The sequence below is a fragment of the Neomonachus schauinslandi genome, chromosome 3 (genome assembly GCF_002201575.2).
Source record: "Neomonachus schauinslandi chromosome 3, ASM220157v2, whole genome shotgun sequence".
Taxonomy (NCBI): Eukaryota; Metazoa; Chordata; class Mammalia; order Carnivora; family Phocidae; genus Neomonachus; species Neomonachus schauinslandi.
This window is the reverse complement of record NC_058405.1, coordinates 2,542,640-2,671,047: the sequence shown is the minus strand read 5'-3', so window position 1 is coordinate 2,671,047 and position 128,408 is coordinate 2,542,640. Positions and strand designations below refer to the sequence as shown.

Here is a 128,408-nt window from a genome sequence, read left to right as displayed (position 1 = left end):
CCCGTCGCTTTCAGGACCCACCCCGGGAGGCGATGATCAAGGAGTCTTTAGAAACAAATGTGAACACTGGAAGCAGCAGGTATTCGCTACGAAGAAACCAAGACCGGCTTCCCCACCATCAGCCCTGAGCTAGGACTTCTCCGGCAGACAGAAATCTCGTCTCAAGCGAGCGATCCGGGCAGATCCGGGCATCGTGAGGTTTTCCAACAGGAGAAATGCTTCCAGCCCCCACCCTAGCTTTCCCGAGGCAGCGACCGCGGGAGAGGCCAGGGGAGGATCTCCAAGTCCGCGGCACAGTTCGCTGGGGACAAACAGGCAACTGTGCTCAAGCCTGGACCTAAAATACTTCTCCTTTCCAGATAAAAATGTCTGATCTGCCTTTTAAAAACGAAAAAAGTACATAATATTGATACAAGGAAAAATCATAGTAACTAAGGAAGTAGGAACCAAAGAAGCCCGAATGCTGGCCTGACAAGTCCATCAGAGGCTCTGTTACAATCCCATAATCTACCGGCCCAGGCGCATGCAGACCGGTCCACTGTGGTCACCGCAACTGAAGAATTTACAGTGAGGCAGTCTGCATACCTGAAATGCTTAAATTCTGTTTTAGATCGACTCTGCAGCGTGTAGGCTGCTTTCCCATGAGTGCAGTGCCCATCACGGGCAGGCCCACGCACAGGGAACAGAATTCTGAATTTAATCCCAAATGAATTCAAGTGGGTGCCCTGGTATTTGTGGCATGAAGACCACAGCGAAGATGGTGGGGGAATCTGTAAGACTCAGCCTTTTGACAGCTGGTTCTGCCAATTCAGTGTGCTTGAACTCAGACTCTCTAGTAAGTTTTCCAGTGATTTGGGGACCTGGCTGAGCCGCGGAGTCAGGCTCCTACTGCTAACCCACGATAAGCGTCTGCTCCTGGTCCACGCGGGGGCCGTTGTACCAGCTCCCCTCCCGTAGTCTCTCTCCCCCCACCGCGTTCCCCAGCCTGGGGCCCCACACACCAACTCCAAAGCCCCGGGAATTCCCATAGTCCCCCCTCCTTGGCTTCACTGAGGAGCTCAACAGCCTCATGGTGCGATTCTGGGGGCATCAGGGCACCAGGCTGCCCCACCCCAGCCCTCTGAGGGCTGGGGGAAAGATCATGAGCTGTTTCAAGTTTAACCAATGCAGCTGCGGGTCGGCGAGCGCCAAACCCTAGGCCGGGTGACACGGCCAGGCTGCCAGGCTTGGCGGGCCCCTGCCGTGCGGCCTGCCAGCGATCCGGGGGCGGGAGTCTAGGAGAGGGGCCCAGCCTCCTCCACCTCCAGGAAGCAGCCTGGGCTCCCCCTGCGGTGGGTGGTCCACAGGGCTGCAGGTCGGGAGCCTGTGTGATCGTCCAGGAATTCTGGCTCATCCGGGAAGCAAATCAAGACGTGACCCGTTTCCCTGAGGTTCCCCCACATACTCACATTTGTAGGAGCTCTTTCTTTTTTAAGGCTGAATAATCTCCCATTGTATGCATGTGACACTTTCTTTATCCATTTATCTGTCAAAGGACATTCGGGGTGTTCCCATGCCTTGGCCACCGTGAATAATGCAGCAGGGACACAGAAGTGCCAGTGAGCCGCTCCCGGGATGGATACTGCAGGATGCCACCTATCCTAGGGCATCTAAAATAGCCACATTCGGAGACGCAGAGACTGGCCTGGTGGTCGCCGGGGCCTGGGGGTAGGGGAGGGGGCAAGGGGGAGAGGGTGGGGGAAGAAAGCTTGGGCTAGTGACCCGGAGAAGCTGGGTCAGCATGAGGACACTGGACACACCCACGCGGCCTTCCCAGCAACCATACAAAGGGCCCCCCCCCCCACATCACGGAGGGAGAAACCGAGACCAGAGCCCAGAGCTGGGACCCTGGCCCAGGTACCAGGCAGTCTGTGCTCTAACCACCCGTGGCAGAGCCAGACTCTGGGCACAGACCATCTGCGTTCAAGTCCCCACAGCGTGACATCGGGCAAGTGCCTTTGAGCCCCCGTTCTAGTCGCCAACCGGTGGCCAGTCCCACCCGAGGGAGGCTGTGAAAGTGTAAGTAAGGGACACGTGTAAGCTCCCAGGAGTGAGCCTGCTCCTGCTAAGCCCTCAGTCAGATTCCTCCCAGACGAAGCACAAACCCCTCCCCGGACCCTGTGTCCTGGGCTCTTGATCAGACATTCACACTCCGGCTCCGAGAGCCTGGTGGCCACGTCTGCCACTGCCCGATCCCATCCACTGGTCTTATTTTACGAGCCTTCCTTTTGGAGGACAGCCTTCTCCCCAGTTCCGGGGCGCGTTACCGGATCTGCCGCACTGTATCCGTGGAGCTGAAAACAGCCCGGCAGCAGGCACAGGGGGGACACGAGTCAGCCGCCCACACTGACCCCAGGCAGTTGCTGGACAAGCGAAGGTAAACTGCTCGACTGCCTTCTCTTCCACCCTTGGCCGTCCTCAGCCCGAGGACCACCGGCCCTTGACCCCGAGACTGCTTAAACAGTCTGAAATAATCAAATGGGTGGTGTGGCCATCAGAAATCACAATGCTGGCTGCATGGTTTAAACATGTGCATGTTCGGGGCGCCTGGGTGGCTCAGTCAGTTAAGCATCTGCCTTCGGCTCAGGTCATGATCTCAGGGTCCTGGGATCGAGTCCCGCATCGGGCTCCCTGCTCTGTGGGAAGCCTGCTTCTCCCTCCCCCACTCCCCCTGCTTGTGTTCCCTCTCTCGATGTGTCTCTCTCTGTCAAATAAATAAATCTTAAAAAAAAAAAAAAAAGTGCATGTTCTGTTTCATTATTTCTAAAATAAGAATGACGCGGGGACCCCCCCACCTGAGAGCACTTGAACCAGGATGCGACCGGGGTGCGTGGGGGGCATGGGTACCAGCGTGATCTGAGAAGCTCCCCGGAGAATGCACGGTGCAGCCAGAGGGGAAGATCCCCACCTCACTTGGTGCAAGCAGGAGAGAAAAAGCCAGTTGTTAACATATGAGAATCAGAAGGCTGCTGATCAAACAGTAAGGTCTACCAGGAAACATAGACACAGACATAAAAGAAGGAACTTTTGGGGGGGGTGGCACAGAGGGGCAGAAGAGGAGAGCGAGAATCTCCAGCGGACTTCATGCCCTGCACAGAGCCCAACGCGATCCTCGATCCCACCACGACCCTGAGATCATGACCTGAGCCGAAATCAAGAGTCAGGCGCTCCACCAACTGAGCCATTCGGGCGTCCCGAAGGAGGAACTTTTAAAACGTCCTGCATGGTCTGGAATGCCCACTGGACAGGAGTGCACAAAAACACCGATGTGACCACATGAAAAAGACAAAGAACTCAGATCACAGAACCAGAGACGGGAACGGGGAGAGAGTGAGGGGCAGCTGTGGAAACAGCCTGGAGGAGCCCAGTCAGGGCCGAGCTGGCCCGCACCTCCCTTTGAGATCCTGTAAAAACACAGTCCTTCTTCCGATGCTGTCAGGTCCCACCGTGGTGTTATAAATACGACCTGTAAGATTACTGTAGCTCTCTTTCCTATCACTGGGTGCCGTTCTGCCTCAAGTTTACCGTCTCAGGCAAAATCTAGAACATTCCCACCTGTCTGTCGGTGTCTCTGACCTGACGGTGAGCCCGGCTGGAGAAGGACCCACGGAAACAAGTATTCCCAGGAAGGCTCACGAACCTTTAGGCTCCTTCGGTGCATGAACAGAAAGGAGGCACCTGCCCCCCCGGGGTGATGGAAGGACCAGCCGCTTCCCCCGGTGTGTGCACACGGCAGAAGCAAGGACACTTCCTACGAGGATCACCGTCTGCGCAGAGGTCCCGGTCCACGCGGGTGAGTCCGCCCCCACGGACCGACCTGTGTGCTGGCTAACCACCAGGCTGCCCGGTTCTGTGCTCCAGTATTAGTGTAGACGTGGCCACGAAGGTTATTTTTCGAGACCTGCAATCAACTTTGAGTAAGTAGATCACCTTCCACGATGTCGGTGGGCCTTATCCAATCAGCTGAAGGCCTTAAGAACCTGAGATTTCCTGGAGAAAAAGGATTTCTGCCTCAAGACCACGGCCTGAGTTATAAAAGAAATCTCAGCCTGCTGCCCTACAGACTTGGAACTTAAGGCGCAACACCAGCTCTTCCCTGGGTCTCCACGTTGCCACCCTGCCCGGCAGAATTCAGACCTGAGTCCCACCGTCGTGGGAACCAAGGCCTTGCCCTCCCTCCCTCCCTCTCTCCCTTCCTCCTTCCTTCTTCATATACTTCATATTTATTTATTTACAAATTCATGAATTTATATACACTGTATTTATATACAGATTTTTATATACTTATATAATATATATTTAAAATATAAGTTATATGTAATTTATATTATATGTAAATATAAATGTTTTGTTGTATATTTAATTATACAGTAAATATATTTTTATATATAAACTTACATTTACATTTTTATATTTATACTTATTTCCATATCCTATTGGTTCTGTGCCTCTGGGAAAGCCAGACGATCACACCTGGAGCCACCGCATGGCGAACATGTCGCCTCAGGAATGAGGCTGTTAAAAGCCGGGGCTCCCCAGAGGGTGGCACTGTCTCAGTGGCCCGTGTCCCCTCCTGCTCCCCCATCTCCACACTGTCTCCAGCGAGGCCCCGATCCCCTGCTGGCCCCTCACATGGTGACCTGGGGGCCGTGAGCAGCACACCTCCCGGGCGGGCAGTCCGCCATGGCCCCCAGCCGGGGCCCACCCCCAGGCCCACCGGGCGCCACAGGCACGAGAGGCTGTGGCTGTCAGCCACACTGGCCGCTCGTCCACGGGAAGGAGGGGGTCCTGAGAGGGGCTTCTAGCAGCCACACACATCGCTGGGACCCAGACCGGTCACGTCTTCACTGAGGACTGCCTGCCCTGCTCCCGGGCCCGACCGGCTCTCTCCCTACATGCAGACCCCACGGGGCAGCCTCCTTCCCACAAAACACACAAGCCTCCTGCCGGGGCTTCAACAACTAAACAGTAAACACAGGAAAGCTAGAATTTCCAGATCCGAGATCTAGAACCTTTATGGTGGATGGGTGAGCACAGGGACCGGGGATGGAAGAGGGAATTAAAGGGGGCATTTTCTGGGGTTTGAAGTGATCTCCTCCTTCTTTCTACCTTTTAGTCTTGTTTCCCGTCCTATAAAAGACAGAACTGCTACGGTCCCCCGCCATCCGAAGCGGGCGGAGTGGTGGCCCCCAGATGCGTGCGGGCCCTCAGCGCTGGAGCAGGTGGACCGGCCTGAGAAGATGCGGGCATCAGGGGCAGCCAGGCCGTGGCGGGGTCCTTCCAGCGGCAATCCACGCTGGGGGCGGGGCGGGGCGGGGGCAAGGGGAGGCACAGAGGCTGACACACGCAGAGGGACCACGTCGTGGAGGCAGAGCCTGGAGGGGTGTGGCCGCCTGCCGCCAGCAAGGGGCCTCCAGAAGCTGGGACAGACACACGGAACGGATGTCCCTCCAAGCCTGCAGAGAGCACGGTGCCGCCCGCACATTCACTCCAGACCCTCCAGAACTGACAGAACAGACCCCCGTGGTCTGAGCCGCCCAGGACTCACAGTCCTCGGAGGGCCCCGGGCTGCAGGCCAAGGCCTGGCCTTCCACGGACGCCAAAGCCACAAATCGAACAAGAGCAGGTCCATGTGCAGGGTCAGGCTGCCCAGAGAAGCTTCTACTTCCTCCCCTTGGCCCTCCCACCCCCTCCACACGCAGGAGATGAGCTGGACATCTGTGGCCTGCAGTGACCCAGCGAAGGAGAAGCTGACCAGATGGCTCAGACCTCGGGTGCCCCAGCCCGTGGGGACAAAGTCTGTCATCTCCTGAGCCAAGTCAGCGAATCTGCTGACTTCCCACAAACAAGTCACGAATCGCACAGCTAAGTCCCGGTGGACAGCAGCATCTAAAATTGCTTCACTGTTTCCGGCTCGACCTGGGGCTGCCACAGGAAGGACCTCTGCCCTCTGATCTGATCGCTCGAGAACGAACCAACCACCCACGTCTGGTTCGCTGTCTTCCTTGAGAAACGCCAGAGGGAAGAAGCGGTCACCACTGACAACTAACAAGTTTGCCACCAAGAAGGCGGCAGCTGGTGGCACCCCAAGGAAAGCTGTCCCAAGACCAGGTGTCGAAAGCACAAGGTGGCCGGCAACAGGCAGGTTCGGGCAGGGGGATGCAGTCCCCGTGAGTCGGGAGCTCCTCCTTGCCGAGCGGGCAGAGCGGAACCAGTGTGGACTGGCCGTTGGCTCTTGGGGCCCTTGCAGAGTCTGAGGGGTACTCAGGCCCCCCCGCGGCACCTGCTGCTTCCTGACATGTGCAGACGCCTCGCGGGGACCGCACACAGGCCGCCCCGCAGAGCAGGAGAGGACCCCGGCCTTCAGGGTCAGAGGCCCTGCTCCCCAGCCCCAGCTCCAGCTCCAAGTCCTACTCGAGCTTAGGGGCAGACCTGGGCTTGAGAAAAGAATGCCAGTATTTCAAAATCTAGAAGAAAAAGCGACCGGGTGGTTTCTGTCATACCTCTGTTATCAGAAATTGAACAAACTGAAAAAGGCCAGATAAGCACAAAAAGCGAAAAGCCTGGGCGGTGGAGCCAGCTCCCGCCGGACCGCGGCTTCCTCCCCGCGAGGCGGCAGTGGGGACGAGTCTGAATGAACCGTTCGCGGTTCTCAGACGGATGGGGCTACACTGGGCGTCCGCAGCCCAATCCCGAGGCCAGGCCCTTCCCGCCGCACGGGCAAGGCCAAGCCCCCCAACTCACACGTCCCTGCCCAGCGGACCCTCCCGGACCCTGTCCTGGGCACCACCCGAGCCAACAGCCATCAGCTGGATGGTGAAGAGCATCCCTGCCGCCACAAGGCGCCTCCAGAAGCCGGGACGGACGCACGGAACCCACAATAGGAATGGGGTTGTTTTTCTGCCAGAAGGAAGAACTAAAACCCAACACCAAGTAATGAACCACACCAACAAAAGAGAGGATTCAAAAACATTTTAAAGATAAGTGAGTAATTAAAACCCAAGAGTCCAATCTAGTTGCTTGCATGTATTGTATAGCTCCTTACATTTTGTTCTTAGCCTGACACCATTAAAAAGGTCTTCAAAACCACAGCCCGCTTCATGACACAGAGGGAAATGGAAATGGCTGTTCTTGTGGCTGCGGAAGGCCAGGCGCCTCCACAGGACCGAAAAGGAAAGCAGGGCTGCAGGCCACGCCAGGGGTCGGGGCCCATGTCAGGAGACGCTCTCCTCTTACAAATAAAGGCGCCCAAACCCACAACGATCTCCATCTCGCAGAGCCACCACCTCTGGGACAGAGAGAAGGCTGCTTCAGAAAAACGATCTTGCACATTTCAATATACACAACGTGCTTTTACCCAAATCAGCACATGTGTCATTTCTGCGGTTTGTTTGATGACTTGAAGACTAAAACCAAAAACAAAGAACGTGTCATATGCCCAATGAACTAAATAATGAGCCGCACATAAATTAATCCTTTGCCTGTGACTCACCGACCAGGCTTTCTAAAATAACTACTAAGGTTATGTAATAACTGAGGCTTAATTCTCAAATTACTTCACTCGCCTCAGACATGAGTATACTAAAAATAATTCAGTAATACAACCAAATAGTTCAAATAAAGATATGATCTCTAACAATCTAATATTAAGAAAAAGAGCAAATCCAAAGAAAAGACACTTACATAACAGAATTAGCTTTAAAAAAAAAAAAACCTCCCACATACCAGTATATTTGATCCAATCTCCTTTACCTCCAACAGATACGCTGTTGTCCTGTGATAATTAACCTTTAGAATGAGATTATCAAAGAAAAATTATTTGCTAAATGCTCTACTTACTAGAAGCAGGAAACTAAAATCATTTCAGGCTTTTTAGTGCAAGTTTTTACTTGTTTCAAAGTCAAGACTTTGCAAACACTGCATGAAGAAAGAGAGATTTCTCAAAATACTAAGTTATCTAGAATAGCCTCTTATCTGGAGTACCCCATTCAGTAAACATCCCAGTTATTTCTAACAGCTTTGCTATCCAGAACAGCGTTTTATTCTTCTCCATAATAGAAAGTCTTCTGGGAAATCTACACCGCAGAGAACAAATGTTTTTCTGTTAATTCTATCCCAAGGGAAGCATATTAAACCTTTTCTGAACAATCCTAAGGAATCAAAGGATTTCACAGATGTTTATGATGTCTAGTTATCTCTTGCTTAACAGATTGGGTATGTGCTCATAAAATTCCCTGGAGAGTACACTATCCATTGGCAGACACTGTGAAACCAGGACCCCCTTCTGGGGATGGCACGGGCAGCCCGGGGGTACCTGGGTATAATTTCATCATTTTAACAGTGCAAAAACCCTTGTAAATCCATCATATTAAAGTATTTTATTAGAACTCGTTTTTTTAAAGATTGATTTATTTATTTTAGACCGAGAGACAGAGAGTGAGCAAGTGTATGAGCAGGTAGAGGGCAGAGGCAGAGAGAGAGGGAGAAGCAGACTCCGTGCTGAGCAGGGAGCCCAACGTGGGGCTCAATCCCACGACCCTGAGATCATAACCTGAGCCGAAATCAAGAGTCAGGCGCTTAACCGACTGAGCCACCCAGGCGCCCCTTGTTAGAATTCATTTAATCCTATTTAAATATAACTATATTATGCTGTACATAAAAGTAAATTTTGGGGGGCGCCTGGACGGCTCAGTCGTTAAGCGTCTGTCTTGGGCTCAGGTCATGATCCCGGGGTCCTGGGATCGAGCCCCGCATCGGGCTCCCTGCTCCGCGGGAAGCCTGTTTCCCCCTCTCTCACTCCCCCTGCTTGTGTTCCCTCTCTCGCTGTGTCTCTCTCTGTCAAATAAATAAATAAAACCTTTAAAAAAAAAAGTTTATTTTTTTAAAGGTTTTATTTATTTGACAGAGAGCGAGCACAAGCAGGCGGAGGGGCAGAGGGAGAGAGAGAAGCAGGCTCCCATCGAGCAGGGAGCCCGATGCAGGACTCAATCCCAGGACTCTGAGATCATGACCTGAGCCGAAGGCAGATGCTTCACCAACTGAGCCCCCCAGGCGCCCAAAAGTCAATCTTTTAAATAATCACTTAGAATAGTCAAATTCATAGAGACCGAAAGCAGAATGGCAGCCACCAGGGCTGGGGGGGGCGGGGCTGGGGGTTGGTGTTTAGTGGGTCCTGAGCTTCAGCTGGGAAGGGGAGAAAATTCTGGAGATGGCGGTGATGGTCACACAACAATGTGTACTTAATGCCACCAAGCTGTACAGTTAGAGATGAGTAAAATGGTAAATTTTGTTATGTGTATTTTACTATGATAGAAAAACTGTCTGTGGGGGCGCCTGGGTGGCTCAGTCGTTAAGCATCTGCCTTTGGCTCAAGTCATGATCCCAGGGTCCTGGGATCGAGCCCCGCATCGGGCTCCTTGCTCCGCGGGAAGCCTGCTTCTCCCTCTCCCACTCCCCCTGCTTGTGTTCCCTCTCTCGCTGTGTCTCTCCTGTCAAACAAATAAAATCTTTAAAAAAGAAAAGAAAAGAAAAGAAAAACTGTCTGTGGGCGCCTGGGTGGCTCAGTCGTTAAGTGTCTGCCTTTGGCTCCTGTCATGATCTCAGGGTCCTGGGATCGAGCCCCACGCTGGGCTCCCTGCTCCGCGGGGAGTCTGCTTCTCCCTCTCCTCCCCACTGGTGCTTGCTCTCGCTATCTCTGTCACTATCTCTGTCTCTCTTAAATAAATTTAAAAAAAAAACTATTTAGAGAGATGACAGATAGATGGACAGAGAGACAGAATTGCATGTGAAAAACAGCACCCACTAAGAACACCAGAAAACCCGAAAGGCCGAGTCCCTGCCGGTCTCGACCTCACCGCTCGCTCCTGCAGCGGCTGCAGCAAGCCCAGAGCACTTCTCGTCCACCTGGAGATCTGATTTGGGAGGGCAGGGCAGGGCCTGGATTCTCCCGTCCACGGACCAACCTTTGGGAAGCAAGGCTGCAAAGCCTCAAGCAGTCTAGGGGCAGCTCTCGTCAACCCAGGATGAGACACAGTATGAACACAGTCAACCCTGCAACCCAGCCTGGCTGTGACATTTTGCACTTCATCGCCTAGTGCCTTCTCCTGAGACTCTCAGCCTGCTCACGTTCCCAGGAGAGGAAGGGGCTGCAGGTGGCTCAAGCTGAAACGGGCCACTTGCCAGGTGTTAGAGCTTCACTCTTGAGAGCAGGGGCCTGTGGCTACACGGTAACCAGCCAGAGTTAATCAGATTGGAAATTAATTAGGCTTGGAATGTGCCTTTGCAGTTGCTGTAAGAAAGGTGCACAAGCAAACAATAGATCAACCAGCTTTGAAAGTGGGAACAAAGTGTCCTCAGACAGGATACAATCACAGTGCACCTGCTACTTCCAAAGCTCTGGGAAAGGCAAATCACACACTGTTCTTTTCCACTCCGAAGGCCAGGTCCTCACGGGAGAAGAGTTCCGGTGAGGATACACACTCAGGAAGCATTTAAAAAGTCCTCCACTCAGTCTGTCTTTTCATGTTGTAGGACAAGAAGCAGCCAATCTCAAAGGAAGAACTGCTTCCTCTGCCTTTGTTTACTGATACAGGTGTCCCTGGGCCTCAGTGTCCCCACCAGTGTCCTCGACTCTGCTAACCACGTGTCAGCACTCCCCCTCAGAACTGCCGTTAAGAGCTAACTCTGAGATCCCACTTCAGGTGCCAGGCGAAACGTCAAGCTAGACACGCGTGCACACACGCATTCGCAGGCAGACATGTACACGCGTGTGCCTACGTGCTCACATGTGCAGTTCGTCCTCCCCCACTGTATGGGGCACATCTCACAGATCTGGAAGCAGAGGCCCCAACCGCTCATGCAGCTGCTCAAAGACCCCCAAGAAGTAAGCAGCTCCTAACACCGACAGTGGAATGAATAGTCTGCATAAGGAAGTGCCAGACAATAAGGGTTTTAAAAGCAATAGAATGGGGCGCCTAGGGCGCTCAGTCGGTTAAGCATCTGCCTTCGGCTCAGGTCATGGTCCCAGGGTCCTGGGATCGAGCCCCGCATCGGGCTCCCTGCTCGGTGGGGAGTCTGCTTCTCCCTCTCCCTCTGCCCCTCCCCCTGCTCGTATCTCCCTCTCTCTCTCAAATAAATAAATACAATCTTTAAAAAAAATAATAAAATAAAAGCAATGGAGGACCTCTAAATTCTGTTAAGAAAAGAATGAGATTTGGCCAAGCATTTTTTAGAGCAATGCTACTCTGAAACGTGTTAAAAGGCAATTTTTAAGAAAGGACAAAATCATGACTCCCAAACAGATATAAAAAGTAAATACTGAGGCGCCTGGCTGGCTCAGTCAGTACAGCATGCAACTCGATCTCGGGGTCGTGAGTTTGAGCCCCACATTAGACGTAGAGCCTACTTTAAAAAGAAAAAAGTAAATATATGTTAAAAATCTTATTTAGCTCATAAAATGAGGGAGCCAGACAGATGTCATCACTGAAACATGTCAAGGAGACACAGCCGTGTCTCCACCCGCATGAGGTCCCAGGAGGAAAGACTCTGCCTCATTCACTGCTCGTCCCCGAGCTCCGCATGGCTTCCGACGCGTGGCAGGTGCACAGTGCTGACTGAGTGAGCAAACCAAGGGATTCACACCTCCTGAGTGTTCACTCTGGACAGAGAATGAGACTGAAACCAGAGGGAACTTGGAGGCGGCCACACAAGACTCCTCGACCTTGAGAGTCAGCACAAAGTAGGGAAGATAACAAAACCCTCCCTGCGCGCCCCAAGAACAGGTACAGAGCGTGTAAAGGGCACAGTAAGAGACTATAGAATATGATGCCCTTTAATGTTCAGGAGGGGGCCTCTTTATGTCCACCATTCCTCATGTTTAAGCAACTAATGATTACCATTCTTGGACGTGGACCAACATACTACCATTTTACTTTTAAGTTCTTTATTCCTATTGGATAATCTGACTCCACAGGAACAGGGGTCGTGTGGTCTGACTGGAAGCTGGAGCTCAGCATTTGGCAAAATACATGAAAACTAAATGTCCAACCCAAACCACGCCCATCAATAATCCCAAAAGTTATTCCTTAGCAGGTCAGAGAAAAGCCATGAGATAGGAACGAGGACAGCTCTCCCCACCTTACAAGCACTGAGGGTCCCTGCTGGGCCCCTGGGGAAGGGAGAAAGCACATGTGTGGGTCTACTGAGCCACGCAGGGCCCCTCAAGCCCACCATCCTAAGCTTCAGAACCAACCCTGGAAATCAGGTTCACTACTACAATTTGAGGACGAGATAAATGAAACTCAGAAACAGAAAGGACAATATCCTCACAGAAAAGTGTCCCCACTGATTCAGCCAAAAAAAAAAAAAAAAAAATCCGACTCCCAAACACAGCCGTGAGTTGAAAGTTGGCACCACTAAACTGCTGAGTGGCATGAGTTACTCCAAGAAATGCCACAAGACAACGGCTTTTCACAAGACACACAGTCACACATCGGCCTTCTGTTTCTGAGCAGAAACCCCGCTTTTAGGGAGGACACAGCCGACTCGCAGGCCACCCGTCTCTGCGTGGGGACACAGCCCTGGGGGGCTTCCCGGCACACAGGCTCGACCGGCCCAGAGTGTTTGCGGACAGGCCAGGCTGAATGTTCGTACCACAAACCAAAGGGAGTGCTAGTCCTTCCCCAGGACTCGGACACGGAGACCTGGACGGCCACCAAACCAGGCCCGCGGCTCATGGCGCCAGGCAGAGCATCCCACTGGCCCTTCTTGAACAAGATTACCCCGGAACGGCGCAGCTGATCAGGGGTGACAGATTCGGGACCTCTGTCTCAAGGGCAAGCCCAACACCGTACTGACCTACCGGCTCTCCGAGACAACATAATCTCGGGCATGGAGTATATAAAGCTCAGGTAACTCTACGTGGGAAAAGAGGGGAGGACGCGAATCCTGTTAGTTATGAGACAGGTGGCCCAAAGGTTGGAAATATTTTGAACCTACGGCTATCGGCTGCTGCACTTCACAGGCTCTAAACAGGGGCATGGGGTACACATGGTCACACTGTGTATGCGCGCAGAGACCGCGTCCTGCTCACAGCACGCCACAGGCTCACCTCCCTTAGACCAGAGGTCACCTCTGTGAAGGACACGCACGCTGCGTGACCAAGTGCAGAAAGCCTGGGGCAGGCTGCCCAGCTCAGCCACTTTCGGGGAGGCTGTTGAGACGGGGTCCCTGAAGGACGGCGCGGTAGCTGATCAGCCAACACAAACAGTAGCACATTCAAGCTGTTCTTTACGGCTGAACATTAACTTTCAAACGCGGGCAAGCACTTCAGGTGTAACCTGAACAAAAAGGCTTCCTACATGGGGTGTAGCAGTTTATCTACCCCACGATCTCTCCTGATGCCTGTGAAGGCTCCTAATAATGAAATTAAGACCTTTCAAAGGATAAATAAGGAAAACAGATCGGCAGAATACAAAAATCAAAATGAGCGCAATAGCTAGGCAACTTTAGTTAGAACACTGCATTCTTGGGGCGCCTGGGTGGCTGGGTCGTTAAGCGTCTGCCTTCGGCTCAGGTCATCATCTCAGGGTCCTGGGATAGAGTCCCGCGTCGGGCTCCCTGCTCCGCGGGGAGCCTGCTTCTCCCTCTCCCTCTGCTGCTCCCCCTGCTTGTGCTCTCTCTCTCTGCCAAATAAATAAAATCTTAAAAAATAAATAAAATAAAATACCCCTCTCTTTAAAAAAAAAAAAGAACACTGCATTCTTGGGGCTCCTGGGTGGCTAGGTCATTAAGCGTCTGCCTTCGGCTCAGGTCATGATCCCAGGGTCTCCCGGCCACACGAAGCAGCTGTAAGGCACTGAGTGTGACGGGCGCCCCCGGGAGCCAAGACGGAGCCCTGCTGCTCCCACGGTCCGGGCCTCCGGGACGGCAGGGGCTGCACATCGGCCACCTGCACGCCCCTCAGCAGACAGCTCCCGAGCGGCTTCTCCCAGGGGTGCCACCTTGACCTCCCAGCAGACTGACGCAGGGGAGGCCTGCGGAGCATAGGGCCTCTGAGATGACATCACCGCACAGGACACAAAGGCAGCACGGAGCAGGGAGAAACAGCATGGACTCCCCACACTCTGGTGCCGGCCCCTGTTCTGCCACCAAGTGGCCATTGGACGTGGGACACTAACTTCCAGGGTCTGTCTCTGCATCTCAAAGAGGGAGAGGCTGAGAAGACGCACGGTGGTGGGGAATCGCACCAGCCTCTGCCATTTCACCCTGTGCCCCGTTACACGGATGGGACCGTGAAGGACACCGGCCCAGCCCGGACGGGAGACCCTGAGCCGCTCCACAGCTGGATCACGGCGCCCGCGAGGGCCAGACTGGTCTTGCGTTTGCTGCCAGCAAACCCACAGAGGTCAAAGCTAAGCTCCTCTGTGCCCACGGGTCCAAGGCCATCTGATGCACGTTAAAAAGGAGCAGGAGGGGGAGGTGTGGAGGGAGCTGAGCTGTTTCAGAAGCCAGAGCCCAGCACGCGGAGAGGCCAGGCCAGGGTGAGAGCAGGCAGCCGTCCTGGTACATCCACACCCTTCAGGGCCACAGGACAAATCGACAAGCACTGATGAAACACTCTGTAGGAGTTACAAGCTCAGCTTGGCGTCTGTTGCAATGCAAACACTGGAGGAAGCGCGTGCATGTTGGTTAGCTCGCGCCAAGCAGGAAGGCAGAGCTCAAGAAAGGGCTGGATTTTGAATGCTGGCTGGACATAATTTATCACTGGAAACCAAGGGATTCATGGCCACAGCACCTCTCACCAAGCTCCACAAGTGACCTTCTTTCTAAAAAAAACTCTGCTGAAAAACATGTATCATGTGACCTCACTGATATGAGGAATTTTTAATCTCAGGAAACAAACTGAGGGTTGCTGGAGCGGTGGGGGATGGGAGGGATGGGGTGGCTGGGTGATGGACATCGGGGAGGGTATGTGCTATGGTAAGCGCTGTGAATTGTGCAAGACTGTTGAATCACAGATCTGTACCTCTGAAACAAATAATACATTATATGTTAAAAAAAAAAAAACGGGGCGCCTGGGTGGCTCAGTTGGTTAAGCGACTGCCTTCGGCTCGGGTCATGATCCTGGAGTCCCGGGATCGAGTCCCGCATCGGACTCCCTGCTCGGCGAGGAGCCTGCTTCTCTCTCTGACCCTCCCCCCTCTCATGTACTCTCTCTCATTCTCGCTCTCTCAAATAAATAAATAAAATCTTTAAAAAAAAAAAAAGAAGAAGAAGATAGCAGGAGGGGAAGAATGAAGGGGGGGAAATCAGAGGGGGAGACGAACCATGAGAGACGATGGACTCTGGAAAACAAACTGAGGGTTCTAGAGGGGAGGGGGGTGGGAGGATGGGTTTGCCTGGTGATGGGTATTGAGGAGGGCACGTTCTGCATGAAGCGCTGGGTGTTATACACAAACAATGAACACTTCATCTAAAACTAATGATGTAGTGTATGGTGATTAACATAACATAATAAAATAAAATTAAAAAAAAAAAACTCTGATGAGACCCAAATGAACCATGAAATGTGTTTTATGGCCAAGAAAAGAAATCAAGACTAAAACCTTACAATTCTTAGGTCTCTTACTCCTAGGGCCGGTCTGCGAACACCCTGCCTCGTTCCAGACACACGTGCATTACAGCAGCTGAGAAATGAACAAACCTGCAGTGCAGAACTACCCACACTGCTTACATCAAGTCAGCTAAGAAAAACCAGCAGCTGACTATTTTCCTCACAAAGGTGGCAGAGTGTTAATTACCTACATAATAAATCCTCCAAGTCTGTCCATGAAAATGGAAGTATCTCAAACACTATGCAACAAATAAAGGCTAATACAAAAGCCAACCTTTTAACAAATGGTGTTGGGTCAACTGGTGTTGAGCGTACATCGACCATAAAACCCAAATAGCCTACTCGTAGGTAATTCACCTGAGAGATGAAAATTTATGTTTACACGAAAACCTCTATGTGACTGACTATTTATAGTGGCTTTATCCATAATCACCAAAAACTGAAAGCAATCCAAGTATCCTTCAGCTGGAGGACTGACAGGAATGAACACTCACCACAGCACAGATGAATTCAAATGTGTTAAGCGAAAGAAGCCAGACTCAAAATGCTCCATACTCTATGAGTCTAGAAAAGCCCAAACTCTAGGGACAGAGACAAGTCGGTGCTATCTGGGGCCGGGAGTGAGCAGAGAGACTCCCAGGGACACAAGACTGTCGTAAATGGTGGAAATGGTTTGTATTTTGGTTGTGGTCATACAACTATATGTATGTGTCAAAACTCCTAACTATACACTAACAATGAATTACTGCAGAGACGCAAACATTCAATAAACCTTCCTTAAAAATAAAACACAACCTAGACAATTTTACCAAAAAACAAAAACTATTACCTATGCAAAACTTGTTGCCAATTTTTAAACTACAAAGCCAAAGCTTTTAAAATTCATGTGAAAAAACCTCCCTGGTCTGCCTAAATAGTGTGTTAAGTACGAAACAGGGTTCCACTATGTGTAATTTAAAGAACAGGAGCAGAAATCCGGAGTCCACAGAGGCACGTGCGCCAGGAGCCTGTCTCTCCACAGTCACGCATCGGGACGGAAGATGGGCGAGAATTAGATATCAATATTCTTCACCTTTGCTTTCAGCACTTGAAAAAGATGCCACTTCTTTCTGACTGCCATGGGGTCGGATGGGATACCCGCTGTCATTCGGATTCTGTTTCTCCTCTGGCTGCTTCTGAGACTTTTCCCTTGTCTTTTGGTTTCAGAATTTAGTTCTGATGTGTCTTGGCAAGGATCCCTTTCGGTTTCTCCTGTTTGGGGTTCTCTCAGCTTCTGGAACCTGCAGGTTTCTGTCTCTGGCCGAATTTGGGAAGCTCCTGGCCATGATTTCTTCTAGGACTCTGTCAGCCCCACCCTTTCTCCCGTCCTTCCAGAACTGGGACGGCGCGGTGTTGATCTTCCGCCAACCCCCCCCCCCCCCCCCCCCGCCGAGCTCTGTTCACCTCCGTCTGCTTTCCCTCCATATTCCAGGCTGGCCAGTGTTTCCTGCTGTCTTCCCACACCGTTCCTTCCTTTCTCCCTTCCACCTGGCTGGTGAGTCCACCCCACTGCGCCTTCTGGTTTTGTTACTGTACTTATTCATTCAGAAATTTCCCTGTGGGTCTTCTTTAAATCTGTTTTTGCTGAGGCTCTCTATTTTTTGTCATTTGCTCAGGGGTTCATGATTGTTCACGGAAGCAGGCTCAGGATGGCTGCTGTCATCATCCTAACGTTTATGGGGTAACGCTACCATCTTGTGGGGTAACGCTCTCTGTCAGCTCCGGACTGGCGTCTCGTGATTGTCCTTTTTGACTCAGTTGGAGATCTTCCTGGTTCTTACATGATGAGTGGTTTTTTTTTTTTTAATTAAAACCTGGACATTTCCATTCTGTGCTATGAGACACTGGATCTTACTTAAATCTTCCTTTTGAGCTGGCTCATTCGTCCCAGCAGGGGCTGGGGGCTGGGGGCTGGGGCGGGTACTCTCTCTTTGCTGACAGGTGGAGGCAGAAGCCCAGACTCCCCATGCAGCCTCCACAGGCACCGCCGAGGGGGAGGGCTCGTCACCCCCCAGCGGGGATGAGAGCCCTAGCTCCTACGAGATCTTGATGGTGGGCATGGGGTGCTCCAGCTTGTTCTGAGTGTTTGGCTGGAGTACAGCAGTTCTTGTCTAAAAGGTTTGTTGGGATACCTGGGTGGCTCGGTCGGTTGAGGGTCAGACTCTTGATTTCAGCTCAGGTCATGATCCCGGGGTCCTGGGATCGAGCCCTGCATTGGGCTCCCTGCTTGTGCTCTCTCTCGCTTGCTCTCTCTTTCAAATAAATATTTTTTAAAAAATATAAATAAATAAAAAAGAATGAACAGTCATTTAAGCTCGTGTGTATGTACATGTGTGTAAACTGTGTGTAAACATTTTTTCACAGAAAGGGAAGTTATGTGAAATCTCAACAAAGCAAGAGGGGCAAGTTCGAGTTGAAATTATAAAGCCCAGATTATCTTCCAGAGACATTGAATGGGATTCAGGCATGAGTTACGAGTATGGTTGACCTTAATTAGTCAAATTCTCCTGAATCAGCACCACACCAGTGAGCCTAAAATACCTCTTCCCACCCCCAGAATCCTCGGCGCCCCCTCCAGGAGGACTCTGGGCGGCCCTCCCAGCACACGCACTGTTCACAGGCGTCCTTTGTCCGCTGAAGTCTCGCAATATAATGGCGCCTTGTCTGCCCCGCTGAACCCAGAACCCTCGGTTCCTTCCACCTGTCTTAACACCCGCATTCATATTCCGGCCACTGTTGCTGATCAAGAGAGCAGAGGAATTCTGCAAATGCGGCCTCGCACGCAGAGGGCGCCCACTCAAGGCCTGCACTTAGCGGTTCAGATGTGGACCCACCTCCGAAGATGTGGGCTCACCCACATCGCGGGCCCTGCAGGCTTAGCGTCTGATCTCAAGTGTAAACTAAGATTTTTTGAGTGGGGGCTCATGTCAATCTTAAGTCCAAGGTGCCCCCACCCCAGTCCAGCTCAGAGTGGACCACACAGCGCCCCCTGTTGCCTGTAAGTGGTCACGGGCTCCCCCAATCACTGAACGCCAGACTCTGTGGGGAGTTTCTGTAACCACAGAGAGGACTTTTAGAGAAGTGTTCTCCCCTCTACATGACCCAAACCAGGGCTCAGCAAACTTTCTGCAAAGGGTGAGATTGTAAAAGTTTTTCTCTTTCTGTGCTATACAGTCTCTGTTGCCACGAGTCAGTTCAACCGCTGCAGGGCGAAAGGCACCACAGTCTCAGGGCGCCCGGGTGGCTCAGTCGTTGGGCGTCTGCCTTCGGCTCAGGTCACGATCCCAGGGTCCTGGGATCGAGCCCTGCATCGGGCTCCCTGCTCAGCGGGAAGCCTGCTTCTCCCTCTCGCACTCCCCCTGCTTGTGTTCCCTCTCTCGCTGTGTCTCTCTCTGTCAAATAAATAAATAAAATCTTTACAAAGAAAGAAGGAAAGAAAGGCGCCATAGTCTATAAATGCATCAGCATGGCTGTGTGCCAATAAAACCTTATTTATGATGACTAGGGAGGGCCCGGCTCAGTCTGCTGATCGACAAGAAGGGGATGTCATCCACCAGATGCTCTCCCGTCACACGAACACCAACTGCTGGGCTCAGGACCACCATATTCGGACCTCCAGAACCACTCAGCAGCTGCACGAACGTGATCAGAGAGCCAACGAAGATCTGAGTGCTCCACCCTCAGCTCCAGTTTGCACAGGCTGTCCACCCACTTCAGCACCAAGCTCTCGGGGCTTTTCAACTACACAGTCCTCACAGGCCAGTCCAAAGGATCAGTGATCAGCAACCGTGTGGTCCCTGCCAAAGAGAGCTACTCGGCAGCTCATCCGCAACACCACCATCTTTGCCCTATCATTCCCTGGATCCAGGGGCAGCTGCCTCCAGGTGGAGCTGGGGGCTGAGGCTTCTACGAAGAGTGGAAGGAGGATGATGGGGGCTCACGGTCCTCAAGGATGGTCCGTCGCATCTGAACATCTTCAATTGTGTGTGTCTCCCCATCCTTCAGGCGCTCACAGGGCTAAGGCCCTTGGCTCTGCCACGGGGGCCAAGACCTCTCAGCTAACTTCACGGGCATCATGATTTCGTACCCAGACATGCAGCATCTTCTCCGGGGTTGCACCAAAGTTATTCGAGAGAAAGATCTTAAACCAACTGTCACCTCTGGGATGCAAGGATGGTTTGATGTCCACAAATCAATGTGACACATCCCATTCATAGAATGAAAGAAAAGAATCATATGATCATCTCCGTAGATGTAGCAGAAGTGTGTGACAAAACTCAACACCCATTCATAATAAAAATCGTTAACAAAATAGGCATGGAAAGAACACATCTCAACATCTAGTCATTACACCAAGTGCTCTGAATCGCCCCTCTCTTTGATCTCTCCATTTATTGAAGAATTACTTACTGGGGGCCCACTCAAGCCTCTCTTGTCCTTCTGTGACATTCTTGCTGGTGGTAATCATGGTCATAAGCCCCCAGGGCTAGGAGATGATTGTTTCTTCATCAAACACTAACACAGCACTTCCTCGTTCCGGGTACTACTGTTCAAGCACTTTGCCAAGATTAACCTATTGATTCCTATCAACGCTTCAGGTGGGTGCTACAACCGTCCCCATTTGGTAGAGGAGGAAAATGAAGTGGAGACACACAGCCACAAAATCACACATGTGGTCAGTGGCTGTGGCTGGCAGAATGGCACACCCTCACCCCGCAGAGAAGTCCTAAACCCTGGAGCCTGTGAAGATGTTATGTTATATGGCAAGGGGGACCAACGTCGCAGACAAATTCAAGTTACTACCAGCTGACCTTAAAGCTTAACAAGATGAACCCAGTGGAATCACAGGGGTCCTTTAAATGTGGGGGAGGGGTGCTTGACCAGTCAGGGTCCGAGAGACACAATGAGAGACACCATGGCCTTGAGGATGGAGGAAGAAGAAGCCACGGGATGCGGGCAGGCTCCAGAAGCTAGAAAAGGCACCAAAACAGATTCCTCCCTGGAGCCTCCAGAAAGGAGCACCGGTGGCCGGCACCTCAGTTTTAGCCCAGTTAGGACTTCTGACCTGCATTTTTTAAGCCACTGAGTTTGTGGTGCTTTGTTAGAGTGGGAGCAGAGTACTGAAATAGATATTCGTCCTCGGAGCAGGGACGACTGTGACAAAGTTGGACGTGGCTTTGGAACTGGGCAACGGGCAGAGGCGGGAAGAATCTGAGACACGGGATGGAAAGAGCCTGCCCTGCCTTGCACAGGCCGTTAGAAAAACGGATTCTAGCAGCCCTGCTGGCAAGGGCTCAGGAGGAAGAAGGAAGCACAGTAGAGAAAACCTGTCTCGTCTTTCAAGGATACCCAAGCCGGCATGAAGACTTTAGGCAGAAATACGGACGTTAGGGTGTTGCCAGTGTGAGCTCAGATGGAAACAGGGAACGTGTTCCTGGAGGCTGGAGGAAAGGGGATCGAGAGTTCCAAAGCGGTCTTCGCAGGACAGATACTGGGGATGCAAAAGTGAGCCGTACCCGCCCCCACCTCCAGGGGCTGCCACCTTGAGGTAGGAGCAATAAAGGAGGGGGCTAGCCTTCCAGGGCTCTAGGGATGGAGTTTCTTTGGATGATCCCATGTGAAATGATACCACTTCTGTCCTTGTTGCCTGTCCCTCTCCCCTGGAGTTGAAAGCCCACGGAGCAGCGGCCCCAGGCGTGTAGGAGGGCCTGGGTTTACCAACCAAAGGCATGACAGAGAAGAGAGTGGTGGCGGATTCTGCAGGGGCCCCATCTCGTCTCTGGGCAACGGCCTTTTGCTTCCAGAACTTATCAAACCTTCACGGTGAATGTCCCACATCTGTCTGCCCAACTAGGCAAGGGTCGGGGTGAGCAAGACACAATGAACGGAATGCACGGCACCTGGACAGACCAAAGTCTGAATCCCTCTTAGCTTCTGCCAGCCTCTATGGCCCCATCCCGGACGTGGACGTGATCTTACCCACGTCGGGAGGCCTCTTGTGTCACTGAATAAGATACCTATTAACCAGCCCAGCAAACCTCTCCTCCCCCTCCAGCTTCAGGCAGCCAGCCACTCTGCTGCTGGCAAGAAGAGTAAGACTCTCCGACCCCTCCTCTCTCCTCTACGACTGAACAGCCTGACACCCCGCACAGCCCCACACCCCCACCCCACCAAACTCCTGTGACCAGGGCCAGCACTAAAAACGATCCTCTCGCGGGTCCGTAAACTCTGCCTTGGTTATGAAAAGTAAAATGAACACAGCTTAAAACCCAGTGTCTGTGGAATGGGAAGGACGTTCAAGAGCAAGACAAGGAAAAAGCAGAATCCCCTTCAGGGTTAAACTTTTGAATTTCCAACAAAGATTAAGGAAAGGTATCTCTTCATACCTGTCTAGGTATCTAGTCAGAGTCCAGGTGGCCCATAACCCCACAGTGGCTGGGGTGCCAGGCACAGAGATGGCGGGTGTCAGTGCTGAGGCCAAGCCTCGGGCACCCTGTGCGTGTGGACACAAGTCAGCCATGTGGACACAGGGCCTGGCCCCCCCGCGGCCCCGGGAGCCTGACCCAGCGCACACTAAGGGTTCCAGGAACAAGAAGGCAACGCCAGGAAATGAGTCGCCGCCCCCGGCAGCCGGGCGAGATGGCTAGCGCCAGTCATCGGCTGTATTACAAAATCCTCCGATGATCAAGATTCCGGCTGATCATGCCCTGGTCACTGAAGAAAGTGGCCAGTCAAAATTACTTCGCTACTTCATACTCTTGACACCAGAGACACCTGCTCTGACACCAAAGGTCAGCTCCTCTTTCAGAAACACCACCTCCCACGGAGAAGGGCAGCTTCTGACGGCAGCCACTAACAGAGCCGCTCGGTTTGGGACCCCAACACCAATCCTGCATCATCTCCTTGTAAACCGAGGATAGCAATGAAGGCCAGCCGGCCAACTGAAGGATCAACAGGGCCAGCCTTGTACAAAACAGGCAGCCGAGTCATTTCAATGCGATGTGACTTCTAGAGCTTGAGTTCCATCCCTACCAAATGCTTAGTGCTAGAAAGTCGGCTTTAGGAAAGCATCCGGGAACGTCACTGCGCAGCCTGGAGAAGAGCAGGGACGGCTACATCTGTACCTGGGAGACGCTGTTTTCATAGCATGACTGCAAATCATTTAGTCGGACATTAACCACCCTACTGAAAAAGACAGCAACAAAGAAAGCAGGATGGAGAAGGGTAGGTGGACATCAGTGAACTCCATTAACTCCACTGTAAACAGAGGACTAGTTCTAATTTTGTTTACTTAGCAGACCGGTGTGCCCAAGTTGGCAATCTAAAATTTCCAGACAGGACCTTCGGGGATATAGGTCACTTCTGAAAGTGCTGGGCTTCTGAAAGTCATGCTCGTGGAAAATGTGCCCCGCGATTCACAGTGTCTTTACCTGAGGCATCTTCTTCCTTTTCCTGGGGAAGGAGGTAAACAAACTCCATGATAGGACTGTAGTTGCCAGTATACTTTTGCAGAGTGAACTCACCGAAAGCCTGAATCAAGACCCTGTGACTTGCACTTTGGAAAAATCACAAATACTACATGTACTAAAAATAGTTCATTACTATCTTAAAAATGCTTCTGCAGAAAACCACTTCAAAGCCCCATGACAGATAGGAGCGGAGATCCAACAGGTGGTAAGTGAAGTGGGAAAGGCAGATGTGCTCAGCACTGAGAGCAGAAGCCTGAGCTTCCTGGTCTCCTGACGAAACCCCTCAGGGAAGGCTCTGCGGCTCAACTTCCTCCTTTGTAAAGAAGGGGTCATTACACTAGCTTTGCTCACCCCTCCAGGGGGTTGGGGCTATCAAATGAGATCATGTTCCTGAGCATGGGGTTCCCATCAGCAGGGCGATGGAGCTCTGGAGCCAAGCCACCACGGGGTACACAAGACACCAGGAGCCTCTCTCTTTGGATCCAGGGGCACTTTTCAGGTGTCACCTGTATTGTCCCTAAGACCCACCGAGTGGCTGAAGTTTCCCAACCAGCAAAGGAGAACAAGCAGAGGCAGAGAGCGGCCAAGTGCGGCCTCGACCGTGACTAGGGGCCTGATCCCGAGATGGGGTCACACGCAGTGCGTAGGCTGTCCTGGGGGAAGTCTTGCCCTGGGACACCCCGGCCCTGGGGGATGCTTCTCTCTCGCTGCAAGCACCTGGTCTGCGGAGCCCCAGGACAGTGCGCCCGAGCGGGGCCTGAGCGGTGCCCGCCCTCACCTGCGGTGTCCCAGATGGAGATGTTGTAGGAGCGCCACGGCTTTAGGTAGAAAGCACCGCCCACCGTGCTGACCGTGTCCGGGAAGCGCCGCTCCATGTACCTCTGCAGCAGCGACGTCTTGCCCACGTTCATGTCCCCCAGAAGCACGATCTTCCCATCGGGCTTCCTCATCTTCCTGCGAGAAGGCCCCCTCCTGCACTCCGCGCCGGTCCCGCCCGTGCGCCCCAGGCGCCGCTGGAGCAGCCGGTCGCCGCCCCCGAACGCTCGGACCCCGGGACTCGCAAGGACCCAGACTCGCGGAAACCCGGATTCGCGGGGACCCCGAACTTGTGGGGACCCGCCGGACCCTCCGGCTCCGACGCCAGGGAGCGCGGAAGAGGAAGTGAGTCTCCGAGCCCGTGCAGGAGCTGGAAACCCAGCCCGGCGCCCACCTGGGGTGTCCAGACTGCAGCAGTCAGCTCCCGTCGGGGGCGCCCCGGGCCCCGCCCCGGTCACGTCCCCCAGACCACGCCCCCTGGTCACGCCCCCACGCCCCTCCCGACGCCCCTGGCCTCGCCGGGGCCCCGCCCCGCCCCCAACTTGACCGCGCCCCCGCTGCACTTGGCTCGGGCGCCCGACCCCGTAGTCGACCTCGCGGGCGGCGTGGGCTGTACGCGGCCGGGAGGCTCGCTCGGGCAGCTCGGGCAGCTCGCGCACGTGCCCCACGGCACCGCCGGAGGGGGGCCCGCGCCCGTCCAGCCCACGGCCGCTCCCCCAGCCGTGCGGATCCCCTTATCTGCGGGTGCGCAAATGTAGCCACTGGTCAAGGCCGTTGTAAGAAGTTTACCTTCAAGGGGCATCTGTGCAAACCTTTCAGCACGTTAATGATTAGAAAGCTGGGGAGGCGCCTGACAGTGTCGCTTTTGTTTTGTCTTCTTCACTTCTGCAAGAAATCGTTTATGCTGTTTTATGTCTGAGAGGTGGACGGCTGTGACCGGTTAAAGCTTTGGAGTGGAAATTTGCCTTTCTCAGTAGCAATGCCTACTGGCAAAATCTTTCCTCCTTCCTGTTTTGAGTGAACCTTGAAATGCTTCTAAAATGTGCAGCGTGTGGGATTTAGTATTTATTTTAGAGAAACTGCTGAGGCAGACCTCGGTGCTCTAGTTTGAATCACCGTAGGTGGTTTGCTGAGATCGCTGTGTGTGCTGGCGGGTCCCTGTCGGAGGGGAGTGGGACATGGCCCACTCAGGTGCAGAGAGGCGGGGTGGGGGGGCAGAGGTGTGGGAGCGTCTCCCGCACTGTGAGCCCCAGGAGTGGGAGCTCACGGCCCCACCGACTTTTCCTAACTCCTGCTTTCTCTGTCCAGACACCTGCGGTCTTCCCACCTGGCCAGTCCACACTCTGCGCATTATCTGCCCCCACACCCTGCCCAAGGTTTTTCCAGAGTTCTCCTCTCCCCTCCCCTCTAGGGCCCTATCCTGCTTTGTTTTCTCTCTTTTTTTTTTTTTTCTTTTTTAAGATTTTATTTCTTTATTTGACAGAGAGACACAGCGAGAGAGGGAACACAAGCAGGGGGAGTGGGAGAGGGAGAAGCAGGCTTCCCGTGGAGCAGGGAGCCCGATGCGGGGCTCAATTCCAGGACCCTGGGATCATGATCTGAGCCGAAGGCAGACGCTTAACGACTGAGCCACCCAGGCACCCTATCCTGCTTTGTTTTCTTGCCGCTATCTCAAATTGTATAGCTTATTCACACGTCGAACCCTGCAGCCTCCCTCTCCAGAATGCAAGCTCCCTAAGTGGAGAACAAAGGCACAAAGGAAATGTAGATAAAATTAAACTTCCTGGGCGCCTGGGTGGCTCAGTTGTTAAGCGGCTGCCTTCGGCTCAGGTCATGGTCCCAGAGTCCTGGGATCGAGTCCCGCATCGGGCTCCCTGCTCAGCGGGAAGCCTGCTTCTCCTTCTCCCACTCCCCCTGCTTGTGTTCCTGCTCTCGCTGTCTCTGTCTCTGTCAAATAAATAAATAAAATCTTGGGCGCCTGGGTGGCTCAGTTGGTTAAGCGACTGCCTTCGGCTCAGGTCATGATCCCGGAGTCTCTGGATCGAGTCCCGCATCGGGCTCCCTGCTCGGCAGGGGGTCTGCTTCTCCCTCTGACCCTCCCCCCTCTCATGTGCTCTCTCTCTCATTCTCTCTCTCTCAAATAAATAAATAAAAAATCTTTAAAAAAAAATAATAATAAATAAATAAATAAATAAATAAAATCTTAAAAAAAAAATCTAAATGTTAAAAAAAAAAAATTAAACTTCCTTATAACCTGCGGCCCATTGACAAATACTAGAGGCAGGCAGAGTATAAGATTCCTCCGGGAAGCTCCCAATCTTAATGTTAATGTCTTGCTAGAGGGAAAAAGGGAAAAACAACTTGGTTTGATAATAGCCAGGCCTCCAGGATTCTGGGTCTTCTTTAGCATATGAAAATCCTTTTGGAAACTCCTTTGTCTTTACCTCGCCCAGTTCCAAAGTCTATAATCAGTTGCTCCTCATGACCCCAGCGCAGCTCTTTTCTGCCCATGGGTCCTGTCTCTGTGCTATAATAAAACCACCTTTTTGCACCCAAGACATCTCAAGAATTCCTTCTTGACCCTCAGCTCCAGACCCCAACATTTCCACATCATCAAGAAGGGACTTTTTGGGCGGTGCTCCCCAGTGAGCCTGGTGAAGCCTCTCTTGCACACAACAGTTGCTCAAGAAAGCTTTGAGTCAAGGGCCCCTGGGTGGCTCAGCTAGTTAGGTGTCTGACTCCCGGTTTGGCTCAGGTCATGATCTCAGGGTCGTGAGATCCAGCCCTGCGTCGGGCTCTGCACTGGACATGGAGTCTGCTTAAGATTCTCTCTCTCCCTCTCACTCTGCCCCTCCCCTTGTGCTCTCTCTCTCTTTAAAAAAAAAGGAAAGAGGGCGCCTGGGTGGCTCAGTTGGTTAAGCGGCTGCTTTCGGCTCAGGTCATGATCCTGGAGTCCCTGGATCGAGTCCCGCATCGGGCTCCCTGCTCGGTAGGGAGCCTGCTTCTCCCTCGGACCCTCCCCCCTCTCATGTGCTCTCTCTCTCTCATTCTTTCTGCCTCAAATAAATAAATAAAATCTTTAAAAAAAGAAAAAAATAAAATAAAAAAAATAAAAAAAAAGGAAAGAAAGCTTTGAGTTTGGAAAGAATGGATGAGTTCACCATCCTGGTGAGACCAGAAGCTGTGTCCTGCAAACACATGGTGACCAGCTATGCCACACCCTCTGGGTTTGCTCACCTGGTCAGGCCCCTCCTCCAGGCGCCCCTCTGGTGAGTGTCCCCCACCCTCCCAGCCCTCCCATGCAGTTAAAACCCTGGCACTTCTAACCAGCTCATTATATTCACTGTTACTTCATTCTTATCTCCTGCAGTAATTTTGAAATTCCCTAGGGACAGGGAGCATGTTTTAAACGAAGTTTGTATCCCACCCAGTTCAACACGCCTTTCTCAGATCACCCCATCATTCACTAAACGTGGGGTTTTGAGCCCATGAGGGTCTTTGGGTTTTGTTCTCCGGTGTCTCCCAAGTTCCTAGAACTAGGCCACGGTCTGTGCTCAGTTCGTGTGTATTTGAATACATTTCATTAACTTAATGTTGTCGCCCCTGGAAAAACTGCTGCTCTCAGAGCAGGTTTGCAGGGGAGAGACGTGTAGGTTTGCTAGGGTCCCAGCACCTAGCCCAGTGCCTGGCACATACAATTCACTCAGCGAGTCTGTAAAAAAATTTAAATTGTCCAGCACTTTGAACAACTAAATTCAACCAGGAGAAAGTCTCCGTATCAAATTTCAACCACTCCTAAAAAATGCCTTAAGACTCTCAATTGCCTTATTCCTGTTCAGGAGGCCATATGGAGGAAGGAGGCAGATGTTGGGATGAGTCTGTTTAAGGAGCTACTTACCTGCCAAGGATGATGTTTATTCTGCCTGGATTTAAACCACCAGCCTAACAGGCTAATCCTTTTTCCAATTGCTAGATGAAACGCTCCCAAGGCCAAGAAAAATATGTAGCTTCCTTTTTAAAAAGATGCAAACTGAGCAATTCTGGGACTCTCTGCAGTGAAAATATAAGAAAAAAGAAAATGTGGTTGCTTTCCTCGGATTTTGCAAAGTAACTTGGGAGTGTTTGTAGGTGCCTTTGATGTAGTTTTTGGAGCAGTGGTGGTGGTGGTGAGGTTCAGAGCCCACGGCCAAAAAAATTCTTGAGACGTCTTAGGGGCAGAATGGTGGTTTTACTAAAGCTCGGGACAGAACCCATGGGCAGAAAGAGTGGCCACCCCGAGATTCTGAGGAGCAACTGATTATATACTATGGGGTTGGGGGAAGTAAAGATAAGGGAAGTTTCCAGAAGAACTTTCACCAGCTAAAGAAGACTCACAGGATATAGGAGGCCTGGCTATTGTCAAACCAAGGGTGTTTTTTCCCTCTAGCAAGGCATTAACATTAAGACAGTTGGGAGCTTCCTGGAAGGATCTTACACTCTACCTGCCTCAAGTATTTGTCAATGGGCTACAGGTTATAAGGACATTTAATTTTATCTACATTTCCTTCTGCCTTTGTTTTCCACATCACCTGGTTGTAGAACAATTTTACCTTTAAAGTACTTTCCTCCTTTTTAAAAGCAAAGGAAAACAACAACAAAACCAAACCCTGCCTATCTATCATATATTCATTCAGTGGGTAGGAGTTGAAGCACTAAGCACTAAGCTCTGACCTAGGAATAGAGCAATGAGAAAGACAGCCAACAAAATAAACAAGCAAAATATATAGTGTCCTAGACAGTGATGAAATGTTAGATGGAGAAAAACAGAACACGATGGTATACAGAGAATGAGGCCTGAGGGTGGATGCAGGGGGTCCCGTTTTAAACAGGATGTCTTCAAGATAAAGTTTTCATATGCATTAGGAGGTAAGGCCTTGAACATGCACGTATCTGTAGGAAGAAGGGTCCACACAGAGAGCAGTGAGTGCAAAGGCCCTGAGGCAGAAGCCCTCCTGGTCAGCTTGATGGGCTGCAGGAGGTGAGAGCAGCCGAAGCAGGAGAGAGGTGAGCTAGACATCAGGTCTGTGAGGAGGGGGGGTAGGTGGGGCAGGGGAGGATACTGGGGCCTAGAGGTCATCGTAAGGGCTGTGGCTTATACTCTGAATGAGACAGCAGGGTAGCAGAGGATTCCGAGGGGAGGAGAGACAGGAGCTGTCCTTACACGAGGTCACCTGCCTGCTGTGTTGAGGCGGCCACGGCAGATGCAGAGACCTCAGAGACACAGTGCTGGTTGGGATTAGCGTGGTAACAGAGAAGTGTTCAAAGTTGTTTGCAGTCTGGGTATATTTTGAAGGTGGAACCTACAGGATTTGCTGTGGATTGGATGTGGAATAACAGGGGAAGCGGGGAGGGATAGAGAGAGGAGTGGAGCACAAGCATGTGGAGAGATGGGGTGCCACATCCATCTTTATCAGCTCCAGGCTTCCTGACCTCAGCACGGCAACAGGCCGGGGACCCAGATCGCTCTCGGGGGCACAGTTGGTGCTGCTGTCCTGTGATGTTTCGCCGTCTCACAAGCGCAACTGGGGCGCAGCGTGAGCCAGCAGCTTCCCCAGGGTCCCGCGGCTGGCTGCGCCGGGATGTGTCTAAGCTTGAGGTCCTGCCCTCGGCCCAGCCAGCCGGGCACGGACCCCAACATTTACATCCACAAAATATTGGTTCTTTCTCTGTCGTTCACATCCACAAGACCCACATCTACTTCAGGACAAAAGTAGTGTATATATAAGGTGTTCTCTGAACGAAGCACCGGCCGCTGAAGACGCGGCTCCTCTCTGGGGCGGACACGGGGGGTCCGAGACAGAAGAGGTCGTTGCAGCCAGGTCGAGCAGAGCTACTTCGTGCCACTTAGGACTGGCTTCCCACGGACGGGACAGAAAGCCCCAAATAAGTGGAGTTTAAAAGAGACATTTATTTCTCTCACAAAAAAAGTTCTGAGGTAGCCCATCTGAGGCTGGCCTGGCAGTCTGTTCTACAAAATCCGCAAGACTCCTTCCAGCTCACAGCTCTGCCAGCCAAGAGTTGACTCTCACCCTCCTCCTCCGGGTGGGAGCTCCAGCCATCACACCCACGTTCCAAGCAGCAGAGTGAGGAAGGGCTGGCCAACTGTCCAATGGCTGACACATGACACTTTTGCTTACATCCCAATTGGCCAGAAGCTAGTCACATGGCCATACACCTAACTGCAAGGAAGGCTGGGAAATGTAGTCTTTACTCTGAGTCCTCGTGTACCCAGATAAAAATTCTCTAATTAGGAAGAGAAGGAGGGATAGTGGGGAGGGGGGACAGCCAGCAATTTCTGCGGCTCACAGGTAACAAACTGAACCGATACTGTTCAAAATGCCTCAATGCCACAAATATTAGGTCATTGGAAGTATACTTCCATTAATACTGAATTTCAGTATTCTCCTGGGTGGCAAATAAGCCTTCAGCTATGTGCCAAATCTAAATGATAATCTCACTGGGGCTCAGTGGACAGATATAGTGAGGGTAATGACGTCTGCAGGGGACACAAGGGACACCGTGGAGAAGAGTAGCAGTGCACGCGCTGAATACTTGCCCCGCCTATCCAAAACCCTGCGGACACCAGGGGATAAAGCTTCATCTTTACCAGTGGAGTAGGTAGAAATAGGTCTCATATCCATTTGTGTTTCTTTGACCATCAGTAAGGTCAAAATCTTTATTTAACAAATCTACTGGTTGGGGTGCCTGGGTGGCTCAGTCAGTTAAGCCTCTGCCTTTGGCTCAGGTCATGGTCTCAGGGTCCTGGGATGGAGCCCCGTGTCGGGCTCCTTGCTCAGCAGGGAGCCTGCTTCTCTGTCTCCCTTGCCTCTGCTATGTGCTCGCTCTCTCACTCGCTCTGTCTCTCAAATAAATAAATAAAATCTTTTAAAAATAATAAAAATTAAAGGGGTGCCTGGGTGGCTCAGTCGTTAAGCGTCTGCCTTCGGCTCAGGTCATGATCCCAGGGTCCTGGGATCGAGCCCCACATTGGGCTCCCTGCTCCGCCGGAAGCCTGCTTCTCCCTCTCCCCCTCCCCCTGCTTGTGTTCCCTCTCTCCCTGTCTCTCTCTCTGTCAAATAAATAAATAAAATCTTTAAAAAAAAAAAATAATAATAATAATAATAATAATAATTAAAAATAAATAAAAAATCTACTGGTCATTAATGAGTTTTCTTTTGTTAATTGCCCATTAAAAACCTGTGAATAGGGGCGCCTGGGTGGCTCAAGCAGTTAAGCATCTGCCTTCAGCTCAGGTCATGATCTCAAGGTCCTGGGATGGAGCCCAACATGGGGCTCCCTGCTGGGCAGAGAGGCTTCTTCTCCCTCTCCTCCCTGCTCATGCTCTCTCTCACTATCTCTCTCTCAAATAAATAAATAAATAAAAAGAAAAAAAAGAAACATTGAAAAAAAACTGTGAACATTTTTTTTGAACATTTTTTTTTTTTTAAAGATTTTATTTATTTATTTGACAGAGAGAGACACAGCGAGAGAGGGAACACAAGCAGGGGGAGTGGGAGAGGGAGAAGCAGGCTCCCCGCAGAGCAGGGAACCCGATGCGGGACTCGATCCCAGGACCCTGGGATCACGACCTGAGCTGAAGGCAGTCGCTTAACCAACTGAGCCACCCAGGCGCCCCTTTTTGAACATTTTTAAATTATGGTGCTACTATAGATTTCACATTCTTCAAAATAAAAAATTGGGAGTCATGTGTATCATATGTAAATAAATTTCAAACATAAATACAAAACTTAAATCATAAACCTGTAAATAAATTTCTATGATATATAACATTTAAAAGCTTTTACATACTTGTTTACTCAACTATGTCAACCTTGTTTATGGTGATTTTTTTAAAGTTGTTTGTTTGTTTGTTTTTGCTTTTAAGAAAGAGAGAGAATGCCTGTGCATCCATGGTGGGGAGGGGCAGAGAGAGAGGGAGAGAGAATCCCAAGCAAACTACCCAGTCAGTGCAGAGCCCCACGTGGGGCTTGATCTCAGGATCCTGAGATCAGGAGCTGAGCCAAAATCAAGAGTCGGATCCTCAGCCCGCTGAGCCACCGAGGCGCCCCAGGGATTTTATTTTAATGTGCAAATATTTTTTATTTGTATGTAACCAAATCTACCAACTTTTCCGGCATAGTTTCTGGGCATTTCAATATCCATTGTGATCCCTTGACTGCTGAAGGTCTGGTGTCAGCTAAGTATATGGAAAGATCTCAAGAGAACTGAATTTGGAACCCCAGTTGGCCATGTTTTACTGAGCGACTCTGGGCAAGTGTTCCTAATGGTGGTGCCCTCTGTTTCATCATCTACCAAATGTAGATGACACTGCCCCTCTCAGTGTTGTGGGCAAGTGATCCTCTACACAGGGGTGCTCAGTAGGCATGAGTTCCGTTATTCCTTCCTGGCCCCCCCCCAATTCGATCAGCATCCCCTCAGCCAGCACCACCAGCACTCAGTAAGATGAATCAGGCCCTTGGGGACAGCAACCTTGCCCCAGCTAGGACAGGAAATTGTGGGTGTTTTTCAAGTCGGGTTTACATTTCAATTTCAGAAACCCCCCACCCTGAGTTTCTGCTCTTCTTCCTCTTAGAATTCCTTGCATCCTCTTCCCTTCTCTGGAGTCAGTTGATGACCCAGGGCTGGATTCGCAGCTATGCTGTCATGGGTGCACCTGCCGGGAGGCGCGCACTGCATCCTTCTAGGTCTGGGGTATCAGCACCTCGGGACCCTCTACAGGGCTGCTGGGCAAACCACATTCACAGAAAGACTGTGCGGCCTAAATCTACACACAGATTTGGGGGCAGGGGGACGAGGTGAGAACATATGAAAACTCCTTTCTCTGCTTAAAAACAGTGAAACAAAATATCCAAAGCTGCAATGATGTAACTACCAGCATATAGGCTGCTATTGTAGATCAACAATCCACCACACCCGTTTCTTCTTAGATTTCAAAATATATCTTCATTTGATTTGACGCCGATGCCTTCTGTCAGCCCATTTTCTGTTTATCATAAAAGCTATCCCCAAACCTCAAAATAAATTTAAGGGGGCGCCTGGGTGGCTCAGTCGGTTGAGCGACTGCCTTCGGCTCAGGTCATGATCCTGGAGTCCCGGGGTCGAGTCCCGCATCGGGCTCCCTGCTCGGCGGGGAGTCTGCTTCTCCCTCTGACCCTCCTCCCTCTCATGCTGTCTCTCATTCTCGCTCTCAAATAAATAAAATCTTTAAAAAATAAAAATAAATAAATAAATAAATAAATAAATAAATTTAAGGAATTTTGCAGAAATGGAAACAAAGTCAATACAAACTCCAAAAATGGTAGATTTCTCATAAAAAGAGCATCTTCCAAAATGAAAACTGCGCGGTGCCCCGCAGTGCGGGGGGGGGGGGGAGTACAGCCCCTGCCCGCTGCCGCATCTGGCTGTCTACCCCCTGGCCGCCTGGCCTCTGCAGCACCTGCTAGCTCGGGCCCTTAGTCACACCCACCCAGGGCAACCACCAATCACATCAGCCCCCACATCAGGGATCAGCCCCCCAGCAGCCTCCTTGTTCGCGTCTTCCCAAGCATCCATTCTTTCTACCCCTAGCTCAGTTCCATCTGAAGCTGGGTGATTCCAGAGGTGGACCTCCAAAGTGTGGGCCATCGGTTCTGTCCTCACCCTGCTTCAAGCATCTCTGACACCCTTCTCTGTCTTGTGATGGACACCGGTCTTTATGCTTCTTTCCCCCAAACAGACTGCCGTCTCCTTGGGACAAGGATGGTGACATGTTATCCTGGGCGCCTGGGTGGCTCAGTTGGTTAAGTGTCTGCCTTCAGCTCAGATCATGGTCCCAGGGTCCTGGGATCGAGCCCCGCATCGGGCTCCCTGCTCGGCGGGAAGCCTGCTTCTCCCTCTCCCACTCCCTGCTTGTGTTCCCTCTCTCGCTGTGTCTCTCTCTGTCAAAAAAATAAAATCTTTAAAAAAAAAAACCCGGCACGGTGTGGTCAGCAACCCCCGGCCTAAGCCACACCTCTCTAGCTTCTTTGCAGAGTGATGGGGACTGAGACGCCCAGAGCTCGGAGGACGTGGGAGCCCCCATGTCTGGGCCCTTGCCTCTTTTGCACAGGGTCCTCAGCAAAGCTCCTCCAGCAGGCCTGCCCCCACCTCCCGGGACCCCGGTGTCTCTACAGTGAAATCTCACACACACCACCGGACTTAAGAGAATGGTCCTCCCTACACACTTTGCCCTCAGAATTTGGGGATCAATCTGCAACTTAATTACTCGATCTGCTAAGAAGCCTTTGTACAGTTGTCGGTTTGGGGTTTTGCTGGGTTTTGTGTTCTTTTGTTCTGTCACCTCCCCCAAACAAAAATGCAAGTAGCTCTTCCTTCATCTTTCCCTTAGTCTAACACTTAGGCTTTCGTTTTTCTTTAACAGCTCAACTTCCTCTTGCGAAACAGTGGACTTCCCTGTGCGGATAGAACAAGGAACTCTTAATTAATTGCTTTTGGTTTTTCAGTCATTGACGGTCGGAGGGGATTTTGAATGTTTTTTAAACATCGTGTGTGGAAGTCCTCTCTCCATTGCGCCACCCGGTGCATCACGACCTCTTCAGCCTGGACACAGAACGTGAGGGCGTCTGACCCAGGAGAGAGGCCATGGGTGGGGTGTTTCATTCTCTGTAAAAGAATGACTTTTCCTGGTCTTTTATGGACATGCCCACTTTGAAAGATTCCACTTCTCATCTTATACATTTCTTCTCCTATTACTCGCTGATTCTTAGCTGGAATTTTCAGCGATGATGAGCAGGTGTATGAGCAGGAGTCATCCTCTTCCTCCCTCAGGCGGCTAACGCTCCTTCGTTCTCCACGACGCTCATGGGCACTAGCTGTGACACTTCCTCCAGGGAACCTGCCCCCCGCGCACCCTGAAACCGTTCTCCCCCGTGTCACCTGGGGTCAACCTAACAGACACTTCAGCCTTTCGACCCACTTGTGGGCTTTGACTCTGTTTCCCACTTCCTCCTTGAAAGTCTGTGGCTTCCCAGACCACCCTTCACTTTGCCCCCCACCCCCCAGGGCTCTACCCTCATCATGTGGGTTTGCTTTTTAAATAAACTCGCCACATATTCTTCCAGTCTCTATCTGTGCACTGAAACTCTGTATGTACAATATTAGCTAGATTTCCTTGGAATGGAACTTTGGCCCCTTCGGAATCAAACCTCAATCCTGCCAAGAGTAGACTTGTCAAAACAGGCCTTCTTAAAGACTCTAGAATTTCTGAAGATCTGAAAAAATAAATAAGCCACAATGAACATAATGCTGCTAAAGAAGATTATGACACTTATCTCGGGATGTTAGTGCTGAGACTCTGCCGTTAAGCAACCACTTGGTCTGATCACAGGATTTCACGGTTCTGGTAAGTTTCTCGAATTGCATCACGGGGAGGTTTGGACCTCACAGGGAAGAGACGATCAGAACACCCACACGTGGGCAGAGATGGGGCAGCAGACAGCTGTCTTCCGGGTACAGCCTGGGGTGTGTTGCCAACCCCAGAATGCCCCCCCTGAAATTTGTATCGTCGGGGGGGAAATACCTTCCCTCCACCAATGCAGACTCAGTGCTGGGGGCCTGAAAATTTAACAACAGACAGATTAACAGGAGAAGAGAGAGCAAGTCTGTTCACACTACATGTGAGCATGCTCAGATGAAGCGGACCCTGAACAGAGAGATACAGAGGTTCATGTACCAACTTAATTGGGGGGCAGAAAGCGCTGCTAGGGGGAGACAAATGAGCCTTTAGGGGGAATGGGAGGTGTGGCCCCTGTGGTAATGTTTGTTTATGCGATTTCTCATCCTGGTGTGAGTGGCCCGGCTCCTTCCCATCCGGGGGTGAAGCTCTGCTTTCAGCAAAGGAAGGGAGCTCTGAAAAGGCTTCTCTCTGCATCCACTGTACATCAAATGTCTCCAGTTCAAATAATCTTCATACCAGCTCTGTGGGGCCAAGTGGGTCCCTATGAGACCAATAGAGCTCTTGCTTGGAATTTGAGCAGAAGGATCCTCCCTCAGGGCCTGCAGGGAGCGCAGAGCTGAGCTCCTGTGGGCCCTGCTCGGGCTCCCTGAGTTGTACTAAACAAGATCCCCATGCCGCCCCCCCCCTCCCCCGGCATTCCTGGCAGGAAACGGGCAAGATTCCTGCACTTCCTTGTGCAATTCTGGCTTCCTTGTTGGGATGAAAGATACATACTGGCTGGGGCCTGAATGTCTGTGTCCTTCCAAATGCCTGCCATGAGACCCCGACCCCCACATGGAGGGCATTAGGCGGGCATTTGGGAGGAGATGGGTCATGAAGTAGAGCCCTCACGAAGGGGATTAGTGCCCTTAGGAAGGAGACCCCAGGAGATCCCTGGCCCCTTCCACCACGAGAGGACCCAGTGAGAGCATCCTCACCTGACCTGGGACTTCCAATTTATGAGAAATAAATTCTGTGGCTTGTAGGCCCCCCCAATGTGTGGGATTCTCTTATAGCTGCCTGAACGCACTAAGATTATTTACTTTTTTTTAGATGACCCAAGGGGAATAAATGCGTTTTCATTTCCCAAATGCTCCCTCTAGCTTCTGTCTGCAACATGAACAGAGGGGAATCTGAAGACAGGGGTGTCCTCCCTTCGGTAACCCGCAAGACCGAGGAGGAGCCCCCAGGATTGGCCAGCTTTAAAGTAAGACCCCACGCCACTGGAACTCCAGTTTGAGATTTTCATCATTTATGTTCACGAACTTGTCCACACTGTGGCTCATCAGATTTCCTGTCCATCCCCAGGCAGCCCTACTTACCTGCTCTCCTCCCCTTCCCATCTGAGCCAGCGACGGTGCTCAGATCTGCATTTGAATCACTGTTTATTCTGTAGAGAGCCAGTTGTTTTTACTGTAGCACTTGACAAACACTTCCACAAGAGATCCACTTTGGATGATTACGGAACTAATCCGTAGGTCAAGCCACCTGAGTAAGTATTAACATGGGTCTCAAATCATTTACTGAAGCCATGAAGAACTGTTTAAAACCCACAGTTAATTTTCAGGAAGGACTAACGCCGGGCTGATCCTACGTTTTCAGACGTGGGCAGTGGACACAGTGGGGCGTGCTCAGTTTGCCGTGTCTTCTTTGTGTTTTTCTCCATTTTCATATCTTCTACAATAAATACATGTTACTTCTGAAAAGAGAAAAAGTAGATCTAAAGTTAAACTTAATTTGAATCTGGAAAACTGGGGTAGAAGTTTATGGAAAGGACCAAAGGAAAAGCTTAAAATTCATCATGTTTACTTTTATTTTCTTTAAAGATTTTATTTATTTATTTGAGACAGAGAGAGAGAGAGCGAGAGCAGGAGCAGGAGGGAGGGGCAGAGGGAGAGGGAGAAGCAGACTCCCCGAGGAGCAGGGAGCCCGACGTGTGGCTCGATCCCAGGACCCCAGGATCATGACCTGAGCTGAAGGCGGACACTTCACCGACTGAGCCACCCAGGCGCCCCTCATAGTGTTTACTTTCAACTGAAATCATATTTCCTTGCACCATGCCAGGATTTACTGGCTTTGGGGGGAGAGAGGGGGAGTGTGGTTCATGAAGGGTGCTCAAATGGCCCAGGTTGAAGCTCTAATGGTCCAAGGTGACGTCATTAGTGACTTCATTAGTGGGACTTGGTCCAGCCCTAATATGACAGTTATGAACAACTACCATTTGATGAAGGTGAAACTATTGAAAATATAGGTTGAACCATATGAAGGTGCCGGCACCTGAGCTTTGATGACCTAAAAATGGTGATTTCATGTAGTTCAACCGACAACGTGGTGAATTTAACTATTTTCCTAGACAATGTTCATTGGGTTGGTTTAAACATATTTTCTCTCAGCCACAGAAATTAAAAGTGCGTAGCCTTAGCCTAGTCTCTCACACGTCAACACCCACCATAAGTTACAAGGGCCAGTGATCATGCCCAGCTGATTTTAGGGGCAGTTTCTTAAAAGTACCAACCTTTTTGTCCCCCGACCAACAAAGTCAGAATCTCTGGGGACTGGGGCTTGGACAGCAGGTCCTTGTTTGTTTGTTACCAACTTTACTGAGGTAGTCGGCAGACAACAAACTGTCCATTTTTAAAGTGCTCAGCTGGGGAAGTTTGAGAAATGTGTTCACTTGTGGGAGCGTCACCACACTGAAGATAATGAAACTATCACCCCAAAAGTCCCCTTGTGCCCCTTTGTCATCTGTCCCTTCTGCTCCTCCCACTCACCTTGTCCCCAGGGAACCCCTGATCTTCCATCACTGTGCATCTGTGTGCAGTTTCCAAAATTTTCTCGACATAGAATGATGCAGTATGTATGGTGCATTTTGTCTGGCTTCTTTCTTTCACTTGGCATACGTTCTTCATGTTGTTGTAGTGATCAATAATTCGCTTCTTTTTTTGCTATGTAGTACTCCACTGCGTGGGCACACCAGAGTTTATCCACTCATTTGTTGGATATTTGGGTTATTTCCACTCTTTGGCTGTTAACAAATCAGCTGCCATGACTGTTCATGGACAAACCTTAGTGTAGACAATGTGCTTTCATTTCTCTTGAGTAAATACCTAGAAATCAAATATCTGGGTCGTATGGTAGGAATATGTTTGACTTTTGAAGAAACTGTCAAGCTGCTTTCCAAAGTGCATGTTTCCCCGTATGTTCCCACGAGCAGGGCATGAGATTCTAATTTCTTCCTGTCCTTGCCAACCCTGGGTATGGCGGTCTCCTTACTTTTAGTCCTTCTCATGGGTATGTAGTGGTATCTCACTCTGGGTTGGATTTGCATTTCCCTCAAGGCTCATGATGTGGAGCAGCTATCCCAATCTTTGCCCAGGTGGTAGTATTTTAGGAAAGCACACACCCCATCCCCCAGATGATTCTAATGTGCAGCGATGGTCGACAGCCACCAAGACTCCTGCAGCACTGTGACGCCCAGCTTCTTGTCCCCCTCCTGGGGAGGGTAGGACCCTCCCATACCCAGGTTTAGGGAAAGGATGAATCCTCTTCCAGAATCCTGAGGACGCTTCTTGGGCTAACCTCAGCACGAATCCTTTGAGGGCTTTAAATGTGGATTCCACTGAGATTACTTTTTTTTTTTCCAAATAAAGATTGATTGATTGATTTGACAGAGAGAGGCAGCAGGGAGGGGCGAAGGGAGAGGAAGAGAGAGAATCTCAAACAGACGGCACACCCAGTGCAGAGTCCAACGCGGGGCTCGGTCTCAGGACCCCGAGATTGTGCCCTGAGCCAAAATCAAGAGTCAGACGCTCAACCAACCAACCCACTTAGGTGCCCCTCCACTGACATTCTTTTAGGGAATCCTGCAGTGAGGGTTCCAACACCGCACTTTTCCCCCTGATGGGTGTTTGGAGGCAGTGTATGCGGGGTCACCTCTGGCCTTGAGCTCATGATGACTGCAGCCGCTGTCTAGGCCTGCGCACGTAAGAGACACTGACCCCTGAGTGTGTAGAAGCGGAAGGAAGGAGAGGGACCGGGGGTCAGCTTCTCATCCCCACCCCTCCTGAAGTAAGGAACTGGACGTGGAGTTAAGCTGCCCGTCATGGGTTAAATTGTTCCCTAAAAAAGATATATTGAAGTCCTAGCCCCCAGTACCTCAGAATCTGGTACCATTCAGGCATGATGCCTTCTCTTCTATGTATTTATTTATTTATTTATTTATTTCTGAAACTGGCTTAAATACGCGGTATGGTCTCAAACATCCAACCACTATTTAAACACGACAAAGCAAAAATAGGAAACACTTTATATATTTTTAAAGATTTTATTTATTTATTTGAGAGAGAGAGAGTGAGAGAGAGCAAGAACACAGCAGGGGGAGTGGCAGAGAGAATGGGGGAAGCAGACTCCCCACTGAGCAGGGAGCCCGACTGGGTTCGATCGCAGGACCCGGAGATCATGACCTGAGCCAAAGGCAGACGCTTAACTAACTGAGGCACCCAGGTGCCCCTAAAAAACACTTTAGATTGCATTGTCCCGAAATAAACCAATGTTACTTGGTGTACTAGAAAGATCTTTCCAGATATCTCCTGACTGCACGCAAATACGATTACAGGAAATCTTAGAGATGGTGCCACCATAGTGGTGTTGGGGTGTGGGTGTAACGTAACGGGCCCTTCACACACCAGTCACATTGTTTGGGGATCCCCACCCTTGCAGACATTGTTAGGATGAGCCTCCTTCTGCACATCTCTTTTTGATTCTGTGGGAATAAGCCCTTGTGGTAAATTCCCAGAAGTGGGATTGCCTAACCCCTGCCCCATTTTCATTGTTTTCTGTAAAATTGCAAAAACAGCACATGCTTGTCGTTTTTTTTTTTTTTTAAATCAAATGTTGCATAAGAATGCAAAGTAAAAATGAAACCTGTTCCATGCTCCTCCTAAGGATGATGACTGTAAACAGTGGAGAGGAGTTTTAATGAAGCAAGTTTGGGTTTAAATCTTTGGTCTCTCTCTTAATAAATACGTGACCATGGGAAGGCTCTTACTATGTTTAATGATTACTTTCCTCATCTGAAAATGAAGTTAATGCCTGCTGTCCCCTTCTCATGTACACTTAAATAAAATATATGTGAAATGGAAGATTCACAAAAATGTATGTGCACCCAGGTCACGATGGACGTCGATGACTGTCCAAAATCTGGAATCATTCACACCACACCTTCCAGATAGAAGACCAATGGGTTGGGGCACCTGGGTGGCTCAGTCATGAAGCGTCTGCCTTCGGCTCAGGTCATGATCCCAGGGTCCTGGAATCGCGCCCCGCATCGGGCTCCCTGCTCTGCGGGAAGCCTGCTTCTCCCTCTCCCACTCCCCCTGCTTGTGTTCCCTCTCTCGATGTGTCTCTCTGTCAAATAAATAAATAAAATCTTAAAAAAAGAAGAAGAAGAAGACCATTGGGTTGAAAATAAACAACAAAAGGAGGTTAGAGAACCTAAGTGTTTGTCCACGTGTACTGAGTCACTCTGGGATTAAGGAGGAAGGTTGGTGGAGGCAAGGAGACCAACTACACAGAACCGAACGTCAGCGAGCAGTCAGCATGCTCTACTTGTGAGATGCCCCAGAGGCCAGACCTGCAGGGAAACTCACCTTCCAAGGCCTCGATTTAAAAGGAAGAAATACTAAAAAGAACTAACTTAAAGAGTTTATTTTTAGGGCGCCTGGGTGACTCAGTCGTTAAGCGTCTGCCTTCAGATCAGGTCATGATCCCAGGGTCCTGGGATCGAGCCCCACATCGGGCTCCCTGCTCAGTGGGGAGCCTGCTTCTCCCTCTCCCTCTGCCTGCCGCTCTGCCTACTTGTGCTCTCTCTCTATCTCTCTGTCCAATAAATAAATAAAATCTTAAAAAAAAAGAGTTTATTTTTAGGGGTGCCCAACTGGCTCAGTTGGTAGAGCATGCAACTCTTGATCTCGGGGTCGTGAGTCCCAGCCCCACACTGGGTGTAGCGCTTACTAAAAAAAAAAAATAATAATCAATCAATCCCTGCTTTCAGTACAACCAGGATATTGATATTGACATACTCCATCAATCTTAAAAAAAAATTTAATTTTAAAAATTGAAAAAGGAACAAAGTAAATTTAAATAAAGCACAAGGAAATATAAAAATAACAAAAGTTGATAAAAAATACAATCAAAGAAACAACAGAAAAGATGAACAAAATCAAAACCTAGTTTAAAAAAGATTATTAATAGATCAAACTCTAACATGACTAAAAAAGAATCACAAAGAAGTATAGGAAGAAAGGTGGTAAAGCGGCAGATAATTTTTTTTTTATTTGTTTATTTGAAAGTGAGAGAGAAAGCATGAGCAGAGGGAGGGGCAGAGGCAGAGGGAGAAGCAGGCTCCCCACTGAGCAGGGAACCATACATGGGGCTCGATCCCAGGACCCCGGGATCATGACCTGAGCCAAGGCAGATGATCAACCGACTGAGCTACCCAGGTGCCCTGCAGATAAAATTTAAAATAATAAGAATACTCTAAGTGTTTTATGTTAATATTTTGAAAACTTAAATGAATGTATGACTTTCTTTTTTTTTAAGATTTTATTTATTTATTTGAGAGAGAGCACATAGAAGGAACACAAGCAGGGGGAGTGGGAGAGGGAGAAGCAGATTTCCCGCTGAGCAAGGAGCCCGTCATGGGACTCGATCCCAGGATCCTGAGATTATGACCTGAGCTGAAGGCAGACAATCAACCAACTGAGCCACCCAGGCGCCCCTGAACATATGATTTTCTATAAAAATCACAAAAATTGAGTGAAGAAAAAGTGGAAACTAAATAAACTATTAACCATTGAAGAAATTGAATCCGTGGTCAAAAGCTTCCGCTCATCGGATGACACCAGGCACGGTCTGGGAAGGCAGATAACCCTATTTCATACAGACTATAAAAATAGGGGACATCAGGGGCACCTGGGTGGCTCAAATGGTTGGGCGTCTGCCTTCAGCTCAGGTCATGATCTCAGGGTCCTGGGATCGAGCCCCGCATCGGGCTCCCTGCTCCGTGGGGAGTCTGCTTCTCCCTCTGCCACTCCCCCTGCTTGTGCTCGCTCTCGCTCTCGCTCTCTCCCGTGCTCTCTCTCTCTCTGTGAAAGGAAGAAAGAAAGAAAGGAAGGAAGGAAGGAAGGAAGGAAGGAAGGAAGGAAGGAAGGAAGGAAGGAAGGAAGGAAGGAAGAAAGAAATGTTTAAGATGAACAGGTCATGTGAAGACGCAGACTCGCCTGGGGACGCATGTGACATGTGTGCAGTTGTCAGCCAGGGGTCGCCAGGGGTCGCCACGGAAGCTGCAAGAGGCAAGAAAGGATGTCCCCACAGCTTTCGGAGAGAGTAGGGTCTGCGGACACCTTGATTTCGGACTCTGGCCTCCAGATGGGAGAACGGTGAGACCTGGATCTCTGTGGCTTTAAGCCGCCCCTTTGTGTGGGTTGTTACCACAGCCCTGGGAAACGAACACACACGGGGATGATGGTATCTACCCAGAAAAATCACTGTGGCAGAAGATGGCGGCGTCCCCAAATCTGACCCCAGAAGGTTCCATACCGTAGATTTCATTTCAGTAACGTGCTTGAAGATACGCGATCCTAGTGATGGAGGACAGCTCAGTGGCCGCCGGGGTTCGGGAGCTTGGGAGGGAAGGACATGGGGCGTCTGTACAGGGCAATGATGGGAATATCCTATACTCGACTGTATCAACGTCACTATCCTGGTCGTGATGTTGCGCTGTGGTCTCGTAACACGTCACCATTGGGGGAATTGGACAGAGAGTATATGGGATTTCTCTGTATTACTCCTTCCAATCACATGTGAATCCACAGCCATCTCAAAATAAAAAGTTTAAGAAAAAAATCGCCACGAGGAGGAGAGCAAACAGGACATGCCCAGCCCTCAGTACAATGCCGAGAGTGTGGCGGGGAGCTCGGTGCGGTAGCTCGAAGAGCCTGGGGCCAACCAGGCCGCGGCTCACCCTGCTGGGCCGTCCGCTGTCGGCTCACGCAGCTCCATGAAGACCTGGGTTCTCTCCATCTCCCGACCCTGCCCTGCTCAACACATAGGCTCCGAGCCGGCGAGATGTCCTCAGGCTCCCAAGGCTTCTCCAGCTCTAGGGATCGTGTACAGGCTGGCCTCCACCTGCCGGCATCTCTCGGAGAGCGAAGAACCCATTCCCGGAAGCCTCCCTCACAGCCGAGAGGCCAGGATTACATCACTTATGCAATCATCAAGCGAAATGGAATGAACTGTCCTGCTTCGGTCAGATCAGTCTGGGTTAACCTCCAGACCCGGGGCGAGAGCCAACTTTCCCAACTCAAGGGCAGGATCCCCATCTATGCCAACCTGACAGCAGGAGGTGGTTCCTGGGCAGCGTCCCAGGACTGCCTTTCTCCCGCCCTGCCCAGCGCTCCTCCGGCCAGCCAGCAGGCCCCCTGCCTGTGACGTGAGGGCCGGCAGATCTGCTCAGGCTCCTACCCCCACACACGGCAGGTGCCCTGTGCGTAGAAACAATATTCGTGGAAATGAGTTAAGTAGCCCTTGACACATTCATTCTGCCTCCTGAACATCTGCTTAAATCTACACCCGTAACTGTATCATGATGGCCCAGGTTAAAAACTCAATCAGACCCAAGCCTACGACCCACCTACAATGTCTCTTAGTTTCTGCAGAAGCAAGCTGCAAATCCTTCTTGCTCTACGTGCTTCTACATTGGATTTGTTCCTTTGGCCTTTTGACTTGAAGGCAACTCGTGTTGTCATACTCTGCGCTTTTCTCTAAAGTATTTGATGTGGAAAACAAAGGCAAAAGAAAAAATTAAATTTCTTTACTACTTACACCCCATTGACAGGTCCTTGAAACAGGCAAAGGGAACTTCCTCTAGGAGCTCAGCTGCCTCGATGTCCACACTTAGGTAAGGGCCAAAGGTAAACTTAGCCGAACTCCCCAGGATCCTGTGAGTCTACTTTAAACACATAGAGATTCCTCTGGAAACTTCCTTTACCTCTACCCCTCCCCTCCCAAGGTATGTCAGTAATCATCCTCCAAGCATATGGCCCACCGATATACACCTGAAGGGTCTCATGACTGAGGGTTTACTAAACAGTACTAAAGAGCCTTTTCCTAAAAAGCCAGCCCCCTCAGGGTCCTGGGAAGGTCCTGGAAACCTTGTTTCCAAAATACCTTGGAGGCTTGTTCTATCCCTAACCCGTCCCAACCTGAAAGCATATAATCAGTCACCCCTTAAAACCCCAGAGCAGCTCCTTCTGCCCCCGGGTCCTGTCCCCATGCTTTAATAAAACTGCCTTTCTGCACCAAAGATGTCTCAAGAATTCTTTTTTTTTTTTAAGATTTTATTTATTTATTTGACAGAGAGACACAGAGAGAGAGGGAACACAAGCAGGGGGAGTGGGAGAGGGAGAAGCAGACTTCCCGTGGAGCAGGGAGCCCGATGCGGGGCTCGATCCCAGGACCCTGGGATCATGACCTGAGCTGGAGGCAGAAGCTTCACTGACTGAGCCACCCAGGCGCCCCTCATTGGTGATTTAAGCCCACATGCATCGCTGCATCTTATGACTCATGTTCTCTAATTGTTCACCAGATACCCTGCAGGGAGGACAAGAAATCTCTGGTGCTCCAATTTCTACTTAGTGATGCATGTGGCCCATCAGGTAAGTCAGTGGTTTTCCTCCACAAACTTTGCATCATTTTTTTTCTCCCCAAGTGAAGTTGTTGACTAAGTCAAATATTGGTTTGAATTTGATAGTACTATATCCCCTAAGCAGAATCCAGCCCAGCTTCTCTATCTCTGACTCTCTTTTTGTTTTTACTTGCCCCTGAATCAACTGTAAGCAATAATTCTGACCCATAAAATGGTAATGCTCACAAACCAAACAGAGGTTCAGATCGTCTCCTTAAGATTCTTCTTTAGATGGAGCACCTGGGTGGTTCAGTCAGTTAAGCCTCCAACTCTTGGTTTTGGCTTCGGTCATGATCTCAGGGTCGTGAGATCGAGCCCCACATCGGGCTCCAAGCTTAGTTCAGAGTCTGCTTCTCCCTCTCCCTCTGCTCTTCCCTCCGCCCGTGCTCTTAAATAAATAAATAAATAAGATTCTTTGTTAGATTTCCATGTTTCCTGGATTGGACTTAAGTTCACCTGCCATTTTGCCCACATCTGCCTCAGACCCATGCGCATTTCCCGAGTTCTGTCTTCCTGGCTCTCTTTACTGTAACACAGAATATAAATGGGAATGCTAGACATCAGCTCCTAGTGAGGTCTAGGGACATTACCCCTGCCAGGAAGAAAAGATTTAGCAGAAATAACGGTGCATCAAGAATCCAGAATGGTTTATGTTCCTCTCACTACCGAGACAGAAAGCTGTAATTGTCTCCTGGGTTCATGTTCTGCTTGAATAAAGTTTGAAGCAGCACACTTAAATACGGGAGTCTGTGGTAACAATAGTTAGTTCTGGGCTAATGTGCAGGGTTTACAGAGTGGATTGTAGTCCGAAGATGCTCACATGGAGGACATTTCAAAACTGTCATCCTGGAGACAGTAGAGGGCACTCCATCCCAGAATGAAGTGTGGGGACAGTGCACTAAACAGGGACAACGTGAAGCTCCTCTGCCCCAAGCTAACCTGGTATTTTCCGTCTGTTGATGGTTTCAGTGTCCCAGAGCTCTGCCATCTGTATGGTAGCGGCTAGCCTCAGGTGCCTGTCTGAGTTGGGTAAATTTAGTATTATTTTTTAAATTTTATTTATTTATTTGAGAAAGAGAGACAGAGATAGCGAGAGAGAGCACGAACGGGGGGAGGAGAGGGAGAAGCAGGCTCCCCGCTGAGCAGGGAGCCCGATGCGGGGCTCGACCCCAGGACCCCGGGATCATGCCCTGACCCGAAGGCAGACAGTTAACCAACGGATCCACTCAGGCGCCCCGAGTTGGGTAACATTTAAAGTTCAGGGCGCCTGGGTGGATCCGTCGGTTGAGCCTCTGCCTTCGGCTCAGGTCATGATCCCAGGGTCCTGGGGTCGAGCCCTACATCGGGCTCCCTGCTCAGTGGGAAGCCTGCTTCTCCCTCTCCCCCACCCCCTGCTCGTGCTCTCTCTGGCTATCTCTGTCTCTCTCTCTCTCTCTTTCAAATAAATAAATAAAACCTTAAAAAAAACCCCACATTTACAGTTCAGCCCCTCACTTGCACCAGCCACACTTCGTGCCTGCAATAGTCGCACGTGGCTAGTGGTTACCATGCTGGATAGCACAGATACGGAGCATTTCTACCGTTATAGAAAGTTCTCGTAGACAGTGCTGCGAAAATCCCAGTTCCCACATGTGTGATAGTTGACTATGTAATCAGAATATGCCACCCCATCCCCAGGGGCTCCTGGGTGGTACAGTGGGTTAAGCGTCTTGACTCTTGGTTTCAGCTCAGGTCATGATCACAGGGTCCTGGGATCGAGCCCCGCGCCGGGCTCTGTGCTCAGCTCCAAGTCTGGTTTGGATTCTTTCTCCATCTCCCTCTGCCCCTCCTGCTTGTGTTTGCTCACTCTCCCTCTAAAATAAATAAATCTTAAAAAAAAAAAAAAAGGAATATGCCACCCCCAAATATACCACTTTGGCGTCAAGATTATTCTGAGCTGGGGACAATTAGGAAGCAGCAGACACAGGGGAACTCTCTGCTGTCTCCCTCACCTACGAGCAGGGAGTGAGTCTGCCTTGGGAAGGGGTGCCCCTCTGTGGAACCAGGAAGGGAAGGACGACCGATGCTGCCAGGACGCCTCTATGTAAACAGCCTCACTGAACATCCCTCGGCTTCCATTAGTCTCCCCCGTATCTGCCTCTGGACGCCCAAACCCCATTTCCTTGGTCTGGTCACTTCTCCACAACTTACTGCCTTTTGTTATAATGGCATATACGCCCCCACCCCCTAATTGGACCACTTCCCTGGGTCTTTCTTTTTTTTTTTTAAGATTTTATTTATTTATTTCACAGAGATAGCGAGAGCAGGAACACAAGCAGGGGGAGCGGGAGAGGGAGAAGCAGGCTCCCAGCCGAGCAGGGAGCCTGACGTGGGGCTCGATCCCAGGACCCTGGGATCATGACCTGAGCCGAAGGCAGACACCCAACGACTGAGCCACCCAGGTGCCCCTGGGTCTTCATTTGTTTTCTGGGAAGGCCTCCACTCATGGGAAAAAATTAAAATACCACGAAGCGAACTGCGTCTACCTTTTCTCCTGTTCATCTGTCTTTTGTCAGTCTGATTATAGACGCCTACTCTGAGAGGGCAGAGGAAGATTGTTTCCCCCCTTACACAATCCACCAAGAATAACAGAAACACGAACTGGTCTGGCAGAGAGGCTGAGCTCTGCGGTTGATGAGCCTGAGCAGCTTAGGCACAGAGGATAGTCAGCTGGCTTCCAACCGGGTAACATCACCTGGCCACCCTTCCAGGGGATTTCTCTAATTTTATTTTGGAGAAAAATTTCAATTAAAGAAAGAGGACGGTATTTTTCAATTAAAAAATAGGGGAGATATTGGTCTGAATATCATTTGGGACTTGCTCTATATAAATTCTTGATTACTTTCAACCCCCAAGCACATTACTGCTCCTCTTACAGGATTTTAAAACAGTCTTTTAAAAGTAACACGAAATAAAAGATAAAATGTAAGCAAGTGTATTATTAGGTCAAATACATGTTTCTATTGCTGACAGAAACATTAAAGGTTATCTCATCCAATTTCATCTTTTGGTGATAAAATCTCTGTGACCCGAAATGTTTAGGCGTCTCTCCCAAATGCTCAAGGCTATTGCTGAGGATTAGAACTCTTATATCCAGACTCAATGTAGTGTTTTTTCCCTTTATGTTATGATTATACAAGACTTTTTAATTTAATTTTATTTGAGAGAGAGAGAGAAAGCACAGAGGGAGAGGGAGAAGCAGGCTTCCCGCAGAGCAGGGAGACCCATGTGGGGCTCGATCCCAGGACCCTGAGATCCTGACCTGAGCTGAAGGCAGATGCTTAACCGACTGAGCCACCCAGGAGCCCCATATATAAAACATTTTTATTAAAAATGTGGGCATTCTAAAGTCTTTCACTGAGATTAGCACTATCGAAAGAGCCAATCACTTCCCTTATTGGTGGTTGATCCGTAATATAGAAGTGCTCCCACAGGGACACAGCTAGACGTTTTACTTCCTCTAGGCTCACCTCCTGAACCGGGATCAGGAAGGTGGATTTCATGATCTCAGATTCAGTGCAGTGTGCCTTCCTTTGTTAAATGCAGGGAGAAAGGATGGAGAACTACTCCCTTGAGTTTTTATGTAAGAGAAAGTGAAAAACATTACCCGACACACTGCTATCTGCAAATGTGACAAATACGAGAAGTGCTTTAATCACTTGAGATTTTGATAAGGATTTTGTTCACCAGCCCCATCAAACTGACCCAGGAGAAGAGATTGTGGTGAAATTATAGAGTGAAGTTCAACATTCACCTGCGGCCTCTCTGGGGTCCCCACGGCAGCCCTCCCACTGATGCTGCACCAGGACTAAGAGGGTTCTCAGCCGGCCGTGGCCAAGCAGATCAATAGCAGCATCGACATTTCAAGAGATTATTTTATTTGTGTTTTTAAGAAAGATGCTGAATCATAGCAATCACTTAAAACAGATAACTTGATTTTTATGGAAACAATAGGTACCTTTATGCTTCTGCATTTCAAATAAGCCCCCAGAGAGACCAAATCTACCTGAGCCTGACTGGTTTTTCCTTAAGTCTGAAATTAAAGATTTGCTGATCTTGCAAATAAATTTTATTTTTCCTTCTGGCCATATCCCTTAATCACATTCCTCTTCGTTGCAAAGCGAAAAATAGGTAGGATGTCAGAAGAGATAGTTCTCAACAGGAAGGACGTTCTCCCAGTTACCAATGGGTATGCTAAGCAGCGGCTCCCACTGAGGTAATTAAATTAATAGGAATGCAAATCCCTTGTTAGTGTTACATCAATTCTGGTCTCTTTCCTGCTTACTAAAAAAGTACAAATTATTTCAGCTTCAACGATTTTTCAGATTTTGTAAGTGAATATTAAAAAACATACTTACAGGTCTCCTGTGATATTATCCAATGTGCTATATCACCTTTGGAAGAGGAAAAGATCTGGTTCCGATTGTTCTTAGATCTGATTCTCAGCCTGGCCGATGAGGACAGCAGCCTGCAGGCCAGGAGCCGGGCAAAGACAGTTGGAAGGTGAAGGTCACCCCTAGAGGTTGCCAGAGAGATGGGTCAAATGTGTTCCAGGTCAGAGGTGAGGTCTGGAAATGAAGTGGGTGCCCGCATTTCAGACCGCTTACCTTCCGGTCCCTGCGGTGTTTGGCCTGGGAAGGCCAGTCAGAACAATGCAGTACACAGGCCAGTGTCCAGTGAGCCCTCACTCTCTTCCTTCCTTCCTGGCCCGGGCAGTGCCAACACAACGCCCCAGCTGAGTAAGGAAGGTTCCCGGTGACTGGTCTGCACGAGTTTTCTCAGTTTGCACAGATCTCCCCTCCCCGGGCCCTGCCCGCACAAAAGAAGGAACTCCCTTCCTGCGCTCTGTGGGAAGGATTGGACGTGAGGATTAGAGATGGCTCTGAGGCCGGGGTCCCTAGATGGGCCATCGAAATGTAAATATTTAAATATGTTTGCATTTATTTATTTATTTTTTAAATGTTTTATTTATTTATTCATGAAAGTCAGAGAGAGAGAGGCAGAGGCAGAGGGAGAAGCAGGCTCCCCGCCTAGCAGGGAGCCCGATGCGAGACTCGATCCCAGGACCCCGGGATCACGACCTGAGCCGAAGGCAGACGCTTAACCATCTGAGCCACCCAGGCGCCCCTAAATATGTTTGCATTTAAAGTATAAAAAAGGGTAACATAATAAATAAGATGTAAATAAAATAAATGAATGAAATAAAATAAAAATTCATGAATTCATATTGGTAACAAATAACTCGGTGGTTAATAAAATTTAAAATTCTGAATAAAATAAATAAAATAAAAATTCATAAATTTTTCTTGAGTAAAATAAAAATTCAGGAGTTCATACTGGTAATAAATAATTTGGTGGCTACCCAGAAAGTTAATGAAGTTAATGTCACCAAAATATGAGCAAACTGACACTGCTTATATAGAAGATCCCAAGTAACCTCAAAGTATCTGCTAGAACTAATAATTAGTGAATTCGGCATGGTCAAGGGATACAAAGTCAATATATGCAAATCAATAGTATTTCCATATATGAGCAATGAACAATTAAAAATTAAAATTAAGGGGTGCCTGGGTGGCTCAGTCGTTAAGCGTCTGCCTTCGGCTCAGGTCATGATCTCAGGGTCCTGGGATCGAGCCCCACATCAGGCTCCCTCCTTGGGGGAAGCCTTCTTCTCCCTCTCCCACTCCCCCTGCTTGTGTTCCTTCTCTTGCTGTGTCTTTCTCTGTCAAATAAATAAATAAAATCTTTAAAAAAATAATAATAAATAAATAAAAATTAAAATTAGGAAAATAACATTTATAATAGCAACAAAAGCCTGAATTGGGGTGTCTTGATAGGTGTGTTCTAAATCACTAATGTGGTGGTGATTGATGTAGGAAATGTTGGGGTCCAGGAGCAAACAGTCAAGAATTCTTCACACATCTTTAGTGCAGAAAGGCAGTTTTTTTTTTTTTTTAAAGATTTTATTTATTTATTTGACAGAGAGACACAGCAAGAGAGGGAACACAAGCAGGGGGAGTGGGAGAGGGAGAAGCAGGCTTCCCGCGGAGCAGGGAGCCCAATGTGGGGCTCGATCCCAGGACCCTGGGATCATGACCTGAGCCGAAGTCAGACGCTTAATGACTGAGCCACCCAGGCACCCCTTTATTAAAGCACGGGGACAGGACCTGTAGGCAGAAAGAGTTGCACTGGGGTTGTGAGGGGTGATTGATTATATGCTTTCAATTTGGGACAGGTTAGGGATAGAACAAGCCTCCAAGGTATTTTGGAAACAAGGTTTCCAGGACCCTGAGGGGGCTAGCTATTGTTAGGAAAAGGTTATTTAATACTATTTAGTAAACCCGCAGTCTTGAGACTCTTCAGATGTATACCAGGGGGCCACACGCTTGGAGGATGATTACTAACCTGTATCTTGGGGGGTAGAGATAAAGAGTTTCCAAAGGAATCTCTATATGTTTAAAGTAGACTCACAGGATCCTGGGGAGTTTGGCTAAGATTACCTTTGGCCCTTAGCAAAGTGTCAACATCCAGGCAGCTGAGCTCCTAGAGGAAGGTCCCTCTGCCTGTTTCAAGGACCTGTCAATGTGGTGTTAGTAAGGAAATTAATTTTTTTTTGCCTTTGTTTCCCACATCAGTGATTACATGATTATATACGTTTGTTCAAACTCATGGAAGTGTACACTTACAATCAGTGAAGTTTATTGTTTTTTTTTTTTTTAAGTTTTTTAAATTTATTTATTTGAGAGAGAGAATGAGAGAGAGAGAGAACACATGAGAGGGGAGGGTCAGAGGGAGAAGCAGACTCCCCGCTGAGCGGGGAGCCTGATGCGGGACTCGATCCCGGGACTCCAGGATCATGACCTGAGCCGAAGGCAGTCGCTTAACCGACTGAGCCACCCAGGCGCCCCAGTGAAGTTTATTGTTATGTAAATTATGCCTCAATAAAGAGAGAGAGCACCTCCTATGCGCCCTGTTCTATGCCCTGAGCATATAGTACAGAACAAAAGAAAGGTTTTCCATTGGAGCTAACTTCTATAGACATGGTGATGGTGGCGTAGATGATAACGAATGGATAAATGAGCGAATATGTCAAGCAGTGAGAAGTACTAAGAGAATAACAAGACAGGAAGCAGGAAAGAAGGGGTATGGATTTTACATAGAATGGTCAGGAATGGCTTGGCACTGATAAAATGCTGCATGCACACTCCCATGTCAGTATCAGGAGAAAGAGCACACCAGCAGAAGGGAGAGCAGGAACATGCTGGGCAGGGTAGACTAAGGGCAAAGAAGTTGGTGTAGCCAGGAGAGGGAGCAAGGAGGGCAGTGGCAGGAGATTGAAGTGCATGGATCACATAGGGGCTAGAAGGCCTTGGAAGAAAGGAACTTTGGATGAGGAGTGATGAGGGAGCAGAAGGCAAGCTGAGGACAAAGCACAAGCTGACAACACACAACCCCCCCCCCCCCCCCGCAACACACACACTCCCAGGTGGAATATGTGTGATATTCCTCAGGCACTCCTGGCTGCCCTAAAGCTCAGAGAAGGAAAAACAAATGGTTAACTTATAGAGATTAGAGTCCTGCAAGACAGGACTCTCCCTCAGTTTACAAATGTCTTAGTGATTCACAAGAAAGAAGCATTCTTGGGGTGCCTGGGTGGCTCAGTGGGCGAAGCATCTGCCTTTGGCTCAGGTCATGATCCCGAGGTCCTGGGATGAAGCCCCGGGTCAGGCGCCTGCTCAGTGGAGAGCCTGCTTCTCCCTCTCCCTCTGCCACTCCCCTTGCTTGTGCTCTCTCTGTCAAATAAATAAAATCTTACCAAAAAAAAAAAAAGAGCATTCCTTTTTTTTTTTTTAAGATTCTATTCATTTACTTGAGAGAGATAGCACAAGCAGGGGGAGCAGGAGAAGCAGGCTCCCTGCTGAGCAGAGTGCTGGATGCGGGCCCTATCCCAGGACCCGGAAATCCTGACCCGATCCAAAGGCAGACGCCCAACCATCTGAGCCACCCAGGCGTCCCCACCCCCCCACCCCCGCCCCCAAAAGAGTATTCTTAACAATACCTTAACTTCTGGAAGGAAGCTCCCAACTGTCTTAATGTTAATGCCTTGCTAGTGGCAAAAACAACCTTAACTTGACAATGGCAAGGCCTCCAGTATCTTGTAGGTCCTTTTTAGCATATGAAAGTTCTTTTGAAAACCTCCCATTTCTTTACCTCCCCCAACTCCCAAGTATATAATGAGCCACCCCTCACAACCCCTGTGTAGCAGCTCTTTCTGCACTCGGTCCTGTCCCCGTGCTTTTAGTGAAATCACCTTTTTGCACCAAAGATGTCTCAAGAATCCTTTCTTGGTGGTTGGCTCGGGACCTTACCCTACCGAACCTCACCTACATTCAAAACCACCTCAAGAGGAGTGACACGATCTTTCTGTTGCTGTAGGGAAGTAAGGAGGCGCATTTAGGTGTTATGGGTGAGTTGTATCCCCCAAGATCTGTTTAGGTCCCAACCCCCAGTACCTGTCAGTGTACCCTTACTTGAAAGTAGGGTCTTTGCTGATGACCAAATTAGCAAAAGGTGATCAGAGTGGGCCCTAATTCAATATGACTGGCGTCCTTATAAGAGGAAAGTACCACCATATGAGGACAGACTCACGAAGAACGCCATTTGAGGACACAGGCAGAGATGGTAGGGACACAGCTGCAAGGCAAGCAACGCCAAGGAGCGATGGCCACCACCAGAAGGCTGAAGTTAGACTTGCGGACTTCGGAACTGTGAAACAACACGTTTCTGTTCTGACTGTGCCCCCACTCCCCCCCGCCCCCCCAGTGGGCCCGGCCGTGTTCAGCCAGGGGGTCGCCATGGGCCCGTCTACCTTCCCTGGCTCTAGCCTGTTTGCCTGAAAGCAGCCTCTGCAAGGCAGGCCCTCAGGACGAGGGATGCGGGAGGGGGAAGGCGGGGAGAGAGGATGCCCTCCAGGTTTCTGACTTGAGCGGCTGCAACGGCGGCGCCCCCGCTCACCGGGGCGGGGAGCAGCGCGGGAGCCTCCCAGGGGAAGACCAGCGTGGAGTCCAGGGCGCACAGCCGGCCCAGAGCGCAATCGGACTGCGCAAAGGTGGTGCTCCAGGCCCCCCACCTGCTTTCCGAGAGTAACGTGCTTGTCAACTGGGCAGCGTTCTGCCCCCTTTTCTATAACGCCCCCAGCCCCGAAGAGGAACAATAAAAAGAACCCAAACACTAAATCCCTGAGACGCATCTCGATGGCGGAACCTGCTTTCCGGCAAAACGCCAGTGGTCGGGAGCTGGGGCCCCGCGGGGTTGGGCATTGAGCTTGTCAATCATCAGACACCGTCTATGACTGATGGAGGCCAGTCTGTGGGTGGGGCGAGGCCAGATTGTGAGGGTCGGCTTCCGGCGACCGCGCGTGGGCCTTCGGGAGCCGGAAGTCCGCCGCGAGCTCTGGTTCCGGCGGCGGCGCGGGGGCGGCCGGGAGACCGGAAGTCTGCCGATGGCCGTAGGTCCAGTTTGGGCGGCTGCCGGGGCCTGCCTCCGAGGTAAGAGCGATCCGGGCCTCGCGGGCATGGCCCCTCTGGCGGGGGCCGGGGCTGTGCTCGCGGGCGCGGCCGCTGTCGCGCTGCTCTCGGCCGTGCTCGTGCTCTACGAGCTGCCGCTGGACGCAGGTATCCGGCCGCGGGCGCTCGTCGGGACGGGGGGCGCCGCCGAGGGTCGCTCGCGCGGGGAGCCCGGGGGCCGCGAGGAATTGTACGGCCTTCGTGCGGCCGCGGGGCCGGGCCGAGGAGGGCTTCGCGTGCGGTCCGCCGCACAGCAGCCTCCTCGTGGGGGGGTGGCTGGAAGCGCCGGTACCGCGGGGCAAGGGCCCGGGGCGCGCCTGGGCTCACCCGAGCGACCCCCGAGGACCCCGCCGCGGCCTTGGCTATTAAACAGGACGGGTGGTGTAGAAAGAATGGAGGCGTGCAAGAACAGGGCTGTCCTGATCGGAGTCCCGTACCCCGTCGTAAGGTGTTTTCCTCGTCCTGTTTGCCGGGTGGATGATTATTACGTAAAATACAGGAATGTGTTTTAGACCGTTAGGGAACGTGTGGATTCGTGTGGGTTGTATTATCCCATTTCTCACACGCGGTGGAGAGATTTGTTGACCCACCTTTGTGTGGGAGGTTACAGGGCCTGAGAGAATACGAAAATTACGCCATCCGCGGTTCCCCAGCCAGTAACTAGCTGAAATGGTAAATTCACTTTGCTATGATAGTAAAAAGATTTTGCTACGTACGTATATATAGTGGTGCAGAGTAGGGAATAATTGTTAGGGAGTTTTGGCTTTTTGGTTTTCCGCACGGTAGTTCCAATTGCCTTTTTTTTTTAATTGGAGTATAGTTGACACACAGCATTACCTTAGCTTCAGGTGCCAGTTGCTTTGAGAGGCATTGAGGGGTCTCTTAGCTTCTGCACCTCCCTTACTCACACGGGCAGCAGAGGGGCTTCCGGTCACAGTTTGTTTAGACTTTTTATTGGTAGCCATTTGTCTTAAATTTGCACACTGTGACTAGCTAGCTGTATTTCTCTTGGCATTTGTTCAAGGTTTTATTATTAGGCTGATTTGCTGAACTTTTACCCCAAAACAGGTGGAGTTCTAGAGCACTGGCTTCCCATCCTAGCTTTAGGGCCTGTGGGTTACTGTAAGATTGCTGTCAGCTGCTCCAGATTAGCTATGGTTCCCTTTGGTTTGGAGCACAGGGTGGCACAAAGACACAGTGTTATCCCAGAGCGCTGTAGGTGGTAATTCTAGAAAACAGCCCAGGCCGAAGAAATCCGTTTACATCTCCAAGCTCCCTCCGCCACTTCCATAAAACAAACAAAAATCGGACGGGTTTGACCTGTTCTTCCAGACTCAGAATCGTCCTGGAAATAAAGTTACGTAATGGGATAAATTTTAAATCGCCTCTTGTCAAGCTGTTTTTATCCTTGAGAACATTGATGTTTATATTTAAGTATTTCTGTGGATAAGTCCAATGATGCATGCCAGTAAGCCAGCTGAAACTGAGTAACTGAAGTGTGGGGAGATGTAATTGACCTTCATTTGGCCCTTTGCTAACAGAAGGCGTTCCTCTCAGGTGGATGGGACAGAGTCTGGTGAGCAGTGGATTTACTTCGTATCCATACACTGCTGGTTAAACAGTGAAAATGGTGTACTTCTCAAGTGATTTTATTCTCCCCTCCCAAAGGGTTATTAGGGGCAACTGAGAAGGATTTGATCGTTGTTGTCTTGTCTTTTGGTTGGTGTGGTGACAATTTGGTTAAGGAAAAATGATTTGCTGTAAAATGGCAGCATTTTGGTAAAATGGGGTCTTCTGGTCTGGCTTATCCATTACTACCCCAGGCATCTTCCCAGGCCTGTGTCTCTGGGCTCTAGTTTCCTTATCTGTAAAAGGATACACCGGCCGCTAATGAGGAGAATAAACCAAGATGCTTTTAATTTTTCAAACATTTATGGAGTGTCTTGGTCTGTGCCAGACTCCGAGGTGATGGAGGGTGGGGAAACAGCTATCCTGAAGCCAGAGGTGGGAGCCTCATGCTGTGTCGGCAAAGGGTAGCGGTCTTAGGGATACTCTGTGTGTGACGAAGTGCTGAATAGAAGGTACTGGAACCTGATAAACCCACAACATTGTAAGGAACCCAGAACACCCCTTACGTGATTGGTTACGTTTGGACTCCACTTTTACAGTTTCTAGACTTTTTTTTTTTTAAAGATTCTATTTATTCATTCGAGACAGAGATAGAGAGAGCACGAGCAGGGGGAGAGGCAGAGGAAGAAGCAGGCTCCCCACTGAGCCAGGAGTCAGACGTGGGGCTCGATCCCAGGACCCTGAGATCACGACCCGAGCCGAAGGCAGACGCCTAACCGTCTGGGCCACTCAGGCGCCCCCAGTTTCTAGACTTTAAAAAGCAACTGTATTTCACGATGTGAGGAATTTGAAGGCACGGCCGTTCTTTGATATCCTCGTATTGACGGATCATGTTGTTAAGCTGGATGTGCTAAAGTTTCCGTGACTGTGGAGATGCTCTTCAGCAGTCAGCGATGTGTCACCAGATCTGATGGCAGCAGCCCTAGTACCCTTCCTGAAGCTTATGGGGAGTGCACAGTGACGGGTGCGAGGAGGAGACGGCGGTCTGGGAGGGGGGCATGCACAGGCACTGGGGAGGTGGAGTGAACTCGGCGGAGGAGGAGAGAGTTGGGATGCTCTGGTAGCTCGGTGCCTCTGGGGCAGGACGGTAGACTTGGCACCAGACTTTGGAAGCAGAGGGATCAGCCGGCTGTCGCCAAGGCTGAGCAAGCCCAGTTGGGCCTTTTCTTGGCCAAAGATTTACAGTGATTCTGTTTTGAGTTTTAGTCTTGTGTTGGTTTGGGAACAGGTGAAAAGTGTTGGGTTGACAGTAATTAATATTCTCACATGTGGGGGTCTCAGCACCTGGCACATCAGCTGAGGCGGCAATTACAGCTACTCATTAAAGAAAATTACTTGAATAAAATCGTTGAATAAAAAGCAAAATTGTAAGAGTGTTTTTAAAGATAAAGCTGTTTACCTTATGGAGCTGGGGCAGCTTTTGGTCTTCATTGGAACTGTGACACCTGCCTGGTTTTTCTCTGCTGCTAAGATAACTGGAAGGAAATGAATGTTGGGTGCCTTGTGTGAGTATTGTGTATATTTGCAAAGACCCTTTAATTCTAGAGAAAACGTGCTTTAGTATCTATTCAAACCTTGAATACACAACATGTTACAGAACATGGCATTTCTCTCACAGCTGAGCTGGGTTAAATATCAAGGCAAATGTAATGACGGAAGTTTTTCTAGAAAGGCAATTAAAATCTAGCTATTTAGAGACAATTCAAAATCATCTTATTTTATTTATTTATTCATCTTATTTTAAAATGCCGCTTTGAACCCAGTGTAAGCTGTGTTCTCTATTTAGAAGGCCATTTCTAGGTTATTTAGTTAGTATCTAATTGAGTGTCAGAAACATGACTGGAAGGTTGGGAGTATGAATATGGAGGTTGCTTTTGCAGTTTAAGAGAAGAGATCTGATAAACTTAATGGAAGATTGAACTAGAATATGAGTAGTTTATTAAGTGGTAATGCATTAAAAACACTCTCTGAAAGGTTAACTAGACTTTGGAAATGTCTGAGACATTTCAGAAACAAACTTGATATGTCCAGCTAGTGTTAGTGTTGTGTTGTAATTTCTAAGCATCATTTGCTTACAGAAATAAAATAAGGAAACCATGGGATAAAAATCTGTAGCCTCCATGTTAAGTCAACTTTGGGAAGTGTTTTGGTTAATAGGCTATCTTGTTTCAGTCTCTTTTTTATGTATGCTAATATTTTTCTAAATGATTCCGTTTTCCTGTTTTTCAGTTTTACAAAGAGCATTTTCACTGCATAAAGCACATTCGATAAAGGACATGGAGAATACTTTGCAGCTGGTGAGAAATATTATACCTCCTCAAACTTCCAAGAAGCACAAAGGCCAAGATGGAAGAATAGGCGTCGTTGGAGGCTGCCAGGAGTAAGTGACTTGGAAAATGTTAGTGTTTAAGCAGTCAGTCTCTGTTGTCTGGCTGTCTACCTGCTTATCAGTCAGTTGTCCGTCTGTCTGTCTGGTTGGACCCCAGTAATTTCTCAGTGTAGTCTGATGTTCTGACACCCGGGATTTTTCAGTGATGAACTTTGTGAATAGGAGAAAACAGTAAGGGCCCCGAGTGAGCTCTTCACTGGTGCGCAGTGTGGAGACTCCCCCCAGGGCGGGGGGCTGGGACTGTTTTTTCCTGTTTTAGACTTTCCTGTATTGACCCGGCTACATACCATAAACATGCGTTACTTTGTAATCAGGAGAAAACCAGCATGTGTTTGGTTTACTTTGTCAATTTGAAGATGTTCTTGGAAGTCATTAAGGAAATTTGACAGATTCTAGCCTTTTTTCAAGGCTTGTTTTCTAGTTCTATGGAGTTTGCTGCCGTGTTGTTCGCACATAAAATTTTATAATCTGTCCTTGTTTATAAATGATACCTTTGCCTTTGACTTAAATTCAACCTTGGTTACCATTTCAGCTACTGCTTATTCTCTGTTCATGTTGACGTGCTGTCTCTGCCTGGCTGTGTATTTTCAGCGGTTTATCACATAGTTAGGTGTGTTATAAATAATACACAGCTTGATTTGTTTCTTAACCCCAGGTGACAGTAGCTGCTCTTTTTTTTTTTTTTTTTTTAAAGATTTTATTTATTCATTTGAGACAGAGAGAATGAGATACAGAGAGCATGAGAGGGAGGAGGGTCAGAGGGAGAAGCAGACTCCCTGCTGAGCAGGGAGCCCGATGCGGGACTCGATCCCGGGACTCCAGGATCATGACCTGAGCCGAAGGCAGTCGCTTAACCAACTGAGCCACCCAGGCGCCCAGTAACTGCTCTTTTTAATAAGGCAGATCAACCTGTTCACATTCAGTCTGCCTGGTGTACTTTCTAAGACTTGTTATGTTTTCTCTTCATTTTTCGTTGTGTTTCCATTTTTTCCTTATTTTTGCTAGGTTTTTCCTTTTATTAATCTGGAAATACTGTTATGCTTTCAAATTTAACTAGGGCTTGCCTTTTCTAACTACCATGATGAATTACAAATGCCACTCAGGAGAGCGTTAACACTGATCTAAGAACTCTTAGGGAATTCCTAGCGCAGCCCCGAGTACTTACACGCAAGTCTGTACGCTGCTGCCTAGTTCCTCCCTGGCCGAGCGGTCGGCACTTGGGGTGGGAGTCCTTGGCCTCTTCTGGCATTTTCTTTTCCTTTTTTTTTTTTTTTTTTTAAAGATTTTATTAATTTAATTTATTTATTTGACAGAGAGAGACAGTGAGAGAGGGAACACAAGCAGGGGGAGTGGGAGAGGGAGAAGCAGGCTTCCCGCGGAGCAGGGAGCCCGATGCGGGGCTCGATCCCAGGACCCTGGGACCATGACCTGAGCTGAAGGCAGACGCTTAACGACTGAGCCACCCAGGCGTCCCTTTTCTGGCATTTTCTTTGACAGTTCGCAGGGCACCCTGTGGAGGACTTGCATACCTGCTGTGTCTTCTGTGGTGGGTGGGCTGTGTTGTGCCTTGGCTGAGCTGGGGATTCTCAGGTAGCATGATTTTCTTTGCTAAACTATCATGTGATTGCATTGTCTTCTAGCCTGTATTTTGCACCACAAAAAAGAAGTTTGCTTTAATTTATAAGTAACTTGTTCTTGCTTGGATGTTTATAAGATTTTCTTTTTCTTTAGAATTCTCGTTTCCTCTGGATGTGTCCGGGTGTGTCTTATCTTCGCTAATCTTACTTGGGACTTGAACCCTTTCTGTCTGTAAACATGGTCCCTTTGGATGAGGGAAATGTGCCTCTGTTACTGGCTCTCCTTCCTCATCTGTTTTTTTCTCCTACTGCATTTTGTATTCTTGGATCGTTAGCTCTTAGCTGCTTCTCTTCCTTCGGGTCCCCAGTTAAAGGACAGCCCTCCTAAAAAAAAAGGACAGCCCTCTTCCAGCATCTTGGATGGAGGCCAGCAGTGCGGTGGCCTCAACCAGGCCCTTGGGCCCTTGATCCCTTGAGAGACTTGAGGGAGTCAGGGTTTTAGTCCTCACATCCCCTCTGTCTCCTGCCTTATATTTTGGGACATTTACATGGGAAGAACTGGCCATCAGGCTTTCTTTTCGGTTAAGTCTGGTAGTGTAGCATGCTAGGGAGTAATTAACTTAAAATATGTCCATTAGCTTTAGGAACTAACCTTTAAAGTAGGATCATCTTTATTCTGATTATAAAGGTATTATCTGCTTGTTGTAAAAAACACTGCAGAAATGTGTGAAGTAAAAGCCTCATAGTACCCCATATAATAATACAGCATGGGCACATTATTAGCCTTCCAGACTTTTCTGTGTATGTAACTATTTTTTTTACAAAACTGGGACCATGCTGTCGCTGTTTTGTGCCAGTCTCAGCCTGCCAATAACCAGTGTTGTAGTTGGAGCTGCCTCCGTGGTTCTTATGATCACAAGATGCCCTTTAGCAACAACTATCAGGAAACTTTGAAAAAATAAAGGTGTGTTACTTACAAGATCTGGAAATGACATAGCACTGGGGCCACACAACGAGGTTATGGGTGGACAGATCATGTGGGCTTGGGTTCTCCTTTTATTGGGGGTGAGGGTGGGCACCTAGGGTCTCAAGGGTTCACTCCTTATTGGTGAATTTAAAGCATGAATGTGGGAATTTAAAGCACCGGAAGAGAGACTACAAGTGGCCCAAATAGTCCGTTACTGAAATCAACCAAGATTTTTATTTATTTTTTTTTTAAAGATTTTTATTTATTTGACAGAGCACAAGCAGGGGGAGTGGCAGGCAGAGGCAGAGGGAGAAGCAGGCTCCCCGCAGAGCAGGGGGAGCCCGATGTGGGACTCAATCCCAGGACCCTGGGATCATGACCTGAGCCGAAGGCAGTCGCTTAACCAACTGAGCCACCCAGGTGCCCTGAAATCAACCAAGATCTTTAAAACAAACTAGCCTCAAGGGGGTGGGGGTGGCCTGGCTTTCTCCCTAGTCCTGGACTGGTGAAGCGTTTGAGATAGCCGTGTTCGAAGTGGATGCTTTTGCAGTCAAAGCTTACATCAGGTACTTGTATTACAAAACAGAGAAAACAAGTGTCAGGGCTTTGCATTATGTATGCTTGCTGTTTGGCAGTGTGACCACCTTTTCATTTAATGCGATGTTCTGGGTATCAGTCATTCCATGTTGGTTCCTAGAGACCAATTCTTGGTAAGTGGATGTGTGGTATTCATTGTAAAGATGGCCGTAACTTATTAGCCAATCCCTGTTAGGCGATCGGTCACTTCTGTTCTTTTTCCCAACTAAACAGTATGACTGTAGACATCCCTGTACGTTTTTCTACTTACATGTGCATCTGGTTATTTCCAAGGGATCGATTCCCAGAATTGATACTGGAGCAGAGTGCAGACATCTTAAATGTACTTGCCCATTGCTAATTGCCCCCCCTTCTGTGCTGGAGGCAATGTTAAAAATACAGGCGTTCGGGAATGGTGGGACGGACGCCGGGGGGAGGTGTGTGAGTCCCGGTGCCTCGCTGTGTGCCGCTGTTCTCCGTGCTGTCACTGAGCTCCCACGGCCTCTGCAAGCCTCCGGTTTGAACACAGCGCTGCAGAGAAGCCAGCGGTCCTGACGTGGTACGAAGGTCTTCCGTGACAGGGGTACCTGGTGCCTTAGTCGGCTGAGCGGCGAACTCTCCATCTCAGCTCGGGTCGGGAGCTCAGGCCTCGTTGGGCTCCATGCTGCGAGGTGCTGGGCCCTGGGCTCGGTGATTCCTGTCTTTATGACCCACTGATAACCCTGGTGTGCTGGCCTCCTCAGAGGATGTTGACTGTCCCTATCTTCCTTTTTAGGTACACTGGAGCGCCCTACTTTGCTGCCATCTCAGCTCTCAAAGTGGTAGGTCTATTTACAGCTTCTCTGTCTAGTCAACAGTTGGATTCTTTCCTTATTTTTTATTTTTTTAAAGATTTTATTTATTTATTTGAGAGAGAGTGAGAGAGAGCACGAGAGGGAAGAGGGTCAAAGGGAGAAGCAGACCCCCCCACTGAGCAGGGAGCCCGACGCGGGACTCGATCCCGGGACTCCAGGATCATGACCTGAGCCGAAGGCAGTCGCTTAACCAACTGAGCCACCCAGGCGCCCCTCTTTCCTTATTTTTTAAAGATTTTATTTATTTGAGAGAGCGAGCATGTGAGAGACCACGAGCAGTGGGGAGGGGTAGAGGGAGAAGCAGACTCCCCGCTGAGCAGGGAGCCCGATGAGGAGCTCGATCCTAGGACCCTGAGATCATGACCTGAGCTGAAGGCAGATGCTTCACCGACTGAGCCACCCAGGCGCCCCAAGAGTTGGATTCTTTAAATATGATTAAAGAAATGTTTTCGGATAGAAATCTCAATATCCTAGGGTAATTATGGGTAAGAGAAACCTTTAAATCTATCCTGACCTTGTGCAGTGACAACAGAACTGGATTTTTTTTTTTTTTAAGATTTTATTTATTAGGGAGAGATCACGAGAAGGGGGAGTGGCAGGCAGAGGGAGCAGCAGACTCCCCACTGAGCAGGGAGCCTGATGCGGGGCTCGATCCTAGGACCCTGGGATCCTGACCTGAGCTGAAGGCAGATGCTTCACCGACTGAGCCACCCAGGTGCCCCTAACTGAAGTTTTATTAGAACTGTCCTTCACCACCATGATCCTAGAATGCCGCTTTAGTCCTCACTTAAGCAGTTGGCGTCTTTACGCCTTGGCGATTTCCCAGGCCTTTGATCAAGTCCTAATGGCCCAGTTGGCACAGTTAATGTGAAACATGCTCCCCATGGCCCTCGGGGTGATGCAGCCAGAGCTGGTCTGGGTTGACCTGCCTCTTGGGTGGCAGCAGAAGTCTGCTTTCTTTCCAGCCCTTTCCTTAGCTTCCATCCTCCTCTGAGCCACCTCGCTATAGTTTAAGGGCCCCGGTGAGGGGCTGGCGCTGAGGCCACTTCCGCGTCCGTTGAGTGGGCCCTGCTCTGAGTCTGCCTGTTGTGCTCATTTCTCAGGGCGCAGATTTATCCCACGTGTTCTGCACCCGGGAGGCCGCGCCTGTGGTCAAGTCGTACAGCCCGGAGCTGATCGTTCACCCAGTTCTGTGAGTGGGGCCGCTCGGGGTGCTTTGCTCGCAGCCGGGCTCCTCGGCCACGGGGCCTTCTTGTGGGCTCAGAGTCCCTCCGTGGAGCGGCTGCTCTACTAGGAGGTGGTAGGCGGGTGCTGTCAGAAGGAGGCTGTAAGGAGCCCACTGGCCAGAAGACAAGCGGCCATGCGTGTAAGGCATGGGAGAGGTCTGGGCCCCCAGGGCGCTGTGCCCCCAGGCTGCCCCGTGGTCCGTCAGAAATGGCTGAAGCATCCTAACAGGTCTTGGCCTTGCTGCAGCTGTGCTGCCCACGGTGGTAACGAGGGGCCTGTCGAGCAGGCAGGTGCTTCCACTGGCTTCCACGGGGACGACATTGAACCAAGCAGGCAGACCACCTGCTCCCATGCAGCCCCCTTTATAGGGCAGCCCTGTGTCCTAGAGCTTTCTGCAGTGGTGAACACGTTCTCAGTGCTGTCCAGATCCGTGGCTGCTGAGCACCTGAGATGTGGCCGGTGGGACTCAGAAGCTGAATTAAACTTACATCGCCACGTGTGGCTGGTGTCTGCCATATTGGGCAGCACAGCTCTGGAGACGGACAAGCAAGAGAGCAGGATGTCAGAGGGTGATGAGGACCACGCAGAGGGGCAGGGCAGGAGACAGGGAATGCCAGCCGCGTGGGCAGCATGCGTGCCACGCATCACGTGTGCACGCGCGTGGCCCGTGTGCAGTTTTCACTAGGGTGATGGTGGGCAGGGGCCCAGAGAGTGGCGCTAAGGTAGGGACCTGCAGACCTGGGGAAGGGCTGGCGCCACAGTTCAAGCCGAGGAGTTTGGGGGAGCACTGGGGACTCAGGATAGGGCGGGTGACCCGAGAGGTTCAGGGCCAAGCTGTGCAGGTAGGTCATGGGGGTCATCCTAGGGGTTTCGGCTTTCACGTAAATGAGGAAAAGGGAGAAGGGATGTGCTAGAGCCCTTGAGCAGGGGAGGAATGGATCCAATGTACATTTTAAAGACTTAGCTGGCTGCTGTGGAGAATGAGCTTTTGGGGCCCAGGGTGGGAGCAGGGGTTGCATGAGAAGGGAGTTGTCAGGGTCCTAGTGGGTAGAAGTAGGAGAGGGGGTCACATTCTAGGTTCATTTGAAAGTGCAGCCCCAGGATCTGCTGGCAGGTGGGATATGGGGTAGGAGGAGAAGATGAGAGTCCTGGAGGCCACTCTGGGTTTGATCCAAGCTAGTTGTCACTTGACAAGGTGGGGAACCTGGGGGAGCAGGTTTGGTGGGGGTGACCATCAGGAGCTGACTTTTGGATGTGTTTTCACTTGCCTGTTGGACATCCAAGCAGCATTGCTGTGATGTGTCGGACAAGAGTGGGGTGGTCAGGGAAGGCGTAGATCTGGGGGTATTAACGTGGGAGGTGTTTAAAGCCGGGAGACGAGGATGAGGCTACGCAGGGGTGCGTGTCAGCAGGGACAGTCCAGTGCCCAACAGCTGGGAGCACAGCGTGGGCAGGAACGGGGGAGGAGGGGTATTCTGGAGAACCGTTGGCACTCTTCTGGAAGGGCCTGTATCCCTGCAGTCCGTCAGACACGGAGACCAAGCACAGGTGGGCTTGTTGGGGGCAAAGCCTCACAAAGTGGGTTCTAAGAGCGAGGAGCGAGATGGGTGGGAAGGTGGGGTGGTGAAGTGACACAATCCCGTACAGCTTGCAGGTCCTATTCTCAGTGACAGCGTTCCCAGGTGCCCCTTTGAGTGCATAAAGTACCCCTGTGTGATGGAAACAAACTGGTTCATTCTAGAGGGTGAGACCATTTTGAAAGTAGCCAGAATGTCTCATTGTAGCTTTGTTCAGATGCTGAAAGCTAGATTTCTACCTTGGGGTGTGAAAGGATGAGCCCGATGGAGTTGATGGGGGCGGTATGGCTAGATGCAGGCTGGGGTCCTGGCCTGGGTCCTGCAACAGGAGAAGGACCTGGGGAAATCCAGAAAAACATGCAGTCTCCCTAGCCAGTAAGTGCAAATCAGACTGAGCTGCTCCGGCCTCACTTTCTCCATGCAGCGACAGCCCCGGCGCCGTTCACCACGTGGAGGAGTGGCTGCCCCGGCTGCACGTCCTGGTCGTGGGACCCGGCCTGGGGCGAGATGATACTCTTCTCGAAAACGTTAAGGTAAGTGTAGAGAATTATTGAACATGCCTCTCCTCCTAGACTCAGCTCGTGGAGTCAGAAGAGAAGTGTTTTCTTGGAGTTTGTGTTGTTCAGTGTTTCGGAGCCTTCTGATGGGAAAATTAGGATGGTTTGGGGGAGAGAGGAGGCACTAGGCAGAGAGAAGAATGACCCTAAAACAGACCAGACCAGACAGAAGGAGTCTCCTGCTCTCGGGGCCTCAGCTTGTCATACTGCAGTGGGCGGGGGGGGGGGGGGGGCGTTCCCTGGGACCGCCCAGGGCTCGGGGGTCTCCCCTCTGGAATGAGAAGTGTGGTGATGGGCGCCTGGGGGGTGGGGGTAGGGACAGCCACTCAGCCCTCTCAAAAAGAGCCGAGAGAACAGGGGTGCCGAACGACCCAGCAGTTCATTTGGGACAAGTAATCGGAGAGCCAGTCCCGGACAGTCGAGCCGTGACCCTCGGTGACACTCTGCACAGTCTGAGCGGCCCTGGGTCGGGGCCGCCGGGAGCCAGCGTGGGGCACGTCACACGCAGGCAGTGTCGTCGATCTCGACCACTTGCCAAGAAGTAGGAGTAAACTCTAACTGCGGGGCGCAAGAGCCTTTGGTTCGCGTGCGGTGAGGGGCAGATCCGAGTGGGGAAGCCCATGTATAGACGGGTCTGCCGTGCACTGTGTCCGGATGTGGCGGCCCTGCGCGGCTGGCGGGGCTGTGATGGCCTCTCCCGGTGGTTTGTCTCTGGGAAGAGAGGCCAGTGAGGGCGCCTGCCAGGGTGCGGAGGACCATCGGCATGATGGGCTTCGTGACCTTTGTGACTTGTCCGTTAACCTCTGGCCCCACTTGGTCACAACAGAGTGCAGCTCACGACGTTCTCTGGCCTCGTCCTCCTCTCGTGCTCGTTGTCCCCGATTCTCACATCATGCTGCTGTTTCTCGCTTACGTACTTGGGAGACACCCACGTGCTGTTGGTGTAGACGTGTCTGACTGCTGTGGGAGCAGCCTCGGGGTTCGGCTGCTGCTTCCTCAGGAGAGCTGTTCGTGTAGGCCGTTGGTGACCACGCTGCGGCCTGAACGCGTGTTCCCCCCAGATCCACGTGTTGGAAGCCTCACCCCCAAGGTGAAGTGTCAGGAAGTGAGGCCTTGGAGGGGGGTGGTTGGGTTGTGAGGGTGGAGCAGCCTCCTGAATGGGATTCGTGCCCTTATAAAGGGGCCCCCAGAGCTCCCTTCCCCTTCCACCAGGTGAGGACACGGTGAGTGGTCTGTGACCTGTAGGAGACCCTCCCCCGGCACCCCCATCTTGGACTTGTAGCTTCCAGAACTGTGAGGAGTGCATTCCTTGTTTTTCCAAGCCACCCAGCGTGTGGCATTTGTCACGGCAGCTCGAGCGGACTCCGCATGGTCTGATGGCGATTTGCATCAGGAAGCCACTTGTCAGGGTGTCTCTGGAACAGAACCGCAAACCGAGACGCCCTCTCGGCTTCCATGGTGAGCTGCAGGCCCCGAGCCTGCCCTGCCGTGGCAGCGTGGCTTTCTGTGCCGTCTACCTGACCCCTAGGCGTGCCCACCTCCGAGTAGCTGCCACGCCGGGCATGGACGCCTCACCCTCACCCACGTCTCCCTGGGCTCCCCGATTGTTGGCCGCTTCATTCCTCAGCAGAGGATTTCATGTGCAGAGAAAACTTAAGATCAGTGATGAGAAATGAGCTTATTTTTGAAACAACGGTTTAAATGAGTGGGAAAACGTGCTTGGATTTTACCAGAATTCCTCGTATTTTTCTCCCTTGGGACAAATACGCGTGCCAGGGCCACAGCCAGCCCTGGCCGGAGGACCCGAGACGGGCCGTGCACCTTCCTCATCCGTTCGGCTCTGTTTTCCTTCTCATGTTCTACTGGGTTATTGCGCTTGGTACAGTCTGTGACTTGTACTCACATTGGGTGCGTTTTCCGTGTGCTTTCTGTTGCTACACTCCGTTCCCACCAAGCCCTCCTGTTGGTGCTGGTGTTCTCCCCATTTTACAAAGGAAGGAGCCGGGATGCTGTCTGCTTCCCGCTCGCTGCCTTCTCCATAGCAGACACTTTAGTAGATGTTTCCTGAACCAAATGCATTATCTGGTGCAATCCTGAAAACAGCCCTATTAGATTTCTCTTCTTATCCTCTTTTTTTTTTTTTTTTTAAAGATTTTACTTCACAGAGCACAAGCAGGGGCAGTGGGCCTAGAGAGAGAAGCAGGCTTCCTGCCGAGCAGGGAGCCCGATGCGGGGCTCGATCCCAGGACCCTGGGATCATGACCTGAGCTGAAGGCAGACGCTTAACGACCGAGCCACCTGGGCGCCCCATTTCTTTCTTTTTTTTTAAAGATTTTATTTATTTATTTGACGGAGAGAGAGACAGCGAGAGAGGGACCACAAGCAGGGGGAGTGGGAGAGGGGAAGCAGGCTTTCCGCCGAGCAGGGAGCCTGATGCGGGGCTCGATCCCAGGACCCTGGGGTCATGACCTGAGCCGAAGGCAGACGCTTAACGACGAGCCACCCGGGCGCCCCATTATCCTCCTTTTTCTGATGAGGAAATTAAATTGGAGAAATTAAATTACACCCCTGAAGTGGCCATGTCGTAAATTGCTGAGTTCTTAATTTCAGTTTCAAGAGTTTTTACAGCCACACAATTCACACATTTAAAGCGTCCAGTTCTGTGGTTTCTTCTTCTTTTTTTTTTTTTTTTTTTATAAAGATTTTATTTGACAGACACAGAGAGGGAACACAAGCAGGGGCAGAGGGAGAGGGAGAAGCAGGCTCCCCGCGGAGCAGGGAGCCCGATGCGGGGCTCGATCCCAGGACCCTGGGATCATGACCTGAGCCGAAGGCAGGCGCTTAACGACTGAGCCCCCCAGGCGCCCCCAATTCCGTGGTTTCTAAGTACATTCACAGTTGTCCAGCCACTACCATGATCAGTTTTAGAACATTCTCATCCTCCCAAAAAGAAACCCCACATCTATCAGCAACTGCTCCCTTCTCTCAAACTCCCCAGAGCCTGGCATCCACTCCTCCACCTGCGGTCTGTGGATTTGCCGATTCCTGACCTTTCAGGGCGACGCGGTCTTACAGGACGCGGTGCTCGTGACCAGCTGTGTTCACTCAGCGGCATCTCGGGGCTCGCGTGCGCGGGGTGGGTCAGTGCTCCGCTCCTCTCCTTGCTGTTGGGTGTTCCCTGTGTGGGTGGAGCGCGGTTCGGTTACCCATCACCTGAAGGACGATTGGGTGGCTTCCGCTCTGGGCTGTTGCGAGCAGTTCCGCTCCGAATCTTCATGTACAGACTTTGGTGATAACCCCGCTTCACATTTGGAGGAACTCCTGTTTGCTGCACTTTTTTCTTTTTTAAGCATGAATTTTTAATTCTGATCAAGTCCTGTCTTTTGAGAGCTTTGTTTTAGCTCTTGTATGTAGATCTGTGGTCTATTTTGAGTAAATTTTCATGTCTGGTGTACGGAGTGGATATTCCGTTCCAGCACCGCTCCACTGGTGTCTGGGCAGCCTTGTTGAAAGTCTGGACAGAAAGGCAGTGGTGTATTTCGGGGCTCTGGTCTCTGTTCATGGATTTGTATGGCTGTCCCTGTGCGGCGACCCCCAGTCCTGATGGCGGTGGCTGTGATCCCACCAGCATTGTTCGCGTCCGGAGTATTTGGGCTGCTGGGGGTCCTGTGATGCCCACAGGAGTTTTAGGGCCGGAAGAGGCAGCGGGGATTCTGACGGGGAACATGCTGGACGTGTAGATGAGCTGGGGGGAGGGCTTGCTGCTGCTGGCGGTACTCAGTCCTCCACGTTATACGCTGGTTTTGACCTGCAGTTTCTGGATCTAGTATGTGGGCTCTTGACTAACTCCCTTCATGCTCTTTATGCTCCTTTGTAGCTTGCTCCTGTGTAATAAGTCCTGGAGGCTTTTCCCGGATAGATTGTGTACCTGGTCTTTGGTGTTTTTAATAGCTATATCACCATATACGGTATTTAACTAGTTCAGTTAGGTGGTTGACGGCTTTTTCTTAACATGGTAGTGATGTCTCAAACATATCTGCACCTATATTTGTCCCAACTCTTTTGGGTGTGTCCTTCAGGATAAATGTCTAGGAGCTGTATGGCCAGGTGGTGGTGGCTACAGCAGCCCCCTCTCCCCTACAGGGCTGCCCTTGCCGGGCCTCTGCTACGGGGTCCCCACCCCGGGCGCCACCCTCCCACGCGGGAGCACCCCCCGATTGACTGTAGCTGGACTTACTGCCGGACACACGGGGCCGCTGCTCTGCCGGCACCCAGCCTCTTCTCACCTGTGGGGGTGCGGCTCCTTCCCTCCTTTGCTGTCCATCCCGTAGGTGAGATTGGCAGTGGTGATGCCGGCAGGTGGCCTCCCCTGCAGCCGCCATTTGTGGCCCGCCAGCTCCCTTGCCAAGAACTGGGTACCTCTTTAGAGTTGGTATTTCTCATCCGCATACAAACTTCAAAGTATTATACGAGGGGCGCCTGGGTGGCTCAGTCGGTTAAGCCTCTGCCTTCGGCTCAGGTCATGATCTCAGGTGCTGGGATCGAGCCCCACATCGGGCTCCCTGCTCGGTGAGGAGCCTGCTTCTCCCTCTCCCGCTCCCCCTGCTTAAGTGCTCACGAGAGCGCGCGCTGTCTCTGACAATTAAAATCTTTAAAAAAAAAAAAAAATTATTATTTGAGACCTTACCCTCATTTTATAGACTAGAAAATGGAGTTTCAGAGAAGTAAAGTGACTTTATTCAAGTTCACACAACTCTCAGTCTTTTGGACTGTGAGTCCATGTCCTTCAATCCCAGCAGCTTCGCCGGGGTCCAGAACTGTGACCTGGTGATGTCCTAGACGCTCGGTCGCTGTCTGTGGACTCGTTCACTTGGAGCCTCAGTCAGAAGCTGTCTCGCAAAGAGGTCAACACTTCTTTCTTTTTTTTTTTATTTTTTTTTTAAATGTTTTTTTATTTATTTATTCATGAGAGTCAGAGAGAGAGAGAGAGAGGCAGAGGCAGAGGCAGAGGGAGAAGCAGGCTCCCCGCCTAGCAGGGAGCCCGATGCGGGACTCGATCCCAGGACCCCAGGATCGTGACCTGAGCCGAAGGCAGACGCCCAACCATCTGAGCCACCCAGGCGCCCCTCTTTTTTTTTTTAAAAAAAGATTTTATTTATTTGAGAGAGAGAACATGAGAGGGGGGAGGGTCAGAGGGAGAAGCAGACTCCCTGCCGAGCAGGGAGCCCGATGTGGGACTCGATCCAGGGACTCCAGGATCGTGACCTGAGCCGAAGGCAGCTGCTTAACCAACTGAGCCGCCCAGGCGCCCGAGGTCAACACTTCTTTAAGATGAGGACTCAGGGCCATTAGAGCAGCCTTCCCTTGTCCAGTATTTATTTGCTGGTTCCTTGGCTTTTCCTCTTGGGGCCAGAAGGCACTTCCTAGGGAGTCCATGGTGTCCGCGGGGGGGTGGGCACTGGAAATGATGGAGGACGTCTGTCTCCGTCTGCTGGGGCCGACTCGGCAGAACACCGCAGACGTCTGTTTTCTTCCAGTCCTGGAGGATGTCCACGAGCAAAGTGTCAGCAGGTTTGGTTTTTTCTTGAGGCCTCTGTCCTTGGCTGGTAGATGGCCGGCTGCCTGCCCACTGTGTTCCCATCCGGTTGTCTCCATGTTGTCTGTGAGCTGGTCTCCTCCTCTTGTAAGGACACAGGCATCCTGGAGTGGGGTTCTTGCTTCACCGTCCTCGATGTTTTCTACTCTCAAGTGTGTGTTTCGGGGGGAGATGGTTGTTATATGCTATTGCAACGTGTCATCTTGTAAAATACTGGTTCATAATAAGCGACCGTATGCATGTTGATCGTAGATAGATATATAATTTGGCAAAAAACCTCAGACTTTAGTATAACTTTTTCAGAGAGGTGATTCACTTTTATTATTGTCACTTATTTTAAAACAGAGTGTTAGAATGCATAAAAACTCGTGATTTGGGGGAATTCTGCCGACTTCAGATTTTCCATCTGGGAACCCTGAGGATTAATGTTGGTGGGACCCTTGGAGCCTCTAGCTTGGGGTCAGCCTCCATGGGCTCGCCTGGCCCAGCGCTGTGTACTGGGCTTCCCATGGACTCCTCTTTCCAGAGTTCCCAGGGCCCCTGCCTTACAGGGGGGCTGCTGTCTGTTCATTTGGGTCTTTTTCTGCTTATTGCATGCATTTATCATTTCCTGTGTGTTTGTTGATGACCTGATGTTGCAGTTCATCAGGGTACTGCTTGCTTGGTCTTCTTTTAATTCCACTGAGGGGTGATGGCCTTGTTGCTCAGCATATCTTTCTTTCCTTGCAGGGCATTTTAGAAGCAGCCAAGGCCAGGGACATCCCCGTCGTCATCGATGCAGTGAGTGTGATTCCTCTCCTGCCCCTTCTCCCAGCCAGGCCCCTAAGGCTGTGCTCTATGTACCTGTCCTTGTCTGTAGGACGGGCTGTGGCTGATCGCTCAGCACCCAGCCCTCCTCCAGGGCTACCGGAAGGCCGTTCTCACTCCCAACCACGTGGAATTCAACAGACTCTCTGAAGCTGTGGTGAGTTTGCTGACCACCCAAAAGATGGGGCGTAAGCCCTCCCCATTCTGAGGAGGGGTGAGAGATGGCTCTGCTTCTTCCCCAGCTGTCCCTGCAGAGGCGGACTTGCAGATGGCCAGCGAGGAGATGCATGTTTCCCACATGCTAACGGTGCTCTTCTTTCTCGGTGGTGCATGGAATGACGGGGATCTTCTCCCTCGTACATCTCTGACTGGGGGAGAGGCAGGGTGCTGGGCTCTGGGCGGAGCACTCCGTCCCTGTCCTGCGTTGCCTCGCCTGTGAACTGTGGGTCCTGAGAGCATCACTTCATAGGGTCTGAGGATGAAACGAGATGATGAATGTTCTCTCTGGCGCTGGCAGAGTTCTTACGTAGTAAGCGTCCCGTAGATGTTAGTGCGTGATTCTTCAGAGTTGTCACCTCTGCAAACCTGTGAAACTCCAGCCTTGGGCAGGGTTCCCTAACTGTGACCCAAAGGTAGGGGGAGGGTACCTGAGCGGTGTTTGCGCATCCGCCCCAGGACTTTGCTGTCCAGCTCTTCTGGGCCTACATCCCCCTAGTGGATGCGTTGTGCCTTTCCGTGTGTGGGGCTGGGGTTCTCGGCGGAGAGTGTGTGTGTGTGTATGTGTATGTGCGTGTGCGTGTGTCTGAGAGTCAGGGTAGACAGGCAGGACGTACCCGTGATGGTGGGCTCCTTTCATGTGTCTGACAACGGCCTGGTCTGTGCTGTCCCACCTTGCAGCTGAGAGACCCTGGGGACGGCAGCGATCGAGAAGCTGTGCAGAGACTCAGCCAGGCCTTGGGGAATGTCACCGTGGTCCGGAAAGGGGAACGGGACGTGATTTCGGACGGTGAACAGGGTGGGTAGCCGTGGGCTTCACGCATGTCACTCAGTGTGGTGGCGCTGGGCACCAGCCCCTGGAAAACCACAGTCACGGCACACGCGGTCCTTTGTGTCACCCATGTTCCACACACGGGGGCTTCCCGATGACCTTGGTTTTACTTCTCAATTTTGCAAAGGGCGGGGAGCACGCCGAGCGTTCATCCTTGTTGATGTCTGGTGCAGCGGCTAGTTCTGTTGCTGTCTGGGGGAAGCCGTGCGGCGGGCTTGCGGTCCTACCGGCAGGTGGCGCTCCAGGGCCCCTGGCCCGCCTGCCAGCGCCAGAGAGGCAGTTACCAGAATATTCCATGCATCTTGTTCTGCTTTAAGAAGGGCTGAAAATGAGGGAGCTGAGAGCTGCTGCGGGTGGAGGGGTCGCCAGGCGCTAGATGCGTGGCAGCTTCCGCCTCGTGCTCTCCCCGAGGCCTGCCGGCTGTCCAGTGGGAACAGCAGGGGGAGCTTAGGGCGGGTGTCCGTGACCGTGAGGTGCCGAGCCTCCCTAGTGCCCCGTGGCCAGGCCTTCCCCTCATGTAGTCTGAGCAGGAGGCAGGGAGCGCACTCGTCGTTGTGACAGGACGTCATACAGAATTGCTGTCGTGCTGTAGGCCCGCTGACCGGGGAGCGGGAGGCTCGCTTGCACGCACGCCCCTGGATGACAGGAGACACCGAGGGAGTGCTCTCTGAGCGACCCAGAAACCTTTGGGGTTCATGTTGCTGGAAAGTGCTCTAGACTCTGACACATTGAGGGGATATAACCCCGCACTTCCCGAAGTGGCTGCTGGTTACACGGCATAGAAGGATGAGCGGCCGCCGGCTGGGTCTGCGCAGGGCACGCACCTCCTTGAAGATGGCGCGTGTCCCCGAGGAGCCGTGGGCGGCCCAAGCTCCAGGGGCCTGCGGCCCAAGGACCCCGGGTACCTGCGCGCCTCTCCCCATCTGCTCCGGCGGGCCCGAGTGGGACTGGTCTGCTCACCGCTTGCGCTGCACAGGCAGGTGCTTCTGGGCCAGCCTGGGCCTGCTCTCCTGTAAACCGGGCCGCCTGGGTACTGTCGGGCACAGGCGAGCTCGTCCGACGGCCGTGCCCCTCTTGCCCCGCAGTGCTCGAGTGTGCGCAGGAGGGCAGCAGCCGCAGGTGTGGTGGCCAGGGAGACCTGCTGTCGGGCGCCCTGGGCGTCCTGGTGCACTGGGCGCTGCTCGCCGGACCCGAGAAGACAAAGGGGTATGTGACCTCTTCGCTTGCCCCCCCCCCCCCCCCGAGAGTTTTGAACCACGGAGCCATTCAGGTTGCCCATACGTTTAACGCGTAGCCTCGTGAAACATCGGTGTCCCGCGGAAGCGATCCCAGGGCAGGGGTGCTCTTGCTCCGTGGGCCCCTGTCTTCTACACCTATCGTGGGACAGTGGTGGCCACCTGTGCTGGGGCGGGGTGTCCTTGGTCTGGAGCCCCACCCCACCTGTGAAGCCATGCGAGGCCATGGGGTGGTGGCACACTGGGAGGCAGGGAGCACCTGCCTGGCGTGTGTACACGTGGAAACAAAGCCCCGTGGGCATCTGGTGAGGGTGGCGGGAACCCACGTTCTCAGGTCTTCGGTAGTCCTCTCTGGGGCTGCAGATCACTATAAACCTCAACCAGTGGTGGGGGGTCCCTGCCGTCTGACGCTCATCCCCCTCCAGGTCCAGCCCTCTCCTCCTGGCTGCCATGGGCGCGTGCTCTCTCACGAGGCAGTGCAGCCACCAGGCCTTCCAGAAGCACGGCCGCTCCACCACCACCACCGACATGATCGCAGAGGTCGGGCCTGCTTTCCACAGACTCTTTGAAACCTGAGCCGAGGCACCGGGAAGCGAGCAGCACGCGGACGGGGAGGCTGCGTTTGTCCAGGAACCCACATGCTGTGTCCCAGTCCTCGGGGTAGCAGAGCAGTGTGGTCCGTGGGTGGGTTTTTGGCTACATGTGGACCTGGAGATGTTACAGTGACACCAAACCAAATATCCCTGAACTTTTCTTAGCTGCTCAGCAGGAAACGAGCCACTGAGCTTTGTGCGCATCAGGATCACGGGCCCTCTGGGCTCGTTCGTCCCCCTCCTCCTCCTTACCCATGTGCTTCCCCTCACAGGGATCCCGTCGATCCTGTTTAAAAACCCTCTTGTAGCTATTTTGAACACTGATTAGGTTGAAATTGGACAGAAATAGTAAGCATTGGTGGTTGTGCTTAACTGAAGTATTTCAGAACAATCAGTGATCGGTTTTTTGGAAGATGAGCCCAGAGCACGCGGGTGGGGCTCTGGGATACCCGCGGCTCTGCCCTCTCCTCCTCCTCGTGCACGCACCCAAGTCCGTGGTGGCAGGAAGCACGCCCGGGGGAGTCGCGGAGCCCTCGTTTGGGATATGGCCCATCGTGTGCTCTCGGGAGGAGGCAGACAAAGCTGGACATTTGGAGGGCACCCGGGTGGGGGGACTGAACATCGTCATTGAAAGTGGGTGTGTCCTCAGGAATAGATTCCGTTAAAGAAGTTCTGTCTGCGAGATGCCCTGTTAGCCTCTGGTTGGCTTCTGCATGGTGCTTTGGGTGGATGGTTTTCTCTGTGGCCAGAGAGCCGCTTCTCTGGTGTCTTTCTCCCTAGGGTTGGTTCCTGCACTTGTGAGTACTACCGTAGGTTTCACGATGCTTTCTACAAGGACCGGACCCCTCTGGATCCTTTATGTCCCTCTTGGCTGATGCTCTGTGATTCAGACCCCCCGCCCCCACCCGATCCTATTTTAAAACCAGATTTCTTAAAATGTTTGCTCTCTTGTTTCATATGTAATTGAGAAGCGTCACTGTTTTTTCTTTTGGGAAATTACATCTAAATTCTGGTAACCATTAAAAGGCAAATCTGGTTTATTTCAGTGTGGAGTTTTCTATTTTTTTCTTACAGAGCCCAAACCCACCTTTCAGCTTTCCTGTCAGCAGCAAGATAAACAAGTAACAGCCTATTTGTCAGTTACAGTTCTCACCAGTGCCTACCCACCTTGTTACAATGTAGTCGTGCTCCTTTCGGTCCACAGAAGGTAAAATTCAGGAGTCACAGAACTATTTTTATGTTTTCGATCTGAGTACAAATCCTCTCGCTCAAATGGGAATGAGGAGTACATTCAAGTAGCCAGTGGCAGATTTAACAGTAACCCGTATGGACCCACTAGCTCCAGCTAAGGACATGCTTTTACCCTGAGACCAAGATCGCAGAGCACGGAAGTACGCTGGGGTGGCCACGTTCGGCATCTGGCCATCAGGGGACAGTAATCCCCCTCTACTGAAGGAACCCGGTTTGGGTGTCCTCATCAAGGGCCTGCCTGCCAGGTGGGATCTTTGCGCGAGCTGGGTCACTGTCGGCAGGTCCATTTCTGAGCGGGTTTCCTCGTCTGTAGACTGGGACACCAGTGCCTTTTGGGGTCCTGAAGGTCGGTGACCAGGGGATGCGGCTGGGGAGCGTCCCCACCGTGCCCAGCGTGCACTTGGCTGCTGCGCCCACAGGGTGTGCCCGCCGACAGTGCTGGACCTAGGGCGGCCTGGCCGGGGACAGAGAGCGGGTGTGGGCGCCGGTTCTGCCCCCTGCTCTGCGGTCTGTGCTCACACCTGGGTCTTGCTCTCACCAGTGTGTCCACCACACGGTGGTTTTCTATGGTGGACACATTACTTTTGTAACAGAAATAAATGTAGGAAGACCACCTCCCCTCTGTGGGGGAGGGCTGCCCCGTTCGGGGTCCTCGTCCCTAGTTCGGCACTGCCCCGGACCCCCTATAGGACTTACATCCTCCGCCCAGGGCTCACGGTCCTCCCGTGACGGCAGCCCGGGGCCCAGGGGCCAGCATCAGGACCAGTGTTGGCCCGTGAAGAATCCACTTCCCAGGCGCATGGTATCGGTTGGATTGACTTTAATGGTGACTGAGCAGCCACAACGGGAAACTTTCCTGTAAGCACAGGATGGTGCTGGGGGCCGTCAGCTCCCCGGTCTGGGGCCTTCTGTCCCCTGATCCAGCAGCTCCCACGTGGATGTGCTGCTCCTGTCCTGGGGAGGAAGCAGCAGGGGAAAGTGGGCCAGTCAGGGCTCAGTGCCCGCCCGGTGCCTCCACACGGCCCTCCTGACAGCACTGGGGTCGGGGGCTCGGGACGTCCGGGCTCTGCCCGGTCCACGTTTGTGCGACGCCGCCCGGTTTGCACAGTACGTCGGGGTGACGGTGCCCAGCGGCTCACCTTGATGCTGATGCCGTGGGCGACGAGGTCCCGGCGCAGAGCGTCACACGCCTCCAGCAGGGGCTGCGTGTCCAGCAGCTGCTGCCGTCGGCCCTCCCCGGTGGCCGCTCCTGTGGCCAGGGCGAACTGCCGGACCTGCAGCCGGAACTGGACCAGCTGTTCCACCACGCTGTGCAGAGTGGCCCGGCTGCTGTCCCCTGAAACAGACTACACCAGGCAGAGCGGCGCCGTCAGCAGGGCCCTGGTAGCTGCCCACACGGTGGGGCCCAGCTGGGAGGGGGAGGGGGAGGGGGGGGCTCGGCACCAAGCTGACCCAGCGCACGTCCTCCCCAGGGCTCTCCTGGCCTGCACGTCCTGGTCACCAGGCAGAGCTCCCCAACGCCGCCGGCAGGTGCAGACCCAGGGCTCCCCTGTCCGCGTCCTTGGGAGCAGTCTCCATGAGGCTGACCTGGCTGGGCCGCCCTCCTCCCATCCCACAGATGCGCTACCGTCTCAGGTGGGGTCTTTATCAGCCGGCTCCCTAGGCAGAGTCTGGGAGCGCAAGCCATGCTGACTCCCGAAACCGAATCTGTTCTCTGACCAAACACGGAGAGCAACGTCCGCCTCGCCTGTAGTTCGCACACACGTACGCTCTCACTGCCTGTTCACAGACTGACCGTCTCCACGGCCAGCCGGAGGTCTCAGTGGATCAGGCCCTCTGCGACCTACACGACTTCTCCTTCCTTACGGGGAGGGGATCCTAGTGCCTGTCTGTGGAAACAACGCATCCTACAACTCGGGGTCAGGCTTCTCAAACCTACAGAATCCTCGGTTACTGCTTCCACGATAAAGGACCGTGTTTATGGTCACAAAGACATGAGCCCAAAGCGGGATCCAGTGTCCGCCGTCGAGGAGGGGGAGGTGAGCGAGCAGTTTCTGACAAGGGCCAGGCACCACGCGGCCTCCACAGCACCATCTGGGAAGAGTGAGTGGTCCCAGCACACGGATGATGGAGCCCAGACCTTTCCATGTTTACGACCTGCTCACCGAGTGTCTAGAAGGGGCCTCACAGTGGAGCAGGGTGGGGAGGGTGCTGGCGAGGAGCGGGGCCCCGGGGAGAGGAGGGGCGTCGTGCGGGAGGCTGGCCGGGGAGTGGGGGGATGGCCCAGACCCCGCCACGGGAGACAGCGAGGGGCTCGGCCGGAAAGTGTCCTACTGTGCACCCAGCTGCACTCTCAGTCTCAGAATAGACAAGGGAAAAGAACGTGTGCAGACGGAGAGCACGCGGTCTGCAGCCAAGGGGGGCCACGGGTTCTGCTCGGAATCCCTGCAGCGTCAGGTAATAAGACACTAGCTCTGAGCCTGTTTGCTTTTTCAGGAACGTATTTTAGGCACGTAAATAAATTCAAGAAATTGTCCATTAAAATGAACATAAAAGGGGAGGAGACAGTGGGGACTACACAGAGGCGCCCTCCCCCAGGCGAGGACTGAGAAGGGCAGGGCGTACCTGTCTGTCCGCCAGAGAAATCCCGACGGTCTCGAAGAACTGTTCGACGTAGGACACGATGGAGCCAAACACGGCAGGACTCCTGGGACCGCCGGGTTCCTGCGACAGATCACCCAGAGGTGCATGAGGAGTCAAGGAAACGACGAAAAAGACACGGACGCAGCCGGTCGCTGCTCCCGTCGCTGGGCAGGGACGGCCCTGGCGGGGCCCTCACTGGCACGCCACGGAAGCCTGCGCCTCTGTCTGCCCATCTGTGAGACGGCGATCTGCTAGGGCCTGCGTGCTGGTGTCCCCCAGATCCAGATGCTGACACCTGACCCCCCGTGCGACGGTGTTCGCGGGCGGGTCTCTGGGAGGTCACTGGCGCACACACGGAGACCCATCAACGGGACTGGCGCCAAGCCCAGAGCAGGGCCGGGCTGCGTGGGCAGTGGGGTCCACCCACGGCTTCCCCCCAAGTCCTATTTCACGTGCCAGCAAGCTCAGCTTCCACAGAGTCCCCTGAGCAAACGGGCGGATGCCGCCTGTCCGTGTGCAGGACCTCCCTGCTCCGGGGGAGGTGGGGGGGGGGCCCGGAGGCCACCGCAGGGAGCTGGCAGGGCGGCGGCTGTGCCGTCCCGAGGAGGGAGCCCCCACCACACCACCCGGCCTATAGCCCCGTCCGGGACGCACCTCAGCGGGCGCCGTCAGCTGTCTGTTCCCGTGGTGGATGAGGTCCATGACGGCGTCCACCGCCGCGGGCGTGTCGAAGTCGTCCGCCAGGGCGGCCTTCACGGCCTGCTGGGCATGGCGGAGCCTGGGAGAGACACGGTGCTCCTCAGCCCCTGGACCGGCCCGGCCCCCCCAGCACAGAAGTGACTGTGAGTTCGCCCCCCACCCTCCTAGGCCGGCCTCACACCCCGCTGACAGTCCTGACGGGTAAGATCAGTGCGGCAGCGTCCCGCACCCCCGAGTCCGGGGGACGCCCCTAACCCCGGGTCTGAGCACACCCCATGCACCTGCAGCGGCTTCCAGATGCAGCGGTGAGAAGGGTCACACGACAGCATGCCGCGTGGTCAGCTGCCTGCATTATGCACCACGATGTGGCCCCCCTCCCCAGGAGCCCGTAGGCAGGACACCTGCTCCCACGACGACGGCCCGGCCTCCCTGAGGGGGAGGGTGGCCCCAGGTCCCGGCGGAGGGAGGCTGCTCATGCCCCGCCCCCACCCCCTTGTGAGCTGCACCTGCGCGCCGACAGCCTGAGCCTCTGAGCAGCGGGCCTGCCGGGCGCAGGGTCCGGGGACCCTGGGGCCACGTCAGGCCTAGGACACGGCCCCCATCGGGCTCTGAGGGTGTCCTGCTTCCCGCACCGGGCTGCAGCCTCTCCGCGTCCTTCCCTCTGCTGCTGGAGCCCCGCCCCCCGCCCGCCAGCCCGCTCTCCCCACCTCCTTTCCTTCCCCAGCCACGGCAGGGACGCTCCGCCCCTCAGCCCTCCCTCCTGCACGCCTGCTGCTTCAGACACTGAAGCTTTGTCTCCAGGACGAGCTCCCCACTGCCCACCATTACTGGTCTTCACCCCACTTCCTGCAGACTCCCCGATTTCCAGGCATGGGCAAGGACTGGGCTCCTACCCGGGGAGCAAGGTGACCAGAGCCTCTGCATGGCTCACCGACAAACGCCAGTGAGCGCCTGTCCAGGCTCGGGTGTGACCCCCCCCTCACAGCCACCCCGCACACAGGGCATCCTCGTCTCTCCCCAACAGGACCCCCGACTCACCCGAGGCACCTCCTGCACCAGCAGCCCCGGGGGACCTCAGCCTCCGAAAGCCTCTCCCGTCTCAGGCAGCCCCACGTCTGGCGCCCGCGACCCTCGGGTGGATGCTGGGAGGGTACCTACCTGTCCCACAGCACATCGTCCCTGACGGGGCCGCATACCAGCTGCCCCTTCATGTAGGCCCGGGCGTCCTCCACAAACGCGGCCGCCGCCAGGAGGAGGTGCTTGGCCTCGAGCATGGTGCCGTCACTGTAGTCGATGGCTGTGGAGGGGACGCGGGAGGCACTCTGCAGGCCTGGCGCTTCTCAGCCAGAAGCCAAGCTGCGGACGCAGGACACCTGCTCCCCCGCCCCACTCGGATCATGAGGGTCTACCCTGACCCGGGCCTCAGCACCATTCCCAATATGCTTTGGCCAAGGGGTTCACTCCTGCTGAGAAAGGTGACTCTGGGAAGCAGGAGAGACCCCTGGGCCCTACACCACCTCTTGGGAGACCAGCCAACGGTGGGGACTTAGGGCTCTGTATTCCAGCACAGGGAGCGAGGACAGGCTCTCAAACTCAGTGCTTCACTGCATGTTGAGAACATGCCCTCCACCCGGGCCCCGCGTCCAGACCCACACAGAGGAGAGCTGGAGGCCGACTGGAAAACCCATGACCTCCAAGAGACAAGCTTCTGGAACCTTCTGGCTGGGAGCTGGGATTATGCTTCCTAACAGTGCATCCTCCGGCTTCCTTTCAGGCATTAGCCCGTGTTCAGCCATTCCCCAAGCGCTGTCAGAGGACTCTTCCCTGGGCCGCCTGAGTGCACACGGGCCTCACGTCTCGCTCACCTGACCTGTAGCTGCTCCGCATGCAGAAGAGCCGGAAGACATCAGGGGAAAACATCTTCAGAAAGTCCTAACAGGGAGAGATCAAGGAGAAATGGGAAATCAGAGTACGTACGACAACTGCGTGAGCTGATCTGGCATATCAAGGCATCAGGAATTTTTACAAAAAGCTTTGTTTTGTTTCCAGACTATTAGCACACCCCCACCCCACGTTCCCACAGGGTCTTCCCTGTTCAGTCAGTGTCTGTGGGAAAGGCCGGCTGGGGGCAAACCTGGCTCTGCGCTGATGCAGGGAGTCTGCGCTGTTGTCCTCGGGAGCCCCTTCCCACGACGCGGTGGCCAAGCGAGGGAAGGGTGCGGGGGGGGGGGGTGCCCAGCTCCTGGGCCTGTGTCAGCGCTAAGATGAAGCAGGGCCCAAGCTCAGGTGTCTTGAAGAACACACCACCACCTCTGATTAAACATCAGTGAGAACCTGTCCTTGAACGGATGACTTCCCGAACGTCTACGCAAAGAAGCGTATCCCTTCTCTATGAGGAGGAATAACCGGGGAAACCTGGCAGAAGTTGTTCAAACAGCATGAAACTCAACAAATTTCCGTGTGGTGGCTGCGGCAAGAAGCGCTCAGTGACCTTACGGGGGTGAGGGGGAAGGGAGGACAGACAGCCTCCGCGGGGCACCGTTCGGCCTGCCAGGGACGTGCTCGGACACAGCCCACGGTGGCACCGAGGACAAGCCGGCTCCAGCAGGACCATCTGACAACGTGGAGTTTAGGTCAAAACCCAAAACCATCCTGTCCCTTTGTCGTGGATTCTCTGTGAGCAAAAGGACGTTCTCAGCCCTTCTCCTGTGAACCCGCTCCGTGTCTAGCAGTTACGTCTGGCCTCCCTCAGCAACAGTGACCCAGTGGGTGACAGCTGGAGGACACCGTGGCCCGGACCCCGCACCAGGACCGGCAGGTGGCCCCCCTGGGAGCAGGTGCGCTGACATCCTTCCTGGGGAAGGACGAGCAGACACACCACTTTAAATGCAGTGTAGTTACTACACCACAAACAGTGTAAGCAGACAGAACACGAACCCTGTAGCAGACCTCATCGCTCACAGACGGCTAGGGTCTAACATGTTCGAACAGCGTGTCCCCTACCCCGGTGTCAGAAACGAGGCTCAGAGAACGGAAAACCTGTCCCCGCAGCGCCGGGGGCTCCATCCCAGCTCCCAGCTCTGTGCTGCTGTCTGTGCTTAGTCCTCCTTGGGTCTTACTTGCTAGTTCACTTCCCCACTGTGGTACTTCTGAGGTCCTCCCAGTTCTCAGGCCCATGAATGGTGCTTCTCTGAGCAGTTACGTGCACAGGCTTCCTGTGCCTGGGCCACGCCGTGCAGCAGGACCTGGGGGCCACGGCTTCCGGGTGCGGCTCTGCTCCGCTGGACGTGAGTGCTGGTCTGGGTTTACGCCTGGAATGCAGGGGCACGTGGACGGCCGCTCACCAGCATGCACAGGGCCTTCCGGCCACCCTCTTTGCCTTTTTCCCGTACGTCCGAATAGTTTCTTTAGAATTCCTTCGGGGAAGCACAGACTCAGCTGCTTTATAGCTTGTTACAAGTTGCTTTCCTGCAAGCACATATCAGGGGACCAGTCCCCAACCGCCACACCTCCTTTCCTGTGCTGTTTGGTTTTTTCAATTGCTGTTTTGCTCGTGTTGCTTTTTTCATAAGTTTTTGCCAGATGTTTGGTGTGTAGGAGTCCGGAGTCAGTGGGGAGCTGTTTCCAGCAAGGCTGAGCAGTGCCTCTCACAGGTCGGCTGTAGACCGCTCATCCGCCAGAGAAACAGATACCGCCCCACGTTCTCCAAACCTGTGCTTTCTTTGAACTGGAAACCTTTTCCTTCTCTATTGCCTTTCTGCTCGTATTTGTGCATTCGGTTAAAAAATTTAAAGTGGTATGGCTGTTTTCTGTCCACTGAAGCACTCTGATCTTTCTAAAAAAGAGAATCTCTCTTCCATTTTAGTATTTCATATTTTCTGGGTGGCTACGTTCTCTATTTCACTCCATTTAAACTCCATTTAAAATCCTAAAAGGATTTTAGGGTTTTATTTTTTAATTTTTTATTTATTTTTTTAAAGATTTTATTTATTTGACAGAGACACCACGAGAGAGGGAACACAAGCAGGGGGAGTGGGAGAAGGAGAAGCAGGCTCCTGGCCGAGCAGGGAGCCCGATGCGGGGCTCGATCCCAGAACCCTGGGATCATGACCTGAGCCAAAGGCAGATGCTTAACAACTGAGCCACCCAGGCGCCCCTAGGGGTTAAAGGGTTTTTCCTCCCAGTCAGAATATGTACTCATTCAGATTAACCTCAATGTGTATTCAGAAATCTAAGGTACTAGTTCTCCACAGCCCAGCACCAGGACAAGATGTTTCTTCTCACCACCGTGGGGGGCTCCCGTGAAGGAGTTACAGTACCACAAGGAGAAATCTGTGATCTAGTGTTTCTACAGCATTCGGTCCCTGGGAGCCAACTGCTGATAATAACAGAATGAAAGGACAACCACATCCAACTACTGTCCTGTTACCACTTGCTGAGCACTGGGTTTATCTTGACTGCTGGCCGCTGGTTCTGGGTGTACACAGGGTGACATCCAACAAAACAGAAAGGTGGGCTACGGACCCAGAGAAAGCATTCGCAGACTATGTATCTGATAAGAGGTGAGTACCCAAAATACATAAAGAACTCCTACAGCTCAACAGCACAAGACAGCCTGATTCAAAAATGGGCAGAAGACATGAACAGACATTTCTCCAGGGAAGACATACTGATGCCCACCATCATTCATCATCAGGGAAATGCAAATCAAAACCATGATGAGATACCACCTCACACCTGTCAGAATGGCTAGAATCAAAAACAGAAGAAACAACAGGTGTTGGTGAGGATGCGGAGAAAGGGGAACCCTCGTGCACGGCTGGTGGGAATGCAAACCGGCGTGGCCACTCTGGAAAACAGTATGGAGGGTCCTCAGAAAGTTAAAAATAGAGCTTCCCAGGGCGCCTGGGTGGTTCAGTCGTTAAGTGTCTGCCTTCGGCTCAGGTCATGATCCCGGGGTCCTGGGATCGGGCCCCGCATCGGGCTCCCTGCTCCGCGGGAAGCCTGCTTGTCCCTCTCCCATTCCCCCTGCTGTGTTCCTTCTCTGTCTCTCTGTCAAATAAATAAAATCTTAAAAAAAAAAAAAAATAGAGCTTCCCTACGACCCAGGAATTCCATTTCTGGATAATTACCTGAAGGAAACAAAATCCGTATCTCGAAGAGGTATCTGCACCCCCATGTTTACTGCATCACTGTTCACAACAGCCAAGATACGGAAGCAACCTAAGTGTCTGTGAATGGACGAATGGATTAGACAAATGTTATACAGACACATGTACGTACAATGAAGTATTATTCAGTCGTCAAAAAAAAAATCTGCCATTTGTGACAAATGGATGAACCTGGAAGACATTATGTTAAGTAAATAAAAAGAGAAAGACAAATACTGTAGGATCCACCCATGTGTGGAAGAAAAAAAAAAGTCGCGCTCACAGAAACAGAGTAGAATGGTGCTTGCCGGGGGCTCGGGCTGGGGGAGACGGGGAGATGCTGGTCAAAGGGTAGATTCTGAGCTGTATGATGAAGCAGCTCTGGGCCTCTAACGGACAGCACAGTGGCGGTAATTAGTAACACTGTGTCGGGTACTTGAAACTTGCATGCAGGAGATCGTAAGTGTTTTCATGTGTTAACTAACCTATGTGCAAACAGTTCACCACATGCACGCGTATCAAATCATGTTGTACACTCTAAATACACACAGTTGCGCCTGTCAATCATACCTCAGTGAAGCTGGGAAAGATAAGGGAGGGGGAAGCGCTGTACCTTCCCGAACCTCATTGCCCTGAATACCTGGGTCGCCCTCCCTGTTGCTGGTCTTTGTGGAGGTCACGCTTTACCCCATTCCTCCCACTGCTCAGCCTCCACGCACAGCATGACCACAGCTCCCGGACAGGCGAAATGTCACCTGGCCTGTGTGCTGGGAGGCCAGGGGGCGGCGAATGCTCAGACAGTGAGCTACGGGGGCGCAGGCCAGCAGGAAGCTGGGTGCAACCCCCCCTAACGCACACTGCCCTTCCCCCAGTGCCCGGGGCAGGCGGACTGACCACAGACTCGGCCCTTTGCCTCACTTCACGTGCTCGGGGGCCCTCAGAGTGGGCGCTGCTAGGTCATGTTCAGAAGGAAAAACTAAGACTTTGACAGTAAGGTAACGGGTCCCAAATCACAACCTAGAGGTTAGAAAAGGCCCGTTTTGAGCTGTTATCTGAACTGTAATGGTTGAGCTTTCCCCACGCGGACTCCAGTCTGTCAAGCAGAAAGAATCAAGTTTTCCTGCAGACCGTTCTAAAAGCCTGTCCATGGTCTCCCAAATAATGAGGACTGGCAGGAAAACCTCCTGTTAGAAACTGGGAAACTGACACGTGTTTTTTCCATGAGGGACATGGCTGAGCATCCCCAGGGACAGCCCGCAAGGCCAAGTTGCCGACTGGCCAAAATACAAAGTAACAAGAGACAATAAGTACACACGCTCAAATGCACCATAATAAACAGAGAAATGGAAATTTAAAATCTAGCTGTCAATTTTCACCAAGTTAACAGGGAAAACGTTAACCAGATTAAGACTGTATGGAGTTCATGTGGATAAGGGAAATGGACACTTTCATTCCCTGCCGGCGGGAACGTCGAGCACACCTGCTATGCTACCAGAGGCTTTATCCAGAACACTCTGCATGCACACATCCTCTGACGGCCTTCATGCTACACTAATCATGGTACAGCAGCACCCCATGGGCCCCCAAGTGTTCGTGAAAAGCAATGCAGACGCTGTAACATCTATGAACGTTTAAAATGCACACCCTCTAGTAGACAGTTTGACACAATTTAAATGACCATCAAGAGGACACTGTTTAAATTAATTAAGATGCAACGGACAACCCAGCCATTCTGAAAAATTAACTCCATATGGAAGAAACTGACCCAAAAGATTCATTAAGTGAATAAAGCAAGTGCAAAACAGTTCGACCACTTGCGTGGAAAGAAAAAACCGAGAAATGTATTTACACACGTGCACTGTGCCAAGAAGCTGGTGACAGTTGCTCTGGGAGAGAACACGGGCAGCCGGGGAGCATGGCCAGGGAGGAGGAGGGCTCCTCACGCCCCGTGGCTACCCGGCCTTGTCTGCAGCCTGCACACTTCCTGGGGGAAGCCCACTCCTTCTAAAACCACTTGTTGTGAAGGGGGAGAAGCAAGGTGCACTCCAGGACACACGGTGCACCGCACGAGGAGGAGAAAATCAGGACTCCTACACAGACGGCTTCCTTCTGTCACAGCGAACGCTGGGAGGGTGACCTGGGGACAAGCCACACGGCAGAGGCGCACTGGGGATGGCGTCCTGGGCCCTCAGCTCAGTGCTTCCCGCTGAACTCGGAACAACACTTCATGCTCTCGGAAAATAGAGGGAAAGAGAAAGGGGAAAGAGATGCCCTCCAACTGGAAACAAACTTGACAAACGAGCCTGCTGTGCAGCTAAGGGGGACGCGACCCAGCAAATAATTACACTCTGTGCGGGCGTGTGCCCAGCCGCGTGACCCCCGTGCCAGAGGCTGAGAGCGACAGGAAACGCAAGCCCAGCACCGGCAAGTCCACAGAGACAGAAAGACCAGGGGACGCTGGGGGCTGAGGGGGGAGGGGGGTGAGCGCTTCACGGGCGCGTGGTTTCCGTGTGGCTCGGGGAGCGTGTCAAGTAGGTGGCTGGGACAGGTGCCCAACTCTGTGAAGATGCTAAAAACCACTGAATACACTATACAGGGTGAAACCTCCATATGTGAATTATGTCTCAATAAAGCTGTTATTAAAACCAGAATTGCCAGAAAACCTTAACTTTACTCAATACAATTACTCTACTGTTAATAGGAATATTGGTATTAAATTTTACAACATGTCGATTTTAAGATAAAGCACAAAGCTGATATGCTGTCGTAAGGAAACAAGATTTTTTGTAAAAGAGGAAAAGAGCTAAAACAAGCCAGTCCCGCCGTGTAAGACTGGATAGCTCACAGTGAACTCCAGCGGCTGACGACTTCGCGCGTGGGGGTCCATCTCGTCCTCCAGCTCTGTCCCCTGAAGGGGCCTGGAAGCAATGTCACTCCAGCAGCAGCAAACACACCAAATGCCCAGACCTTGGCTCAAAATTCCATGTCCTCGCAAAGGCAGCAAAGCTCCCTGGAGAAGTGGCAGCTTTGGGGCCAGAGGCAAAGGGAAATAGGGCGGAAAGCAAGGATGCACACGGGGCATTTCCCTGGGATGCAGGAACCAGTCAAGGGAGCCTCCTCCCTGCCTTCCCCCCGGTCAAATCTGGGATAATTTCGGCATAAAAAGGATGAAGACTGAATTGATAATACACAAAGTACAAAAGCTGAACTCCTAGCAATATTGAAAAGAGAACAACAGAGAACCCCCGTCTTTGAAGAGGAGGGCCAGCCGGGCAACAGCACAAGACAGTGTGCTTCACCAGGACTACTGACGTGCAGGACGGGGCGAAGCCCCCAGCGGACGTGAACACCACAGGCGGCAGCTGTCAGGGTACGGGCTGCCCGGCGGCAGATAACCTCACTGGCTGTCCAGGCGCACGGGAAGGAGATAAGAATCTCTACGTCAGAGAGATGTGGTGGCCGTCACGGACCCCAGCGGTCAGACCCATCACTAACGGCAGGACGGCCTGGCGCTGTGGCCCCCAGAGGGCTGCCATGCGGGGCCCACAGCACCGCGGAGGAAGTGTTCCCGCCAGATTTACCCCGACCTGAGTCAAGCCTCGAGGCCTCACTTCCAGCTATGGGAAGAACGGGAGACAGAAGAACGAGTTACATGACACCACAGAGAAACAAATACAAAACACGTGATGTTCAACAAAACTGGCCTCATGTCTTCAAAAAGTCAACACCGCACAGAAAATAAAAGGAGAGAGACTATTGTGGATCAGAAGCCAGAAACACCCAGTCACAGAGGAGCTCCTGTCTCCCCCCATCTGCTGCGGTACAGATGGACCTGGAGGGCATCACGCTGGGTGGAACAGGCCAGTCACAAAGGGCAAATGCCGCGTGTCTGCACTTCCATGCGCTTCCCAGAGTGCTCACCGTCCGTCACGAGACCAGGGAGCAGCCTGGCGGACGCCAGGGGCTGGGGAGGGGGCGGCGGGGACTTGCTCAACAGGGGAAAGGTCCAGTTTGGCCAGATAAGGAAGTTCTGGAGCTCTCTTGCACAATGACGTGAGCACCGTGCACGTAACAACAGTTACGACGGTGACTTTTATGTTCTGTGTTTCACCACAATGAAAAATACCTTCTGAAAGGCCCAAGAAGACACAGCATAGAAATGCAACACAGGAACCTTCACTGGATCCTGGTTTGAAAAAAACCAAGGCTATAAAAGACATTGGGACACGTGGAAAAATCTGAACACTGAGGAGTCAGTGATGTTAAGGAATTAGTGCTGACGTTTTTGGCATCTGGGTTACACAGGAAAACGTCCTTGTTTTGGGGAGTAGCACGCAGAATGGGGCAGTGTCATGATGTCCGATGGCTCAGCAACCGTGGTGATAAAGTACACACCGTGCACGCCTATGTGCCCACCGCTCCCATCAGGACCCCAGAAGCAGTAAAGGTAGCAAAGTAACAACTCTTGAATCTGTGGCAAGTATGTAAGTTTAACTCTTCTGTAGGAAAATGTGTAGAACACTGAACACTTCCACTTAAGAAAAGCATATAAAGACTATTTTATGAGGAGCACTCCCCTTTTGGCTTCCAGCGCCCCCATCCGCAGGGGATACGCTCCACAGCCCCTGTGGATGCCTGAATATGTGACAGGACCAAAGCCTCTGGGTTTCCTGGACAAACATGCCTGTGAGAACATTTAATTATGCTGCAGGCACAGGGATTAACGACAACCATAGGGCACACACAACCGTGATGCTGTGATGAAAGTTACCGGGATGTGGTCTCCCTCTCCCTCAACACACCTTCCTGTCCGGTGCTCGCCCCTCTTGTGATGAGGAGAGATTTCGAACGCCCCCATGACGAGGGGAGCTGAGGGGACGGACGCAGGCTCGGGACGCAGCACGAGGCTGCTGGTCACGGCCCCCGGACCGCGTCTGTGAGACCGTGACCGTGAGACCATGTCTGCGAGACCGCGCACAGGGGGCGACTGTATGTAAATCTGGTGGGAACAGCTCGAGTGCTCGCGTGTTCAGGGGATGAGGGTCTGGTAACTGGCCTTGCATTTTAACATTTGCAATTAAAACTACATTTGGCTTTACGGGCCCAAAGATGAGCGAAGTGTTGGAAGCGCCCCCATGAGTTCACGTGTTTTCCGCTCACGTGGACACTCACACGCCGCCCCCACCCCCACAGCACAGCGAAGTCGCGAAGCCACAGGCCGGCAGGCGGGCGCTGGGACAGGAAAAGGGGTAAAGGGGACTCAGGGTAGCCGTGTGGGCCAAGGCCAGGGAAGAAGGTGGTGTGAGCGTCCGGACGCAGGAGGGGACAGGCAGACGTCCGTGGGGAAGCCGGCCCACGGGGGGCAGGGGACTCGGCCGAGAACCAGAATGCCGGATACCGCCGCGCTTTTACCACGAGAAACAGTAAGTTAAACGTGGCGGGAGGAGAAGCCTGTCAGGGCCGGGAGCACCGGCGATCAGAGACTGGGGTCGCCCCACACAGCAGCCCTCCGGACAGGTCAGCGGTGCCCCGTTACCTTAATGGTAATGTAGTTTTTCAGCGATTTGGACATTTTTTCTTCTTTGCCTTTCACGTGCAAATGCCCTGAAACAAAAACAGTAGTTTGTTCTGAACTGGGTGGAAGAGGGGGGAGCAGCTGGGGCTGCAGGTCAGCTTCACACGCCGCGCTTGCTCTGCAGGAGGCAAACACCCACGTCCGCGTTGCTATAGGACAGTGCCCCCCAGGAGGGAAGCCACAACCACACCTGCTGGAGGGCGTGGGGTCCGCCCTGCCCCCCCGGCACCCCGTGCCACCCTGCCCCCCGTCCTGCGCCCTGGAAACACCAGCCTGAGGCCTCGTCAGCCCAGCAGAGGCCAGAACTCTGCTTCTGCAAACCAGGCACCCAGCAATATCCACTGGATTTCGGACGTTCCGAACTGCACGTCTCTGAGAAGGACTGATTCGATTTCCCACTGCAGTCCGTTTCCGCGGGCTTCTCGAGAGCCTGGCACTCCTTCACCCCCACGTACGGAAGACAGGAGGACCCAAGTCCGGGGCTTCTCAGTCCCAGCGGGGCTCCCCTGGGCTGTACGTTCACATGGTTTACTTCCGGGGCCCCCTCTCCTGACACGGTAGGACATCGAGCACAACGGGGCTCCACGGACGAGCTTTCCGAGAACTGGTGAAAATGTGGCTTCCAAACAGAAATATAACCTTCAACACGCACTTCGATGTAACATGTCCACACCAAACACAATTAAACATTTTTTAAGTTGACAGTCGTTGGAAAATGAAACCCATCTGACGACTTCTCTTGCATCCTTTACATCAGGAAGGAGACACAGCTGTTCCCCCAGCCCCGGGCGGCCGTGGGATGAAGGAGATGAAGGAGAACGTGGTGCCACGGGAGCACAGCCACGGCAGGTGTGCCCGACGGCTCATCCGGGTGCCGTGTCCCCACGTGTGAGATGGGACGGGGCGTGGCGCCTCGGTCGTTGGAGGGTCTCTGCCCAACGGGCTCTGTGCGCATTTATGCCGCGGGTGCCTTCCCCTCCAGTCCCATGCCAGAGGGAGACAGTGGCATGTGCCGGGCCCCAGGGGTCAGCTCTGGAGCCCCTGCGCAGCGCCCACCCTGCTGGCCCCGGGTGGAACCGGGACCGTCAGGCTTTCGCCCTATTTCAGGAATCTGCCAGCAAGCCGTGTTGTTGGCAGAAATACAGGGTTTCGGCCACTGTTGGGTTCCCCCCGGGAAATACGATGCCAGAAGCAGCCACTGGGCCCGCTCCGCTTCTGCTTTGTTTCTTCCCAGACTCCCGTGGGCAGCGCAGTCGTGGGCCTTGCGTCATAGGGAACTGAGGTGTGATTCAGAGATGGCGGTCACCGTGGGGGCGCCTCCCAGGAGGGCTTGGGGTGCGGGAAACGCGGCAGTGGGCGCGCTCCGGGCCAAGCAGCCTCAGGGCTTACGGTCCTGGGAACCCGAGAGAAGTGTAACGTCAGGCAGCCCACCGCCCGCCACACGGCACATTTTGCCGCCACCCCCGCACCGAGAACGTTCCCACATTCCACTCAGTCTGCACTTCTTCCAAAAAGGCACACTCGTAACTCCGATCCGGAGAGGCTCACATCCAGCTGCTTCAGACTCAAACGCTGGGAGAGCCAACTCTGTTTCTTCACCTACTGGAGCCATGCGTCTGCAAATGGAGCGGTTTCACCAATAAAGAAAATCGACAGAACCGAAATAGAACAAATTAACACGAAGTCATGACTTACCAGAATGCAGAAAATAATTTCCCCACTGCCTGCACTGATGGAAAGCCTCACACTGGGCGATTTCATTCTCGTGATGCGGAAAGGCCAGATCGACCCCGCCCGAGTGGATGTCCAGCTGGCTTCCAAACACCAGACTGCAGGGCAGCGTAGAGACATGGGTTAGTTCAAATAGCACATTTACAGTTAATCCTCCCAGCCTTTATGCAACCAGCAAATGGATCGCAACTTCAAATCAATATGCATGGTAATTTAATTGATGCACACAGAAACTCAAATTGTTTTAATTTCACGAATCTCTAATTCATAGCTTTACCTCCTGGTACAGAGATTTAATTCTCTTTGTTCTGGATATAATAGATGCTTTTAAAAACATACAAAATTGGGGCGTCTGGGTGGCTCAGTCGTTAAGCATCTGCCTTTGGCTCAGGTCATGATCCTGGGGTCCTGGGATCGAGCCCCGCATCGGGCTCCCTGCTCCGCGGGAAGCCTGCTTCTCCCTCTCCCACTCCCCCTGCTTGTGTTCCCTCTCTCGCTGTCTCTCTCTGTCAAATAAGTAAAATCTAAAAAAAAATACAAAATTACCTTTTCTTTTCAGAGGTAGAGTTTAGTGGTTTTCCAACTTTAACAAAAGAGCACATAAAATCAAGAGAATTTTTACTATGGCTTTTGAAAATAGAACTATTTAGCATCACATATGAATAACAAGGTAACTGAATTCAAAGCATCACATCTCTGCTCTAACACTTGCGTTCCTGAAAAACCTCAGGTCCCACAAAACTGCAGCCTACAACTAGCAGGGCTGCTGGGGACCATGGGGCTGGCCAGACACTCAAAGTCTGTGTCACTGTCCCCAGAGCACGTGCCTACTAGGGCCAGGCCGGGGCCTCCGCCTGGGACAACAGCAAGAACGTAACTGTCAGCACGGTGAGAACGTGGGCCTGTGGGCGCCCCGGGCAGACGCGGAGCTCCCAAGGCCGTCACCTGCCCCTGCGCACAGAGCTCAGGGTACAGACACTCGTGAATTCTCTAAACATGGCTAAAAACAGACATTTCTTTTAATTTTTAATTTTTTTTTTATTAAGTAACCTCTATGCCCAACGTGGGGCTTGAACTCATGACTCCGAGGCCCAGAGTCGCGGGATCTACCAACAGAGCCAGCCGGGTGCCCCCAAAATGGACCCTTCCGAAGATGCCACAGCCTCACTGAGATCCCTTCCTGCTGACTCCCACTGGCCTGCTTTAGAAAGACACGTCCACACTGGCCACACCGGTGGGGGCAGGAACGCGCCAGGCCGCTAATACACATCCCTGGTGACGGGCTTTAGAGAGTCTCTGAGTCCTTGAAGTTCAAGTGGCACAAAGGGAGTGTGAGACTGGAGGGACAGGACCAGGGAGGAGAGAAAAGGGCCTCGTTTCTTTCCATCTGTAATGAGTGATTCATTTTTACAAAGATCTGGAACAAAGCTGACAGCGTTCGGACTTAACAAAGCTAAACGGTGAGGGCGCCTGGCTGTCTCAGTCTGACTCTTGATCTCGGGGTCACGAGTTCCAGCCCCACGTTGGGCATAGAGGTTACCTGAAAAATTAACGCTAAACTGGGTCTATGGTGTTCATTATATTAGTCTCTATCTTGTCTGTAAGTTAGGCCTGTTTAAAAACAAGAGAACACCAAGAAGGAATACAAGTCTATTTTCATTATTTAGAGTTCAACAAAAACATTTAATGGTAACATTACATTTGAAATTTACTAAATCTTTTCTACCTACTGTAGAGAAATTATTTGAATCTACAAAATAAATATCTTTTTACCATCCAATATATACCCCACATTGCTCTTAAGTCAAAAGTATTTATAAACACACATAAGTGTGTGCAGTAGGGACTGAGGGCTGGACATGGTTTTTTAATGCAAAGCTGGGCCCTGCTTCGTGACGTCTCAGGAATTCCCAGGTGCGTTTCCAGAAGAGTCCTATCGGCATCACCACAGGTGAGGGCAGTAGGGGAGGCCTGGTGGGAAATGTAGCGCCCCTCCTAGGTCCTCAGCAGAACGAACACGACTTGGGCAGGCAGGTCATGGAGCACGAGGCGCTCCCACCTGGGGAGGGAGTGTCTGCTCCGTGTCCACCGAGGAGAAACCAGGCTGGGGTGAGTGTCTGGGGCACAGCACTCTCCTAGGACGGTTGTTCCTTCTGACGCGCACACTCAGACTCGGCCAGCAAACAGCACCACACACGATGACCAACTGCAGAACTGCGTTTGCTGATCTTCAAGTTTGGGTGTAGCCAGTAGTCTGAAATGTTCATCTTAATTATATTTTCTATATGTTTCTAATCTTTAAAACTGCTCATTAAAGTAAACGTCTACAATGAGCTGAAACCCATCAGATATGTGAAAATCATGGGTTACTAACGATACTAAAAACCCTCACACCTCCCCAGACAGAAAATAAATGTACAAGGTTATTCACTGCAGGTATTTGTAAGAGCAAACCACTGGGAACTACATGCTCATCTGTAGGGTCCTAGCTAAGTGCACGATGGTCCGCCCACCCAGCGCAGCACCACGACGCCGAGGCATGATGGCGTGAGAACCATCACAGGCGGTTCTCGGCACCAGTGCTGAACGGGAAAAGACCTGACAGGCCTGCCTCCGAGATCCCGTGGGCTCAGTTCTACACCACCACAATCATGTGGATATCACAATAAAGTGAGTCAGATGAACTTTCGGGGTTCCCAGCGCATAGAGCAGTGATGTTTACACTACCCTGTAGTCCATTAAGTATGCAGCAGCATTGTCTAAAAAACAATGTACATACGCTAATGAGAAGACACTTTATTGCTTGAAAATGCTAACCATCTTGCGAGCTTTCAGCAAACTGTAGTCTTTTTGCTGGAGGAGGGTCTTGCCCGATGGGGACGGCTGCAGACCCGTCAGGGCAGTGGCTGCTGAAGGTGGGGGTGGCCGTGGCAAGCTCTTACAGTACGACAGCAATAGAGTTCGCCACATTGATGGACTCTTCCTTTCATGAACGATTTGTTCCATGTGATGCTGTCTGATAGCACTGTACCCACAGAACTACTTCCAAAACTGGAGTCCATCCTCTCAAACCCTGCCACTGCTTGATCAACTCAGGTTATGTCATATTCTAAATCCTTTGTTGCCCTTTCAACAACCTTCACAGGGTCTTCACCAGAAGAACATTCCATCTCAAGAAACTATGTTCTTTGTTCATCTGTAAGAAGCTACTCCTCAACAGATCAAGTTTTATCATGAGATCGCAGTGATTCAGTCCCATCCTGAGGCCCCACTTCTGATTCTGGTTCTTCTTCTATTTCCACCACGTCCGCAGTGACTTCCTCCGCTGAAGTCTCAAACCCCCCAAAGTCATCCAAGAGGGTTGTATCAGTGTCTTCCAAACTTCTGCTCATGTTGACACTTGACCTCTTCCCATCAATCCCACATGTTCTCAGTGGCATATACATTGGCAGATCCTTTCCAGAAGGTTTTCAGTTTACTTCCCCAGATCCATCGGAGGAATCACTTTCTTTGGTGGCTATAGCCTTACAAAACGCACTATTTAAATACTCCTTGTTCCATGGGCTGCAGAATGCATGCTGTGTGAGCAGGTGTGAGCACAACATTAATCTCGTCCATCTCCATCACAGCTCTTGGGTGGCAGGTACATCATCAATGAGCAGTAGGGTTTTGAAAGGAATCTTCTTTTCTGAGCAGTAGGTCTCAACAGTAGGCTTACAATATTCAGTAAACCGTGTTGTAAAGAGATGTGCTGTCATCCAGGCTATTTTGTTCCATTTACAGAGCACAGAGTAGATTTAGCATAATTCTTAAGGGCCCTAGGACTTTTGGAATGGTGAGTGAGCATTGGCTTCAACTTAAAGTCACCAGCTGGCTGCATTAGCCCGTAACAAGGGAGTTAGCCTGCCCTTTGAAGCTATAAAGCCAGGCACTGACTTCTTTCTGGCCACTGAAGACCAAGATGGCATCTTCTTCCAGAAGAAGGGAGTTCTGTCTACACTGAAAATCCGTTGTTTAGCACAGCCACCCTCATTCACTGCCCTAGCGAGATCTTCTGGAGAACTTATTACAGCTTCTCCATCAGCACTGGCACTTTTGTAGAAAAGACTTCTTTCCCTTAAAGCACATAAACCAGCCTCTGCGAGCTTCAGACTTTCCTTCTGCAGCTTCCTCACCTCCCTCAGCCCTCACAGAACTGAAGAAAGTCAGGGCCCTGCTCTGGATTAGGTTTGGCTTAAGGGAATGTTGTGGCTGGTTTGATCTTCTATACAGATGACTAAAACTTTGTCCATGTAAGTAGTAAAGCTGTTTCACTTTCTTATCGTTTGTGTGCTCACTGGAGTAGCACTTTTCATTTCCTTCGAGAACGTTTCCTCTACATTCACAACCTGGCTGACTGTTTGGCACAAGAGGCCTAGCTTTCAGCCTCTCTTGGCTTTCGACCTGCCTTCCCTACTGAGCTTAATCACTTCTAGCTTTTGTTTGTTTGTTTGTTTGTTTTTAAAGATTTTATTTATTTATTTGACAGAGATAGAGACAGCGAGAGAGGGAACACAAGCAGGGGGAGTGGGAGAGGGAGAAGCAGGCTTCCCGCTGAGCAGGGAGCCCATGCGGGTCTCGATCTCAGGACCCTGGGATCATGACCTGAGCCGAAGGCAGATGCTTAACGACTGAGCCACCCAGGTGCCCCCACTTCTAGCTTTTGATTGAAAGTGAGAGATGTGTGAATTCCTCACTTGAACACTTAGAGGCCACTGGAGGGTTATTAATCAACACTGTTGTGTCTCAGGGAATCGGGAGGCCCAAGAAGAGGGAGAGCAAGGGGGGAATAGCCAGTTCTGGTGCAGTCAGAGCACATACAACATTTGTCGACTAAGTTCATCATCTCACAGTGGGGCACGTGAACATGGCATGGTTCATGTTCCCCCAAACAATCACAGTAGTAACGTCCAATACTACGATCACATATCACCATACCAAATATAATAATAATAAGAAAGCCTGAAATACTGTGAGAATTACACACACGTGACACAGAGACACAAAGTGAGCAAATACTACTGATGTCCACCGACTTGCCCCACACGGGGTTGCCACGGACCTTCAATCGGCAAAAACACAGTATCTACAAAGCACAGTAACACGAGGCGTGCCTATTCAGAAGAGCACACGCAGTTAGCTGTCTCCTGTACCCCACCACATGCACACACAAGAAGCGGCGCATCTGGCCACCAGGAGAACCATGGGAAGTACCAGAGGAACAGTCTACAGAGGAGGATCTCCAGTGCATGATGCTGCTCCAGAAGAAGAGCTGGAAGGTGGGCAGACCGAAGACTGAGGAGCCAGCAAAGTGGAAGCTGGGGTGGTGCTTGATGGGTCTGATCCACAACCATCTCTGGGGGAGCAGCAAGTAAGAGGAAGGTGGTTCAGGGAGAGACTGAGAAGATGGCGGAGTAGAAAGACCCTAAGCTAGCCTCGTCCCACAGATACAACTAGAAAATACTCATATCCGTGTAAATAATCCATAGAACGACCCAAAGACTCGCAGAACGAACTCCACAGCTAAAGGGAGAGAACAGACCACATCAAAGAGGGTAGGAAGGGCAAAGACACAGTCAGGAGCTAAAAGGGCCTGGCTGTCTGCAGTGGGGAGGGAGCCCACAGTGGGGAAGGGGGTGGCGGGGAAAAGGGCAAGAAACAGACTATCATGCCGGTGAGCCCACATGAGGAAGATAAATCCCTGTATCATTTGGCTTTGAAAGTGAGAGGGACAGAATTTCATGAGTTCTTACAACCAGGAGGACTTAAAAGCCTGGAATTTTAGGGGTGCCTGGGTGGTGCAGTCGTTTGGGCATGTGACTCTTGGTTCCAGCTTGGGTCATGATCTCAGGGTCGTGGGATCGAGCCTGGGTCAGGTTCCACATTCATTGCGGAGTCTATTTGGAACTCTCTCTCCCTCTCCCTCTGTCCCTCTCCACTGCACACTCTCTCTTTCCCTCTAAAATAAATAAATAAATCTTTAAAACACAAAAGCGGGAATTTTTTTTTTTTTTAAAGATTTTATTTGACAGAGAGATAGAGCACAAGTAGGCAGAGCGGCAGGCAGAGGCAGAGGGGAAGCAGACTCCCCGCTGAGCAGGGAGCCCGACGCCCGAGACGAAGGCAGACGCCCAACCGATTGAGCCACCCAGATGCCCCGAAAAGCGGGAATTTTAAAAATCAACAGCTAGGCTCTGGGAGAGCCAGGAGGGTGTTAGGAAGCTGAGTTCCCACCCTTAAAGAGACACCTGACAAAGAGCCCTGGAGAGGCAGGGATCGCAGGGAGATCCCTCCAGAAACCTCCAGGACCTAGAAGGCACCATTTCCCTCCCCTGCTCCTCAGCACACACAGCCACCTGTGTGAACCAGTGCCACACTGATGCTCACTATCTCAATTTCTTATACCAAGCGCCCTGCCTATGCTGTCTTAGCCCCAGAAGACTGGCATAAAGCTCACCAACACCACATCTCCCAACGCATGCATTTTGTGGGGCCTCGATCCTGGTGGGGTGGCTGGTTAAACTGCACCCCAGACCCACACACCCTGTGGAGCAGCCCCAGCCACCCAGTCTCCACAGCAGCTGTGCATCCCCTGTGGAAATGGGCCAGCGCCCCTTGTTAGAAGTCTGCACCTGCCCACTACCTTCAAGAGCAAGAGATATAGCTGACTTTCCTAACACACAGAAACAGACAGAGTTAGACAAAATGAGGAGTCAGAGGAGTATGTCCCAAATGAAAGAACAGGACAAAACCACAGGAAGACACTCAAGTGAAACAGACACAAGTACTCTACCTGAAAGAGAATTTAAAGTAATGATTGTAAAGATACTCACTGGGCTTGAGAAAAGAGTGGAGGATATCAGTGAGACTGTTAACAGAGAGATAAAAAAAGAACGAAAGATGAAGAACACAATAAATGAAATTAAAAATACGCTGGATGGAATATATAGCAGGCTAGAGGAAGCAGAAGAGCTAATTAATGACCTGGAAGATGGAGTAATGGAAAGTAATTAAGCTGAGCTGGTGAGAGAAAAAAATTATGCAAAACGAGAATAGACTTTGGGAATTCAGTGACTCCATCAGGCATAACAACATGCATGTTATAGGGATCCCAGAATAAGAGAGAAAAGGGGGCAGAACATTTATTTGAAGAAATAATAGCCGAAAACCTCCTAAATCTAGGGAAGGAAACAGATATCCAGATGTAGGAGGCAGAGATTCCCCCAAGAAAATCAACACAAGGAGGTCCACACCAAGACACACAGTAAATAAAATGGCAAAATACAGTGATAAAGAAAAAAACGGGGGGGGGGGGGGCACCTGGGTAGCTCAGGTCATGATCTCAGAGTCATGGGATCAGGCCCCACATCAGGCTCTGCACTTAGTGTGGAGTCTACTTGAAGATTCTCTCCCTCTGCCCCTCCCCCCTCTCACACACTCTCTCCCTAAAATAAATAAAAGCAGCAGAGAAAAGAAGACAGTTACACACAAGGGAAACCCCAATCGGCTATCAGTGAATTTTTCAGCAGAAATTTTGCAGGCCAGAGACTGGCATGATATATTCAAAGTGCTGAAAGAGGGACGCCTGGGTGGCTCAGTCGGTGAAGCGTCTGCCCTTGGCTCAGGTCATGATCCCTGGGTCCTGGGATTGAGTCCCGCATCAGGCTCCCTGCTCACTGGGGAGCCTGCTTCTCCCTCTCCTCCTGCCACTTACCCTGCTCATGCTTTCTCTCTGTCTCTGTCAAAAAAAAAAAAAAAAGTGTTGAAAAGTTAAAAAAAAAAAAAACCTGCAGACAAGAATACTCTATCCAGCAGGACTGTCATTCAGAATAAGGAGAGATAGAGTTTCTCAGACAAATGAAAACTAAAGGAGTTCATGACCACTAAATCAGCCCTGTAAGAAATATTAAAGGGGAGATGCCTGGGTGGCTCAGTCGTTGGGCATCTGCCTTCGGCTGAGGTCATGATCCTACGGTCCTGGGACTGAGTCCCACATCGGGCTCCCTGCTCTTCGGAGAGCCTGCTTCTCCCTCTCCCTCTCCCTCTGCCACTCCCCCTGCTTGTGCTCTCTCTCTCTCTGACAAATAAATAAATTTTAAAAATCTTAAAAAGAAAAGAAAAGAAAAATATTAAAGGGGACTCGCTCAGTAGAAAGGAAAGACCATAACTAAGAGTATGAAAAGGAGGAAACACAAAAGCAGTAAAAATAAATATATCTGTAAAAAATCAGTCAAGGGAGTCACAGAATAAAAGGAAGTAAAGTATGACACCATATAGGTAAAACGTGGGGAGGAGTAAAGAATGGGTTCAGGCTTAAGGAATCAGCAACTTAATACTGACTGCTATATGCAGAAGATGTTACATAAAAACCTAATCGTAACCACAAATCAAAAACCAGGAATAGGGCGCCTGGGTGGCTCAGTTGGTTAAGCGACTGCCTTCGGCTCAGGTCATGATCCTGGAGTCCCGGGATCGAGTCCCACATCGGGCTTCCTGCTCGGCAGGGAGTCTGCTTCTCCCTCTGACCCTCTTCCCTCTCGTGCTCTCTGTCTCTCATTCTCTCTCTCTCAAATAAATAAAATCTTAAAAAAAAAAAAAAAAAAACCAGGAATAGATGTGCAAAAAATAAAGAAAGAAATTCAAGCATATCACTAAAGAAAGCCAGCAAACCTTGAAAGAAAGAAAGAGAAGAAAGGATCAGAGAAGAATTATAAAAATAACCACAAAACAAGTAATAAAAAAAACTCCCAAAAAACAAAAGTCCAGGACCAGATGGCTTCACAGGTGAACTCTACCAAACATTTAGAGAAGAGTTCATACATATTCTTCTCAAACTATTCCAATAAATAGAAGAGGAACTCCAAACTCATTCTGTGAGGCCAGCATTACCCTGATACCAAAAGCAGACAAAGACATCACTAAAAAAGAGAACTACAGACCAGTATCTCTGATGCATATAGATGCAAAAGTCCTCAACAAAACACTAGCAAACTGAATCCAACAAAATATTTTGAAAAATCATTCACCACAGGGGCGCCTGGGTGGCTCAGTTGGTTAAGCGACTGCCTTCGGCTCAGGTCATGATCCTGGAGTCCCGGGATCGAGTCCCATATCGGGCTCCTTGCTCGGCAGGGGGTCTGCTTCTCCCTCTGACCCTCCCCCCTCTCATGTGCTCTCTCTCTCTCATTCTCTCTCTCAAATAAATAAATAAAATCTTTAAAAAAAAAAAAATCATTCACCACAACCAAGTGAGATCTATTCCTGGGTTGCTAGGGTGGTTTAAATATTCACAAAACAATCAACATGATACATCGCATCAACAAGAGAAAGGATAAAAACCATACAACCATTTCAATAGATGCAGAAAAAGCTTTTGACAAAGTATAACACCCATTCAGGATAAAAAACCCTCAACAAAGCAGGTCTAAAAGAAATATACCTCAACATAATAAAGACCATATATGAAAAACCCACAGCTAACACCATACTCCATGGGGAAAAACTGAGAGCTCTCCCCATAAGGTCAGGAACAAGACAGGGATGTCCACTCTCATTACTTTCACTCAACACAGTACTGGAAATCTCAGCCTCAGCAATCAGACAACATAAAGAAACAACAGGCATCCAAATTGGTAAGGAAGGAGCAAATCTCTATTTGCAAATGACATGATATTATATACAGAAAACCCTAGAGACTCCACGAAAAAAACTGTTAAAACTGATAAATGAATTCAATAAAGTCAAAGGGTATAAAATCAATGTACAGAAATCTGTTGCATTTCTATTCACTAATAACGAAACAGCAGAAAGAGAAATTAAGAAACTAATCCCATTTACAACTGCACCAAAAATAATAAGATACCTAGGAATAAATCTAACCAAAGAGGTAAAAGACCTGTACTCTGAAAACTGTAAAACACTGATGTAAGAAATTTAAGATGACACAAAGAAATGGAAGACATTCAATGCTCATGGACTGAAAAACAAATATTGTTAAAGTGTCCTCACTACCCAAAGCAACCTACACATTTAATGCAATCCCTATCAAAATACCAACAGCATTTTTCACAGAATAAACAGTAACAATAAAGAATAAAGAATCCTAAAATTTGTATGGAACCACAAAAGGACCCAAATAACCAAAGTCATCTTGAAAAAGAAAAACAAAACTGGAGGGATCGCAATTCCAGACTTCAAATTATATTACTCAAGTTATATTGTTTGTAGTCATCAAAACAGTATGGTACTGGCATAAGTAGATACCTTAGATCAGTGGAACAGAATGGAAAACCCAGAAATAAACCCACAATTATATGGTCAATCTTTGACAAAGCAGGAAAGAATATACAATGGGAAAAGGATAGTCTCTTCAACAAATGGTGCTGGGAAAACTGGACAAGCCACATGCAAAAGAAGGAAACCAGACCACCTTCTTATAGCATGCACAAAAATAAACTCAAAATGGATGGAAGACCTAAATGCGAGACAGGAATCCATCAAAGTCCTAGAAGAGAGCACAGGCAGTAACTTCTCTGACATTGTCCATAGCAACATCTTTCTATATCTGTCTCCTGAGGCAAGAGAAACAAAAGCAAAAATAAACTATTGGGACTTCATCAAAATAAAAAGTTTTTGCACAGCGAAGGAAATAATCAACAAAACTAACAGACAACCGAAGGAATGGAAGAAGACATTTGCAAATGACATGCCCAACAAATGGTTAGTATCCAAAATACATAAAGAACTGATACAACTCAACACACCAAAACCAAATAATCCAATTAAAAAATAGGCCGAAGACATGAACTTACATTTCTCCAAAGAAGATACAGAGATGGCCAATATACATGAAAGGATGCTCAACATCACTCATCATCAGGGAGATGCAAATCAAAATCAAGTCACACCTGTCAGATGGCTAAAATCAAAACCACGAGAAACAGTGTTGGAGAGGATGTGGAGAAAGGGGAACCTTGTGCACTGTTGGTGGGAATGCAAGCTGGTACAGCCACTCTGGAAAACAGTATGGAGTTTCCTCAAAAAGTTAAAAATAGAACTACCCTACGATCCAGCAATTGCACTTTTGGATATTTACCCAAAGAATACAAAAACACTAATTCAAAGGGATACGTGCACCCTGATGTTTATTGCAGCATTATTTACAATAGCCAAACTATGGAAGCAGCCCAAGTGTCCACTGATAGATGAATAAAGAAGATGTAGTATATGTAAAATGGAATAGTACTCGGCCATAAATACGAACGAAATCTTGCCATTTCCAACAACATGGATGGATCTAGAGAGCATAATGGTGAGCGAAATAAGTCAGAGAAAGACATATACCTAAGTACAGAAAACACACCGATGATCACTCGAGGGGAGGAGAGTGGGGGGCAGAGGGACACAGGCTTTGAGGATTAAGAGCACACCATCACGATGGGCACTACGTAATGTACAGAACCGCTGAATCACTACACTGCACAGCTGAAACTAATATAACACTGTATTTTTTTTTTTTTTAAAGATTTTATTTATGTATTTGGCAGCGCACACAAGCAGGGGGAGCGGCAGAGGGAGAGGGAGCCCGATGCAGGACTCAATCCCAGGACCCTGGGATCAGGACCTGAGCTAAAGGCAGACGCTTAACTGACTGAGCCCCCCAGGTGCCCTGTAACACTTTATGTTAACTACCCTGGAAGTAAAATTAAAAACTTAATATAAAATAAAAAGAGGAAGATGGTCCTGTCCCCGAGGGACCTCTCCCTACACCCACCGCCGAGGAAAGACAGAGGCACAGATGAACTGTCCTGTGACAATCAAGAACTGAACTGTAAAGCAGGACTTTCTACTAAAAAGGACAGGCAGGGGGTGGAGGGGAGGGGCGCCTGGGGGGCTCAGTCGGTTAAGCGTCTGCCTTCAGCTCAGGTCATGATGCCAGGGTCCTGGGATCAAGCCCCACGTTGGGGGAGGGGGGGTCCCTGCTCAGCGGGGAGCCTGCTTCCCCCTCTCCCTCTGCCCCTTCCCCCTGCTCCTCTATCTCTACCAAATAAATAAATAAAACCTTCAAAAATAAAAAGATAAAAAGGACAGGCAGTGATGGTGGACAGGTAAGCTGCTTGGCAAGGGTCTGGTTTCCCTAGGGAGCCTGGCGCCTCCTCCCAGCCCCAACAAGCAGCTGCGCACACCCACCCCCTCTGCTGGCCAAGTGGGGCACTGCGCGAGCTTGCACAGAACACAAAACCTTACCTTGAGATGGTGGAACATTCGATGTGCCAGCCAGGTCTTCCCTTTCCCCAAGGAGAGGCCCAAAACATCTCCTGGGGTTTGGCTGCCTTCCACAGGGCAAAGTCGCTGGCGTGCCGCTTGTCGGAATCAACTGCCAACAGCAAATGATCGATCAGGGGCGAGAATCTAAAAGGCAGACCCACACAGCATGGCCATGACATCCCAAAGATGCTGCTCCTTCCAGCACGTGACCTCACGCTCCTATTCTCCCCTCGTGATGGCCGGAAGGACCACCCAACACCTTTATCTAAAACACGGTGAGGCCAGTTTCAGCGAGCAGAAGAGCCGAGATTTCGCACGGTGAACGCTGATGCTTCTTCCTAGGGACGCATGAGCTGAGCTGCCTTCCTTCCTTATTCTCCACCTGAGAAAGCTAGGTGTGCCAGCGGGTGAGTTTCAGAGCACCTTCTCCCCCAAAAAGACAACTACACAGAGCACAAATGACACTGGAGGAGCAAGAGAACCCAGAAGAGGAGGGTTAGGGGACGGTCCACGGTCATACAAGCCGGTACTGGGCTCTCTCTGCTCCAAAACTTGGTGCGGCCACGATGTCCTGACATGAGTGGATACGCCAACCGTGCCGCATCGGACAGGGGAGTGTTACTCAGCACCGGAAGGAAATGGCTATCAAGCCATAGAGACACGGAGGGTGGCTGCGTCCCCGGTCCCCAAGGGGCTCTGCCCTTGCCTGGGTCCCCATGGGACCTGGTGGCTTAAATGCACACTTTCACCTAAATGTGTATTCAGTGAAAAAAGCCAGTCTGAAAAGGCCACCGAGTGTACACTCTCACTTTATGGCATTCTAGAAAAGGCAAAACGATGCAGACAGTAAGAGATGATGGGCTGCCAGGGGTGAGGAGGGAGGAGTTTGAGCAGCTGGAGCACAGGGAGGGCTGAGGGCCAGGAGGGGGTTCTGTGCCATGTGTCGTCACACATTTATCCAGTCCAAGAATACACAGCACCAAGCGCGAACCCTCCCAGACACTGCGGACTCGGGGTCACGTGTCCATACAGGTACATCCGCCGTGACAGACGTCCCATTCTGGTGACGTTTGTAACAGGAAGGCTGTGTGTGAGCAGGGTCGGGGGACGTGGGACACCCCCACTCCTAACCGTCAACTTTGCTGTGAACCTAGAAGCGCCCTAAAATAAAGTCTATTGTCTTTTAAAGATTTATTTATTTGGGGGGGGGGGGGGTCGGGGGAAGGGGAGAGAGAAACTCAAGCAGCCTCCCTGCTGAGCATGGAGTCCAACGCGGGGCTTGATCCCACGACCCTGAGATCATGACCTGAGCCGAAACCAGGCGCCCCTAAAGTCTATTAAAACACAAAAGCACCGCTGATGCTAGGACGTGTGTCTCAGAAACATGTCCTCTGCTTCCCTAGGGCACAGCGGCAAACCCACACGTGCGTGCCATCTAGCGGCGCTTGGTTCTGGTCCTTCAGGAGGGAGCAGGATACTCATGAGTAAGAGTAACAAACACCATTTCTGAGGCGTCAAACAATACTGTTAGTAGGGGCGCCTGGGTGGCTCAGTCGTTGAGCGTCTGCCTCCGGCTCAGGTCATGGTCCCAGGGTCCTGGGATCGAGCCCCGCATCGGGCTCCCTGCTCGGCGGGGAGCCTGCTTCTCCCTCTGACCCTCCCCCCTCTCATGTGCTCTCTCTTGCTCTCTGTCAAATAAATAAGTAAAATCTTGAAAAAATAAAAAATGAAAAAACAAATGGCATCATTTATAGAGCAGAGGATAATGGTTAAAGACAGAAATTACTTGGACAATTTGTCTCTGGGGTTTTTGCTTGTCTTTATTTGGTTCTCTTCAATAGTATTTTTTTAAATTTGAAATTATTTTTAATTTTAAATTTTTAAAAATTATTTTCCATTTACTTCTATGTACATACTTCTCCATAAAAATGACTTCAATCTAACAATCATTGGAACAGAACAGAGTGGAGGAATAAATTAAAATACACCAGGAATGTAATATATGGTAAAATACCTACGGGGACTTACTATACGGCAAACTATAGATGGAACTGAGTACAACAGCCAGACGGCGGAGAGCGTTAAAACGCGACAGCACGACTGTGTGCTCCCGTGGGAAGCCCGTGGCCAGGCGATGGTGCCCTCCCCCCGGAGAAGAGCCAAGGACCCGGCAGGCGGGAGGAGATTCACAACCTGCCGAGGGACTTCACACTCCAAAGTTTCCTCTCTTTGAACAACGAGTTACATTTAAAACACTGCTGGGATGGACGGTCGGGCACCATCACTGGGTCTGAGAGGCCCAGCCTGCGCTTCAGCCCCCAGACCCCGAAGTGGGAGGCTGGGGTCCACCCACCTGGCTCTCTGACGGGACCGGGGGCCACACTGACCAGCTTGCCGTACTTGTCTCCTCTCGACTGCAGGTCAAAGTAGACGTTGCCTATTTTATAAAGGTAATGAAGAAGTCATCATTTCTCTGAATCACCGAATTCTACTCCAGAAACCAACACTGCACTGTATGTTAACAAGAAAAATTTAAATAAGAAAAAAAAAATCAGTTCAAAAAAGATTATGAACAATTACTGAAAATTAAAAAGAATTCATCATTTCTGAACCTTAAATATCAGCATCTATCTAAGCATAGTAGCTAACAAGTAATTAGCATTTAAACACAGAATATGGCATCTGGCCTTCACATGGCCCCTTTGCTCCATCTCTAAATCAGAATGAACACCAACACCGCTGTTTTATAAGAGCACGCATCTGGACACGTCACGAATATCCAGAGGTGGAAATGAAAACCCAAGTGTAAGATCTGCGTCAAATGTTGAGATGGTTCCTTTTAGCGAGAAGGAAAAGTGTCACCATGTGCCTGCATCTAGCTCTGCACTTTACACTATGTACCAGCTGACAGAGAAACCCGGTCTCACCCAGAAAATCTGCTCAGATCCCAGACACCTCCACACTCAAGCACCCTGACCGAGGAGCAGGGAAGGAGGTGTTGGAGCAGGAGCCCCCCCAGGGCTGTGTCCCAGGACTGGGCCATCAGAGCCGGATCCTGACCCGGGTGGGGAGGACCCCAACTCAGGGCTCACACGCAAGCTCCAAGTTATGCTGGGGAAGAGCCAGGGGGCCACCGTGCGAGCAGCCGTCCAGGAAGTCAGGACATTAGCAGCAATCTGGAAATGCCTTGTCTTTCATGGAGGAGACATTTCTCCATACCTATGTTCATGTTATCAGTTCGCTGAACAAAAACAGTTTCTTCACAAAGAGTTGAAAATTCATTTTTTTTTAAAGATTTTTATTATTTATTTAGAGCGCGAGCAGAAGCAGGGGGAGTGACACAGGGAGAGGGAGAAGCAGGCTCCCCGCTGAGCAGGGAGCCGGATGCGGGACTCGATCCCAAGACCCTGGGATCATGACCTGAGCCGAGGGCAGACGCTTAACCAACTGAGCCACCCAGGCGCCCCAAGAGTTCAAAATTTATTTTTTTTTTATTTATTTTTTTTTAAAGATTTTTAAATTTATTTATTCATGACAGACAGAGAGAGAGAGAGAGAGAGAGAGGGGCAGAGGGAGAAGCAGGCTCCCAAGGAGCAGGGAGCCTGATGCGGGACTCGATCCCAGGACCCCGAGATCATGACCCGAGCCGAAGGCAGACGCTTAACCATCTGAGCCACCCAGGCGCCCCCAAGAGTTCAAAATTTAAATCACAGCCAAGCTTTTATGGAATTGTCACAAAGCCCAAATTAATGGAGTCTGCGTCAATGTCAACTTATTTTCACTGTATTTACATTATCACTATTAAAAGCTTACAATAAAGCACTGTCATAAAGCAACAGACCAGGGGCATCTATTGCTAAGGCGCGTTTGGCCCTCTGCCTCCGTGAGTCTCACTCTGGGCTGCTTGTCTCATTTCATGTCTCATGGCAGCAGGACGACAACGCCTGTATTTTCCGGAGAAAACTCCAGTTCAGTCACCCAGGCCCCTTAAAAACAAGTTTCTCTTGCAGACAAAATCTAAATATAGCAAATACGGTAAAGTAAGAAAGCTGCAAACTCTGGTGTATGCACAGGGGACTGAGAAAGGCAGCGTCCATTCCTGGGGACCCGGGGCCCCTCGCAGGGATCTAGGCGCGCAGGTGGGACCCCTGAAAGAAGGGGCTTACAGTCCGTAACCCGCAGAAACAGTGTCTGCTTGCACGCTTCATACTCTGCTGTTGAGTTGAACAAGCATTACAAGACGCACACATCCCAAGTCTGGGCTGGGCATGCTAGTGGGTCATTCACCAAAAACGAGCAGTTTTTATGATCCCAGAAGGGACAGAATACGAGAGCATGAACAGCAAGCGAGGGCGGTACGTGCCCGGTGGCCAGTGGGCACAGCCCAGGCACCAGAGCTGGGCTGCAAGTCCGCTTTCAGCCCCGAGCGGAGAAGAAACGTCCCGGGAGGGAGAAAGCTCGGTCGGACTGTGAGGACGGGTGGGACTTGGGCAGAAAGGGCTGGAAAGGGGGAGGCGCGGCTGAGGACCACGGGGACCCCAGCGGCAGCCAACGCCAGGCAAAAAGCAGCGGCTCCCAGGCTGGCAGCAGTGAGGTGTGCCAGAAGGACGCGATCAGGCCCACCCCAGGCAGGGAGCGGCCAGCAGGATACCCGGGGCGGGGGGATGCAGGAGGACCAGACGCGTTAGGGAACAGTCCGGCACCTCGGTCGGATAACACAGTGAACCAGAGAAGACAGTAAGCCACTCGGCAACTCCAACAACTCGCAAACACGTGTCCACTCTCTCAAGGTCCCACTGGTATTTACCCAACGATCAGTTAAGTAACACAACCCCTACCTTGTGCTGTCGGATAAGCGTGCCCGTTAGCAATGATTCCTTCGATGAAAGAAATGATCTGAGGAATATTTTCAGTTACCCTCAAGTACACAGTCGCGGGGAGAACCTGACAGAAAGCAGAGGAGAGATGACCTTCCACGGGTGAAAGGCGTCAGTCGGCCACACTGGCTTTCAGCGCTCATGCCCCCCTCGTGGCGAGGAAACTCAGCGACGCCCTTCACCTTCAAGGCTGCCATGTCTTGTTTAAAATCCTCTTCATACAGATTGGCGAGAGAGGCAGGTGACACGTTCATCTGCAGAAAGACGAGGTGAGCCAGTGAGCAGGTCGGGCCCCCGCGGCTGGCCTCGCAGAAGGGCCTTTCGTTTTAGCTCCCAAACTCATTCTAGTAACTTAGCTAGTCACAAAGACTGACTGACCCCGTTTTCTGGTTAGAGGGGAAAAAAGGAATAAACAATGTCACGATTTCTGTTACATAATTCAAAACAAAACCCCCAAACACACGAAAAAGCCTCGCTTTTCTAGGGCAAGGGCAGGCTAGCTCAATCTAGTCTACATCATAACCAGAAACTTGGGTTTCTCTCTTATCCCTTCCCCTCGGGGGGGCGGGGGCAAGAAAACCCGTCAAAAACACATGAACGAGGAACTCTAAGAAGTGTTTGGAAAGCAGCAGAGCAGGTGCAAACAAACAGTGGGCAGGTGGCAGGGCTGGGGGGACGCAGGGGCACAGCAGCCCCCGGAGACAGACGTCACATTCCGAGCGCGGGGCATCTGGGGGCACGCTCCTGCAGCCCCAGGGGCTGAGGGCACACTGGCACACAAAACCGGCTCCCCGAAGCATTTTTTACTTTTCAGCAGAAAAAAACGCTCCAAGAACAAAAGAAGGACTGGTCTGGGACCCCGTGGAGCTTGCGAAGGGCCCGGGACTGCAGCCCCCGCCCCTGCAGCCCCGTAACCAGGGCCCCGCTCCACGGCCGACACACCGCAGCTCCAGCGCGGCAAGACTCCCCCTTCTCAGCAAGAGGCCCCCGCCAGCCCGCCACTCCGCGGCCACGCTCTTCCCCGCCCGGGGCCCCAGAAAGGCAATCATCCCAGAAACCGCGACCACCGGGCATTTACTGAATAAATCAATCTGGTGAACAAAGCGACTCTTCAGCTGTGTGGCCGTGGGCAAGGCATGAGCCTCTGTGCCTGGGGCTTTCTTGCAACATGGAGAGGTCCCACCTATTGACCCCCAAGATTGCTACGAGGATCCGTGCACATCTCAGAAAGACGATCGCGCGAATGGACGACGCTGCGTTCACGCCTCTGTTAGACACAGGACACCTGGCTCCCAGACACACGGATCTGCATCCCCCTCCTGAAACGCAGCGCCCTGCACACACGGCCTGCAGCTGGCTCCCTCCACTACCACCACCGTCCTGCTGGCCGGCCCGGCCCGCGTACCAGGAGCCGCTCCCCGGACCCCCTCCTCACGCCCTCTTCTTCTGCTGTGACAACGGGCCAGGCCATTCCTGAGTACGGATCCAGATGCCAGACCGCTGGTCGGAGGACAGGTGCACACGCCCTGGCTGGGTACCTGCCGCCCCCGCGGAGTGTGCGCTGGCCTGAACCTGACCGAGCCCCGACCGCACGGGGGTGGGGGGCACCCTTCTGGACATCGGCAACATGACTGCTAACACACGCTTTCTCGCTGTAAGTTTAACATGTACTTCTCTCTTCTGAAGGAGCTGAACATCTCTCACAGGTTTAGAGCCATTTATATTAACAGTCTGTAATCACCACACCCATTTCTCCACTGACTTGTAGAGCTCTTCTTGTCCATTGGTAGGAAGTAGTTTTACTTGAAAGAAATTAGCCTTTTATCTCTGATGTGAATTTCAATTACTGTCAGTCTTTCAACTTTATGGTTAGTTTTTGTCCTATAGAAAATGTCATTTCGGGGCACCTGGGTGGCTCAGTCGTTGGGCGTCTGCCTTCAGCTCAGGTCATGATCCCGGGGTCCTGGGACCGAGCCCCGCATCGGGCTCCCTGCTCCACGGGAAGCCTGCTTCTCCCTCTCCTCTCCTCTCCCATTCCCCCTGCTTGTGTTCCTTCTCTCACTGTGTCTCTCTGTCTCTCTGTCAAAATAAATAAAATCTTTAAAAAAGAAAATGTCATTTCTATATTTAGCCATCTTTTGTATTTCTCAAATCTTTTTCCCCAAATGGCTCCTGGGTATGGAAACAAATTTAGGAGAGCCTTCCCAGTATGAGGCTATAAAAAGTGCCCCAAGGTTCTTTCAGTAATTCGTGGTTCCATTTCTTTTACCTTAGGCTCGATCTGCCCCGGATCTGGTTGTTAGATCCACCACCCCTCCTGGGTTTTTTTTCCCCCAGATGCTTACCTAACTGTCAACATCTTTTACCGGATAATTCCTCTCTTCCCCAATGATTTGAAATGCCATCTTTATCACAAATTTCCATTATTTACTGTGTCTATTTCTGACTTTCTAGTGTGTCCCATTATCTGTCTGTTCATGCTGTCTGTACAACGTTTAATGTCTACAACCTTCACAGTGACAGAAAGTAGACTGGTGAAAACTTGGGGGCAGGGCAGCAAAGAGGGAAGGATGACAAGGGGCAGAGGAAGCTTTCGGGGGCGATGGATGGAGATGCTCATCCTGACACTGGTGATGGGTTCACAGATTTTATCATGCTGTACACCTCGAAGTACTCGGTGCAATTTATTGTAGGTCTGGTCACTCAAAGCTGCGCCAAAAAAAAGAAAGAATACATGAAAACGAAAAATTTTCTATAGCTTTAAAAATGTTTTAATATTAATACCTAATATTAATACTTAATATTTAATATTAATATTAATACTCTTAATACTTCTTTAAAAAATTTTTTACTTATTTTTATTTGTCAGAGAGAGAGCAAGAAAGAGAGCACACGAGCGGGGGAGGGGAGGGGGGAGAGGGAGAAGGAGAAGCAACTTCCCGGCTGAGCAGGGAGCCCGATGTGGGACTCGATCCCAGGACCCTGGGATCATGATCTGAGCCGAAGGCAGACGTTTAACCGACTGAGCCACCCGGGCGCCCCAATACTCTTTTACAGACTTTTCCTGGCCGCATATGAACTCTAGAATCCACGTCTCTGGTTCTGAAAGGGAGTATTAGGAACGTGCACACACACTCCTCTGAATGACCTAGCAAGTACCACGCTGCCCAAACGTGCAAGCCCGGCTTCACAGGCAGCTTCTCCAGCTCACATGCGTAAGCCCAGCGGCCGTGGTTCGGAAACACTGAGGGGCAGTGAATTGTAAGTGGGACACCAATCTACTGCTGGCCTTGCACGGAGGAGTGGAATCATATTCTAAAACGAAACCTTTTAAACTTACTCTTTCGGCAGCGGGTCACACCATGCATCTGAACAGCGCGGCTCTCACTCTCCGAAAAACAAACCGCACGAGGCGGGAGCTGAAATGCGGTCTCAGTCTTCGATCTCAGTCACTGTCCATCCGCCCCGACCATCACAAACCATCTCAAGCTGCCTCGCCCGCAGCAAGGGCCCCCCGGCCAGGCCCTCAGCACTCAGCCGCAGCGTCCAGCCTCCCTCCCGCAAAGAAGGCAACAGGGGCCAGTGACCGGCAGCAGAGAAGGAATACCTTCGGCCTGGGTCACTCTGACACATTCATCCTAATTTTTCCTACAAAATGCGACAATGCCCATGTACCACGCCTCTCGTAGGGCTCACCCTGGAAATCCCCCACCGTTTTTATCCCTGACAAACTGTAACACTGTGCCGAACATCAAAGTCAAGGGAGAGATCCAGAAAAGTGTAATATTATAATATAAAATACCGTACGTATAAGCAAGTGCTGAAGCAGACGGCATGAAGAGCATCGCCATCACCTTAATAGGTTGCATTAGATAAAAAATAGCCTTTTTGCCAGATACTAAGAAACAAACAGATGCTTTCATAACCATGTTTCAGATGCATGCTTCATCATCTTAAAGAGATATTGTGAGAACAACTATTCAGTGCTACGTTAGCATCCTGCCATGTGACAAGGAGGGAAATTTTCAGGTGTCAAAAATTAAATGCTCTCTACATACAGAATCTTTCAGCTAATTCTACCAACCTGTTCGTAGGCCAAGTATAATACAATTCTTAAAAGTAACAAGCTCTGCCTCCTCGCGGCATCTGTGAAATCCTCTCAGTAACTTCATTCTCGCTGCATTTACCCTGTGCCACCACCCCTCCCTCCTGAAGTCCGCCCCCCATCCTCACCTGCATCCAAGCCCCTCAGCCCCTCCCCTTCCTTTCCCACCAGCCGTGCCTCCAGCCTCCCAGCAGGCCTTGCAGCTCACAGGTCCACCTCCGAGTCTGAAGATTCACAGCAGAGCCCGATTCATCAAGTGCAGGGACCCAGGTGCGTGGTCTCGGATCCCCGCTGAAGGGGAGGACTGAGGACAGATGAAACACTCACCTGGGTCACCTTCCTCCATAACCAACGCCTCCCGCGGCAGTGTCCGTTCCAACCCCGCGCTCACCAGGCCAGAGACCACGGCTTGCTTGCTACCAGCTACACCCTGCCCGCAGCCAGTGAGGGCCCCGTCCAGCAGGCCTTCCTGCTCAGCACCCCTGGGGTCAGCCTTCCCTCCCAGCAATGGCTCCGGACCCCTCCTCAAGGCCCCCCGCAGGGACCATCCCAGCACCTCCCAGAAAACAGCACAGCCCCTGCCTCTGCCTCTCCCCCGTCCGTCCTACCCATGGATCAGAGGACGTTCCTTTCTTTCTCCCGTTTGCTCAGAAGCTTCACTCTAGAATCCAAAGGCTGCGCCGCTGGTGAGTGGCTGAGCTCACACTGAAGTCAGAGAGCCCTGGACAAACCGCTCCAAACTCGGGCCCCCTCCTCCCGTGCTCCACACGCAGGATCCTGTGGGTCTGCCATCTAACACGAGCACCACCTGCCTGGGGACCCCTTGCCCCCTGCTGTCCCCTCACTTGCAGCTCCCCACAAAGGGACGGCTCACCTTGCCCCCAGGGCCTTGGCTGGACCAGGGGACACCTGACCCCAGGGGCAGAGACAGAGAGCAGCAGGGACGGTGATGAACCCCAAGTGCTAGCCTGCCCACTCTCTGCTTCCAGCCAAACGCGTGGCGCCTTTTCCAACTCTAGCCACTTCTCCAGTTCTCCGGCTGCAGCTGGTTGTCCACGATTCAACCCTATTCTGACACAAACTCCCTGGCTCAGCGCAGACCCCGTGGGACTGCCCCCTTCAGACACCAGCCACCATGGGTCCCCTGGCCACTTGAACTCCTGCCATGGAGTCTAAATTTGGGGGTTTGATCTGAGTCACAGAACCCAGGAAAGCAGTCCACTTACCAACCCTAGTTTATGATAAAGGACACAACTCAGGAGCAGCATAGGGCGAGGAGCGGGGCTCCCAGGCTCTCCGACGCCGCCCTCCCAGCGCCCACCTGTGCTCACCAGCCCGAAGCGCTGAGCCCCCTCATTTTGGGGGTGTTTATGGAGGCTTCACGACTTGGGACAGGTGATTAAATCCCTGGCCACTGGCAATAAGCACCACGCCAGGGGTGGGGGGTGAAAGGTCCCAGCTCTCGCCATGGTTGGGTCTCTGGGACCCCAGCCCCCATCCTGAAGCCCTCCAGGGGCCCAGCCGTGATCTCATCAGCATACAGAAGATGCTCTCCCTCACTAGATTCCGTGGGTTTCAGGCGCTCTGTGCCTGGAACTGGGGTAAAGTCTACACGTATCTCTATGATACCAAGGCCCTGAGCTGACCGAGCTCCATATTTCTGTATCCAGGTCTGCGTTTCTTTAGGTACGTCACACTCACTCTGCTCGCCGGGGCGAAGCTCCCACCAACCCTGTCTGTGGGCCCATCTCTGGCTGTGTCCTCCCCACCACCGAGTGGTCTCCACTGGATGGAGCTGAGCCTGGCTAGAGCACCCCAAGAGTCTACTGGACAAAGTGCAAGTCCCCAGTAGGTCCTCCAGGCCCGGCTGCCCCCACCTCTCCAGCCTCATCTGCCAGCCCGCCCATGGGCCACAGGAACAGGACGGCGGGTTCCCTCGCAGGCCTCCACGCAGCCTTTCGGCCCCTCCTCGCTTGCTCTCTGCCCAGGTGTCCTTCCTGCCCTCACTCCTCACCACCCATCCTCTACTAATGCTAATTCGGGGCTAACCTCCTCCAGTGAATCACTTCTGCATTCCACGGAGGTGTGACGGTCTTCCTTGCACGCCCCTAGCTGGGCTTATAAAATGAACTATGTCGCACACAGAGCATCTCTCTGTGGGCTCTTCTGCCTCCCCAGATGCAAGCTCCATGAGGCCAGGACTGGTCTTCCTCACCTTTCTTGGCACAAAGCCAGGCACAGGCCTGACCCCGGACGGTTCGATGCGTGCTCAGGGACAGTTCTGGAAGTGGAAATCGAGTCTACTCTAAGGGAGCATGACGTACTGGCTCAGCTATTTGGACAAGACAGACCCGGGAAACCCCACTGGGTTTGGGCGCCACCAGTAAGCACTCTCTAAACCACCCAACTCTAAGAAGAAAAACCTTATTAAAAAACCATTCCTCCTTGAACCAGTGACTCCACTTTGGGAAAAGTATTTAGCGAAACAAGACAGGATGAAAAAAAAAGATATTCACAGTAGCCCTATTTTTAACAGCTATAAACAACACAGCCAATGATGGGAAACTGCTGAACAGCCCCCATGCTGAATACTATCTAGTTGTTAAAAAGGTAAATTAGGGGATGCCTGGCTGGCTTGGTTGGGGGAGTGTGTGATGCTTGATCTCAGGGTCGTTGAGTTCTAGCCCCAGGTCAGGTGCAGAGATTACTTAAACAAGTAAAACTTTACAAAAAAAAAAAAAAGGCAAATTGGTAGGAAACAGGGACACATGGCTTCCAGAAAATCTGAGAGAAAGCAGAATATGGAAGTAATTCAAGAGTCCAAAAACAAGAATGGTAAATGAGGGTATCTCCATGCAATGAAATGCTATATGGCTATTTAAAAACGTTCAAGAATATTTAAGAACATGAAAAAGTACTCAAAATATACTAAATGGAAAAAGCAGACTATAAAACATTATAAAGTGTAGACTGGTTCCTAAAAAAAAATAGTATACACAGTTTTTAGTACATACATCTTCTAAAATAACGGGAATATAAAGCACTCAATGTAGGTTTTTGCATAGATTGGATCATTTAACAATTATCTGCAGATCCTTAGAGATAATTGTTAAAGTTGCTAATTATAAAAACCAGAAAATAGACTTAAAAATTTATCTATATTTAACTTAACCCCTCAGTTAAAACTTTCCCCCAAAAGCTTCCCCTAAACCCTCCTACACTGTTGGTGGGAATGCAAGCTGGTGCAGCCACTCTGGAAAACAGTATGGAGGTTCCTCAGAAAGTTGAAAATAGAGCTACCATACAACCTAGCAATTGCACTACTGGGTATTTACCCCAAAGATACAAATGTAGGGATCCGAAGGGGTATGGACACCCCGATGTTTATAGCAGCAATGTCCACAATAGCCAAACTGTGGAAAGAGCCAAGATGTCCATCGACTGACGAATGGAAAAAGAAGATGTGGTATATATATACAATGGAATATTATGCAACCATCAAAAGGAATGAGATCTTGCCATTTGCAATGACGTGGATGGAACTGGAGGGTATTATGCTGAGCCAAATAAGTCAAACTGAGAAAGACATGTATCATATGACCTCACTGATATGAGGAATTCTTATCTCAGGAAACAAACTGAGGGTTGCTGGAGTGGTGGGGGGTGGGAGGGATGGGGCGGCTGGGTGATAGACATTGGGGAGGGTATGTGCTATGGTGAGTGCTCTGAATTGTGCAAGACTGTTGAATCACAGACCTGTACCTCTGAAACAAATAACACATTATATGTTAAAAAAAAAAAGAAGAAGAAGAAGACAGCAGGAAGGGAAGAATGAAGGGGGGGAAATCGGAGGGGGAGACGAACCATGAGAGACGATGGACTCTGAGAAACAAACTGAGGGTTCTAGAGGGGAGGGGGATGGGGGGATGGGTTAGCCTGGTGGTGGGTATTGAGGAGGGCACGTTCTGCATGGAGCACTGGGTGTTATGCACAAACAATGAATCATGGAACACTGCATCAAAAACTAATGATGTAATGTATGGGGATTAACATAACAAAAATTAAAAAAAAAAAGCTTCCCCTAAATGATGCATGAGTTATAAGAGAAGTGCCCTGTGTACTAAACAAATGAGAAAACTGAACTTCCCGTGAGCTAAGTTTCCCTAGCCCGGAAGCGGCCCTTTGCCTTCCCTGTGCGTGGGAGGCCTGGAGGCCACGAGGCCGCGGGGCCGAGGAAGGGACAAACTTCAAGCAGGGGACAAGGACATCAAAGGGTTCGGTGCCCAGAATCAAACAGGCCTCCTTTACCAGGGCAGAGACTCCCCTGATGACCTGTCAGAGTGCTCTCGCCAAGCGGCATGTGGACGGAAAGATGCAGAACACACCTGCGGAGCAGCTAGGGGCTCAGCACAGCATAGCATCGATCCAGTTACGGACAACATCACCCTCTGCACTTACCTCGGCGGCTCTGTGGATTATTTTATCGTCCACATCTGTGATTCCCATCACCATGATGATGTTGCATCCAAAAACCCTGGTAAGGATCCTTCGGATGATATCAAATCTAACGTACGAGCTGCAAGAAAAGAAATGTCAGAGCGTCTTTAATGCACAAAGTCCCCAGTGGGATCTTTAAAAAGGAATGCCTTGCATCTTAACAGGCTGCCCCAAACTTTAGGTGTGTGATGGAGCTGATGGGTCCCACACAGCTAGGAAGAGGGAAAGCCTTCCACTGACTGGCCCACGCGGGGCCCCACAAGAAATCAGCAAAGGCAACACCTCAATGTCAGGCACATGGTGAGCATGTTTAATGCTGGGGCTGTTACATGAGTTTACACCATTTAATTGGAGAACAATTCACTGGTAATACAATCTCACCAGGTAGTTAAAATACTGAGAGCTTTTACCGTCCTTGTTTATGTTCTAGAATAACTGGACGGTTTCGCTATGGCAAAACAGAAGGAACAGCAGACCAAGGACGAGGCTGTTAAAGCTGTATGGTGTTACTCCCGAGAAATGTGTGCACTGTTGTGGGGTATTAACACACCAGCTTGGGGCGCCTGGGTGGCTCAGTCGGTTAAGTGTTTGCCTTTGGCTCAGGTCATGATCTCAGGGTCCTGGGATCAAGTCCCACATCGGGCTCCCTGCTCAGTGGGGAGTCTGCTTCTCCCTCTCTCTCTGCCCCTGCCCCCTATTTGTGCATGCACACGCTCTCTCTCTCAAATAAATAAAATCTTAAAAAAACAAAACAAAACAAAAAACCACCAGCTTATCAGCATGCCACACTGGGGCAGCTCAGATGTGTAAAACCAAAAGGGCTCAAGAGCCATTTAAAATGTCCAGAATCTGGTTTCCCATAAAAGCAACCTTAAAACTCAGGGTTGGCAAATCTCATGTTCATCTGTCACCCACACGGCCTCTGTGACTCAAACACGAGCCCTGTCATTGTACCCCGTCTGCGTCCCACACTACCCTCGCCAAACTCAGCTCCGGTGACCAAGCCAGGTCGGAAACTCCTCACCGAGATATTTAATCATCTGAAGCCTTAGGCTGCTTATTTATAAAATGGGCAGAATCCTGCTATGCCACGGGGTTGCTGAATACGATCCTGATGCCCCCCAGCACCAACTCCTACAGGCATGAGCCTCTGTCACAGCAGTCATGGGTCATCACCATGCCCTTCATTCGGCTCCCCCAAGAGTGGTTCCCTGTGCACTCTATCTGCCCCTGGGGGGAGAACAGCACCATCACCCGGTGTCCTTAGGAGAATCACACTGGCTGGTGTTTGTAAAGCATTTAGAACAGAAAAAGTGCTGTGTCTGTTAAGTGTCTTTTTTTTTTTTTTTAATAAGCTCTATGCCCAGGGTGGGGCTTGAACTCATGACCCTGAGGTTGAGTCCCGTGCTCTACTGACTGAACCAGCCAGGCACCCCAAGTACCTGCCTTTTTAAAATAGAGGCGTGGCTACCTGGGGAGGCGAGTGGGGAGACATGAACCTGGACGGTACGTCGGGACAGACTTCCAGAACTGCAGAGACGTCCTTAGGATTTGGACCTTTACTTTAGGAGCTATGGGAGCCATGCTTGACCATCCCTGCCCCTAAGACCTCTCAGCTTCTTCAGAATCTTGAAGTTCTCGGGTTTCCCACCACTCAGGAGCATCCTGAATGACTCTTGAGGAATGGGTTCTATCTCACAGTCCATCTTCCATAGAGGATAACCGGTTATCCTCGAGAGGGTGGGGGACCACAGTGATGAAGGGGATGCTCAGGCTTCTGGGGTGATGGTAAGATGTCTCTGCCTAAGACCCGTGAACATTCATTCAGCTGTACCCTTAACATTTGTACTCTTTTCTGTTTTTTTTTTTTTAGATTTTATTTATTTGACAGAGAGAGACACAGCGAAAGAGGGAACACAAGCAGGGGGAATGGGAGAGGGAGAAGCAGGCTTCCCGCGGAGCAGGGAGCCCGATGCGGGGCTCGATTCCAGGACGCTGGGATCATGACCTGAGCTGAAGGCAGACGCCCAACGACTGAGCCACCCAGGCGCCCCTCTCTTCTGTATTTGTTCAAAGATTTTATTTATTTATTTGAGAGAGAGAGAATGAGAGAGAGAGAACACATGAGAGGGGATAGGGTCAGAGGACGAAGCAGACTCCCTGCTGAGCAGGGAGCCCGATGCGGGACTCGATCCAGGGACTCCAGGATCATGACCTGAGCCGAAGGCAGTCGCTTAACCAACTGAGCCACCCAGGCGCCCTCTTCTGTATTTGTAACGGCAAATACAAATTATAACCAGAGGCTTGATTCTCCTAGCTGAAAATAAGGAAACACCCTCCCCGCCCCGGCCCCCTTCTTTCAGAAATTCCTGTCCTTCTAAAATGTACGTAATGGTTTTAATGGCTAAGGAAGCCTCTCCTGAGTCCCACAACTCTGGAAAGTTCCAAGGACCTGGGAGCCAGCTCTTTGGAATGAAGCCATCAAGGAAGGTAACGCTCCATCTCAGGAGGGGGATGGGCCTGACGTGTCACCTGACTGCTCAGTGCAAACCAACCCCACCTGCCCTCACAGATTGTATCCACTTGGCTCTATAAAAGTCTGTGATTTGTCTTTGCAATCCTTCCCCAACATATTTTATACTTCAATAAAGAGGTTAAAAGATCCTTTTTAAAATTAATAGTAAGTTAGCCACTGATTCTGTTTTAACAAAACACAAAAAACACTCCAGCCTCCCTGGGTGATGCAGGATTTTGTAAAAAGTGTAATGAGTTAAGGTAGCTTTTCCCTTTTAGTCTAAGTCTGAAACATAACAAGCTTGAAAAAGGAACAAGAGAACATAGAAAGCGCTAGGAAAAGTGTAATTTTGACAAAGATGGGATGCAGTGCAGCGGAGGGTTAAGAGGTTGAGAAAGCAAGCTCCGGGGAGATCAGACACACCAGGCTCCGCTGCTTCCAGAATGTGTGGCCTCGGGCAAGTTACTTATCCCCCAAAACTGCTCAGCCCCCACCACAGCGCACCTCGGGTACTGTGTACGCTGCACTTTATGCGCGGTGCTTCATAAAGTTGTGAAGATTCAGACAGATGAATACTATTATCATCCCCATCTCAACGATGAAGAAACCAGGACTCAAAGTAATAAAAGGGCTTGTCCAAAATTGGAAAGAAAATAAGCAGTAGGGGCCAGAAATAACTTCTCACTGCTGACTCCTGACCTGATCTCACTAAAACCCACCAAGAAGCATCCAATTCCAAAACAGGTCATTTATCACTGCTCCTCACTGCCTCCCTGTGAAATGGGTAGAAGTGCTTAGAATTTACTATGAGAACCAAATGAGACAACAGGTGTGCCTCCCACAATACCTGGAATATAGTTGGCTATTCAGTATTCTCTTTTTTTTGCTATTCAGTATTCTTAAGTTGCCCTTGAGAGATGGGAAAAACCTGCAAAAGGCTCTTTCTTTCCAAAATAAACGGTCCCTAGAAGTGTGAAAAATCAAATTCAGAACACTCACCAAGCATGGCCAAGGTGTGCATGATCATAGACAGTTGGTCCACAGCTATACCTAGGAACAAAGTTAAAATCCAACAGGTGAAACATCTTTGCAAGAAAGGACACCACATTCTCTGTTACGGTTATCATACAACCATGCTCTTTTATTTTTTATTTTTTTAATTTTTTTAATTTTTTTTAAAGATTTTATTTATTCATTTGAGACACAGAGATACAGAGAGAGAGAGCATGAGCAGGGAGAGAGGCAGAGGGAGAGGGAGAAGCAGGCTCCCCGCTGAGCCAGGAGCCCGATGCGGGGCTCGATCCCAGGACCCTGGGATCATGACCTGAGCCGAAGGCAGACGCTTAACCATCTGAGCCACCCAGGCGCCCCCAACCATGCTCTTTTAAAAACTGTTAAATAACCACTTTTGGGGAATTCGTAGCCAAAGCCAGCCAAGTACCCGGGACTACACCAGTATCTCCAACTGTGCTTCCATGGATTTTGTACTTATTAAATGCTCCCCCCCTGAGAACCTTTCAGCGCAGCGCTGGGTGTACCGTCCTTCCCGCCCCACGTCCCCAGCACCCCGCTCCCCCAATCCTGGGCGGCTACCAGGAGGCGGCGTCCACGCTGCCCACGATCAAGGGGTCTTTCTTCCGGGTGAGGCTGTTGTACACCTTGACGCCCGTGTCGTGGCCCGCCGGCTGCAACCAGCCCTGCCCGCGCACGCCCGACGCCGCCCGCGCCGGCCCGAGCCGGGCGCCCAGGCCCAGAGCGGCCCGCAGGAGCCGGAGGCCCACAGCTGCCCCGCGCTTCCGCAGCATGGCCGGCCCGCGAGCGGCACAGAGCAGGGGTGCGCGCGGCCGCCGCGGAGGCTCGCCACGCCCACCCCGGGAGGGGCTCGCACCGGACCCGCCCACCCGGAAGAGGGCGTCCAGGTCCCGCCCACTCCTGATAAATGCCAGACAAGGCCCCGCCCAACCCGGAAAGGGCTTCCTATGCTCTGTCCAACCCAGAATGGCGGACGCCCAGGCCCCGCCCAACCCGGAAGGGGATCCGGCCGTGCCCGCCTATTCCGGAAGATGATCGGCCTCGGTCCCTCCAATCCCCAAAGAGGCGGTCGGGTAGCCGGGCCTGCGCCTCCCTCTGGCCTGCAGGGCACCGGTTGCGGCTCTGGGGGCGAGGAAGAGTTCGGCGCGGGCGAGGCGGGGCGCGGCACGGGCGCCCTAGGCGGTAGAGGGAGGCGCTCCTTCGCGCCGGGAGGAGGGGGCCCTTCTGCTCTTGGGATCCCGTCGTGCAGGTGTTTGTGCTGACGCTGACGAATCGGGGCCGGTCCCACCTCCCGCTGGGGAGCGGGAGGCCTCTGACTGCCCGAGTTCACGGTGCGGGCACCCGCCTCCGGTACCTTGCCTGCTCGGGAAGCACGTCTGCACCCCAACACAGCGCGTTTGCGCCCCTACGCGCACGCGGCATAGCCGCAACCCAACTGCACATCTGCACCCCACTACAGCACGTCTGCACACCAACACAGCACGCTTGCACCCTAACACAGCATGTCTGCACCCTAACAGCACGTCTGCACCCCAACAGTACGTCTGCACCCCAACACAGCACACTTGCACCCGAACACAGCATGTCTGCACCCCAACACAGCACGCTTGCACCCTAACACGTTTGCACCCCAACACAGCACACTTGCCTCCTAATGTGCACAAGGCACATCTGCACCCCAACACAGCACGTTTGCACCCAACACACAGCGCATGTGCACCCTGACACAGCATGCTTGCACCCCAACACAAACAAGGCACGTCTGCACTCCTACATGTGCACACAGCACGTCTCCATTTAAAAGCACAAGGGTCATTTGCACCCCAAGACAGCACTGTCTCCGGATGGAAGACCAAAGCTAGGAAACCACCCATCATTCATCAAGTATGTGTAGTAGGAAGTGTCTACTTGGGATTCATTAAACATTCTATATCATCTCCTCTCTTGAGAACAAAAACAATCTGAATTGCGGTTTCAGTGGGCCTTTTTAAAAGCGGATTCACTTGAAGTTACTTTCAAATTATCTTGACAAAAGGGCCCCTACTGATACCTTGCAAAACAGTGTCAAAAGAAAGAAAGAAATCCCCGTTATTTTTGCATTCCTCAAAACCACACAGAGGTTCCTCAGTTTTTTTTTGGTTTGTTTGGTTGTTCTATTGAAAGGCAAATGCTTAAGCAGAGACAAACCAGTATGTTCCTAGAACAGTTCATTTTTTTTTTCCTTTCAAGATTCCTGGAGTCCAATACTGCAATTCTATTTCAAGCTAAATTGTAGTGTAATGTAAACTGTGTTCTAATGCATAAAGCTAAAATATTAGAATCTATTGTTCAGAATTAGGAGAACTCTCCATCAGTGCTAAGCACAGGCTCCCTGACTACTCAAAGTTCTACTGGAGTATTATCCCTCCTTCACTGCCTCTCTCCAACCCTATCTTGGTAAGTTTTTGTAAGAGTCTCTTGTGTCTAGTACAATGTATATATTTCTCTCCCCAGTACTTTATACTGTAAATTCTTTTGAACTCCCTCCCTCACTGTTCCAGCACTGCATTCAGAAAAGAGCTGCTGAATGAATCTGTGATGAAATCCACCTGTTGTGCATGTGGGAGGAAATTTCCGCAGTGAAATATCTGATGGAGAAAGCTCTGGTCCAGATACTAGACGTGCTAGTAAAATAAGAAAATGAACAAAAGGCGATCTGTGTCAACACACAGAATTCAAGGGAAAAGCTAGAAGGTTTTTTTTTTTTTTAAGATTTTATTTATTTATTTGAGAGAAAGTGTGAGCAAGTGGGAGCACGAGCAGAGGGAGAGGGAGAAGCAGACTGCCTGCTGAGTAGAGAGCCCAATGTGGGGCTGGATTCCAGGACCCTGGGATCATGACCTGAGCCGAAGGCAGTCGCTTAACCAACTGAGCCACCCAGGAGCCCCCAAAAAGCTAGAAGTCTTGAAAACAGATTTAGTAACACTGAAGACCAAATCCTACACACGAATCTGGACAGCTGGTATGTTGGAATTGGCCATAGAAAATTCATGACTTTTAAATTAACAATGGTATCTTCTGTCTTCAGAAAACCAGTTGTGTAAGGTGTTCAGCCCTCATTGGCAGCAATTCTACATTTACTTAAGTCTTCCTGAAATCATCAAACCAATGATAAACATAACCCTCTACTTAATGGTGATTAAAAATATGAGTCCTTTTTGCAGGTTGAATATTAAGGTAAAGTAAAAATGACTGGGAACATTTATTAACAAATATACTCCCCAAAAGAGAAGCCTGTGACTTTGAAGTGACTCCTCCCCAATCTAGGCCAGAACAAAGAAGTGTATTAAAATTAATGATTCCAAAGTATCTTGAATGCCATTTCCTAGTCCTTAATGACAACAACCAAAAAGGTAGTTCTCAGTAATACATTTTCTTTCAAGGCCAAATCTTGCAAATTCAAAGTGGAGTAGATAAGGTAGCATACTGCTTAAGGTATTTCAAGTTTGAGAGAAACATGTTAGCATTTATTTTTTAAGCACCTCAAAACATAAAAAATTTTATGTTCAACTCTTACTTTTTACTCCCACGGGTTGAAGCATCACCAGTTAAACTAGAAATATAATTCAGAAAAAAATTTAGTATCCATTTTTCCAACACACTCCAAAGAGCAGAACCGAACCAACCAAGGTAATTCAATGTATCTTCAAAATTAAACATGTTTCCTTAGTAGTATATTTAAAATCCATGGTCATAGTTAGGTTTTAGCTCTTAGTCTCTTATCTTGTTCAGAAAACTGTGAAGTCATCGATATGTATTTTAATACCTTTGTAAAGCTAGTAAATAAAGTATCTTCTGACCTTTTAGCCCACAAGGTAAACTGTCTTACAGAATGCAAGCTCCTCATCCCCAGTGCATACACAGTAGCTAGCACCTGGTAGGCCTCATGAAATATTTCTTGTTCAATGATTAAGATAACCTTTTGTTTCTGTGTCTGTGGAGTCCATGAAAACATGAAAGGAATCATTATTCAGATAGCATCGTGATTTTTAAAAAAGATAACCTAGTTCAAGCTGGCTTGATTATTGTTGGAAGGGGTAAGTTATTTCTAACCTTTATTCTTTTTTTTTTTTAAGATTTTATTTATTTGCGAGAGAGAGAATGAGAGACAGAGAGCATGAGAGGGAGGAGGGTGAGAGGGAGAAGCAGACTCCCCGCCGAGCAGGGAGCCCGATGCGGGACTCGATCCCGGGACTCCAGGATCATGACCTGAGCAGAAGGCAGTCGCTTAACCAACTGAACCACCCAGGCGCCCTCTAACCTTTATTCTTAAATTCAGACAAACACTACTCATTCCAGGGCCAATAAATGCAAGGATTCAAAGAACGTCTCTCTTTCTTGCTACGGTACTTTAAAATTATTTATATGGTCTCAAAGAAAGGGAATTATTTTTCTTATTCAACTTCGTTATTGTCTCTCTATTCCATATAACGTCTCCGTTGCCACATGTCATAGTATTCAAGTCTCTCATGCAGACTAGTGGCCAACGAATTTTGTTGTATAAAATGAAATGAAATTTCATTCATCATTTGCTTTAAACCAGGCCAAGACTGGGAGAAGTGCGAATCCGTAAGTAAAATAACCATTCTCCCAATATCAAAGTGAAAGTTCTTTTGCTGTGGGGAAGGGATGAAGGGGTTTAATAGTGAAGATCCATCTATTTACTTCAAAGTGTTAATATCAGAGGTCGTTTATCTCCGCAGATGAGAACCATCCATTTCAAAGACAAAACAGCTCAAGTCAGGGTCCTCGGCTCTACCCGCATCCCTATCAGAAAATGCGCCACCGCGGATAACAATCTATTTTATCTACACTGGGTTGACCGGAAATACTACTGGCTTACATACAGTACTTTTATTTCTATTTATGTATTTTTTATTTAAAGATTTTTTTTTTTTAAAGATTTCATTCATTTATTTGAAGAGAGAGACACAGCGAGAGAGGGAACACAAGCAGGGGGAGTGGGAGAGGGAGAAGCAGGCCTCCCACCGAGCAGGGAGCCCGATGCGGGGCTCGATCCCAGGACCCAGGGATCACGACCTGAACCGAAGGCAGACGCTTAACGACTGAGCCACCCAGGCGCCCCTATTTAAAGATTTTAAGTCATCTCTACACTCAAGGTGGGGCAGGACCTCACACCCCGATTTCAAAAGTGGCAGGCACCACCGAGTGTGCCAGCCAGGCGCCCCTAACATACAGTAACTTTAAAAACCTGCCAACGGCCTGGGTCTTGACAGCACGCCTCCTGGAGCAGGCGAGCACCGGGCTCGCAGTCTGCGGAGGAGCACCCCGCAGGCCCCAGGGCACCCGCTGCGCCGGGGCGAACCGGGCAGGCCGAGCGGAGCCAGCTCCGCCCGCAGAGACCGCGACAGGACACCCGCCCACCTGGGGGAAGGAAGACCGGGAGCAGCACAGCACAGCGGCGCGCCGAGGCCAGCCCGGGAGGATGCTCCGCCGAGCAGGGCCGTGCCCGCCGGACAAAGGCGGAGCGCGACCACGCCCACGGGGGCGGGGCCTCAGCCGGAAGCAGCGGGCTGGCGCGCTGGCCCGTCGCCTAGGCAACGGGATCCTCTGCGCAGAGCTTTTCAGAAAGTCCGAATTCGGGAGATTAGGGTGGGGAGAGAGGCCGGGGGGGAGGGGAGGGGCGCCCCCGAGACGGTACGGGGAGAGGGCCCCGGACCCCCGGGACCGGACGTCTGCCCCGCCCCGCTTTGGGTGGTCTCTCTAATGAGAGCGGATCCTAGGGCACAGTCGGGAGGGGGTCGGGATCCTCCGCCCTCTGCGGGAGCTCAGTCCGAAAAGCAGCTCCCCTCTTGCGCCCCTTTGTCTCCAATCCGCTTCGCACCGGGCTCCGGCCGTCGACACAAAGGGAAGGCGGTGAAGACCGCGCAGGCACGCGAGCCGCTGAGGTTGCTGGGAGCGGTGGTCCGGCCGCCTAATGGTAGGTCTCCTCCCTCCCGGCAATTGCGCATGCGCCATCACTTCCGCCCTGCACGGCCCGCCCTCTCTCTCCGCCCATCGTAGGCCGCGGGTTTCTCGTAGTCGGAGCCTGGGAGGAGTTATTCTTACTCGCCCCGCTTCTCCTTCGTCTTGATTGGCCCACTGAGGTGAGGGCGGCAAGTGGATTGGGTTTCGGTGTTGCCAGTCTGTTTCGGGCCTTATTTATACCCCGCTCCGCGGCGGGTCGCTGGAATGAGGGGCTGGGTGTGGGTAGGGAGGTGACACCCTGGGCGAGCGATGGCCTCGGCGGCAGCCGTCCCACAACTCAGTCGGTTCCGACCGGCTCTTCGGCGGGGCTGGCTGCTCCCCACATTCCCCGGAGGTTCTGCATTGCCGCCCGACAGGCTCTGCTTCCAGTGCAAAACTCTTAGTAAAGTTTGCGCTTCGCCCGCCGACCCTGTCCACGCGACCCCCTCCCCAGCCAAAGTGACAGACAAAGCCACACCCCCGCACTGCCGGGCCGGTGAGGGGCGTGATGCGGTGGGGGCGGGGCCCGC

At 51.2% G+C, this 128,408-nt stretch overlaps 3 protein-coding genes across 5 annotated transcripts in view; 1 reads left to right on the top strand and 2 right to left on the bottom strand.

Moving 5' to 3' along the window:
• RAB20 (RAB20, member RAS oncogene family) overlaps positions 1–24,480 on the bottom strand; it is a 27,211-nt gene extending 2,731 nt beyond the window's left edge. Inside the window, exon 1 of the mRNA XM_021695984.1 lies at positions 23,939–24,480. Within this exon, the coding sequence (XP_021551659.1) occupies positions 23,939–24,110 (172 nt within the window). The 5' untranslated portion in view covers positions 24,111–24,480. The remainder of the gene's footprint in view (positions 1–23,938) is intronic.
• Positions 24,481–54,760: 30,280 nt separating this feature from the next.
• On the top strand, positions 54,761–76,531 carry NAXD (NAD(P)HX dehydratase). Of its 2 annotated transcripts, none has more exons than XM_021695931.1 (10): positions 54,761–54,841; positions 58,718–58,868; positions 62,773–62,818; positions 63,955–64,043; positions 66,080–66,188; positions 72,538–72,588; positions 72,668–72,772; positions 73,513–73,630; positions 74,749–74,869; positions 75,324–76,531. In XM_021695931.1, the coding sequence occupies exons 1-10, from the start codon at positions 54,796–54,798 to the stop codon at positions 75,472–75,474; spliced, it is 987 nt and encodes a 328-aa protein (XP_021551606.1). In that variant the 5' UTR covers positions 54,761–54,795; the 3' UTR covers positions 75,475–76,531. The 2 variants fall into 2 exon arrangements, with proteins under 2 accessions (XP_021551606.1, XP_021551609.1); XM_021695934.1 differs by having other exon boundaries at positions 54,829–54,967.
• Positions 76,532–77,540: 1,009 nt separating this feature from the next.
• On the bottom strand, positions 77,541–122,700 carry CARS2 (cysteinyl-tRNA synthetase 2, mitochondrial). Of its 2 annotated transcripts, XM_021696020.1 has the most exons (15): positions 122,434–122,700; positions 121,840–121,890; positions 118,287–118,404; positions 109,906–109,977; positions 109,685–109,790; positions 107,200–107,283; positions 104,826–104,955; positions 92,505–92,638; positions 90,771–90,838; positions 81,950–82,016; positions 81,243–81,381; positions 80,040–80,163; positions 79,368–79,466; positions 77,882–78,088; positions 77,541–77,696 (listed from the first exon to the last, which is right to left on the bottom strand). In XM_021696020.1, the coding sequence occupies exons 1-15, from the start codon at positions 122,643–122,645 to the stop codon at positions 77,628–77,630; spliced, it is 1,680 nt and encodes a 559-aa protein (XP_021551695.1). In that variant the 5' UTR covers positions 122,646–122,700; the 3' UTR covers positions 77,541–77,627. The 2 variants fall into 2 exon arrangements, with proteins under 2 accessions (XP_021551695.1, XP_021551696.1); XM_021696021.2 differs by lacking the exons at positions 109,906–109,977; positions 121,840–121,890; positions 122,434–122,700 and having other exon boundaries at positions 77,557–77,696; positions 118,287–118,399.
• Between the last annotated feature and the right edge of the window lie 5,708 nt (positions 122,701–128,408).

Coding starts and splice junctions, on each gene's coding strand:
- NAXD (XM_021695934.1), top strand. CDS start 54,868: ATGGCCCCTCTGGCGGGGGCCGGGGCTGTGCTCGCGGGCGCGGCCGCT. Junction 62,819..63,954: donor CCATCTCAGCTCTCAAAGTG/GTAGGTCTATTT, acceptor CTCATTTCTCAG/GGCGCAGATTTATCCCACGT. Junction 72,589..72,667: donor TCCCCGTCGTCATCGATGCA/GTGAGTGTGATT, acceptor CCTTGTCTGTAG/GACGGGCTGTGGCTGATCGC.
- CARS2 (XM_021696020.1), bottom strand. CDS start 122,645: ATGCTGCGGAAGCGCGGGGCAGCTGTGGGCCTCCGGCTCCTGCGGGCC. Junction 109,791..109,905: donor AAGACATGGCAGCCTTGAAG/GTGAAGGGCGTC, acceptor GCTTTCTGTCAG/GTTCTCCCCGCGACTGTGTA. Junction 104,956..107,199: donor CGGTCCCGTCAGAGAGCCAG/GTGGGTGGACCC, acceptor TGCTGTTGGCAG/TTGATTCCGACAAGCGGCAC.